This window comes from Oreochromis aureus, linkage group 3, assembly GCF_013358895.1.
Source record: "Oreochromis aureus strain Israel breed Guangdong linkage group 3, ZZ_aureus, whole genome shotgun sequence".
In the NCBI taxonomy this organism is placed as follows: domain Eukaryota; kingdom Metazoa; phylum Chordata; class Actinopteri; order Cichliformes; family Cichlidae; genus Oreochromis; species Oreochromis aureus.
Genome location: NC_052944.1, coordinates 101,597,620 through 101,741,798, shown reverse-complemented (window position 1 = coordinate 101,741,798; position 144,179 = coordinate 101,597,620). Strand labels below are relative to the sequence as shown.

Here is a 144,179-nt window from a genome sequence, read left to right as displayed (position 1 = left end):
CGCAGCATGGAGATGACTCTGAACAGAATAGATGTAACAGTAGTTGTTGTACATGTACAGACCATAAATATGGAGTCCAGCTGTGTTTGATGCTGCTGGGCAGACTGACCACTGGGAACCTCTGAGCTCTGCTGGTCCACTCTGTGGAGGAACCATGAAGGATTAATTCAAGCACAGGATAAAGATCCAGTAGTTTCTGCTCAAATAACTTCATCTGAATCAACTTTGTCGAGTTTTAAACTCTCAGATTGTGAACATCTATTTTTAGCCTGTTTTCTATGAACTTTCTTTCTGATGTAAGGGATGATGTCACAGAAGCTCAGAGGAAACTTTGAGACTTCATCAAACTGAAAAATTCACTCACTGGAAAGTAAAACTGTGATGAACCATCAACTAATGCTCTCAGGAGGCCAGAAGTTCCCTGAATGTAACTGTGCAGTAAATTCATCAAGTGTTTGAAACCTGATGACTTCCTTCTGTTTTCATTCTACACACAGGAAGTTGAGTAATTTTCTCATTGGTTTGATTTGAGTTTTCATTTGAGTTTTTTTAGTCTTGTATTTGGAGTCGAGTCTCCTCAATGATCTGAGAGAATAAAAATTCAATAGGATTTACTAGTGCTGTCAAAATTAACGCAGATTAATCTGTCATCATGATTAATGCGATTAAAATTTGAATGCAATTAATGCATCTGGAGTGCAGAATGAGTCAAAATCTCTGAAATGTTTCTTTGAACGCATTTCGGGCAGTTTGTCAGAGTTACCTTCATACATGTGCAAATGGGCATTTGATCTGGTAGTGACGGGCAGCTGAACCAATTAACTCAATATGGAAGATGATAAATGCACATTGGGAAATTTGAGTATTTAAAAAAATAACACGACGTTGGAGTGAATTGCTGTCATTATTGTGCTTAAAGTTGTGGACCTTGTTTGAACTGCAGGATGAAAGACATTATTTTGTCCCTATTCTCCTCCCCTGCCTGTTGAATGGTGGGGGAGGCTATAGTGTTGAACTGCAGACACATTGCAGGTAAGATTCTGGGGTTGCTTCCTGACCTTTATGGGCTCACCTGTGTTTGTATATGGTGGACCGTTGAGCCATATACAGGGTGAAGGGAGATGACCCTTTGTGATCACCAGGAAGGCACACACACGTGCACGCACATGCACAGACACACTGCCTTAGTTTACACACCACAGGGGTTTTACAGTTGGGGTGGTGTCATTTCAATAAAAGGACTGCAAGCGGGGGCTGAAGTTGGATGAGATGAGGTGAGGAGCTCCCAGCTCCACGATCCTGATCCACTGTCTTCACTTGCAAGTCCAAAACTGATTGATCTCTGTTTGTCTTGCTTTGTTCACGGTGATAAGTCTCTGAACCAGCGAGGCCTGCGAGCGCAGACCTAACACAAGACACAACAGTCGACCCACATAAAGTATTATGCACATTGTGCAAGAAGGAATTTTCTTTTCACCGAAGCACTTCCAGCTTGCAGAAGCACTGATGACACAACTGCCAAGTGGATTGCAACAAACAACAGATCTATTAACATCGTTAATAACATAGGTTTGGTTCCTCGTTTCAAGGACTTGAAGTGCCTCCCCAAGAGTGACAGAATGTGTTAGACTGCTGCATGATCAGTCCCACCTCGACAGACTTCTGAAGAAAATGCTTGTTTTGCAGATGGACTCAGATTCAGGATCTGATGAGGAGTTTATTATGGGCAGAAATCTGTGCCATCAGAAACTGAATTTGAATAATTTAAATTTGAATTTGAATTGCTCAGATTGAATCTGAATTGTAACTTGAATAAATGCTTTTAAAAACTGAATTTGAATTAGCCTACTTTGAAATTCAATTTATTGCTTTGAAACTGATCATCACTAAATTGAAATTAAATTTTATATTTTGAAAATGAATTCATTTGCTTTGAAACTGTATTTTATCCTTTAAAAATTTAGCTCTCGAATAATTTCAGATTCACTTCTCACCATTCAGTTTCAATTCCAAAATTCAGTTTTTTGGGACTTACATCCGTTTCCGGTTCAAGAGTAATGAGCGCAGATTAATAGAACTACGTTTTACTAGCGGACGGGAATCTACAGCGTCTTGGGCTGAATTAAGACTTCAGAAGTCATTCCTCATGTCGAATGACCAGCGGATAAACTCTCAGGTTGGTAATAAATGTATTACATGTATAAGAACAAGCATCATGTTAACAATTGATAGCCGTACAGCAACTTTTATGCTTATTGTAGCTGTTAGCTAAAAACGCTAATTTAGCCTAGTTTGCCCTAAATTCAGCTTTGACAAACAAATATGATCGACTGTTTCTAGTAGGATTCCAAAGTTGTCATCTTGTACCCAGTCAGAGCCCTGTATGCTTGCAGAGACCCCTACAGTAGGGAAACATGCAAAACAGTGTCCAAACCTTTGTATTTGAGCTTTATTTATGTCTTACACAGCATCCCAACTCTTTAGCGAACTTAATAACTTTAGCTAAAGTGAATAGTTAGTCTAATTCATTAGTGCAGCATTACTTGATCACCTCTGTTTGAAGTGATATGATATGTGACTATCACTGTGTTTAACTACCATAATAATTCTTAGGGTACTGAGTGCATGCTTAGATTTTTTTTTTTTAACATACTGCTCCATTGCTATGTTTGACAGGCTGAAGTTGTCGGGTCACCTCCTAAATCGACCATCTTTTACAGGTGTTTTGTGCCAGAAATGGAGTGTCCACTGAAGACTGAAGATACTGAATCTCTACGCCGTGCCATTGATCCCTCCTGTGCCTTCATCTAGACAAGAGACATTAACTTAACCACTCTCACATGCTCTGTACCTACATCACCTTCCCTGACAGTCGTAGTTTGGCTCATCTGAGGGTGAAATTATAAGAATGTGTTATTTTGCAAAGTGCTCTCTAGGGTTCCTAAATAAAATATGGCATTGAGGTCATTTCTTTTGAATTAATCCCTTCTTCTGAAATATAAGAACCTCTCCTGGTTTTAATGGCACTTTGGATTTCCTTGCTTTCTGTTCCACTCCCAACCCCAAATAGATGCTGACACAGTAACATGGAAGAGGGAAAGAAGTTGAAAAGGACTACTATAAATAAACCTAATGCCTAACAATGAAAAATGTAAAATAAGAACAATAATAATAATAAAGATAAAAGATGAAGTAGCAAGTTTTTAGTTTATTCCAAACGATCATCCAGATGTCTGTGACATGTGATGACAAACACCATAATGGAAGGCCTTAGTCATCACATGCTTAAACTCATCATATATTTTTGCATATGCTGAACAGGCAGTCAGACATGCTGTAACTGTGGGGTAGAAAACTGCATGAACACCATACGGCAGGGGTCTCAAGCTCCAGTCCTCAAGGGCCGCTGTCCTGCAACTTTTCCATGTGTCCCTGGTGCAACACACCTAGTAGGTCATTAGCAAGAGTATAGAACTTGACTGCATGCTGAGTTGGCATTTCAGCCATTTGATTCATGTTACAGCAGCTCATGAGTGAATGAACATGGTGCAATAAAAGTATTTTTAGAAGTATATGTTTCCAAATACATATATTTACTTAAATTTACTTGAGTAGGTAGGTAGGGTTAGGGGTTGCCACCTCAGCATGCAGTCACGTTCTATACTCTTGCTAATGACCTACTAATTGTATTCAGGTGTGTTGCACCAGGGACACATGGAAAAGTTGCATGACACCGGCCCTCGAGGACTGGAGTTTGAGACCACTGTCATATGGAATATGACAGGTGTGGTTGAACTGTGTGAAGACTATGAAGTTTCTCTTCTCTTCTGGCAGGACAGGAAAGGTGGCCTTGTCCTGTGAGCCACAGTAAGGATGTACTTAGAGTAGAACTGGAGTGTCACCGGCCTCAGGCTCTTCACCTTTTCAAAGACAAAGCAGTCATTTAGATAAAATATTAGATATTGTTTACCTGTTAATGCACAAAGAGAACTTAGAAATGTAATTATTGTCAAGAGTGAACAAGCACTGATAGTGTAATCTACAGCTGTGGCCAAACGTTTAGAGCAGTGGTTTCCAAACTTTTTTTTGCTGGGCCCCCTTCGTTTTACAAGAAAAATGTTCGCGTTCATACGGGGCGGGCCCCACATTTTGGGAAGGTCTGGTTTAGAGAATGAGAAGTGTTGTTTGTTTATTTACAAAGTTTGCTGTTTCAGTGATAGTTGTAGATCATATTATATCACTTCAAACAGAGGTGATCCAGTAATGCTGCACTAATGAATTAGACTAACTATTCACTTTAGCTAAAGTTATTAAGTTAGCTAAAGAGTTGGGATGCTGTGTAAGACATAAATAAAGCTCAAATACAAAGGTTTGGACACTGTTTTGCATGTTTCCCTACTGTAGGGGTCTCTGCAAGCATACAAGGCTCTGACTGGGTACAAGATGACAACTTTGGAATTCTACTAGAAACAGTCGATCATATTTGTTTGTCAAAGCTGAATCCAGGGCAAACTACGCTAAATTAGCGTTTTTAGCTAACAGCTACAATAAGCATAAAAGTTGCTGTACGGCTATCATTTGTTAACATGATGCTTGTTCTTATACATGTAATACATTTATTACCAACCTGAGAGTTTATCCGCTGGTCATTCAACATGACGAATGACTTCTGAAGTCTTAATTCAGCTCAAGACGCTGTAGATTCCCGTCAGTAACACTTTTGGTCCGCTAGTAAAACGTAGTTCTATTAATCTGCGCTCGTTTACTCTTGAACCGGAACCGGATGTAAGTCCCAAAAAACTGAATTTTGGAATTGAAATTAACTTGTAGAACTGAAACTGAATGGTGAGAAGTGAATCTGAAATTATTCAAGAGCTAAATTTTTAAAGGATAAAATACGGTTTCAAAGCAAATGAATTCATTTTCAAAATATAAAATTCAATTTCAATTTATTGATGATCATTTTCAAACCAATAAATTGAATTTCAAATTAGGCTAATTCAAATTCAGTTTTTAAAAGCAAGTTACAATTCAGATTCAAACCAAGCAATTCAAATTCGAATTTAACTTATTCAAATTCAGTTTTTTTTGATGGCACAGATTTCTGCCCACAGTTTATGCCTGACAGAATCATGCACGTGTACAGAGCAGAGCCCATCATTAGTATGAAGGACTGTGCCTTGGAGTGTCGGTCAGCTCATTCAGGAGGTTCATGTGTTTACAGAGTTTTTTGTTAACATGAATGTTCAACATGTTCAGTAAACATGTTAAATGCGTATATTTTCCCTTACCTAAAAGTATATAGGTTTGTTACAAAGATGTATTTCACAGGAGAGAACGTGTTTGAACAATTTTTGTGTTAAAAGACTGAAGAAAACCATTCAAATTCTCTTTGAATTCAGACTTTCAACATTCTTTGTGTTTATTCTGCATTTACTTCATTATAATGTGTAAATGTCAGTTACAAGCTTAAATATAAAGTTCAAAAAATGGAATTGCAGCCAATTTTTTGATCAATTGCAATTAATTACAGAATGCATCTCTCTCTCTCTCTCTCTCTCTCGTACACGTATTCAAAGTGTTGATTTGTTCATATTTCATTTGTTTGCACTGCAGTTTATATCCAACAACATCAGTTTAATCAAAGAGTTCATGTTACTAACAGCTCACCTCTCTGCAACAGACACAGGCTGGACTTTAAAAAGAATGGCTTCATCTTTAGACGCGTCACTCTGTAAGGACACAGAGCTGGGTGGAGGTCCAGGCTGGTTCCTGTGAATAATGATGGAGCAGTGATGTGAGTGCTGAGCTGTGACATGGAGAAGAGTCATGACAGTTAGAGATGGTCATCTCACCTCTGAGCTTTGGTCTGGCTCTCATGTTCCCCACACAGAGTGCTTTTAGAGGGAGGGACTCCCTCCTCTCTGTCCTCACACTGATCCATGCTGCTCAATTCACATCAGCTCACACACACTTTCTACCTTCACCTGCAGAGGAAACAAATCATTCATGTGCACATCAACTGAAATCCTCCTTTCCATCATGCGTGCTGTCCAAATATCAGCTGCTTCTTTCCTGCTTCATCTCAGTGTCAGCTGTATGCAGTCAGACAGCAGTGAGAGGCAGAGGAAGCTGCCTTCACCTGCACTTTACTTAGCTGAAACTTGATAAGTCTCAAGCCAATGTGTATTTTTAATGCACTGCTGAGCTATTTTGTATTATTTTAAGTGTGTGTTTCCTATGGACTTTTTCCCTTTGAAATTAGAATAATTTGTTGTACAACATAGAATATTTTGAAAGAAATTTAGAAACACTACAAGCAACTAGTAGTAATAATAAGTTAGACATGATAGCTTGAATGTTGAACTACTGTGTTCTGGCCTGGTCCCCAGGTCAGGTTTTTTCCCTTTGCTTATTTGGATTGGATTGGTTTTGAGGACCTGAGAAGAATCGAGGATCCCTTTTCCAGTACTGGATGGCGAGCCCAGCCCAAAGAGCCGGATGAACTGGTAGATTGTAACCAGTCGGGTTACAAATACACTGAGTGACTATTGAACATTGACAGACTGAAACTGACTTTAAAAAAAAAAAAGACACAAAAGACAATATATCCTTGGGTCGACCGTTTGTGGGGTTTGTTTTATTTTATTTTGTTTTCAAGAAGCGCGCTCTACTTTTGTTAAATGTGCACAACCTGCTAAATTTTAATAATTGCTAATAAATGCAATTGTGTTTTCTACACCTACTGTGTACAAGTCCTCTTGTCATGCACCCTTGGCTCCTACGAATCTAGAACCTGTCTGATCTGGCCCATATTTCCTTTCTGTCCTCGCACTGTGGTTAAAGGTAACTATACTGCCTGTACTACATACAAAGAAGGCAAGAAGTAGCACCACCAGTGTTACATACTGGTTTGAAAATGATCATCACTAAATTGAAATTGAATTTTATATTTTGAAAATGAATTTGTTTTGAAACTGTATTTTATCCTCCAAAAATGTAGCTCTTGAATAATTTCAGTCCTACAATTCAGTTTTTTGGGACTTGCATCCGGTTCCGGTTCCAGAGTAATCGAGCACAGATTAATAGAACTACGTTTTACCAGCGCATAGAAAGTGTTACTGACGGAAGTCTACAGCATCTTGAGCTGGATTAAGAAGTCATTCATCATGTCAGACCAGCTGATAAACTCCCAGGTTGGTAATAAATGTATTACATGTATAAGAACTGTAACATCTACACTTCGACCAAAATCTATTTTGTACAGACAGAAGACAAAAGGTTTAATTTAGTATTAATGTATAACCAATACATAAAAGTCCTGTACAAATCAAATATATATCTAAAACTTAATGTGTAACTTATACTATTAATATAAAACTTGTGACTGAAACATCTTTAAATGTTGTGATTTATTAACAGACAGTTTTAAATTTAATACAGTAACTTTTGTTCAGTGTGAGAAATATTAAACCTGTTTTATCCTCCATCTTTGTTTCAGTGTGAACAGTCTGAGCCAACAGGTGGTGATATTTTTAACAGAGGCCGACATCCTGAATCAAAGCTACTTCTGTTTTAAACGACACTTTTCAAAGTCCTCTGCTCTTCCTCCATCTGCTGTCTCTGAACACAAAGAGGGGGAGAACTTTAAATGAACACAGTGACAGATATGTACTAATCTTTAAATGATCTCAGTGACTGACAGAAAAATAAAACAAGGTATCTGTGATGGCTGAAACCCAAAACATATCCACAGACAGCACAGGTCTTATACTTTATATTATAGTTTCATTAGGTTTTGTTTGCATTTCTCTTTTACTTGGTGTTTTTAAATCACTTAGTGTACAGAGTGAGTTTGCTTCTTTAAGTTTAGATTTTAGTTTGTATTTATTATGTATTCAGGGTCAGAGACTGGACTGATTTAGATTAATGCAGATATTAAAAACTGAACTCTTTGAAAGCAGTGACTCACAGAGACATCCAACATCTAAATATGCCTATCAAAGAATAATTTTTAGCCAAACTAAAAAAACACTAACAGGACATTTCTTAGAAAATGTTATTTAATTTTCCAAAATCATTTCATTGATCATTATCAATAATTTAGTTTAGTGTGTGTAGTTTTTATTTGTATTTTAACTGTTTTTCAGATCTAGTTTTAGTTCGGAGTGAACTACAATAACCTGTTTCGTAACACTTCTTCCTGTTGGGGCGGAGCCAACAGTTTGTGACGCAGTATTTTTAAGACTGCCATGTTGAATCTGTATCTAACACACGCCTATACTAAATATTCATTTATAAAGTCCGCTCTCCGTCTCCTGCTGTCCCTGTGAATATAAACACCCGGAGCTCAGACCACATTAGTCTGATTCCCGGAGTCTGATCACACACAGACAGAAAATGGCGGACACACTCGGCCTCGTTGGAAAACGTTACACACTTTCTTTAATACAAACACACACAGTTTGTTGTGTGAAGAAATCAAACATGAGCTGAACAAACAGTAAAGTTCCTAAAGACAAACTGTTAAAGAAGGAAACAAAGCAAACTTACAGTTTGTAACCGAGGACAAGGTATGAGTAAACGGGGCAAAGAAATAAATTGATCATTTATTTATTACATTAATTAGACATACAAATTCCCAGTTATTTCCAGACAGGACTTACAACACATCCTGCTGATATCCCAGCTGCACATGAGACTTACCACACAAACGGTGCGAAAATAACAACACTGCAACCCGTCACACCCCGCTTAGCGACACTGCAAACAATTCGGGTCTCAGCGCAGCTGGGAATCAGCGCTATGCATGGCCTACGATCTGGGATATAAAGGGAAGTGGCACAAACAATTAAACAAAAAAAGGAGGTTAGTCCGCCCTCACACAACTCACTCTTAATCAATAACCGCCTTTACGGCTGGACGGACTAACAAAACAAATTTACAAATCAATCAAAAGAACGAAAAAAAGGACAGCAGAGACAGCACAGCTGAAAAACAAGCAACATTATCGATTAAAATATTACCCAATAAAATACCAATTTTATGAAACCATTCAAAATCATGAAGCTAAAAACAAACACTCAATATACCTACAATACTGATCAGATTCCCTGCGCGCAGTCGATCTAGGGCTTGATCAATTCTTCTATTAAAATTCGTGGCCACTAGTGATGGGTCCAGCAACACTGACGCACCGGCGCATGTATCAAGCTCACCTAGCGATGCCTGTATCGGTGCGTGCGTCGCTTTAAGAAAAAGTCACGTGATCGATACAGCTGCTGTATCGCTCATTACCAACGCGCCAAGCTGTGTTTAAAAGGTACCGCATCCGCATCTGTCAACGGAACGAGTCGCCACCAAAAACCCCACAAATTGACTCTCGCAAAGATAAATAAAAATACACATCTTTCCATAACAAAATGGAAATGTTTCTGCTGTGTGGGATCATTTTGATCTTTTAACTGCAAATAGTTTGTCTGTCTTTGTTTCAGTGTAATCTATCAGAATAGGAAAACAGCAATGTGACTTGCAGTGTAAATTATTTATTTCATTTTATGCAGGATAAATGTCGCATCTGTTCTGCGGAGCTTTCTTACAAACAAAAGCACCTCCTCAGTGTTACAGAGGCATTACAGAGCCAAACATGAAAATGAGGAGACACACTGAGAATGAACACAGGTAGGCCTATATTGACACTGAACAGCTTTATCAACACTTTTTTTTAAAATTAATATGTGTTTTATTATTTTGAAATCAAGCATCTAGGAAGACTGTTCTGGACCAGGCAGTCCTGAAGTTTATTATAAAGGACTGCCAACCCCTTAGTATTGTGGAGAGTGTCGGAGAGAAACATTCCAAGATTAGAGGATCCTTTAAGGTACTGGGGGATGAGGAAGACATCTTATCAGAACCTTTTCCACCTGACTTTACAGTTTTTGTGTACCCCAGCTTCATCTGTGCCTGTGAGTTTTCCAAAGCTGGGGAAATGGTGTGAAAAAACCCCCGCAATAGACTGAATGCAAAAACATTGGATAAACTTATTTTTCTGAATAGAAATTTATAAAAAAAAAACTCTGAATCAATTACATTTAAATGTGTAATATTACATTCACAATACTTTCATTTTAATTTTTACTTTATGTCATTCACAATATATTTTAAAGATGTCTACAATATTTGCAATGTAAACATATAAAATGATTCCATGGAAAGTACAATACCTTACAGTGTATACACGTATGACTATGTCATTGAATCAGTGTCTGTTGTGAGTCTCAAGTAAGTTCCCTGCAATGATATTTAAGGTCCAGCAGGTGTCAGTATGGAGCAAAACAGCAACACTGTGTCGACACAGTATCGCTACAGTTTGGGGAATGTGCTGAAACGCTTCACGAGGCCTCATCTACCCATCACTAGTGGCCACACTAAAAAAGTCCAATGACACATTAAAAATAGGCACATACAATAGCAAATGATCCAAACAAAAATGGCAAAAGTCTCTTACCGACAGTATACCCACTCGCACCCGAGTGAATTAATTGCCTGACAGAAGAGCGCTGACTTCACCCCACACACCCACTACCTTTTCACAGCTCTTCAGCCAATCACCTGGCAGAGAGCAACAAACTGCCAGGTGACACTTGTTACAAGTTTCTTCACACACACCAACAACAAGCTCCACTCCACGAAGTTCAGCAAACAGGAAAGAAAACACCCAGAGAGGCGTTTAAGGACACTCAGAAGCATCGAAAAGTCTGTGTTGCATTCAGGTGAAACTCGGAAATTCACCAATCTTCAACCGAGTCCTTGGTTGAAGATTTATTTCTGCATGTTTTCCAGTTTGAAACACAAACATGTGTCATCACTTTGTTGTTCTTCTTCCTGCAGCGTTTGAGTATTTCAGCACTAAACTGATGTTTCTTCAAAGCTCATTTCAACATGTTGAAGTCATGAATGAAAGTGCAGACTAAGAGTGGATCACATGATGTATAAGGTGTGTCATGTGACATGTTCAGTGTTGTCACACATGTCTAGACTGTCCCTGATATCATAACTGTTCAAACACTGATGATTATATTTGAAGAATTATTGCTGATGGCAGCAAAGTTTGAATGGAGCTCTCTGTCTGTGCTGATTTGTCGCCCTCTGGAGGTCAAAACACAAACTGCATGATGTCACTGTAACCACCACAGTGACAGGAAGTGTTTTTAAATGACTGAAACACTGAAATGATGCTAACGGCTGTCGTTAGGCTCACTGATAGCAGTGCTGATGTGTTCATGTCAAACACTGGCTCAGGTCAGACTCCTTCATCCTTCTCCAGCGTGAGGCCTCAGACCCACAGGAGCTCTGACCTTTGACCTCCTGTACACAGCTGGCTTCATGAGCAGCTCATTCACTACACTCCATTTACAATTCAAATATATTTCAGATTTCTGATCTTTGAATCTAGGGATGGGTAATGATAAGATTTTCACGATTTCGATTCCATTTTCAATTCTGTTTAATGATTCGATTCTTTATCGATTCTTTTTAAAAATGGAGAACACACAGGTCGATTAGCTTAGAACTTTGTTTTATATCTTCTCTTTGAACAAGATAGAAATTTAGGAGTAACATGGCCTTACAAACCCAACAGTGAGATCTTAAGAGATCCACAGCCTATGGCTCTTCAATGGGGTGTCACAGGGTCCCCAGGAAAAAACATTGTAAATGTAAAATAATAAAATAAATATTCTTCTGTAGCAATAACAAAGTTAACATAAATTATTCTGTAGCAATAACACGAGAATATCGAGTAATGTCCCTGCCTACAATTAAACACATTCACTTACCGAAAATGGGGGGCATCTGCTGTGGCAAATGGGTGCAAGCCTTTGACCACAAACTTAGTCACTGCTCGGTGACATTCGTCTATCCTGGCCTGAAAGGAGACGCTACCGGTAGACTGCAGCGAGAACTGCCAGCATCTGAGCCAGCCAGACTCTGTCTGTCTCATCGTGGTCACCTAAATGCAGCGCACAGTAATGGCAGGTTTTGTAATAAGGCAGATCGTGCTAACATAATATGCACTGTTAGTTGATTATTTACCTGCCGATTAACGGGAGAGGGCGTGTAAACGTTACCGCTGCTGCTGGGTTGAGATTCACGAGTCCGAGCGGAATTAAAAACACGACATTCATTTAAAGTCATCGCGTGTTTTGTGAGCAAATGCTTTTGCATATTCGTAGTGTTTCCTCCCTTAAATGAAATATCTACTTTGCAAGTATTGCAAGTTGCCCTGATGTCATCCATTCTCGTAAAGTATAACCAAACTTTTGAGCATTTGAGCCGCTTAGGTGCCATGGTTCCTGTCAGATAAATGAAGCTCCGCAACGTGGTGATGTCATTCGGGGCAACTGGAATCGATAAGGGAATCGTTTGCAAAAATGGCAAACAATTCCAAGGAATTGAAACAGTGGGAACCGGTTCTCAACAAGAACCGGTTTTCGATACCCATCCCTATTTGAATCTGTGCCAGTGTTTGCTGACATCATCAAACTCTCATAAGACTCAACAGAAGAAATAATCCTGACTGACTTTATTTAAGACTCAGAACATGAGACAGAGTTCAGCCAACAGCACTAAGACCTGATCCTGAACCCTGAAGCCCTACAACTCATTTCATCACCACCTGGAAACAAAATCCTATATTTGTGAGTCGGCGTGAGAAAATCCAACGACAGCACAAACTGAGAATCCAGGCTGTGCACAAAAACAGACACACAAGGACACATTTAAGGACCAGCGGACTTTCCAGCATCACGTCTGTTAGCTGGGCTTCTTAAATGAAACGATGGACGTGGATCCGTCTCATCAAGCAGCTTCTTCCTCCATGGATGTTAACAAGCATCAGTCCAGCTGCTTTAGCCTCAGTGTAGTTTATAGTTCAGATAAAAAATCGAGGGCGATATGTGACCATGGCCGGCCCGGCGTGGACAGCGGTAGTAGTAGCCCGGAGGGCGGTTGGTGAGAGAGCTTGTTCCGGGCACACGTGGAGCAGGCTTTGACATAATCAGTAGCGTCTCTAATCAGTGTGGGCCACCAGAAGTAGCGTTGCAGAAAGGTGATGGTGCGGTGAATTCCGGGATGGCAGGTGAGACGAGTGGCATGGCCCCACTGAAGAACCTGCGACCGGACAAATGTGGGAACAAAGAGCTGACCCCAGTACCGGGATCGGGTTCCGAGTCTTGAGCCTTCCGAACCAGGGCCTCAATTTCCCAGGAGACTGCTCCAATCACACTGGAGGTGGGAAGAATGGGTCCGGGGTCTGAATCCTCCTCGATGGTGGTGAATTGTCGAGAGAGAGCGTCGGGCTTGACGTTTCGGAAGCCCGGCCTTTAGGTGATGGAGAAGTTAAACCGAGTAAAGAACAGAGCCCACCTTGCCTGATGAGAGTTGAGACATTTAGCAGATCGGATGTATTCTAGGTTTTTATGATCCGTCCAGACGATGAAGGGGTGCTTGGCGCCCTCTAGCCAGTGCCTCCATTCCTCCACGGCGAGTTTCACGGCCAACAACTCTCTATCCCCGATGTCATAGTTCCGCTCTGCGGGAGAGAGCCAACGGGAAAAGAAGGCACAAGGATGGAGCTTACCCTCAAAGCGCTGTGACAGGACCGCCCCGACCCCAGACTCCGACACATCCACCTCCACCACAAACTGCTGGTCCAATTTGGGCTGACGCAGGATGGGGGCGGCGGCGAATCTCTCCTTCAGGCAGGTAAACGCCCCCTGAGCTGCCTGATTCCACTGAAAACACACTTTGGGAGAGGTAAGATTAGTGAGAAGTAATGCAATCTGGCTGAAATTCTTAATGAACCGGCGGTAAAAATTGGCAAAACCCAGGAAACGCTGGAGTTGCCGACGGTTAGGAGGCTGGGGCCAGCCTAGAACTGCTCGGACCTTCACCGGGTCAGGTTTCAGGTTACGTTGTGTGATGATGTACCCCAGAAATGCCACAGTGTCCATGTGAAACTCGCACTTCTCCGCCTTTATGAATAGCTTGTTCTCCAACAAGCGTTGAAGGATCTGCCTGACGTGGACCTCATGCTCTGCTAGTGACTTGAAAAGATGAGAATATCATCAAGGTAAACAAAAGCACAGCGGTTAATAAAGTCTCTGAGGATGTCATTTACCAACGCTTGAAAGACAGCAGGAGCATTAGTCAACCCAAACGGCATAACCAGGTACTCGAAGTGGCCCAAATGTGTCTTAAATGCTGTTTTCCACTCATCTCCCCGTCTGATCCTCACCAAGTGGTATGCATTGCGCAAATCGAGCTTGCTGAACACTGTCGCCCCCTGAAGCAGTTCGAAGGCAGAGAAAAGGAGAGGTAAGGGATACTTGTTTTTGACAGTGATGCTATTGAGTCCGCGGAAGTCAATACATGGCCGAAGGGATTTATCTTTCTTCTCCACGAAGAAAAACCCTGCACCTACTGGGGATGACAATGGTCGAACAATGCCCGCAGCCAGTGAGTCCGTGATGTATTTTTCCATGGCCTCTCTTTCTGGTTGGGTAAGGCTGTACAGGCGGCCAGATGGTAGGGGGGCCCCGGGAAGGAGATCAATAGCACAATCGTAGGGCCTGTGAGGCGGAAGCGAGCGCACCTCATCCTTGCTAAAGACGGCCGCAAGGTCGTGGTACACAGGAGGAACTGCTGACAAATCAGGTGGCTCGGAGGGTTTACTGGGGGAGAGTGAAGCGATCGGGGGCGTGAGAGACTTGAGACAGTTCATGTGGCACTCAGCACTCCACCCCGTCACTCGCTCCTTTCTCCAATCAATCTGAGGGTTATGTTGCAAAAGCCATCAATGTCCTAACACGAGTGGGGTTAATGGAGCCAAAAACACAAAGAAGCATAGTTTTTTAGTGTGGTTGCCAGACAGGGCAAGTGAAAGTGGTTCAGTTACATGTGTGATGTCAGGTAAGCATTGACCAGAAAGGGCGGAAACACGGAGCGGGTCAGGCAGTAACTTAACTTCAATGTTCAACTTAGAGGCTAGCGAAGAGTCAGTGAAATTTTGCTCAGCACCGGAATCGACTAGAGCAGAAAGTGAATGGACAACGGTTTGTACTGTTAGCTTGACAGGCAACATGAGACGGGGGGGGAGAGTGTTTGTTGGAAAGATCGCCCACCAGTATCCTCTCTACTACTGGCGGGCGTGCCCTTTTGCCAGAGCCGGGCAGGAGGCAATGAAATGGCCTTCGCGGCCGCAATATAAACACTCACTGGAGGCGAGACGGCGCTGACGCTCCGCGGGAGAAAGCTGCGAGTGGCCGAGCTGCATCGGTTGTTTCCCCTCCTCACTTTTGCTATACTCGCGCGCCCCCTGCCGTTCGGGGGGAGAGTCTCTTGTCATTAGAGGCTCCCGCTGGGTATATTTCAAAGTAGTTCATAATTGCTGTAAAATAGATTTGACCTTTGCTTGTTTTGTTTTATTGGTTGTTTTTTCCCATAATCCTCGTCTCTCTATAGGAAACCTACTATGAGACGGCTCGGCTTGAGTTAGAGCTACATTTACCAGAGGATCACAGACCCACGCAGTAAACACAAGAGAGATAAACATGTTTGTGAACACAGGTTTGTTCTTACAGATTTATGACTTAATGCCAAACTATTCTGATCTCATTTTAAAATGAAACATGTCCATGTAATGACTGTAATGACCTCAGGAGGTTCATAAAAATAAATGTTGAATGACTTCTTATCTTTGCCTCCTTTTGGCAGGTCAGCTATGCAACTGCAGAGTTGCTTTTTGTGTCTGTGAAGCTTGTCCTCTCTTAAAATCTGAGCTTTGTCCTGCTACAGCGGACAAGCCTCAGACGGCCTTTTCAGTAGCTCTTCTTGAGCTGTTTCACCATCTCACTTTAGAGTGCAGGTCTCTGCTGAGGGAGTTTGCAACACTTTACGGTGGAAACACTGTCTGACTTTTCTGGAGGTCATTTAATACTTTAAGTTCAACATTTTCCAACCTGATATCTTAACGATATCAGAAATGAGTCATTCTGTTATGCTGCTGTATCAGGGATTGATATAAATTCATGTTTCTGTAGCTGATCAATAAAAATCATTGTTGTCTTCATTCATTGACAATAATTCTTTAGTCATAAAGCTTCAAAAGAGCAGGTTCATATCTCAGTATTTCATCAACAACTGAGGACACTAGAGTGTCATTCCTCATTGTACAATGCAGCTCATACAATTTAACAGCATTTGACACATTTCTGTATATAAAAATGTTTCAGGCTGAACAGTCCTTAAATGTTGACACTAGATCATATTTTCTACTCTTCTGTCCACTGGAGTGGGTTGGTGATCAGTCTGTGAGGTGTTATCTAATGATGTCCATCATTAATACACATTAAACCCAAGTATTTATGAAGCTGATAAGATGGTTGAAGATGCTGAGCTTTGGAAAATGCTCTTAAATCATCTCCTGCTGAGTTGATTGGATTTCACTTGTAAATGTACCTCAGTGTTTGATAAATCAAACCTTTTGACTTCTACTGTTTCTACCACAGGTTATCACGCTCTACAGAGCTCTGGGAGGAGAATCAGTTTCCCAGTTTCACCAGTCGAGACGCAGAACCTCAGCTGGTCTTTGTAACCTATTGATGGGACAGCATGCCCAGCATGTCCAAAGGTTACAACTATTTATAGAAGTTCATATAATCATTTCAAAAGCATTATTGTTAAAGCGTCATGAAATAAATGTGGCTCATGTTGAGTCGTCTCACTGATACCAACCAAGTTAATAATCCTGTCATAAGATTTGACAGAAATGGATGAACCAGTGTTGATGTTTGGTTTCAGACTGATGGCACAATGATTGTGAGCATGGATGCCGACTTTGGCCTTGGAAGAAAAAGAAGAAGTATTACTGGGCGCTTGGATGGAAACATCATGTTTGTAAGAGACAAAGATGTTGTTAGGGTTCTGGTTATGTGGTGTTTTTTGGTGCCTCCCTTTTTGTATAGGTAGGCGGGGCAGTGAGTCACTGAACCTGGCACACCTGTTACTCATCAGATGCATTCTTCAGAAGTGTTCTTTAGGAGCTACCTGACAGAAGACTAGTGTCGGAATTTGAATATTTTCTTTTATTTACTTTATTTATTTATTTGTTTAATTATTTATTTTTTGTCATTTCGGTCCACACTCCACACCAGTTGGTGGCGGTAATGCACCATTTTGCTGTTTGCCAACCGCCAATAAACCCTATACAGAAGAAGAAGAAGACTAGTGTCGGAGTATTGATGTTTTTGGAGACTCTGTAATTCTCTCCCTGCCTGCTGGAGCCGTTGGATTATTTCTGGTGACTGTAAGGAGTTTTGTTTCCTCCCCAGGATTTCGCCTCGTCTGGTTTGTTTTCCGTCTGGAGGGTTTGGCAATAAACAGTACCAAGTAAGCTCTCCAACTCTCTGTAAAGTTTACTTTAATCTTTTCTTGGTTATCGGGCAAGACCCTCCTAATTCTCACGTCCCTCTCCCTTTTTTTAGATCGAGTGCACTACCTGTGTAGGTTTCCGTCACCAGCACGTCCTGGCTCCGCGTCCCCATTCATACGCTGTTGTATATACTTTGTCCTTGTAAATACCTCCCCATCACTGTAAATAAACTGTCTTCACAGCAACTCTGCCTCCGTGCGTTCTGCTCCCTGGGTCCATCTGCATTTGCCATAACAGATGTGGAGAAATATCTGCTGTCACATCCTGATAGCTCCAAACCAGCTGAGCTGAGTCAATGTTGAAGGAAATTTTATGTCACTGCTCCATCACTAGTGAGGTGTTCTCCTAAATAAGTCATAGTTTTAAATGGATTGGTTGTATAAGAGACAATATTTGAAGTATTTGTGATGGAAACAGATGTTTTTGAATGTGCAGATGTTGAGTGTTGCCCCCCCCCACACACACACACACATTTATTTTAAATATAATTTCTGTCATGTTAAAGTTATTATGGTTGATTGAGGACGTGTGTTTCCTTTTGTAATTAGGATTGTAGCAACTTCAAAGCTGGAAATTTACTTTGGTCACAAACCCAGTTAAAAAATCTAGATGTAACTGGTGTATTTGGAGCCTCCTGTCGTCATGAAATTCCCTTCATGTTTTTGAACATGACTCATGGAGAACGCTGAGTTGTTAAGATAAGATGAGATAAGATAAGATAAGATAAGATGACCTTTATTAGTCCCACAGGTGGGAAATTTTTTTTGTTACAGCAAAGTGCAAAGTTATGTAGCAGAAATTAGAAAACACTGGAAAGCAATAAAATACAATAAAATAAAATAAAATAAAATACCATATACAATAAAATAGAATAGAATACTATATACAATAGCAGAAAATGGAAATACAAATACTATATACAACTGAGTAGGAAAATACAAAAATACAACTTCGTCAGAAGAAGGATTGCACATATAGCAGTCTTATTGCACATTTGTGGGTTTGTGTGTTTGGTCAGCTGCAAAAGTCTTTATTGTGGAGTCTGACAGCAGTGGGGAGGAAAAACCTGCCAAATCTCTCCGTCCCACACCGTGGGTGCCGCAGTCTCCTACTGAAGGAGCTGCTCAGTGCTGTCAGAGTCTCCTGCATGGGGTGGGAGATGTTGTCCAACAGGGATGGCAGCTTAGCCGCCATTCTCCTGTCACACCACCTCCACTGGGTCCAGAGGGCATCCCAGAACAGAGCCGGCCCTTCGGATCAGCCTGTTCAGTCTCTTCCTGTCCCCAGCAGAGATGCTGCCGCCCCAGCAGACAACACCATAGAAGATGGCTGAGGCCACCACAGAGTCATAGAAGGTCTTCAGGAGTGGGCCCTCTACTCCAAACGACCTGAGGCTCCGCAGCAGGTACAGCCTGCTCTGCCCTTTCCTGTAGAAAGTTGTTAATCAATGCTCTTAAGCCTACGGTCAAAAATGTCACCAAATGTTTCCCAAAAATATTATTTCTCTTATTGACTCGAAACCATTGACATGATCATTTTTTTAAACAGGCGAGCAGATCCAATGTATGTCATCAGTGAGCTGGTGAAAAGATACCAGGACAAGAACATCAAGCTGAGTTTCATATACGACACTGTGTGTGTGCTGTCCTCACACATACATGTGAGTATCTTCTTTCACTATATGGCACAAGAACAACATTTCCCATTTATAAAACACTGTTTGGTGTTCATCAGACAAATGGAGGAGGAACACCTCGAAGTCTTACAACCTTTTTTCAAGTCAAGTCTAAAGTCATAAAATTAATGACTCGAGTCTGACTCGAGTCCAAGTCATGTGACTCGAGTCCACACCTCTGGCAGGGACTAACAGAGACAGGGAAGAAGTCTCATCGTGACGTGTAAAGTTTATCTTGCCTGACTGGGCAGCTCTCTGGGTGCTCAGCACCCCCAAAGCTCTAATCCTAGAATCGCCCTGGTGAAACAGCTGAAGTCAAATGTAATGCAGAGTTGAATCTGCACTTGGATCCATGTGTGAAAGGTCCACATGTAGGGATTACATGAGTCATGATGTTTGTCAGTCCAGCTTGATAACTCCATTTATGTAAAGCACTTTGTGCTACATTTTTTGTATGCAAAGTGCTTTATAATTAAAAATTGATTGATTCATTGATCTACTGTGGGCTACATATACTGGGCTGCTAGCTCCATAGTGTTGCAAAGAAACTATTCAATGTGCAAAGTTTAAAATCAGAGGCTCTTCTAACACAGGAGCCATGTTGAGTTTAGATCAGTTTAGATTGAGTTTAGTCTGAAATGGAATGAAGCCCATTGACAGCCAGCAGGTCTAAACAGGAACGCACCCATTTGTATGCGTGGCAATGATGTGGCTGCAGCTGACACAGGATTGGTTCAAACTAAACATCAGACGCATTTCACAGAGTTCACAAATAAACTCACGTTTTTATCTTTGAAGATCATCATAAAGTAGAATTGATGGTCCAGTAGACAACAGCAGGAGGTTTGAGCCCTTCTGATGCAGCAGAAACAGGATTTGGAGGAAGATGTTAATAGATTAGAAAGAATTGTACACTGTGAATCAATGCAAGTCTTTCTAGATAGACAGATCTTTAATAATCCCTCAGGTAGGTTCCTCTGGGACAGTCACAGATAGAGACACCAATTCTGACGTCCTTTGAAAGCCTGACTTTGAATTTTCATAACTCGTCATGTACACAGATGTTAATTCTACATATTCCTAGGACTGAACTCTAAATCAATATGAAGAAAATGCTCCTACTAATCTGCATATATGTTGATATCAAATCCTTTTCCAGCACATGGATAAATCTCTATAAATCTTTCAATCTGATCAGAATGGGCACAGTGTTGTTATTGCAGCACTCCCTGATGTTCGAAAAGCTAAATGTCCATTTTAAAGTGGTCGTGTGTAGGATTGTGTTTCCTTCCTTTGTGCAGTTCTTACAGTGAACATGTTTGAATGTTTCCTGTTCCCCTGATGCTTCTTCCTGTTGGATAAAGTTGGTTTGGAATAACATGTTCTTATAGGTTTCAATGAACTTCAAACTTTGATCCACTTACAAAACTGTCTCATTTTATTGGAACGATCCACATTTGCATCCATTCACGGTACATTTGACATCAGGTCTGAACACATTTGTACACATGATGAAAGGACAGATGGTGTTTGTGTGTCCTTCTTAAACTTAGTGTGAATGTTTCATCATGTAGAGCTACTTAGAACAAAGTCTTTGGGAACATTTGGAGAACACGTTTAGGAAAGTAACATCCTGGTAGAACATTTTCTTAAAGCAAAGCAGAGCTGCAACATGACTGTGAGGATTCACAATAATAAAGTCAGAATACTTTATTATTATGAAGACTAAAGTGCACCTTAATGCTGTTTTAAAAGTACCGGTTTGGCACCGGTATCGGATAAAACCTAAACGATACCCATCCCTCGACATGACAGTTACAATACATATCACAGCACAAGCACCTCCCTCCATAACCCCCCCCCATGGTTCTAAGACAAGGCACTGTGTGTGTATGTGTAAGCACCTGTATGCATGTGCAAGAACGTGTGTGTTTGTGTGAGTTATGGGGGTGCGTTTGTGTGACCTCCTGCTGACCAAAAGGGTTATAAAATCAGGAAGCTTACAACACAAGAAACAGATCTGTCAGATGGGATGTATCAACAATAAAACCTCACCCAGCACAGAGTGGCTGGAGAGGTGGTCAGGATCAAAGGAATGGCTTTGATCCTACAGATTGAACTAAGGCTGTACAAATTTAAGAAACACAATGACACATTCAACAATTTGACTTAACAGCATGCATGAAGCAGACAAAACATCTAAGGAGATTGCAGCAACTAGTAAAATTGGGTTAAGAACTTACAAATTATTAAAACGGGGAAGGATAGTGGGGACACATCATCTCTGAGGAAGAAATGTGGCCGGAAAAAAATCCTCAGTGATGGTGTGATTTAAAACATTTGGTGAAATCAAATTGAAGAGTCAGATGCTCTGAATTCCATTCAGCCTAGAAATCACACAGGACCATTTCTGCAAGTGAAAAGTCGTCATTGGAGGAAGGTAATTGTGTAGTTTGTGCGACTGTTGTTTGTAAATGAAGAATTGTCCCAACTACATGTGCTGCTGACCTTTGACCTTTTCTTTAGGTGCACAGAGGAGTCTGTGGAAACATCCAGAACTGAGGCAGTGCTACAGATGTCTTCAAATAAAGTGGTGTATTATCCATGTTTTCTATGGATCACATCCAATATCCTGATCTAACAAGCCCCCTTTTTGTGGATTTTAGAGCCTCTTACTTTTGCTGCGTCTGCATCTCATTTCAAGCACAAGAGCAAGAAGTGGATGAAGAAATGGGGCGAGTGGGGTCAGTGTGGTGCATGTCAGCTGTGCTCACACATGCTTTCACAAAGAACATGTGTATTCATTGGCAGCATTAAGGTGCACTTTAGTCTTCATAATAATAAAGTATTCTGACTTCATTATTGTGAACCCTCACAGTCATGTTGCAGCTTTGCTTTAAGAAAATGTTCTACCAGGATGTTACTTTCCTAAACGTGTTCTCCAAATGTTCCCAAAGACTTTGTTCTAAGTAGTTCTACATGATGAAACATTCACACTAAGTTTAAAAAGGACACACAAACACCATCTGTCCTTTCATCATGTGTACAAACGTGTTCAGACCTGATGTCAAATGTACCGTGAATGGATGTAAATGTGGATCGTTCCAATAAAATGAGACAGTTTTGTAAGTGGATCACAGTTTGAAGTTCATTGAAACCTATAAGAACATGTTATTCCAAACCAACTCTTGTTCAACATGGGAAAAACACAAGACTATTTTCAAATGAGGATTGAAGACTTTGCTGTTTATTAGATGAGGCACATGCATTATGATAACTCAAAACAATCGCATTCTGCTTAGAACTGCATTCAAAACTATTGAGCCAATACTTTCAGCTTATATGGCTGAAACATTTTCACATGATGAGCTTCCAACAATGAGTGAAACAGTAAGAGAATGTGGAGAGTTTGGAAACATCCTATTAAGAAAGAGAAATCAAACATTTGGATTCATTTTAATGAGCTCAGACTTGTTGAAAATGCAGAGGAGCTGGTTGTGAACTGAGCTTCAGAGAAACACAACATACTGATTTTCACTGGGAAGCTTTGAGATGAAAAAGACAGAAAAACAAGATCCTGGAATAATGGGAGCTTCCATCTTTAAAGGACTGAAGAGGAAGAAGTTTACAAGGAATCATTTAGAAGAGTTTCAAACATCAACTGATTGAATCCATGAATCTGAAAACGTGCTTGTGAGTGAAAGAGACAGACATGTACAGACTGAACTATCTCAAATCAAATCACTTTTATTGTCACATCACATGTGCAGGTACACTGGTACAGTACATGTGAGTGAAATTCTTGTGTGCGAGCTTCACAAGCAACAGAGGTGTGCAAATCTGTTCAACAGTCAGGGTGTTTCTCTAACAGGAGGACACTCTTTATACTCCACTCAGCACAGAGACACTGAGGAACCAGGAGACCAAGAATAAAACCCAAACCCAGGATAAAGAGTTTGAGTGAATGTGGTGTTGAAGGTGTGGAGGTGGATCAGAGTGTCAGAGGAGACTCTGTAGAAGGACAGAGTGCCAGCAGGACAGTCCACATACACTGCTACTCTGTTAGAGACAGAGGAGGAGGAGGAGGAGGAGGAGGAGGAGATGGATGTTTGTCTCTTATTGTGAAGGACAGAATGAGGAGCACCATTATAACAAATCAGACTCCAGGACTGATCAGTGAATCCAAACAAACAGTCAGCACTGCGTCCTTTCCTTCTTATTCTTCTGTAACTCACTGATATAAAAACGTGTCCTCTCCACTCAACCTCCCAGTAACAACGACCAATCAGACCATTTCTACACAGTAGTTGATAAAAACCATCAAATCTGTCTGGATGATCAGGATATGACTGAACCTCCTCCACATGTGTCACCTTCCTGTTGTTGTCAGACAGTTGAAGCTTTGTGTTCACTGTGTTTGTGTCGATTGTGAGTTGACAGGAATCTGATGGAGAGAACAAACACAATCCAGCTGCAGTTATTGATCCATCATCTGTTCATTGATTGACACTTTGATGATGACTCCTGACATGATGAAGATGGTTGAATGTGTGCTGCTTTGTTTTCATGAATCACATTAAAAACACACTTACACTTCCTCAGACCTGGTCTCAACCATCGGACTCCAGCAGGCTCCACCCTGAAAGGAGGAGGGGGGTCAGAGCAGCACAGTCAGCATGCACACATGGACATTACATGGCTCTCATACACATGAACATTCACAGTGTTCATCAAAGTCAAAGCCCGGGGGAATGAATTGTCTGTGGTGTCTGTTTTTTTGTTAACAACACTCTGTATCGTCTGCCTGAAGGAAGAAATGTGAACAGTTTATCTCCATGATGTGAAAGGTCTGTAGAGATGTGTTTGTCCCTCATTCTGGACCTTTACAGGTCCTGGATGGAGGAAAGACAGCACAGATGAGCCTCTCTAAAGACCTTACTGTCTGGCCCTGTCATGCTTCATGACTGAGGCCAACCAGACAGTGATTGATGGAAACAGAAAAGACTGGATGATGCCATTTCTCCAGACTGCACATGGTTATATCTTTGGATTAGTTCATTCACATTCATCAACACCATATCTCCAGTCGAAACAATAAAGTTCTGCTGGAGCAGCCTTTCAATGCCTCTTTCTGTCTCTTGCTAGCAAAGTTGACCCAGACAGTAAAGCTAGTTCCTGGCTACGAGCCCGACACGGAACCCAAAGTATTAGCCAGAGGTTTCCTTACTACGGTTCGGAGCCGTGGACCTGGCCGAGGTAACAAGCAGTGTTGGGTAAGTTACTTTAAATTAGTAACTTAGTTACATTACTAGTTACTTCTCTAAAAAAGTAACTCAGTTACTTCAAGTTACTCGTTACTTTCAAAGTAACTAGTTACTAGGGAAAGTAACTTTGGTTTTACTCAGAATTCTCTTGTTAATGTGTTGCTTCTGTAACTGGATACCCAGCAAGACTGCCAGTCTTCTAGCTTGCTTACTTGCCACAAGTGCACTGTGCCACCTACCAACAGAAAGGAAAAAATAATGTGCACATTTCCACGAGAGAAATCCCACGCCTGGACCGTCGTTGACCACCACCATGATTCTAGCCTGCTTTTTACATCCAACACAAAAACTGCAGTCGTGGTGCTTTTGATTGTACTCAGAACTCGGAAATTCTGCCTTCTGAATAGGAAGATGTAGGTAACACCAGACTGCAGATGAGCTGCATACAGAGCTGGACTGGGACAAAAAAAATCGTCCCAGGCATCTTGACTAGAGACCGGCCCACCATTATAGGAAAAATCATAAAGCCTTTGAATGAAAATAAACACTGTTGTGACAGTGATGTACACTGTTCTGATGGTATATATGTATCAATCTATCAATTGTTTGTTGTAAGACTCAGATAATTATTTTTTTAAAAGCGAGACATTTTAAATGAGAATAAGAAAGAAAAGTATTTCCTTGTGCCCCCCTTTCCCTGTTAATGCCCTACATGGACCCCTGGCAAAAATTTCCTAGATCCGCCCCTGCACAGTTACCAGCTGTCAGCTACTTAGAAAAGGATCCTGGTGTTATTTGTCTCTCAGAAACAGTTCATAACTTCCTTTCAACTCATTCATGTCACCTAAAAGGTAAACCTGTTTCTCCATCACCTGTTCAGCTCTGATGATTCAGTAAGGACATCTCCTGGTTTCATCTGCATGTTTCCCTCTCACCAGATAACCAAACCGATATCATGACCAGCAGCTTTACAGCTGTGGCTCCAGCAAACATCAGCTGATACTAGAAATTAATATTAAATAAATTCTAACAACAGCTGATCAAGCTTAAACGTGCTGCTGTTGTTTAACGCGACATCCGCTGGTTTCCTCTCTTTCTGGCGCAAAGTGGGCGAGAAATAAACAAGCGAGAAAAAGCCGATCAGCTGATCATTGATCAGTTTCGTGATTGAAGTAGAAACAGGAGAGGAGAGAATGAGAGAAGAAGAGGCAGCTGTGCAGCTTCAGCTTTGTGTCTTTTTCATTGTAGCTGAAGTCCGGGACAAACTGTGTTCCTTTTCACCTCAGTACGAAACGCGTAATATTTTCTCTGAATACCAGACGATTCTGTTTTTACAGGACGGTTGGCAACTCTAATAATTAACCGTATGAACAAAATAAAGTTCAACATCAGTAACATAGCACCCACCCAGCTGTATAGAAACTCCGTCATGCTAGCTAGCACGCAGTACGAAAATGTCAGCATACCGAAAATAAACTCCACCTAAACTTGGTTTATATCTGACTCAGATAGACTGCAGGTCATAACTTCTTACCTGAAGTTCAGTTCACCTGACACGCGGACCGGCGGCCGCTTCGGGTCTCTCCTCTTGCCTCCCTTTTCCTTCATCCACCTGCTGGCTTCCACCACTTGCTAATGTTATTGAATCTGTGGAAGCTCCGCGATATCCACCACACGAAGTAACGAGTAACGAGCCTATCTAAATCCCAGTAACGAGTAACGCGTTCCTGGTTTTGGCATAATAACTAGTTACCGTGCTCGTTACCACAATAATAACGTAGTTACTGTAACGCGTTACTTAATAACGCGTTAGTCCCAACACTGGTAACAAGAGAGTGCAAACATGTTGAGGGATTGACTTGTGTTAGTTCAGTGAGAGATTTATTTGGAAAGAAAACAGTTTTCACTTGCAGTCAAAAACTAATATTTAAGCTTATGCCTGCATTTTTATTTTGTTAAATACAAACAAAATTGTAGCAAAAGTGCTTCCACATGTCTGGCCAGAAAGAGCTGTTTATTTTGTAGTTCAATGAAACTACTGTACTATACTGCAGAGTGACTGTCTTCTGCTTGTAAAATACATTTCATTGCAATGTTGACCCTGTGCTAACTTACATATGACAAATGAAACTGAAAGGCTTCAGATAGTTAAGAGTGAGAAAAAAATTGTGTTCATGTTTGCTATTTTGTCTTGTTACACAATATTTGGAATTAAAGTAAACAAACAAAACACTACATTTTAGGAAATATTAGTGGGTGTTTTCGTGTTTGTACTACTTGGACACTAAAGTGGCCCTCCAATGAGATGACAGTGCCAGAAGTGGCCCGCGGCTCATTTGACCCCTGCTCAAGTCAGTCACAGAAATAGCTCCCCCCACCCCCACAGCCCCCAATGCTAGCTAACAGCAGCCTATTATCACTATGCTAATTGTATTGCTGTGAATGATTAGCAGCAAATAGGGTTGCCAACTCCCTGAAAAATAAATAAGAGACACCTCGTGGCCAGGGCCGGGCAACCCAGTTGTCTTCACCTTTCCCAGTGTGGTGAATTTTGTAGCTCTTTTTTGTGTGTGAAATTATTTTTTTTTACCATTTGACTTGAATTTGATTTAAGTAGATGCATATTCTTCGTGATATGACCATATGGGAAACAAATGATCATTTGGCCATTTATTTTTAGCTCAAAATGACAACATTAACACAATAAAACAGGTCTCTTTCTTAAACAGAAGCCTGTCATGCTTAACTTTTGAGAATATAAGTAAATCTTTCTTTAAAAGAACTCTGTCCTGCTTAACTTAAAATTATATAAATTAATAGAAAACAATAGAACGAAAAACATTCTTGTAACAGTGCACATTTAGTGCATTTAGTACAATTGGCTTCAGTTGAGGTATTATTTCAGCTTTTCTAATGCTAATCAGCTGCTCCCGTTTGTAAACCCACTTGTTCCCATGATTACGCATCATAACTCATCATCATTATTCATCTATGTATTACTTTTATGTATTAGTCATCTATTTGTTGTAATCATCTATCCTTGCAGTTGTTTATTACATAAAATAAATTATATTATCACACTTCTGGCCACATAGCGCTGATATTCACTGCACATACCCATATTAATCTTAACCAGAGGGTTTAAAAAAACAAACCAGTGTTTACATACCATATCTGCTTCTGCCGTGGCCTGGTGGACAAAAAATTGGTTAAGGGTTCCCCGAGCTTTCACGCCCCTAATGTTCTTCATGTGCCCACCATTAGAAGCATGCCTATGGAAAAAGTGCGCCAGCACACAGTGTAGTGCGCTTTATAGGTGTTATTGTGCACTTTTCCAGCCAGGTGTTTAACTTTTCCCATTCCTCCCTGTACTTTTGCAGCCTTTTTTTCTTTCTCTGAGGGGAACAAACATTACTGGTCTAATGCTGGGCTTACACTGTGCGATTTTTGGCCCATTTTGAGCCGATTTTTGAGTCGTGCAACCGATTTGGTGATCGGCCCGATTTTGGCCTTCATCGTGCATCGTGTAGTATACGTGGGGTAACGAGAAGCGATTAACACCTCATGACCAGCTCCCGATCGATCGATCAATTGCTCGTGAGGGTGTCACCGCAGCCGCTCACACTGCTCACGCGCAAACACATAAACGTTGGTGAAAAAGACGGAGCAGCATGGCGGTGCAGCGTGTGATCTGGACACAAGTGATGGAGGCACAACTTGTAGAACTTTGGAAAGCTCATCCGAGCCTTTTCGATGTGGCCTCACAAAATTATCACGACCACAACAACCGTGAAAATAGTTGGATTTACACTGCTGCTCAATCACAGCTGCCTGATCAATGTTTTTCATTAGCAATTTAGTGTGTGTCTGTATGAGTGAAAGACAGAGAGGGAGAGCGAGCGACAGAATTTTTGTTATAACTTTGATTTTATGGAGGCACAGTGTGAGCACTCAGGTCACATCAGAGCATCGGGCCGTATAGTGTGAGACCCTGCATCGTGACCTATACGAACTTATAACCCCTGCGAGTCAATCGTGCAGTTTGAGCAGGAGCTCAATAACGTGACTGAAAAAATCGTACAGTGTATGCCCAGCTTTAGGTGTACTGTCGTCCGAGACTTGCACCGCAGTGTCGGCGTTTGTTTCCCTGTTGGCCATGCTTCTTGTTGTGGTCATCTGTTGTCTTCCGGTATTTTCTCCGTAAGCGACCTTTCCTCGACCAATGAGATAAGCGGTAATCTGAATTGTCATACTCGAATTGTCAAGTGTGCTGTCAGCTCATTGGTCACAGAGCAGGAGAGGGGCTGGGAATTATGTTTTCAAACAAAGCATTAATTCCATTAACATTTATAGACTACTTTTGATTCTCACTGTATTACGGGACAAAGTGTGTCCCTTATTAGCTCAATACGGGACGTGTACTTTTGTTTCTAAATACGGGACGATTCCGTTTTTTAAGGGACGGTTGGCAACCCTAGCAGCAAAACACATTTTGTCCAACAACAATCACTCCCAGTTTAACTATATGCTTAATTTGAAGTGTTTTCAGGGCTACAGTTACTGATTAGCGCAGTTTGCGGCCAATAATAATTTGATGTGAATAAGCATTATATACTAACGCTAACACCGTTTTCCCTTCCCTTTTAACTATGTGAATAGCTAACACTAATACCCTTTTCCCTTGCGTTATGACAATGTGAGGAGTTAATGCTAAGTAGGCTGCCATTAGCAGCTAATGCTAATTTAAGGTGAAAATACATTAGCAGCAAATGCTAATACCGTTGTATTAATACAGTAGGCTACTGTTATTAGCTAATGCTAACTTGACGTGAATTAGCATTATGCACTAATGCTAACACTGTTTTCCCTTACTTTTTAACAATGTAAACGGCTGATGCTAACACTCTTTTCCCCTGCATTATATCAATGTGAGCAGCTAATACTAAGTAGGCTGGCGTTATTAGCTAATGCAAATTTAATGTGAGTTAGCATTATCCGCTACTGCTAACAATGTTTTTTCTTACTTTATATTACTTTTTAACAATATCAGCAGCATGCCAACACTACTTTCCCTTCAGTTAAGCCTATTTATCATTAATTAACTTCATTTAGCATTAAAGAATTAATGCTGAATGGGCTACCATTAGTGGCTAATGCTAATTTTAGGTAAATAACCATAAATAACCATTTATAACAATGTGAGCAGCTAATGCTAAGTAGGTTGCCAATATTAGCTAATGCTAATTCATCCGCTAATGCTAACAATGTATTTTTCTTACTTTTTAACAATAATAATAATAATGATAATGGATTGGGTTTATATAGTGCTTTTCAAGGCACACAAAGCGCTTTACAATGCCATTATTCATTCCCTCTCACATTCATACACTGGTGGAGTATATGAGTAGCTAATGCTAACACTATTTTTTCTTCAATTTTAACAATGTGAGCAGCTAATACCGAGTAGGTTGCCGTTACTAACTAATGCTAATTTGATTTGAATTAGCATTATCCAATGATGCTAACTATTTTCCCTTGCATTATAATGATGTAAGGAGTTAATGCCAATTAGGTAGGCTGCCGTTACTAGCCAATGCTAATTTGACTTGAATTAGCATCATCCGTTAACGCTAACTCTTTTCCCTTGCATTAGGGAATAGGAATTGGCAGCTAATGTTAATACCATATTTTCTTTCCATATAACAATGTGAAAAGCTAATCCTAAGTAGGTTGCAGTTTTTAGCTAATACTAATTTGAGGTGAATTAGCAGTAACCATATTTCTTTTTTACTTTTTAACGATATGAGTAGCTAATGCTAACACAACTTTTCCTTCAATTTTAACTTTTCCCCTGCGATGTGAAGAGTTCATGCTAAGTAGGACGCCATTAGTGGCTAATTCTAATTTCAGGTGAATAAGCATTAGCAGCTAATGCTCATACCGGTTTCCTTTGCTTTGTAAGAATGACAGCAGCTAATGATACAAAGTCTACCGTTATTGACTAATGCTAATTTGATGTGAATTAGCATTTTGCGATAATGCTAACTCTTTCCCCTGCATTATAATGATGTGAGGAGTTAATGCTAAGTAGGCTGCCATTAGCGGCTAATTCGAATTAGGGGTGAATAATTATTATAAAAATGTGTGCAGCTAATGCTAAGTAGGCCGCCATTAGTAGTTATGTCTAATTTTATGTGAATTAGCATTATAATAGTGAGCAGTTAATGCTAAGTAGGCTGCCGTTATTAACTAATGCTACTTTGACGTGAATTAGCATCATGCGCTAATGCTAACACTGTTTCCCCTTTCTTTTTAACAACGTGAGCAGCTAATGCTAAGTGGGCTTTTGTTAATAGCTAATGCTAATTTAACGTGAGTTTGCATTATCCAATAATGCTAACACTGTTTTCTCTTACTTTTTAACAATGATAGTAGCTAATGCTAATACTCTCTTCCCTTGGGTAACAAAGATGTGAGGAGATAATGCTACGTAGGCAGATAATGCTATGTGAGCAGCTAAAGCTAATTTGAGGTGAATAAGCATTAGTAGCTAATGCTAATATATTTTTCTCTTATGTCATAATGATGTGATATGCTGCCATGAGTGACACTTTTCCCTTGCGTTATAATTTACTAAGTTTATGCTTAGTAGGCTGCCATTAGCAGCTAATGCTAATACTGTTTTCCCTTGCTTTCTACAACTTGAGCAGCTAATTCTAAGTAGGCCACTTTGCTCTGCTAAGGATTTTTGTGACCATGTGAATTCTGACAAACTCTACATTCACAGCTGAATTCACAACAGAATGAGAACGAAATATTTCTGACTGTCTGAGGCAAAATTGAATTGAATCAAATGGATTAGAGAAATCAGTGATGATACCCAGCCCTACTGAGTAGCCTAGGCCCGACTCTGACACGGAGCCATCAGTCTGTGAACACTGAAAAAGCACAGTGTATCCAGAAAACACATTACATGCTGCAATAAATGCACTACCCAAGTGTCCCCTCTCCCCACTGCCTTTCAGCAGCAGGCAGCAGCAAACAGGTCGTCAGAGGAGGCCGATGTGATGATTAGGTTTAACATTGGCTACAATATTGCCAAAGAGTGGCAAAGCACTTTAAGTACAAGCACTTTTTCAGTAACTTGTCTTTCTTGTAGGAATGTGCTCCAAATGAAGAACTTTGTGTTGACAAGATTGTTAGTTAATCATTTACAAATCAATATTGTCTGTATGGGCAGCAATTTCCCCCCCAAAAAGGTGCACACATAAAACTGCAGTGTTAAGCGATGCGGTTAAAAAATTTGGGTGTGCCTAGGGCCGGGCCATATTATACCGTTCACGGTAATACTGGTATAATGTTAGGCAAAGATAAGAAAATGAAATATCGCGATAGAATATGGGTAACATTTCCAAATGTTAGCTGCTCCTGTCTGCCTATTTGTCACACACACAGACTGAAATGATTCACAGCCTTGTTTTATCCTTCTGTCAGTGTCACTGACTGTCACTGTGACTATGGACATACAGCATGGGAAACATACACACGGCTGACACTTTATTAGGTACACAGTGGCCACTATCTCAGGTACACCTGTGACCTAATAAAGTGTATCTGAAGTTACAAAATGTTGTCTCTGTCCAAATATTTATGCACCTAACTGTAGGTCTACCTTTAATGAAACTCGCAACATGACTTATCAGTTATCATTAATGTTCCTGCAAACAGACTCCTTGGAGACCCCCTACATAAATATCCATGTACTATCCAGCTAGACTAGTGTGTCTGTTGTAACGTGCGGTGGAGATGAAGCCAGCCGCGGAGGTGTGCAGGTGGATAGCGAATGAGCAACAGCTTCCGACTTTCCAAAAGTACTCATTTATTTACAATATCAAAAATAAAAGTGTCACCTCTACCACACATTACTAACGAGCACACTAGTCCGCATACACATGGGAGCATCCATTACAGGGAGAGTACGAAGAAGAACAAAAAGGGGGTGACCCACCAGTCATGAGACAGAAGGCGCCGCCATGTGGTGATACACTGCATTACAACAGCAACTGTTACATAGTCCCCCATGGTGAGAAAAAGGCTGTCCTCAGCCGTACACAGCTGAAAAAGCACACACCACACCCAACAGAACCCTTTACATAGAGGTTACAGTTAAGATCGGCACACACACAGGGCAAAAGACCATTTAAAAATGAATCTGGTGAAAATAGGATGAATATGTACAGTGGAAAATCAGTTTTCTTTTTTTTTTGCAAATGTCAAGAATGAACCTTAACGCACTAAAGAGCCATAAAACTGGATTAAGTAGAGCAAACAGAAACATCTACATATCATGACTCAAAATAGCAATGCAACAAGATAGCATCAAACAGTTTTAACCAAAACATTTCACTTCAGATCAAGCCTGGTTGTGTGAAAATCATTAGTCCATCTTTTGTTGTTCCAGCCAAACGTAATTCTGGGGCCACGTCTGGGCCTGAGATTGTAATGTCCACCAGCAGCTGGGTGCTGAACAGATCTGGGTGAAAGACTGTCTGAAACAGCGCCCACACCAGAAGAAGAGTCAATGTCCGGTAAATCAAAGGGGAATGGCTCAGAGTCAATGTCAGTGACTGCAGGGGGGCCAGGGTGGGCTGAGACTCAGAGTTCCCTGTGATCTCTCTCCCAGCAGGAGATGAAACAGAATGTTCGTTGGAAGTGAGAGAGTCCCAGGTATGGAACGGTTGCATGTTCACAACATGATAAACACCTGCATCCACACCGGAGTCCACCCAAGCGAGCCTGTAATTAACATCACTGAGTCTCTGAGATACACACAATGGTCCCTCAAACAGTGGTGCAAGTTTAGCAGTAAAGTTAGACTGAGCGAGCGTCTGACCTGGGGTGCGTCTTAACTCTCACAAGGTCACCAACACGAAACGTGGCATGTCGATGTCTCAAGTCATAGTAATGTTTTTGTCTGTCATGGCTATACTCCAGAGCTGCTTTGGCGTGGTCGTGAGCTTCCTGTAGGGAGGCTCTCAGAGTCTCAGGGTAAGGTGCACCCAGATCATCAACACCTGCTGTAGAAGGCTGAGTGATAAGGTCAAGCGGGGTGTCTAACTCACGACCATAAAGCATCATGGCAGGAGTCATACCTGTACTGTCATGGGGGGCGGTACGCAGAGCAAAGCAAATCTGAGGGAGAAACTTGTCCCATGATGTGTGTTTATCGCCTACATAAGCGCGGATTGCAGTTTTCAGAGTCCGGTTGACACGTTCAGTAGCATTCGTCTGAGGGTGATAAGCCGTAGTTAGTCTGTGCACCGACCCTAAGGCAGAAACAACGTGTTCAAAAAGCTCACTCACAAAAGGAGACCCTCTGTCAGAAATCAGGTAAGTGGGTGTACCATGTCTAGCAAAAATGTCAGTGACAAATTTACCAGCTGCTACCTGAGATGTAGCTTCTTTGACAGCACTGGCTTCGACCCATTTAGTCAAATAGTCAACAAACACGATCAAATATGCATTATCAGCGGGGGTGCGGGGCAGTGGTCCAACAAAATCCACACCAACATACTCCCAGGGTTTCTGGGGGACAATGGGAACCATAAGACCGGCTGCTTTTTTCTGACTTGGCTTGGTGAGTTGGCACACTGAGCATGAAGTCACATAGCACTTCACATCAGCAGCCATCTTGGGCCAAAAGAACCTAAAGCGCAGTCTAGCCAGTGTCTTAGAAACACCCAAGTGACCTGCTGTGGGGTGGTCGTGGTAATAGTCCAGCAAGGTGCCTCTCATGGAAGTAGGGGCGAACAGTTTCAGCTCTTTCAAAGGGTGCAAAGCACATGTGGACTTGGGGTCTCTGTAATACAAAACAGAGTCACACACAACATACTGCAACAAGGTGGCACTGTCTGAGCTGTTCAGAGAGTCTGCTTCAATGTCTCTGAGGAGTGGACCTGTGACGTGATCATCCAGCTGCAGCTGTCTCAATTGTGAACGGTCAGCCAGAATGACGGGGGGCAGAGTACGAATGTCCAGGCTGCCCATGACAGCATGATCTGGTAAAAGAATCCGTCGGCCTGTCAGAGGTCAGAGGCAAAGGGTGGTGTGACAGTGCGTCGGGAACTTTGTTTTGTGCACCAGGTTTGTGCACTATTGTGAAATCAAAGTCCTGCAAACGAAGTGACCAGCGGGCGAGTCGGCCCGTTGGGTTTTGACGAGACATGAGCCACCTGAGATTGTTGTGGTCAGTGAAGATAGTAACATGAACACCTTCAACGTATGGGAGGAAGTGTTCCAGGGCCCATATCACAGCAAGGCACTCCTCCGAAGTGCAGTAAGGGAGTTCAGCTTTGTGAAGGGAGTGACTAGCAAAAGCCACAACATACTCACGACCCTTGTCATCCTTTTGCATCAACGCTGCCCCAAGACCAATGTCACATGCATCAGCGTGAATGGAAAAGGGACGGTCGAAGTCCGGAAATGACAGGATCGGGGCTGATGTGACATGGTCTTTCAAAGTGTCCATGGCTCTTTGACAGCTGTTGTCCCAGTGGAAAGCATTGTCCTTTCTGGTGATGGCGTGAAGAGGTTCAGCATGGCGGGCATAATTCTGAATGAAGCGCCGATAATAGCCAGTCAAGCCAAGGAACTGACGGACGTGTTTCACCGAGGTTGGGGTATCAAACTCCTTGACCGTCTTTACTTTGTCTGGATCGGGTTTAACACCTGATGATGTGATGCGGTACCCGAGAAAGGTGAATTCATCGAGGCAGAATTGACACTTTTTGAGCTTCAAGGACAAGCCAGCAGCCTGGATTCTGCCCAGCACCTCCTCAAGATCCACCAAGTGCTGTTCAAAGGTAGGTGAGGCCATAACAATGTCATCCAGGTAGACTGCGCACGTTTTGTAAATGAGGCCAGCAAGCACAGAGTTCATGAGCCTCTGAAAAGTTGCAGGTGCGTTGCAGAGCCCAAAGGGCAGCACCCGGAACTGGAAGAGACCACAGTGAGAGATGAAGGCAGTTTTAGGCTTGGAGTCTTCTGCTACAGCAACCTGCCAATAGCCTCGTGCTAAGTCCAATGTTGTGACAAACTTTCCCCGTGCCAGAAAGTCCAAAGACTCATCCACACGAGGCAGGGGATAAGAGTCTTTTCGGGTAACTTGGTTGAGCCCTCGAAAGTCCACACAAAACCTTGGTTCCGCGGCCGCTCTATTGACAATGACCACAGGAGCTGCTCAAGGGCTTGTGGAAGGTTCAATGATGTTGTCCTTCAACATTTGTTGCACTTGTACTTCAATCACATGTTTCTTAGCAGGTGACGTGCGATAGGATGGGAGATTGACAGGTGTTGCATTGCCAGTCTCTATGGCGTGCTCAGTGAGAGCCGTTCGACCAAGATGACCATCAAACAAGGAGCTAAACTTGCTGAGCAGATTGAGTAAAGCATCCTTGTCGCTTTCTGAGAGACTTGCTTCAGACAGTTTGGCTGTTAAGTCGAGAATCAAGTCCAAAGACATCAGTGTTCCAGGCGAATGCGAGTAATCATTCGGAAGGTCCTCTTCATCGTCTGCGAGTGGGCAGGGGATGTCCTCAATGCAGACTGTTCTAGTGGGAATTTGAATAGAAACAGAAGCTCTTGCCATAAAATCCATTCCCAGAATGAAAGGAGAAGACAAATCTGGTATTACTGCAAAACGCTGGTAAAAGTTCTTGTTCATGAATCCAATATTGAGCCAAATAACACCCTCAGGGATGCAGGGAGCATTATTGGCGAGGTTAACTGCAGGACCATTCCACTCACTTGTGTTTCTAGGGTAAGAGTCATTTACTTGAATGAGATCTGGTCGTACAGCTGAGAGGGAAGCGCCTGTGTCGAGGGTAGCATCCACAGATGAAGCATTGAAGTTCACTTTCGTTCTTAGTGGGGTATTCCAGTGGACTTGTGAAAAATTGTCTTCCAAGTGTCCAAGACTGTGTCCACCCTGCAGTGAATGGGGCATGTGAGGCTCCGTTAGTAACTGGGGGAAGGCTGGCCTGTGAAATGTCCTCCCCCCCTCCCCCCCCGGAGTTTCCCGACTGCTTGTATTGCGGCTGGGATGCAGTGCTGCTTAATTCCAACCTTTCGTGGCCTGGGTCAGAGGGGCCAGGCGCCGGCAATGGCTGGACCGGGCCATGCCTAGCGGAGTTTGAGGGTCGTTGTGGCAAATGAGGTTGGGTGTTACAGTTTGGGCAGGTGCGTGTAGTGAACCCTGGCTGAGAGCATTTGAAGCAGTAAGGTTCAGGCTTATAGTTTTCTTTGCTACACGAAGGAGGCTGTGGTCTATGCGGTCCAAGCACTGAGTGAAGCTCATGAGCACGCAGCAGCAGGTCCATTACAGAAGTGACATTAGCGCCATACAGGGCAACTCTGTATTTTTCAAGAGCATGTTTACTAATTAGGTCGATTCCATCTTCTTCAGGTGGAGGGCTCTTCAGTTTATCAAACTCACTCAACATGTGGGCAACAAAGGTTGGGAGTGGTTCGTCCTGAGCCTGAACACGATCCAATATCCCTCTCAGGATGCGTTCTTGGCTGTCGGAGGGCAGAAAAACTGTCTTAAACAGCTGACAGAATTGAGCCCATGACGTGATGTGGGAGCTCAATGCCTTGAACCATTTCCCGGGCTCTTTTGCAAGAAAGTGTGGCAGTTCGTTTAGCAATTGCCCATCAGTTAGGTTCAATGAGGCTTTGTATGTGCCAACTGTATTTAACCAGTCCTCAGGTTGCACTTTGTCATCTCCAGCATACACAGGAGGCTCCAGTTTGGCATGATGTAAAGCTGCCGCAATCACTCTGGAAGTGCTGTTGAGCTCGAGTGAGTGAGATGGGAGGAAAGGATTTGTAGGTTGAAATGGTTTGCTGGGCAGGAACGGATTGGTATTGTTGGTGGGTTCAGTTTTGTCCCTCGCAGGAACATGAGGTGTCGATGTGGCCATCGGGAAAACAGGAGACTGTGGGACTGCAGGAGGGGGAGAGTTCCCCGTTGTGAGTTGGTCCCACTGCTTCAGTAAACTCTGCTGTATGTTCAGTGAGTCACGTAAACAGTCACTAAGCCTATTCACCTCAGTTCTTAATTCCACCACTTGTTGGCTAAGGCTAGGAGTTACATTGTCAACTATCTGGCACATTGGTAATGAGGTAAGTTCCATGTCTGAGTCAGAGTCATCTGGGTAATGTGCCATTGCGATTTCAAAAAAATTAAGCTGCTCCAACACACAGTCATTCATATCACAGTAAAAGAGTCAGTTAGGTCAGACTAGAAAGACAAACCTGCAAAAATGCCGTTCAAGACCAAATTTGGAAAAACCACATATGAAAATGTCACCCAACAACTAAAATTAGACTGAAGTGATCACAACCATGTTATTACAATAGCATGTCTGCAACACTAGAGCTCAATGTAAGATTAGTTTTAAATCGTTTCGTTATACTGAGCCAAAGACCAGCACTAACAGTTGTAGTCGGCCAAGTTATCACTTACATGTGCTACAGTCCGTCTAGTCTCAGCAGAGGGAAAGGGGAATGAAAATCCAGCAAAAATGTTCATTTCCAGGCTCCCCACAGAAGAATTAATCCTTAGAAGACGAAACCAACAGCATGTCCGAATAACAGATCCACAGAGTCCATTCGCGTCGCGGAGTCAGCTCCTCTCTTTTTCTTTTTTTTTCAAGTGGAGCAGCGGCACACCGCGGTATCCAGAAATTAGTCGGGTCCCACCTGAGCTGAGGCTACGGCCATGGCTGGGGAAAACGTCCGAGCGTCCGCAAAAGTGAGAAGATTTCCGAGACAGTTCACGTGTTATAAGAGAAGAATCCTCGGCGGGATACAAAAATTGTCTGAAGTCCAAGGGAAAAAAGTTCGGGCGCCAGTTGTAACATGCGGTGGAGATGAAGCCAGCTGCGGAGGTGTGCAGGTGGATAGCGAATGAACAACAGCTTCTGACTTTCCAAAAGTACTCATTTATTTACAATATCAAAAATAAAAGTGTCACCTCTACCACACATTACTAACGAGCACACTAGTCCGCTGCGTACACGGGAGCATCCATTACAGGAGAGTACGAAGAAGAACAAAAAGGGGGTGACACACCAGTCATGAGACAGAAGGCGCCGCCATGTGGTGATACACTGCATTACAACAGCAACTGTTACACTGTCCCTGAAAATATTCCTGCATGTGTGATTGTTCATGTCTCATCTGCAGGATACAAACAGGAAGTGAGTGAAGGACACTGGAAATGTTTCCAGCTCTTCTTCCTCTATCAGACATTCTCTCCATACCTGAGAGTGTCCAGTCTCCAGCCTTGATCCTTCACTCCAGCCAACAGCAGCTTCATTCCTGAGTCACCTGGATGACTGTAGCTCAGGTCCAGCTCTCTCAGATGGGAGGGGTTGGAGCTCAGAGCTGAGACCAGAGAAGTACAGCCTTCCTCTGTGATCAGACAGCCTGACAGCCTGCAGACACACAAAACAACAATCCATCTGTTAACAATCATTTTCTCTTTGTCACAATAACATCTATCCATTTACATCCATTCAATGTAACTTTATTTATAAGTGACAATACCCAACAGACACCAACAGTCATCTCAAGCTGTTTAACAGTGTAAGATAACAGCCTCCAATATTAGAGAGAAAGCCCCAACCATCAGACAATCCACTGTGAGCAACACTTGGTGATGGTGGGAAGGAAGAACTCCCTTTGACACAAAGATCCTCCCAGTGAAAACTATGGGCTCAAAATGTGGTCATAAATATTTTTTACTTGTAAATCAGGATTTGTATATGTAAAAAGAATTCGTGTGTGTAAAAAAGATTTGTATGTGTGAAAAGAATTTGTGTGTGCGTAAAAAAGATTTGTGTGTGGACTTAGCCAAAAAAAACTGTGTGAATCTCTGCAAGTTACAAGTACGAATTTTGACCCTATTTTTCTTCCTTTCATCTGATTGGTCAATGTCATGTCAATCACAAATGTAACAATCCAATCAGAGAACAGATGGGTTTGGCTGTCCGAGGGGCGCTTTTTTGAACTGCAGCTCCTTGAAAGGTAATACAGTTTGAAGCCAAAGGATCTCATATAAATATCCAATAGCAGCTAGGTCCCCTAACTTTCAGCAGCTATTGAAAGGATAAAGTTGTGATATATCAGTGGTTAGAAATACCATTATTACTTTAGGTCAGGGCTAACCCGGGACCATTGCTGTAAGTCACAGTGCGCAGCATAAAAGTCCTTTCACATCGGATGTAGGATGTGCTGCTAATGCTAACTAAAGGCAAAGGATCCAGAATTTGTAGCGCTAGCTGCTGGACTCTGTGGGTTTTTGCAGCAGCTCTACCTGTACTAGATGCACCTGCTCCTTGTCATTTCTGTCTCTAACTTTATATCCTCTACAAGAGTTTCTGTTTTTTTTGCTAGTTCTTGAAATGTTCAATAAAAACATGCATGCTAATTTATAACGAAGAAAGCTTTGTAATGAAGACTGTCATTTTCAAAACACTTTTCAAACAGAAATTTGAAGAATGGACAACACTTTGTCCATTTTATTTAGATACAGCGGCACCTCTGAAAAAAAGTGTTGTCTCCAGGAGTTTAGCTGATTTAGAGTGGCCAGTTACGGTGGGTTTATTCTGGTTAAAGAACACAGAGGCAGACTTCCAAGTTCAGCTGATTTATTCGGTCTTTAGTGATAATACAGTCTGACCTAAACCCAGTGGAGATGGTTTGGGATCAGTGTTGGGCAAGTGACGTTGAAAAAGTAAGTAACTAGTAACTAGTTAGTAGTTAACTCTAAGTAGTTACTTAGAGTTAGTAACTGACTTACAATATTCTAAAAGTAATTAATTACTTGAAAAGTAACTATTGCGTTTAGGGTCCAGGGTATAATTGGCCATTTTTAACTACTTTTGATTTGACCTCTACATTTGACCTTTAAAAATTATTTATTTCGCCTTGTTTGGTATCATCCTTTTCAGCACAACCTCACGTGTCTGAATTTAAGGTCATGTTTTTATTTTGACATACTGTATTAACACAACTGATCTAAAATCAGACAAAAAACATACAATCCGAGTAGAAAAAATTATATTTTTTACTGTAACAACTACAAACATGTTTAATAAATCATTAACTTGAAATTTTAAATATAAATGGTCAATTTTAAAATCCTATACACAAGGTTTGCAAACAACCAAGTTATTTTGTTATTTGTAGCAATTTACCTCTTATCTTGATTTTTTTTAAATAACCATTTCGAACTTTTTACAGAACAATCAGCTGTTCTGCATTAAATAAGATGTCACACAAATTATTTGTGCCACTCCAAAAAAATAATTTCTGTGGACCATAAAGGAGAACATCACAGTCTGACAACAGGAGGTGTGTCACTCCTCCTGTTTTCTACCTGGAGACACCGTTTACACTGTAATCTGCCTTTGCTGGTTTTGTGGCAGCACCTGTAACAATTCCATTCAATTCAACTCTATTTATATAACATAACATAACATAACATACTTCACACCGTGTACATTATAACATACCATAATAGACCCATTTCTGTAATATACTTACACATCTATATTATTGCTAATATATATTGTAATATATCTATATCACGGCTAAGCACTTTCTGGATGGATGCAAACTGCATTTCGTTGCCCTGTACCTGTGCATGTGCAATGACAATAAAGTTGAATTCTATTCTATTTATATAGCGCCAAATTGCCTCATTGTTCTGAAACACAACATAAAACTATCCACTACACACTAACTACACAACACAACATACTAGCCACACACTCCAAATACAGTAAACATCACAAATCTCTCACATCTGAAAACTCTCTCTCTCTCTCTCTCTCTCTCTCTCTGAGTGAATGGCGGAGTGCATGGAGCTGGGGACGGGAGTGTCGGAGTGAGTGGATTTCTGTTTTCGAGTTCCTCTTTTCTATTTTCACTGTCAGGTGTGTTTATTTTCTCGACACACGGTTGTTGGTGTGTTTTGTTTGTTGCCGGCTGGTTTGGTAGCTTTTGCTACCGGCTTGGCTTGGCACAATGCCCGCTGTTGAGGGTGGAGCAGAGTTTGAGAAGCTGACACGCCATCATGCTGTCAAACTTATACCGACTGTGAATTGCTCGGTGGAGGAAGCTGTTTTGGCTGTAGGAGAGGTGGTGGGCTGTGACAGCGTGAAATCTGCCTCCCGTATGAACGGTGCGATTGTTATTTTTCTTGATAAGGTACCTAAAGTTAATGAGTTGGTGGAAAGCGGCGTCGTCATTCACGACACCTTCACGCCCGTTCTCCCGTTGGTTAGCCCTGCTAAAAAGGTTACCATCTCAAATGCGCCTCCTTTTGTTAAAAATGAAACTTTAGCCAAGGAGCTGTCACGGTATGGCCAACTAGTTTCACCCATAAAGATGGTCTCTTTGGGGTGCAAATCTGTGCTCCTCAAACATGTTGTGTGTCACAGAAGGCAGGTTTTTATGATCCTCAAAGACCCCGCTGGCGAGCTGAACCTGTCTTTCAGTTTCAAAATAGAGGATTTCAACTACATGGTGTTTGCTTCATCTGAGAGCATGAAATGTTTTGGTTGTGGTGGAGAAGGGCATTTAATTCGCTCCTGTCCGGAGAGGCTACGAAACGCACAGCCAGCGGATGATGCCGTTGGAGAGCAGGTCCCAGCCAGGGCTCCTGGTAGGGACACAGCGATCGCTCATGCGAAACCCGCTGAGACCGTGGGCGGCTCCGCTGAGACCGGGGGCGGCTCCACCGTAGCTGAGGCGGACCCCGCTGCCGAGACGCCGGTGGAGAACCGGCTTTTTCCGAGCAGTGACGGGTCTGATGAAACTGGCATTTTGAAAAGTGTTGATGGTGTAGAAACGGATCTGACTAATGACCAGTCTGCAGGTTTTTCTGACACCAGTCAGACAGCTGACACGACTCTTGAGTCTGTGTGTGATGATCTTTGTGAGGATGACAACATGTTTGATGAGGATTTGCTGAAGTTGTCTCAAAAGAGGAAGAGCTCTGAACCTGCCCACTGTAGTACAAAAACGTCAAAAGCTAAGAGAGGAAATAGAACAGGAGAGAGCAGTATGGAGTCTGAAAGTGATTTGTCCCTGAGCCAGGAACACCAGAATCTGTACTCTCCTGCTGAGATCAGGAAATTCTTGCAGAAAACCAAAGGCCTCAGGATGGTGAAAGTGGAGGATTATTTTCAAGAAACTCACAGTACTGGTGACAATGAGAGTGACTGGAGGAAGGGCTGTGGGGGAAATGTTTTTTTTAGTCATAAGTCCAGTTGTAGTGGAGGTGTGGGGATTGTGTTCTCTAAGAATTTTTTACCTGTTTCTTGCGAAGCAGAGGAAATAATCAAGGGGTGTTTGCTGAAAGTTAAAGTCAAATATGAACATGTGACTTTTGTTTTTATCAGTGTATATGCACCAACTAAAGGAGTGGACAGAATGGGTTTTTTAGATGTCCTGCGTGATACTGTTAAGGTTTCTAGCGATGATGAGTATTTGTTTTTGTGTGGAGATTTCAATTGTACTGACAACCCACCTTTGGATAGGAACCACATCGAGCCTCATCCTGCGTCTTCTCGCAGGCTTAGGCAGCTGGCTGCAGCTGTAGACCTGTCAGATGTGTGGAGGTTTTTCAATGGACATCTGCGACAGTACACATGGAGTCATTCTAAGGACAATCATTAATCTTTGGCAAGACTGGATCGCATATACTCATTTAAACATCATTTGAGTATTTTTAAGGACTGTCAGATAACCCCTGTTGGTTTCTCTGATCATTGTCTGGTTCATTGTTCTGTTTTCATTAAAAATGTTCGTGTACGGAGTGCCTACTGGCATTTCAATACGGCCCTGTTACGTGACAAGACTTTTAGGACAGCTTTTCAATTTTTTTTGGCTCACTCACCGGAAATCTAAATCTGACTTTGCATGTATCCAGCAGTGGTGGGATTTTGGGAAGTGTCAGATCAAACAATTGTGTCAACAGTTCACTCGTAATGTTACTAGGGACATAACCAGATCTATGAGAAACCTAGAGACTCAGGTGGTAGAACTGCAGAGTTTAGCGGCGTCTACAGGAAACCGGGGGCTTTTAGGTTCCCTCAAATCCAAAAAGGCTTTTTTAGCCGACCTGTTGGGCACGAAAGCCAAAGGGGCTTTGGTCAGGTCACGTTTCCTCAGTGTTACGGAGATGGATGCCCCATCTCACTTTTTCTTTGGACTGGAAAAGAACAATGGGCAAAGAAAGGTTATTCACTCTCTGTCTGACGGTGGCTCAATAATCTCGGATCCTTCTGAGATCAGAAAGTTTGCTGTCAGCTTTTATGAGGACCTTTTTAAGAGTGATTTTTCAGAAAATCCTAGTTTGTGCAGTAGATTCTTCAAGGGACTCCCTCAGGTGGCAGCTGAAACCAATCGAAAACTGGAGGTTCGGCCAACTTTGCATGAACTTCATGCTGCTCTGATGAGTTTTCAGAATGGTAGAGCTCCTGGCATGGATGGCCTTCCTGTTGAGTTCTACAAAGACTTTTGGTCTGTGATGGGTGAGGATTTACTGGAGGTTGTCACGGATACTCTGCAGAGAGGCTTGCTGCCTCTGAGCTGTAGACGGGCGGTCATCACTCTGCTGCCAAAGAAGGGAGATCTACGCAATTTGAAGAACTGGAGACCAGTATCATTGCTCTGTACAGACTATAAGATTTTCTCCAAAGTCCTGGCCACCAGGCTTCGTGACGTGATGGCTTCTGTTGTTCATGGGGACCAAACATATTGCGTGCCCGGCAGGCTGATAAGTGATAATGTCACTTTGATTAGGGATGTTTTGGACCTCTCTAGCTCTTTGGGCATAGATGTTGGTCTCATTTCTCTAGACCAAGAAAAAGCTTTTGACCGGGTTGAACACCAATATTTGTGGCACACTTTAGCTGCTTTTGGCTTCAGCCCAGGTTTTGTAGCCATGATTCAGGTTCTGTACCGTGACATTACGAGTGTCCTGAAAATAAATGGGGTCTTGAGTGGTCCTTTCAGTCTTCTAAGGGGGGTGAGGCAGGGCTGTTCTTTGTCAGGGATGCTGTATTCCCTGGCAATTGAACCTTTGCTTCACAAATTAAGACGGGACTTGTGTGGTGTTTACATCCCTGGGTGCAATGTACCTCTGAAGTTGTCTGCTTATGCCGATGATTTAATTGTCCTGATCAACTCACAGACAGATATCAAGGTTTTAGAGAACACAGTTTCTCTTTTTGGTTGTATTTCTTCTGCCAAAATAAACTGGGAAAAGAGTGAGGCTGTAACTGTGACAGGTCAGCTGGGGGATCAGCTCAGTCTGCCTGGAGGTTTGATCTGGAGAAAGGGTGGTCTTAAGTATTTAGGGGTGTTTTTAGGCAATGACACTTTTTTGCAGAAGAATTGGGAAAATGTGGTGGATAGGGTCAACGGTCGGCTTTCCAAATGGAGGTGGCTTTTACCTCACATGTCGTACAGAGGTCGGGTTCTTGTCATCAATAATCTGGTTTCTTCTGCTTTGTGGCACCGGTTGACCTGTGTTGATCCCCCAGTTACCCTCTTGTCTAACATTCAAAGAATCCTGGTGGACTTTTTTTGGGATAAATTGCACTGGATTCCTTAGAGTGTCCTTTTTCTCCCTAGAGAGGACGGCAGACAAGGTCTGGTCCATTTGGCCAGTAGAGGAGCTGCTTTTCGCTTTCAGTTTATTCAGAGGCTGCTTACAGGCCCCCAAGGCCATCTAGTATGGAGGAGTGTATTGTGCTGTATTCTTCAGCAGCTTGGTAATATGGGTTTGGATTTATCGCTATTTCTGATGGACGCAAGCAAGCTGAACTTCTTGAACTGAACTGAACTTCTGAACACTTCTTCCACCTTTTTACAAGAGTGTTTTTTCTGTATGGGCTCTGCTGAGGAAAGAGAGGTGGCAGCAGGATGATTCTCTGTACTGGTTGCTGGAGGAACCTGTACTGTTTGGCAGCTTGCTGGATTGCCCTGTCGGGGGGAGGACTACTTTATCCAGACAGCTCCACGCTGCACAAGTCTGTTCTCTGAAGAGGGTGGTGGAGCTGGCTGGACCTCGGCAAGATGCTCCGGAGGGACTCGCTGCACAGCTTGGGATACGGTCTACTCGAGTTGTTGGTCAGCTTTTGGATCATTGGAAACGCAAGTTAGGTGGAGTTGGGTGTTCACTTTTGGGAAGTTATTGTGATGGCAGTATGTCTCCGAATCATTTAGATCCTTATCCTTCCATCAGACTGTTTCCTGGTTTTCAGAACTGCTTTGGTCCTTTACTGGATAATGTGGATGTTGCGGGGGTGTCCCTGGAAGGGGCCTCTGGAAAAACTTTGTATAGGCTGCTGGTAAAAACTCTCAAGCAAGGCAAGCTGAATGGACACAATGACACGGTGTGGAGGACCCATCTCTCCTTGGCACCTGACATCAAGCCAGCATGGAGGTCCCTTTATAAGCCTCCCCTCACGAAAAAACATGCAGACTTGCAGTGGAGGATTCTTCATGGCATTGTTGCTGTAAACTCTTTTGTTTCTGTTATTAACGCTGCTGTGGAAGACAAATGTCCATTCTGTGAGCAGAGGGAGACTCTGTTTCACTGTTTTTCTGAATGTGTTCGCTTCTCGGCTCTGTTTGTGCTTCTAAAAGCCATCTTTAGTAGATGTGGGGAAGATTTTACACTGACTATTTTCATTTGTGGTTTTAAATTTACTCATCTTTGGAAGAACAAATGCCAGCTGCTTAATTTTTTATTAGGACAGGCAAAAATGGCAGTGTATATGAGCAGGAAGAGAAAGGTGATAGAAGGGCTGAATGTTGGGGTAGTCCCTGTGTTTGTCAGCATGGTGAAGTCTAGGCTGTTGTTAGAATTTAATTTCTATAAGACAACCTCAGACCTACGTACTTTTTCTCAGGTCTGGGGTTACAGGGGGGCAATCTGTAGTGTGGTGGAGGGGCAATTAGTTTTTGGGCAGGTGTTGATGTAACTTTTTATTGATTTTGTGTTACACTTCAATGTGACAGGTGTGGTAATATGTTGATTATTTCATGAGCAATAAACGTATTTTCTAAAAATCAAAATCTCTCTCTCTCTCGCCGTCATCCTAAAACTTCCCCCTCTTCCTAAACAAACAAATTTCATGTTGCTATATCATTTTTTGATTGGTCGACATGGTGCATTTTTCCACCAACAGGAAAGGGCGGATTTTGGGGTTTTTTGCTCATAAGCAGAGAGTGCTTGCTAGCGCTGCCCTTAGACAGTAAATGTGACAAAACCATTGAGGAAAAAACGCCGCGTATATATTGTTTATTATGACTCTGGTTTTACCTATCAACACAATTTAAAAACTGGTATATATCACCTTGGTGCTTTGTCATCTTTAAGTGGTCATGTGATTGGCTTCCCACGACTAATTTATTCTTCCTCAGTGAAACAGCAGCACTCATGCGATTGTTTTGCACCCTTAGCTCCAGGTGTTGTGCCAAAAAGTGATTGTCTTCCAGAAAGTGATTGCCATCCGCGGGAGCGCGCAGCTGCTTAAAGCCATAGCACCCAGATTAGTTACAGCTACTTCCGTGCAACTGATATAAGATGTGGTAAGCTGAAGACAGCTTCAAATGTCTGTTTGTTGAAAAATAGTAACGCGACCGTACCAAATCCAATTAAGTATTTTGATTTCCATCACACTTCCACTGGATGCCCAGCTAATCTCCTGCTGTGTGATTATCATCAACACAGAACTGGAGGATAAGAGTGTGGTTCAGGGGGTTAGGAAGCTCATCTTGTAACCAGAAGGTTGCTGGTACGATCCCCAGCTCTGTCTGTCTTGGTTGTTGTGTCCTTGGGCAAGACACTTCACCTACCGCCTACTGGTGTTGGCCAGAGGGGCCATGGCGCGATATGGCAGCCTCCCTTCTGTCAGTCTTCCCCAGGGCAGCTGTGGCTACAACTGTAGCTTGCTTCCACAGGTGTGTGAATGAATAGTGGAATAGTAAAGGGTCTTTGAGGGTCTTGAAAAATGCTCTGTAAATGCAATCCATTATTATTATTAAGAGCATCTTTAGGCCTTTAGGCCTGACTGTTTCTAATCCTTCCTCCAGCCTCTCCTTACCAAAGATAATGACTAAATCAGTATTAGCTCAATAACATTTCCTGCGGTTCAATTGTGGACTTTCACTTTTAAACCTTGTGTAAAACGATAAAACCTAAAAGTCTGAGTATTATTCTTTTTGCAAACAGCTCTTGCAGGTTACCCCAGACTTACTAGTTAAAATGATAATAATAATAAAAAAAATAACCTTTCCTTTGAGCAGCTGTTCAGGCTACTAAACTCGTCCCAGAAATAACAAGTGACACCATTAATACCTTTAACAGGTGAAACTGATTTGACCTATAAGGCTACTGTGGTTACTTCTTATCAGGGTTAGTAGGGAAGTCATTTGGATGAAGTAGTTAGTTGTAGGTCGTTAGTACCGGGTGAGTCCCCTCCACCACCTCGGCACCAGAACCCTGTATTATCTACTGGGTAAGACTGCCTGTTTTATCAAACTATGGCCATTACTACTGTGATCATTTGCAGCCCAGTGTGCCACTCTCTCAGCTGGGATGAACCACTGGAGCTCACACAGTCATCCCTTTTTTTCTCTGAAGAAGAAGTGAAATAAATATATTTATTATGCTACGAGTCTAATATTCTTTAAATCAAACTGTAATGAACAAATCAAGCAAGAAGATATGGTGGCTCCAAGTGTTGTAGAAGAAAAGATAAACATCTCATTTTGAGAAGTACTGTGAATAAGCCTAACTCTTTAAATTAGGTAGTACATGAAGTATTTTTTAAATAAACAAAGACATGACTATAACAACTTTTTGAAAGTAATTCAGAGTCCAATTATCCACTCAAATGTAAATAAAAGTTCACTTGACAGCTGTATAAAGGTTACCTGTTTATACAATCAAATATAAATCACATTTTAAATGTGGAAAAGTTTGAATCCTGACCTGAGAGTTTCCACTGCACAGTGTGAACTCTTTAGTCCAGCAGACAGAAGCTTCACTCCTGAATCCTGCAGGTCAGAGTTACTCAGGTCCATCACTCTCAGACTGGAGGACTGGGAGCTAAGAACTGAGGACAGAGTTTCACAGCTTCTCTCTGACAGGTTACAGCCACTCAGTCTGAAGAATAAAAGATAGTCTGTAAAACAAATACTCATGTAGAGTTTGTTAATACATTTCACAACATTAAATCTTGACTTTCTATTTTTAAAGGAAACATTAACATACTAAGACACAACATCATATGGATGAACTTTAATTAATAATTCTAATAATTCTGATCTGACCTCAGAGTATTCAGTTTACAGTTTAAACTTTTTAGTCCAGCAGACAGAAGCTTCACTCCTGAATCCTGCAGCTTTCTGATACTCAGGTCCAGCTCTGTCAGACTAGAGGACTGTGAGCTAAGAACTGAGGACAGAGCTTCACAGTTTTCCTCTGAGAGTTCACAGATGTTAAGTCTGAAGATAAAAACATGAATAAAGATTGTTGTTAAAGTGTAATCTGGGTAAAATAGCTTATTGTCTTGTGCTGAGCAGGTTAGTATAAGTTCACTTTAAGTTAGAAATACTATGAAACAAGGATAACCGGATAAAGTTTACCTTTACTGGTTGAATTGTTGATTATTTTTGTCAGTTGATATAAACAAAAACAAACATCAAACATATAAACAAACAGAACTAAACAGAACACAAATGGATCTGACCTCAGAATATTCAGTTTGGCATGTGGACTCTCCACTGCAGTAGACAGAAGCTTTACTGCTGAAGCCTTCAGGCTGTTGGTACTCAGGTCCAGCTCTCTCAGAATACAGGACTGGGAGCTGACCACCGACAACAAATTTTCACAGCCTTCCTCTGAGACATTACAGCTGCTCAGTCTGAGAATGAAAGGGAAAAAAAGAAAAAGAAAAAAGAACAACATATAATCAACATATAATCAAATAAATTTGATTATATGTTGAACCTCTTTTTTTTTATTTTATTTTAAACCTATGAGACTATGAGTGCTACCAATCCAGTGCACACTATTGGTACCTTGATGGTACATTGTTCAGTGGTACCTCAGGGTAGCTGTTTGATGGATTAGACCCCTGGCCTTATGATCATGATGAATTCACTATTTGTTTTAACATTTCTTTGAAATCAGCATTTCTGATTTATTTCCCATGGTTTTAAGATTTTTATCGATTATAAGATTTTAAGTGATGAGTTCATGTTTACTTACAGAGCTTTGTTGGAGGCTTTGACCACATTCTCAGAAAAGCCTCCTCTGAAGCAGAGTATTTCTTAAAGTCAAACTCATCCAGATCTTTTTCTGATGACAGTAGGATGAAGACCAGAGCTGACCACTGAGCAGGAGACAGTTTATCTGTGGACAGACTTCCTGAACTCAGGGACTGTTGAATCTCCTCCACTAGAGAACGATCATTCAGTTCATTCAGACAGTGGAGCAGATTGATGCTTTTCTCTGCAGACAGATTCTCACTGAGCGTTTCCTTGATGTACTGGACTGTTTCCTGATTGGTCTGTGATCTACTTCCTGTCTGTGTCAGCAGACCTTGTAGGAGAGTCTGATTGGTTTGCAGTGAAAGACCCAGGAGGAAGCGGAGGAACAAGTCCAGGTGTCCATTTGGACTCTGTAAGGCCTTGTTCACAGCACTCTGGTAGAAGTATTTCTCTGCAGATTTAACTTTTTTTTGTGATTCTGGTTTTCCACACAATTCTCTTGTGTCAGAGTTCTTGAAGGTTGTTTGTTGTTCTTCCAGCAGATTGAGTCCAGAGTTGATGAAGGTCAGATGGACATGAAGAGCAGCCAGAAACTCCTGAACACTCAGATGGATGAAGCAGAACACCTTGTCCTGGTACAGTCCTCCCTCTTCTTTAAAGATCTGTGTGAACACTCCTGAGTACACTGAGGCTGCTCTGATATCGATGCCACACTCTGTCAGGTCTGATTCATAGAAGATCAGGTTTCCTTTCTGCAGCTGATCAAAAGCCAGTTTTCCCAGAGACTCAATCATCTTCCTGCTCTCTGGACTCCAGTGTGGTTCTGTCACAGCTCCTCCATCATACTTGACCTTCTTCACTTTGGCCTGAACCACCAGGAAGTGGATGTACATCTCAGTCAGGGTCTTGGGCAGCTCTCCTCCCTCTCTGGTTTCCAGCACATCCTCCAGAACTGTAGCAGTGATCCAGCAGAAGACTGGGATGTGGCACATGATGTGGAGGCTTCGTGATGTCTTGATGTGGGAGATGATCCTGCTGGCCTGCCCCTCATCTCTGAATCTCTTCCTGAAGTACTCCTCCTTCTGTGGATCGGTGAACCCTCTGACCTCTGTCACCATGCCAACACATTTAGGAGGCATTTGATTGGCTGCTGCAGGTCGTGTGGTTATCCAGAGGTGAGCAGAGGGAAGCAGTTTCCCCCTGGTGATGTTTATCAGCAGCACATCCACTGAGGTGGACTTTCTAGGGTCAGTTAGGATTGTAGTTTTGTGGAAGTCCAGAGGAAGTCGACACTCATCCAGACCATCAAAGATGAACACAACCTGGAAGTCTTCAAAGCTGCAGATTCCTGCTTCTTTGGTTTCAGTAAAGAAGTGATGAACAAGTTCCACCAAGCTGAACTTTTCCTCTTTCAGCACATTCAGCTCTCTGAAAGTGAATGGAAATATGAACTGGATGTCCTGGTTGGCTTTGTCTTCAGCCCAGTCCAGGGTGTATTTCTGTGTTAAGACTGTTTTCCCAATGCCAGCCACTCCCTTTGTCAGCACTGTTTTGATTGGTTCATCTCTTCCAGGTGAGGCTTTAAAGATGTCTTCTGGTCTGATTGTTGTTTCTGGTCTGTCTGGTTTCCTGGATGCTGTTTCAACCTGTCTGACCTCATGTTCATCATTGACCTCTGCAGTCCCTCCCTCTGTGATGTAGAGCTCTGTGTAGATCTGATTCAGAAGGGTTGGGTTTCCTGCTTTAGCGATCCCCTCAAACACACACTGGAACTTCTTCTTCAGTGTGGATTTAAGTTTACGATGACAAACTGCAGCTGGAAGTTCTGAATAATAATGATAAAAATGCAACTTCAAAAATCATATTTTACAAAATGCTGATGACAATTTCTGACCCACTGAGAAATGACTGAACACACTGCTGTCACAAGTCCCTCATTTGTCGAGCATCTTAGAACATTGTCTAAGAAATCCTCTTACTCTGCAGACGGTCAGCCAGCTCCTCCTGCTTCATTCTCCTCAGGAAGTTCACTGTGATCTTCACAAATGCCTCTCTGCTGCTCCTCTGCTCATCATCCTCCCTCTGAAACTCCAAGCATTGGGGCTTATTTGGATTCAGAGCCTTCTGCATCTTCTTCAGCTCGTTCTTCACAAAAGTGATGATGTTGTCCTCCAGCAGCTGGAACAGAATACTTTATGAATGACCCACCACTCTGAACTTCAGTCTACACAAAATCCACTTCTTTACGATAAAGGGGCATATCATCCACGATCTCTTCACCAATTGTAACTTTGACTTTATCGGATTAACTGAGACATTCTCCACAACTCCATGATCCCAAAACGTTGACTGTGTTCATATGAATGCAGAGATTTCAGTGGGAGAAACATTTCACTGGTGTTCAGAGCTGAACTATCAACGGGTTGAGAATCGAAGCCAGAAACCTGGAGATGTTTCAGGTGACTGAGATGATTGTACAGACAACTGGTCTGAAAGGTTCACTCTGTTTACACATACAGATCAGTATTTAAGGTTTGACTCTCATCATCCACTGGAGCACAAACTGGGCGTCATCAGGACGCAACAACACAGAACAAACACCATCCCCACAGACACAGCAGCCAGGGAGGCAGAAGAACTTCACATCAAGAAGGTCCTGAGTAAATGTGAACGCTGGTTTGAGGGCGGAGTCAGGGAGGCCATTTATGTGAAAAGGGAAAGACCAACTCTGAATGGAGGAGGGGCCTAAGGGTACATCTGTCACCATCTTACAATGCTGTGATTGCAGCCATTCCCCAACTCTCTGTGAATGGGACTCATGGCCATTGATCAGTGGTTGTTGATCAATGGTCCTGACAATATGCGTACTGATCATCAATGAACTGACCTCACAGTCCATTGTTCCTTCAGTGGGCTGGTTTCAGTCATTATACAAATGTACTGTTTACAACCTGCAGTCAGCTGAGACTGAAAAAGTCACTTGATAATGATGAAACGTTTCTCCCACTGAAAACATCCAGATGAACAGAATCAACCTTTTTGGGATTTACTCACCTGGATGATTGAGCATCAAGACACAACTCTGTGACTTTTCTCAGTTGAATAAATCCTCTTCTCCAGGTTTGTTTACATCTACCAGCCCTGTGGCTCTGCCCAGGGACAATAATCTATGTGAGAGGTGGAAAGTCATACAGGTGTCTGCTCCTGCCTTCAGTTATTTTTAATTTACTGTGTCAACTGGCTGAACCTACTCCAGCTGTCTACCATCCCCCTAAACTCAACAATGACTTAGTGATCTATCCATTCTCTGACCAAACACATCCTGCTGCAGGATGTTAACATAGCAGCACACTGATGATCCCACTCACTGTGAACAACACATTTGGACCTGATTTGCAGCTCTGGTTTACACGTGAACTTTGACTGCTGTCACCAACTTGAGAGGCTCTACAGAAAAACTGGACTTGTCCACAAACAGATGTATAAAAATCATAAACTACATTACAAGGACAGCATTGCTCAATCAACTCTAATTACTATGGCCATGTTATCTCTTCTAATTAAGGTACAGACACTCAAACTTGCTGCTTTCAGTGAGAAGTCAAATGGCTGAATATGAGCTGGAAGTCAGCTGCTGAGAGTCCTCCTCCTTCTCATGGGGTTTACTTTCTCTACTACTTTCACTATAAACACGCCCCTTTCATGCACCTGCAGAGGGCCACCAAGAATTGGAGCTGTCTTAAACAAATCCACTTGGATAGTTAGCTTTAGATGATTTTCTCAGTATGACTGTAGGATTTTGAGTTATTCATTAGATTTATTTAAACTCTTATATTGTGCACAAGTGTTGAACGACCCATAATTCCTCATAAGAGAAGCCAGACTTTCAGCTAGTTTTTCTTTTTGAAGTGCTCTGCAGGCTTTATGAAGGTGTGTCAAAGTTGTTCTTTGGACATTGGCTGCTTTTTAAATCATTTTCAGTCCTCGTACAGGAACATTCTTCAAGCTAAATCCAAGTGTGTTAGACCAGAGTTAACTTGATAGATATGTGTGGGTATTGTGAATACATGAAAATAATAATTAGAATGTAATGTGTTAAATTTTCTTAGATGAGAAGGTCCAGCAGTAGATCAGATAATTAGGAAAGGATTTGTCTGTGTGTTTCAGTTTGGCTTAGCTTTAGGCCTGAGAGTGTGTGTAATTGTTTAGAGAGAAAGGAATTTATGGACACTGGGGGTCTGGTGTCATAAAAGGAGTCAGGAAGCTTCAGCTGGGGGTTGCTGATGCTGATGCTTGTACCTTTAATAAAAGTTCATAATTGTCATAACTTGGAAGTAGGTTTGCTGGAGACTCTCCACCTGATCTGTAAATGTAAGACAACAAAAGCCAATGGCCCAGTGGATGCAGAGTGGGAGTCTCAGTGTTTGTAATATGTTAACTCTGTTTTCTATGTTTTGTAGAGGAATTTGGTGTAGCTTGGGTGAGGAGATTACTTTTATACCCCCCAGGAAGTCATGTATACAGAGACACACACACACAGTGCCTTGACTGTTACGACACACCCATACCTACATGCACACAGTCACTCACGTGCACTCACATAGACACACAGGTACGCGCACACACAGGCGCTCACGTGCTCGTGCATACACACAGACACACAAAGTTTGCAGCACACCGTGGTTTCTTTTTCTTTGATGGGTCACTTCTTCAAAACTGTGTTTCACAAACAAAGCAGTGAAGATCTGCAGAGGGACACCGGCCTTGCACGGCCTTCTAGAAGATGCATACTTAAATGAAGATGAATAAAGGTTTTTGTGAAAATGACTACTGAGTCCAGTGCCGTCTCTGGATGCCCGAGGAATAAAAAGAACCGGGGTAAAACTGATTTCGTAACAGTGTGTAACTCTTAGAAGCGGTTTGGCTGGTTTTTATGGGGGCTCGGTCTTGAGAAAGTGAGCAAACCACAGTCTTAGTAACACACCCTGAACTGCACACTTTAACAAACAGCATGAGATTTCTTATAGGGCGATCGCCTTGTAATCGGAAGGTTGCTGGTTCGAGCCCCAGCTCGGACACTCTCGGTCGTTGTGTCCTTGGGCAAGACACTTCACCCGTTGCCTACTGGTGGTGGAAAGAAGGGCCAATGGCGCGATATGGCAGTCTCGCTTCTGTCAGTCTGCCCCAGGCAGTTGTGGTTTGCCTCTAACAGTGAGTGAATGGGTGGATGACCGGGTGTGTAAAGCGCTTTGGGGTCCCTAGGGGGGACTAGTAAACGCGCTATACAAATAAAGCCATTTACCATTTTAACAGTAATCTAAAAATCCTGTGAGTCATTGTTATTAAGCACAAACACATCTATGGCCCCGTTTCCATTAGTACCTGATCAGATCGACTCACCACAGGTTGCAACGACTGGACTGGATACACTGGTTTCCATTACAGTTGAGGACCACCTAAGGTGGTCATCTCAATACAGCCCAGTGTCAACTCACATCATTAGTAAGTGCTAATGCTGCTAATTTTCATCATATCTGTTATTTACAAAGTTATTGAAGAAACAGTTATTCAGCTTCATTCCCACTGATCTCGACTACAAACTGTTTCACTTTGGTTTTTGTTTAAAGCCTCGATGTTTAAAACGTTTCACTGTGATCACATTTGACCGTCTGATTTCAAAGTTTGTTTCTTTTGGTCATTTAGTCCACAGAGTCCTTGGTGTTCTGAAAGGGACCTATAAATAAATGTATTATTATTAATATTAATAATAAAAGTAGTTGTTGTGCATGTACAGACCATAAATATGGAGTCCAGCTGTGTTTGATGCTGCTGGGCAGACTGACCACTGGGAACCTCTGAGCTCTGCTGGTCCACTCTGTGGAGGAACCATGGACACACACACACACACACACACACACACACACACACACACACACACACACACACACACACACACACACACACACACACACACACACACACACACACACACACAAATGAAGCCACTTTCATTATTAAAATGTGAATTTAGCCCCTAAAAGCTGTGTTCAGTCAGTTTTGCTGCTTCCCTGTGTCGGACCTCACGTATGTGCTTCTGAAAGAACCATTAAAAATCCCCGTAAACACTTTTAAACCTGTGAAAAACCTTTCTGGAACAGTTTAAGCTGTTATATGTTGAACTCTTGGCTGACATCATATTAAATGCTGTGGATTCAGAATCTGATGTCACTCAAGTTTACATCTGTGTGAAGGCAGACGAGTCAGTACTTTTGGTAATACAGTGTAAAGTTGCACTGATTGATTTCCATGAACAGCACTGTGGTTCAGTGTTGTCCTGATGGAGTCTGATTCACAGCAGCCAGTATGATCCAGGCTTTAGCTGCTGGGTCTCTGTGTGACCTCTCAGACTGTTTAACAGATCAGACACAAAGAGAATCAGAGCAGCTCTGTTCTTTAAAGACAAACATGAACCCACTCAGGTCACACTTTCCCCACAGATATGAGCATCACTGTCCTCAAACAGCAAATGACCAAGTCTAACATTTTGATCTTTTCTCTTTCATTGTTTTCTTTTTAATGAATCTTTGTAACAATCTGAGGATGTTTCAGGTCAGATTTATCCAGGAAACACAAACATGTAAAGGAGTCATCACAGCTCTCTGACCTCATTGGTACAGGTTCAGCACGGAAGGCTGGAACGTCACCTTTGGACCAGTCACTCCTCACAGACGGACAGCTGGACCCTGCAGACTGTGACCTCTGACCTCTGCAGACACAAACATGATAAAGTCATTGAAGCAGCTGTGATCACACAGACTGCAGATAATGCAGCTGTTTCCTGTCAGTAACAGTCCTCTTAGATTAGAGTTCAGCTTTTTAGGCAAGGCAAGGAGAGTTTATTTATATAGCACAATTCAACAACAAGGTGATTCAAAGTGCTTTACAGAGACATTAAAAACAAAAACAAATAAAAAGCATGATTTAAAATTGATTAAAACAAGCAAACAAGCAAACAAACAAACAAACAAACAAACAAACAAACAAAACAGTATATAAAATCAAAACAGTAGATAAAATCAGTAGTTAAAATGTAAGTTTTAGAATTTAAGCTTAAAAGTAAAACAGTGTGGATTTGGTGCTTGATTCAAATGCAGCTGAAAACAGGTGAGTCTTCAACCTGGATTTAAATGAACTGAGTGTTTCAGCTGATCTGAGGCTTTCTGGGAGTTTGTTCCAGATATAAGGAGCATAAAAGCTGAATGCAGCTTCTCCATGTCTGGTTCTGACTCTGGGAACTGATAACAGACTGGATCCAGATGACCTGAGGGATCTGGAAGGTTCATACTGGGTCAGGAGGTCACTGATGTATTTTGATCCTAAACCATTCAGAGCTTTATAGACCAGCATCAGAACTTTAAAGTCTATCCTCTGACGGACAGGCAGCCAGTGGAAAGACCTTAGCGCTGGACTGATGTGGTCCACTTTTTTGGTCTTAGTGAGGACTCAAGCAGCAGAGTTCTGAATGAGCTGTAGTTGTCTGACTGATTTTTTAGGTAGACCTGTAAAGATGCTGTTACAGTGATCACGCCTACTAAAGATGAATGCATGGACTAGTTTTTCCAGGTCCTGTTGAGACATCAGATCTTTTATCCTTGATATATTCTTGAGGTGATAGTAAACTGATTTTGTTATTGTCTTAATGTGTTTTTCTAAGTTTAGGTCTGCATCCATCACTACACCCAAATGTCTGGTCTGGTTTGTGGTTTTTAGGTGTATAGATTGAAGTTCTCTGGTAACCTGTAATCATTTTTCTTCGGCACCAAAGACTATTACTTCAGTTTTGTTTTTGTTTAGCTGAAGAAAATTGTGGCACAACCAGTCATTAATTTCCTCAGTGCATTTACCAAGAGCCTGTACAGGGCCTCGGTCTCCTGGTGACATTGTGATATATATTTGTGTGTCATCTGCATAGCTATGTGTCAAGAGATGTATTCTTAAACACTTCTTCAGTTGAGAATCAGAGAGGAGAACACACAGTTTTACTTGCAGCAAGGGCAGTCACAGAGCACTCGCACTGAGAGTGAGGGCTCTGAGACTCGCAGCTCTGAGACTGCCCTGGTCTTTATTTATACATCAGTGGGTGTTTGTTCCTTACATTGGAATGTGGATGTGTATATGTATGTGTGTGTGTGTCAAAGTGTGACCCCATAAACGACTTCCCCACACCTGCTGGTCTGGAAAGTCCAACAGTTCATTTAAATAAAAAAGCACTTAGACTAAACCTGACATAGCTACGTTTATCCTACCATGAAATTGGAAAGGAAGGTATGACCTCTGCATTTCCCCAAGATGTGGGTGTGAATGCCAGTGCTCTCTTGAATGCACACAAAGTTGTTACAGACCTCCTAGGATGAGACATTCTTTCAACATGCCATCAACTACATCTAAACACAAATGATTACATACAGGATTCTACCATAAGTAAACTTATATTATTAAAAGATTACACTGACTACTAAGTAATAATTGTATATTGACACTATGATAGTTTATTTTGTTGTTCTTTATAATCTGTGCCAGTGGGAGCATATAAATGTTAAACAGAAGGGGTCCCAAGATGGAACCTTGGGGAACTCCACATGTGATACTTGTCTGCTCTGATGTGAAGTTACCTATTGATACAAAGTATTTCCTGTTTTCTAAGTATGTTTTGAACCAGTTTAGTACAGTTCCTGAAAGACCTGTCCAGTTCACCAGTCGTTTGAGTAATATGTTGTGGTCAACTGTATCAAATGCTGCACTGAGATCCAGTACTATGGTCAACACTGTTGTTTTAATATGTGCTATATAAATAAATTTTGATTTGATTTGATTTGGTGTCTCAGGAAAGCACTCTGAATCCACTCTGACCTCAACTTCTGGCCTCCGCTTGCCACCTTTCATTGAAAATAGTTAGAACACAAACAAGCACCTCCCATTGTAAAACCCCCCTATGGTTACAAAAGACACTATGTGTGTATGTGTGTGCACGTGTAAGCACGTGTATGCATGTGCAAGAATGTGCGTGTGTGCATGTATGTATGTGCGAGAATGTGTGTGTGGGTATGTGTATGTGTTGGAGTGTGTGGGTTTGTGTGCATGAGTTTGAGTGTATGTTTGTGTTTGTGTGTGCGTTTCTGTGACCTCCTGCCCACAAAAGTATCATAAAAGCATGAAGTTTACTGAGCAACAAACAGAACCCTCACATAGATGTCCCTAATAAAACACTTCAGCCTCCCCCACCAACAAACTGGCTGGAGAGGTGGTCAGAGACAAAGGAATGTCTTTGATCCAGCTGCTTGAACTAAGACTTACAAATTTAAGTAACACAGTGACAACATTTAACAATGTGACTCCAACAGGAAACATCTTCAAGAAACTTAGAGAAGTCCAGACGCTTTTCTTTCCAGGCTCCTTAGATGGAAGGATTTTGACAAGCACAGAAGTGTTTAAGAAAAATGAAATATATTAATAAATCTTCTTAATAGAGTCTGTTTATTCTTTAGGCTGGAAGTAAGCGGCTGTGAAATTAGACAATCTAGCCTTCGCTATATCCTCGCCCTTCCGCGTTTTTCTGGTCGCTAGCACCAGAGCACGATCCGCAATGAATCCTGGCATATGGTGAGCCACAAAGGATACACCCGACCCATCCTTCAAATCTAGGGAAAAGGAGGACACAGTTGTTGCCGCATTTGGAGGACTCTTCGATTATCTCAGGACAAACTTTTGATCACTCTTGTGTTTGAAGACAAATCCACATCATTATAGATTATTGATTGGCTGGAATCAAACAGATTGATGAACATTAATTTATGTGGCAGTTCCAACTGCTGCTCACAAATTTGATAACAAGGAGAAGTCAGTTCCACGCTGACAGGCGAAGACAAGGAAGACGCTCATCTTTGCACGTTGGCCTCGTCAGTTATGTGACCACATTTCTGTTTGGACTCAAACTGATAAGAGTGCTTTAGCTGCAGGGCAGGTGTGTCACACAACGATGCTGCACAGCATTATTGTTCAGGTGTGAGTCAGACTCTTAGTATGTTTACAGTCCTGTTTAATAATATGTTATTAGTGTTGATGATTCACAAAGATCAGGAACTGTGCTGCAAGCAGTAACTAGTTTTTCTAGTTTGGTGGTTCCATGGATGATCATTAAAATCTCATTAAAAACACCTCTGATTTGCATGAACATTATGTGAAACAGAGAAGAGAGCTGATGCTGACTCTCTTCATAAAAGCACAACTATTCCTTCATGTCTGTGGGAATTATTTGATTCTGTAGTGTGAGAAACTTTGTGATGTCTGAATTATGCTCTGTCATTAAAGTCTAGACTATTCATTTTTAGAGGTAGGACTCACAAGACACCTAATAATACAGTATCATCACTATTCCTCATTTATGATTTCATATTATATCAATTTTTAACATTTTGCAGTTGAGTATTACAGTAATATGCTTTCATGTTTTTACAGTGCCATGATCTCTGAGTGTCACTTATGAATGTCAGTGAAACATATAAGTTAAAATGAGGATTTTTCTCTTCATTTTTTCTTTCAGTGCTGTATAAAACGTTTCTAGAGGCTAGTGTCATGCTGCTGCTGTAACAATGTGAATTTCTCAACTTTGGGACTAAAAAGGCTTGTCAGCGGTTCAAACTGGGTGGTGAGCACCCCATTTTCATTGAAATGAATGGGCTGTTTCATAAAATGTAAAAATGTGCTTTACTTTGCAAGATTTCATCATTTTATGGTGGATTTAGTAGACTGTAAAAAGAGTCTACTAGCTTTCACTGTTTGGGATCAGTGTGTTTCAACTGGCAGCTACAACAAGGTTTCATTTCAACACTGAACTTCACTCTGACTAGGCTAACCAGTTTGAAAGCAAATATACACAATGATGAAGGACAGGAAAGAGAGAGGAGAGGATTATACCCCTTATGTCAAACATGGATTTATGGCCCTCTGTCAAATGATTTAAGATTTAGGAAGTAATAAAAGAAGTACTAAAAGTTAATGTCATAACTTTTGTAATTATCATAAAATTATGATATTTCATAACTCGGTAATATTCAAAAATCATATGCACCTGCAAAATATGATAATGAAAACATGGTGATGGACTAGGATGTTTGAGATTTTTTGCCATTGTCATTTTGTGCCAAAAACTCAAGTTTTTAGAAAAAAAGTTTACTATCCCTCCATCAATCCATCTTCTTATCTGTGGCTGGGTCGCGGGGGGCAGCAGCAGAGAAGCCCAGACCTCCCTCTACCCAGCCACCTCCTCTAGCTTGTCCAGTGGAACACCAAGGTGTTTCCAGGTTTAAGCACGCTGGATTCTTTCCAGCGTCCTCCCCCGCCACCTGATCCAACTCCAACTTTTTTATTTAATTTAATAACTGTACAATACTCTGTATATAGTAACTATTGTCCTTAATGTAAATATGTAAGAAAAATTGTGTATGTTTCTGTTCTGTGTCCTGTGTACTCTTTGTTTGTATATGTGTCTTTTTGGCTGCTGTTACAACCAAATTTCCCCTTGTGGGACAATTAAAGGATTATTCTATTCTATTCTATTCTATTCACCACCTGGTGGTGACCAGTTGACAGCTCAGCCCCTCTCTTTACCCGAGTGTCCAGAACATATGGCCACAGGTCTGGTGATATGATTACAAAATCAATCATCAACCTTCAGTCTAGAGTGTCCTGGTGCCAAGTGCACTTATGGACACTCTTATGGTCGAACATGGTGTTCATTATGGCCAAACTGTAGTTTGCACAGAAGTCCAATAACAAAACACCACTCTGGTTCAGATCAGGGAGGCCATTCCTCCCAATCACGCCCCTCCAGGTCTCACTGTAATTGCCCACATGAGCACTGAAGTCTCCCAGTAGGCCAACAGAGTCTCCAGGTGGTGCACCCTCCAGCACCCCACCCAGAGACGCTAAAAAGGCTGGGTGCTCTGAACTCTGAACTCGGCACATAAGCACAGATGAAAGTCAGGACCCGTTCCCCAACCTAAACGCGCAGGGAACAAATCCTCCAACGTACAGGCAGCAAGCCGAGGGGATACTGAGACAGAGTACAGTCCCTCTCCAGGACACTGGTTCCAGAGCCCAACTATATCTAGCCAGCTCCTTCCCCACCAGAAAGGTAACATTCCATGTCCCAATTTCCAGTCTTGGTAGCTAGCCTCTGCTCCTGTCCTCTGCCCGTCACACAATGCACCCGACCCCTACAGCGCCTCCTGCAAGTGGCAAGCCTGCAGGAAGATGGGCCCATGGACTAAGGCCCGGCCACCAGACGCTCACCCTTGGACATCCTCCCTGGGCCTGGCTCAAGGGCGGGGCCCCGGTAACCCTATCCCAGCCAGGGTAAACTGTTCCCTCTGTGATATTCTCATAAGGGTCTTCTGAATCGGTCTTTGTCTGGTGCCTCACCCAGGACCAATTTGCTAAGGGAGACCCTACCAGGCAAAAGCCCGAGACAACATAGCCCCTGGGATCACTGCGACACACAAACCCTTCCACCATGATATGGTAAGGATTTGCGCAGTTGATTTTTATTATTATTGCTTATTTATTATTGTCTGTGAAGGTTCTCAGTCATCCAGGTCATCGTAGTCAAAGGAATTTGCAAATGGTTTAAATGGTTAAATTACCTCCTTGACGTGCCTTTAAGTTCTCCTGAAGCCTGGTAATGAACTAATCATTTGATTCAGGTGTGTTGACCCAGGGTGATATTTAAAATCTGCAAATGAACTCGACTGTTCATGTCAAGCCCCTCCCACCTGTCCAGCTTCAGGTGGAGTCCCGCCTCCTTCCAGGAAGCAGCTCACCTGTGCGTCCATGATTAGTATCCAGGTGTGGAGTGTAGCTTGTTGTTCGTGTCTGTGTTTGAAGAAACTGTAAGTTTGCTTTGTTTCATCCTTTTAACAGTTTTTCTTTAGGAACTTTACTGTTTGTTCAGCTCATGTTTGATTTCTTCACATAACAAACTGTGTGTGTTTGTATTTCCGGCCTCTCCATTAAAGTCATTCTGTAATGTTTTCCTGGCTAACATCAGCTTTGTGCAGCTTAGTTCAGCATTAGTTCTTCATCTGTGATGCAGAAGCAGAGTAAGTTGATGGTCAGCAGCTGAACTCAGAGTCGTTGTTGCTGTGGATCCACTTATTGATGACTGAAGGCAGCTTTTCCTGCCTCCATCAGTCTGTGGAGGAGGCAGAGAGGAGAGACTCAAAGCTCCGGGTCTTTATATTCACTTTGTAGATTATACTGTGTCACAAACTGTTGGATCTCCTCCAACAGGATGTCATGATGTTTCCACGCAGACAGAGAGTCTTGTGACTCAGACTGTGCTGTTGCACAGCAGATCCAGTTTGAACAGTTTTAAAAGCTGAGAGACTCACTTTATGTCCCTGTGTATAAAACAAATATAACTTGAAAGTTTTTGGTGTTCAACTAAAATTACAAAACCTGCTTCTGGGTCTGATCAGAAATCAATAGCCTTTGCTGTAATAAAATCCAATAAAAGTTGATTTCATAATTTTTCATGTAAAACTAATTAACAGGCACTTGATAGATTTCAAAAGAAAGAATCTGAAAACAAAACGTTTTAAAAGAGTATTGTGTCGTGTAGGTGGTCATCAAAATAGAAGTCAAGTCAGTCAAGTCAAGTTTATTTATAAAGCACATTTAAAAACAACCAAGGCTGACCAAAGTGCTGTACAATAAAATACAAATATAAAATACTATAAAACACAGGTACATAAAATACCTCACTGATAAAACAATAAATTAAAACAATAGGTTAAACCTTGCTAAAAGCCAATGAAAAGAGGTGAGTTTTAAGAGCAGTTTTAAAAGTTCCTAGGCTTGTGGAGAATCTGATGTGAGGGGGTAAACTGTTCCACTGTCTGGGTGCAACCACAGCAAAAGCCCTCTCTCCCCTAGTCTTTAATCTGTACCTGGGAACATCTAAAAGCATCAAGTCTGCTGACCTCAAAGATCTCCTGGGGCAGTAAATGCTAAGAAGCTCTGCCAGGTAAGGAGGTGCAGTACCATTAAGAACCTTAAAAACCAGCAGTAAAATTTTAAAATCAATCCTAAAAGCAACTGGGAGCCAGTGGAGAGAGCAGAGGACCGGAGTGATGTGGTCTCTCTTTTTGGAACCGGTCAGCATGCGAGCAGCAGCGTTCTGCACCAGTTGGAGGCGATGCAGACAGGAACGAAAACAGAACTGAACAATTTTCAATAACAAACCCTAGCATGCACTAATTTTACACATCTCACAACAACAATACATATTTCAAAGATTTGATCAGTGTTTTGATTGTTGTGGGGAATTGACATGTTGCTTTTAAAACCACATGAAGTGTGATTGGCTATTGTCCACTGAGACCAAGCATTCTTCTTCTTGCCATCAAAATGGAAACAGCAGGAAGAGCACGAGTTACTTTGATCTACGATATTCTACAGAATATCTGAGGTAAAAAAATTAAGATATAAACAATCATTTGATGCAATGTGATGGGTCCGTCTAACACAGACCCACCGCTGGTATGAGACAATTTTACTACACAGCAAAAGCAGGACACAAGTCACCAAAGTTATTTGTGTTACTCGTGCACGAGGGAGACCCGACTGGAGCCAGATGTCGTTCCACCCATTTGACCTCCATTGGACTCTCAGCCAGGTTCCCTGTAGCATTTCTTTTATTGTTGTTACATGAATATGCATGGGTTCATTAACATATGATATCTTACATAGGCGTTATTAAAACCTCAACTTTATTATTATTCCTCAACTTCAGGGTTTAAGTGTGTTAAATTTACACTATTTTAACACTGATGAAAAATAGCAAGCTGATTTTCATTGCATGTGTGTGTGTTATTAGTCAAGTTTAATCGATGTCTGTGCACTGGAGCTGCAGATCCACCAGGGCATGTTCTCAAAGCTGCCTTTCATACACATTTCTCTGCTATAATTGGATCATTTTTTAACTACTTTGCTATTAGTCCAATGGTCTTTGTATCACTTTTCATCAGCGACTTGGACAAGATGATAAACAGACTCACATGCTCAAGATGCTGTCTAATCTTCATGAGCTCTCTCGTATTTATAAGTGTTAGTAAGGTTAACACATTTTCTTCTTGTGTGTGTGATTTTGTATATGTTTCTTTTTGCAGTGTTTCAGACTCCTTCACAATTTTCCCACTTAAGCAGTCAGTTTTCTTTTTCCCAGGTTTGCTAACCCAAATTTTGATTGCCCACATTAAATAACAGCATTCCTCTGTGTTCTCACCTGCTCCTCTCACTCCGTTGACCTCTCCCACTTCAACAGACCAATACCAGGCAGTTCTCTTTCCGCTTTGTCCTGCATTCTCCACTGTCTCTCTTTAACTGCCATGTTATTGCTCTTTGGAACTGCCTTCTTTGTCTTCATCCAGGAGTTAGAGCTCGCTTGTCAGGTTTAGTGACACATGACACTGTAAACAATTCAACCAGAAACTTGGCCTGAACGTTTCCAGTGATGTTAACCTATAACTTTCTTCCAACTGCTGCATGTGAAAAATTGATCCAGGTCTGCTTTGCACCTAAGACTGACAAAACTAAGACAGTTTCATTATTATCATCACTGCTTAAACAACACACTTCTGTCTTTAAAAAAAAAAAAAAAATCAGGTTTAATTCATGCATCTCTGCACTGAGCTGTGGATTCAAACTATCTCACTTCTGATTATCTCCAAAAATAATTTCACATGTAACAATTTGTGTATGTGTGTTTTCTATTGATTCATGTAATTATTAGTTTATGTTTCTCTCTCTCTCTCTCTCTCTCTCTCTCTCTCTCTCTCTCTCTCTCTCTTTTTAAATTTACCTTTCTGTTATGATGCTCTAGACATTTCTAAACCTCCACCAGTTCAGCCTCAATTTTCAATCCAATTCACCATAGGCTCTCACTCGAACTCGTCAGGGCTTGACCTCTCAGTGGTCCTTGTCCCTCTTCTCACAGTTTCCTGTGTGGCCTTCAAATCTCCAGCAAACAAAGGCCCAACTCAGCTGTTTCTTCTTCTCTGTTTCTTCTTTCTTCATCTTTTCAGTCTTTTCTTGTAGGTTAACTCCCAGCATGGCAAATATCACGTCCTGGGGTCCGTTCTTCATACCTCGCTTACTACATCCAAGATCAAATGACACATCCAAGATCAAATCATTGCGCCAGCTTTGAGCTGGCTAATCCGGTTCTCCGAACACACCTGTTGTTGACGATTAGTATAGCTGGATGAAGTAATGTGAGATCACTGGGTGGCTTAAAAGGGGCTACACATCGATAGTAGAAACATTGATCGGCAACCCTTTGATTGGTCGGCGAAAACGTTATTATTTTGTACAAATCACACAGAATCACTCAAACCCAGTACCCACAACGTTCACACGCATGCTTGTGATAGACTATTTTCATCAAACATGCTGTTTAGAATCAGAAAGAGTCGGCTACGAGCTAAGCTAAGCTAGAGAAACAGTACAGAGACAGTGAGTGAATACTTTTTTTTTCTTTTTCTTTTTTCCACCTGTCCCGTTTGGCTCTTTTGCCATCAGAATTATTGTCTAAAGGCAAAGAAAGATGCCCAACGGATTTACTTTACCAAATGGACCATCCCAGCCTTGCCGTAATGGTCCATTTGATTCACCTTTTATTGTTTATTTTATTTTCATTTGCTGAATACGGGACAGACTTGACTGGGGGAAAGAAAGGGGAGAAAGAAAGAGGGAAAGAAAAACAGCTGAGAAGTTGGACGGGCAAAAAGGGCAAAAAACAAAAACCAACAGAGCAAGTAGACAAAAAATACATATATCGATCACCTGGATCACCTGTTGAGAAAGAAAAAAAGAAAACAAGCAGAAGAAAACGAGAGTAATAGAATAAACAACATCACAACGATATATTTTTATTAGTCCTTTATTTATTCAGGTAAAAATCTCATTGAGATTTAAAATCTCATTTCCAAGAGAGACCTGGCATATATGGGAATATGGCAGCAAATACTAAATGTTAAACATTATTGTGCAGCACGTAAGATCGACAGCGCACAGTGTTCTTGAGATAGGAGCCAAAAAGGGTGTAGTTTGTGTGTGTGATCACCCGTGTGTACACCTGTGAGCATGGACGCGCTTGTTTTTTTAAAAGGTTCCTTCATGTAATGATCTGCTAGAGGGTGTAGGGGGCCACTGCCCCGTCCTCCAGGGCATGAAGCAGGTATAGAGGAGATCAAAACTCCAGACATCCAGAGGCCCCCAGAACACAAGAGACCAAGGAAGACCAACAGAGGGGCAGCCGCGCCACTATCCCAGAAAGAGCTGAGGAGAGTCCCAGATGAGGCGTCACTCAGCAGCCGCGGAGCAGAAGCCAGGGGGGTTGCAGTGACGCGCCCGTGAGCTCCGCCGGCAGCCAGCTGTGCCTAAGTGACCGAGCCCTAGTTCACTCACAACAGTTCACTCACAACAGTGAGTGAATACTTTGGCTATAAATTAGGTAGTGAGTACATAGAAAGTGTGCTTCGGATGAAGTGAGTAAAGATTATACTATGAAAAAGGAATGTATCTAAAAGTTTTTAATTAAATTGCTAAGCAGATAAGCTACTCAGAAACACCACTGTGTTTGAGCAGGAACAGGAAGTAATACTCTACCACAAAGCGAGCAAACACCATGCTTTTGGCATCAGGATGCCAGGTTCTTCCGCTATCCCTCCCTTGCAAATGCAGTTGCAAGCTTTGGCACCGAAATGCCCAGTTCTTTCTTTATCCCTTATTCCCAAACACAGCAGTGAGCTTTCTACTATCCAGTTGCCAGTTTCTCTACATTTATTCAATTCAATTTATTGAATTCTCACTCACTATGTGTCAAGAGATTTATTCTAAAGACACTTCTTCAGCTTAGAGTCTAAGGGTAGAAACACACAGACGCTGCAGTTTTTACTTGCAAGGGCGATCACAGAGCGCTCACACAAGAGTGGGGGCCCTGTGATGTGCGTGCTCTGTTCTTGCACCTGTCTTTATTTATACACAAAAAGAGTAATACAACAATGAATACATTTGTTCAGTGGAATGTTGATACGTGAGCATGTGCGTATGTGGTTGTGTGTGTGTGTGTGTGTGTGTGTGTGTGTGTGGTTTGTGGGAAGCAGCTCCTTTTCCTGGTAGGGAGTGAACTGCTTGTTCAGCTCTTACTATTGCTGTGGGAAAGAACTGATAAAAATAATAGAACAAGTTTTATAAAGAACAATCAGTCTAAGTCATAAAAAGGTCATCATGCAGTATTCTATCACATGTAAACTTATATCATTAAAAGCTTATACTGACTACTAAGTACAATTTTATATTGACACTATGTAATAAATTGAATTTAATTCAATTTATTTATATAGCACCAAATCACAACAACAGTCGCCTCAGAGCACTTTTTATTGTAAGGTAGACCCTGCAGAGAAAAACCCAACAATCATATGACCCCCTATGAGCAAGCACTTTGGGAAGACAAAACTCCCTTTTAAAAGGAAGAAACCTCCGGCAGAACCAGGCTCAGGGAGGGGCGGCCATCTTCTGCGAAAGACGGAAGACAGGATGAAAGACATGCTGTGGAAGAGGGCCAGAGATCAATAACAAGTATGATTCAATGCAGAGAGGTCTATTAACACATAGTGAGTCAGAAAGATAACTGAAAAAGAAATACTCAGTGCATAATTGGAAGCCGCCACCAGCCTACACCTATTACAGCACAACCTATTACACAACTAAGGGAGGATTCAGGCTCACCTGGTCCAGCCCTAACTATATGCTTTAGCAAAAAGGAAAGTTTTAAGCCAAATCTTAAAAGTAGAGACAGTGTCTGTCTCCCGAATCCAAACTGGAAGCTTTTTTTTCAGCGTGCCTCTGAGAGTGGATATTTCTAATTTTAGAGATTTTGCGGAAATGGAAGAAAGCAAATGGTAAACAGACTTAGCTCTTCTCTACTCTTCTGAGCACTCAAAGGACTTTACACAACTTGTGCAGTCACCCAAGCACATTTTTCTAAGTAACACCCACACACCCATACATACTCCAATGGATGCATTGGAGAGCAATTTGGGGTTAGTATCTTGCTCAAGGATATTTGGCATGCAGACTAGGGGAAGCCAGGAATCGAACCACCAACCTTCCAATCAGTAGATGACCTGCTCTACCACCTGAGCTACAGCCACCCTAAGCAGTCTTACATATTTGTTTAATATGTGCGTTGAAGGACATATCCTGGTCAAAAATGACTGCAACGTTCCTCACAGTGTTACTGCAGGCCAAGGTAATGCCATGCAGAGTAAGAATCTGCTTAGATACCATATTTCTAAGATTTTCAGGGCCGAGTAAAGTAACCTCAGTTTTATCTGAATTAAGAAGCAGAAAGTTAGCAGCCATCCAGGTCTTTGTGTATTTAAGACATTCCTGCAGTTTAAGTAATTGTTGTGTGTTATCTGGCTTCGTGGATAGTTAGAGTTGGGTGTCAACTGCATAGTAGTGAAATCATTTAATTATTTAAACTTTTTATTGTTAATTTTGAATGGTATTAGATTAGATGGGATATTTTTCACAGTTGCATTGATGAGGATGAATTCACTTTTCTGAGGATTTGTTTTGTAGCCAGACATTTCAAACCATTGCAGAATGCGTAGTAGTTGTGAGGTGTTTAGGGTAGGGTCAGTTATAAAAAGCAACAGATCGTCTGCGTAAAGTAAGACTTATCCGTATCCTTGGCCTCCTCGGACAACTCCTGTTATACTAATATCTTGCCATATGGCTGATGCTAAGGGCTCTATAGCGATAAAAAACAAAACTGGAGATAGGGGGCAGCCCTGTCTATTGCCCCTATGGAGCTTAAAATAAGAAGAGATCATATTATTAGTATGCACCGCTGCTGTTAGGTTGATTTTGATAATAGTTCTCATTGTTGTACTTAAATTTGTAAACCTTGCCTTAAGCTGCATGTTTAGATATTCTTCTGTTCCTCCCCTACACATCTAGGATGTGGGGGAGGCAATTGGCTGTAAAGTTTGACTGCAGGCATGTGAGATTCTGGTTTCCTTATATGGTAAAAGATGTTCACTCCCGGCCATTTAGAGGCTCGCCTGTACTTGTATATAAGGTGAACCATTAAAGTAGAGCCATATATAGGGTGAGGGGAGATGACCCTTTGTGATCACCAGGAAGTCACACACACACACACACAAACACACACACACAAACACGTGCTCGCACATGCATGCACACACACAGAGTTCCGTAGCTTTTATGGCACACTATATGGGTTTTACATTGTGTAACCAGTTTAAACCAGTTCGACTGTGTTTGTGCTATATAAATAACGTTTTACTTACTTACTTACAAAACTCAATTACTACCAAGACTGTGTCAATGTGTTGCGGTGCGCCTGGGAGTAGGGCCCGTTGCAATACAAGGGGAACCCGGTGGCTATCTTCCCTGATTACACCAAGAGCGTTGCCAAAGTTCGCTTCGCTTTTAATGACGTGAGGAACCTGCTTCGAGGTGGTCAAGATGTCCGGTATGGAATAATGTTTCCAGACAGACTTTGTATATCTTTCAGGGGCGAGAGTAAGGAGTTTCTGGATTCAGAGAAGGCAATGTTATACGTAAAAAACATTGTCTCACCAAGTGAAGCTGTTGGGTGAAGTTCCCCTCCTGATTGACTTTTGTCAATGTCCCTGCAATTTATGACATTGTCATCAATTTTCAAGGTGAAATTTTGGGACAAGTATTGAAATATTTGTGGTTAAGTGACCATCAACTCAGTCTTATCAGTATTAAGAAGCAGGAAATTATCCGATAACCAGCCCCTAATTGCAAATAGACACGATTCCAATTTAGACACTTCAGCCCAATTTCCAATAGTTAAAGGAACAAAAAGCTGCAAGTCGTCAGTGCAACAATGAAAAGTTACATTAAAAGAGCGTAAAAGAACACAGAGAGGCAGCAGACACAGAGAGAACTGCAATGGGCCAAGTACAGAGCCCTGAGGCACCCCATGCCCCACTGCACAGGTCTCAGAGAGATCATTTTTAAAACTAACAGTCTGAGATCTCCCAGACACGTAAGATCTCAGCCATGGTAAAATATTTCCTGTAACTCCAATAAAATGTTGATGAAATGAAAGCATGAATGACAATTTCCAATTTTTATGAGATACAATAGGGCTTAGTTTAGAAATGTTTCTTAAGTGAAAAAAACAGGACCGAACCAGAGATTTGACATAAACATCCAGAGTGAGAGCCGGGTCAAAAATTACCCCTAAGTTCCTGACAGACGATTTCACAAATGTAGCAAGGGGACTGAGATTTCATTATCTTAGGTATGTGTTTAACAGGGGCACATACAAGGACTTCATTCTTTCGTTCATTAAATTGGAGGAAGCTGTCAGCCATCCAAAACTTTAATGGATTCTAAGCACTCATTCAAAATCTCCAGCTTAGAAACATCTTGGGGGTTGAAAGGAATGTTTAACTGGATATCAACAGCATAGCAGTGGTAGCAGATGTCCTCAAAAGGGTTCAAAATATGCTGGAGGGAAGTAGATATATTAAGAACAATAAAGTCCCCAGCACAGAGCATTGCGGCACACCATAGGACATTAATGTGGAAGATGACCTGTACTTAGAAACTGCCACAAAAAAGTAACCTTCATACAGATATGATGAGAACCACTCTAAGGCAGACCCAGCTACACCGACCCAGTGTTTCAGCCTTTCAAGTAGGATATTATATTCAACTGAATCAAAGGCTGATGTGAGGTCCAACATCAGGATAAGAGAACATTTTCCTGCATCGTTTTGCATCAAAATATCATTGGAGACCCTAAGAAGGGCTGTTTCAGTAGAACGAAAGCCAGACTGAAGTTTGTTAAGAATATTATGTTTGTATAAAACTGCTATAAGCTGCTTAGCCACATCCTTTTCTAAAATCTTATCAGTAAATGGTAGTTTTCAAATTCTCCTGTAACTGCTGGTAAGAGAAGGGTCTAACTTTGTTTTATTTTAAAGGGGATGTATAGCAGCATTTTTAAAATAAACAGGGACTTTACCAGATGTCAGTGAGGTGTTAATTATGGTGAGCACACAGGGACTAATAGAATGGAAGACATTTTTTTACAACGATGCAGGCAAACAGTCAAGTGAACAGGATGATGCTTTCATTGAGTTAACTACTTTTACCTCGGATAGTGAAAGAGGAGCTGGATTAGGAGCTGACAATGCATAAGCTGATAGGGAAAAATTATTTCTTATATTACTAAGAATGAAAGAAAGTTGGAAGTGATAGGGGCAGCAGGTGGAGCAGGAGGAATAATGTCAGTAATGGTGCCAAATCAAACTAGGATTACCTCTACTCTTTGCAACTAGATAAGATAAATAGGCAGCCCTCACCTCTCTAATTGCGCTGTTAAAAGAAACTAACAGATCCTTTAAGTAAAGGAGATGAACATTTAAATGAGTTTTCTTCCACAAGTGCTCAGCTTTATGACAATCACGTTTTAAGCAGTGAATATTGTCATTTAGGCAAGGTGAGGACTTAGAAACAGAAGCTGGTCTTAGCGATGATAACTGAAGGTTTCCCGCTGGGTCATTTGGGAGCAAGGCCTCTATGTGAGCGGTCCACCAGGATTTCTTTGTCCAGTTGCAGAACTTCTTTCAATAGGGTGGAAACTGAGCTGGTCGAACTGGAACCAGTGTCCTCCGCAACACCCACAATATGAATATTGCACCTCTGCATTCTTGCCTCCATATCTTCATACTTTTCTTTTATGCTTCCAGGTCACTAATGGTGGACTTGATGTTGTTAATTTCTGCCGTGTTGTTAGCAATCTCCCTCCTAACTTCCCTCAGTTCGTTCTTCAGGGAGTCAAAATCCTATGCGAGCGCACATCTCAGTTCTGACCTGATAATTGTGGAGATGTCGTTTTTCAGAGAAGGAAGGATGTTCGATTTCAAACCATTATACTCCATCACGGTGTCCGACTGCGAGCAAGGCGATGAGCTCCCCCTTACTTTATTAGCATGTGCCAAGGATGCGCCTGACCACTTCCCTGAGGAGCCAGTATATTTATATTTACAGAGTTTAGATGCCATTTCAGTTGTAACTACTGGTCCGTTTTTTTTCCATAGATCACTGTAAGACTCCTTGTGCTTGCCTCAAAAGGTTGTGCATTAAAACTTTTCTTTTTGAATTTTACCATTTAGGTGCAATGGCCTCTCAAATAGCAAAGGTATTGTTGTCATTGGATGCTGAAGCAGTTGGCTCACTCAAAGAAGGAGTGAATTTCAAGAAAAGCCCAGAGGATGGCAAGTGTTACATCATATTTAAGAGCAACAATGACTTTAAAGCATGCAAGAACCAGTGCAAGCATCAAGGGGGGCTGTTCATCAAAGACATTGAAGATCTGGATGGCATGTGAGAGCAGGAGCAGATATCAGTGATTATACATTGTCAATTTTTGATTATAGCTGACAGAGTTGTCTGTTCCCTCAGGACTGTTAAATGTACCAAACACAACTGGAAATTAAATGTGTCAACAATGAAATATGTGAACCCACCTGACAGCTTCTTGCAGGATGAGCTTGGTAAGTTCTGTCTGTAAAATGCCATTTACTGTATATTGATATTCCACTTCCTGCAATGTGAGTGTTGGATGCTAAATCTGAAATATAAATATGTAAACTGTAAAGGTGCATTATGGGATGTGTGAGGACCTTATAATTATAGCTCTTGCCACAGTAGGCTCTAACAATCAGAATAGCAATTACCTTCATTACTTTATTAAATTAAATGCTAAACTGGTAGAGGGCCACTTCTAAAGAATAACATGACAATTTGTGTCAATAATTGTAATCAAGAAATGTCAAACATATTCTTTCCAACAGACATTTTCCATGCTGCAAATGACTGGGATGTAAACTGTTTAATGCAATGTAATTCTCTCCTTGGTAATTTGCATTTTTTCACTCATCCACGTGACTTCTTCAGTCTCAGCTGACTGCAGGTTTCTCTAACCTTATGAACAGTACATTTGCACAATGACTGAACCTAGCCCACTGAATGAACAATGGGCTGTAAGGTCAGTTCTTTGGTCTTTAACATGGAAATGGTGCCAGTGCTGCTAGTTTCAGTCATTGTGCAAATGTACTGTTTATAAGGTTGAGGAAACCAGCAGTCAGCTGAGACTGAAGAAGTCACTTGGATGTCGATGATGAAATGTTTCTCCCACTGAAAATGCTACGTCCAGATGAACAGAATCAACTTTTTGGGAGTAGCTAGCAATGCAGTTATCATTGTTGTACAGGTTAATAGGTTTTCAGGAATGAAATGATGACCATAAATAGCCGAAAAATACAATAAAATACAGGAGTTCAGGTGCATTTTAATAATTCAAAGAAAAATAAACATGCCAAAGGGCGATGTAATCTTGCAAAAAAACTCACTGAATAAATTGTAGATAGCCTCCTCAGAACAACAATTAAACATTTGTGAAGAGCTCTGACCAGGAAAGCAAACCAAAACAAGAAACCAATGTCAAACATATCCTTCCAACTGCCAATTTCCACGACTGGAACTGTTTAATGTAATTTCTTCCTGTGAAAGTAATAACAATTATACATTTGTGCCAAAAAGCCCACTACAGTATAAATGCATGTGAGTCGGTATGAATGACCATATTTAATGCATGGATAATAATATAATGAGAATAATATAAATACCATTTAAATACTACAGCTGAGCTTCTTGTCGCAATTGCAGAGGTATCAATGTTGGATGATGGGGGGCTTCAGTTGGTGGAACTGAGCCCTGTTGATCCCTGGATGGCTGATCCTCGAGAACCTCTGGAGCTCCAGAAGGGAGAAGTGAAAGTACGTGTTGCTGTTACACTTTAAATAACAAATGTTTTACAGAGTTTTTCAGTCACTGCTGTATATTGTTTCACCCTTATTAGACTGGTATGTAAAATTATCTGTGTAATAAATTATATAAGTAATAATAATAAACTTAATTATGTCAAAGTATCTCAATAATGAATGAAGAGAAAGGTCTGTATTGAGACTCACCTCCGGTGCAGGTGCCCACCTCTCAATTTTTAAATGCATGTAGACATTGAAGATTGACGGGAGGGGCCGTGCTGACCAGTGTTGGGCAAGTTACTTTGAAAAAGTAATTCAATTATAGTTACTAGTTACTTCTTCAGAAAAGTAACTGAGTTAGTAACTGAGTTACAATATTCTAAAAGTAATTAATTACTTGGAAAAGTAACTATTGCGTTACTTTAAAAAAAACAAAGAACGTTTAACCCCCGGGGTCCAGGGTATAATTGGCCATTTTTTTACTACTCTTGATTTTCTCTCCACATTTTACCTTTAAAAACTATTAACTTTGCCTTGTTTGGTATCATTCTTTATAGCACAACCTCGCCTGCCTGAATTTACAGTCATGTTCTCATTTTGTCATACTGTATAACCAGAATTGATCTAAAATCAGACAAAAACCATAAAATCCGAGTAGAAAAAGTTATATTTTTTACTGTAACAACCACAAACATATTTAATGAATCATATTTCATAACTTCAAATGCAAATATAAATTGTCAATTTTAAAATCCTTTGCACAAGTTTTGCAAACAACAAAGTTATTTGCAGCCATTTACCTTTTACCCTTTTTTAAAATAACCATTTCAAACTATTTACAGAACAATCAGCTGTTCTTCAGTAAGATGCCGCACAAATTATTTGTGCCACTCCAAAAACATAATTTCTGTCCACTATAAAGGAGAACATCACAGCCTGATACCTGCAGGTCTGACAGCAGCAGGTGTATCACTCCTGTTTCTACCTGGAGACAGCAGTCGCCTCATTGTTCTGACACACAACACAAAACTATCCACAACACTACACACTAACTACACAAGACAACACATTAACTACACACTCCAAACACGCTAAACGTCACAAATCTCCCACATCTCAAAACTCGCTCTCTCTTTTTCTGCTCTCTCTTTCTCTCTCTCCTCCTTGTGCTCTCGTGCTCTGGGGGACATCTGGCTGTCTAGGGCCTGGATCTCCTCCATGCCTGCTTCATGCCCTGGGAGATGGGGCTATGGCTCCCCACACCCTCTAGCAGATTGTTACATGGACAAACCTTTTAAATACAAGCACTCTCATCCACACAGGTGCTCATAGACACAAACTATACCTTTCGTGGCTATTACCTCAAAGCACATTGTGCGCTTTCAGTCTTATATGCTGCACAATAACATTCAATATTTAGTATTTACACTTATCTAGGTTATTGCAATGGTGTTGTATTTACTACACTGAACAAAAATATAAACGCAACACTTTTGTTTTTGCTCCCATTTTTCATGAGCTGAAACATTTTCTACATAACCAAAGGACCCATTACTATCAAATATTGTTCACAAATCTGTCTAAATCTGTGTTAGTGAGAACTTCTCCTTTGCCGAGATAATCCATCCCACCTCACAGGTGTGGCATGTCAAGGTGCTAATTAGACAGCATGAATATTGCACAGGTGTGCCTTAGACTGCCCACAATAAAAGGTCACTCTGAAATATGCAGTTTGATCACATAGCACAATGCTACAGATGTGGCCACCATTTGCCTCACGCAGTGCAACGCATCTCCATTGCATCACAATTTTTGCAGAAATTCTTTGGTTATGCAAACTGATTGTTGCTGCAGCTGTCTGTGTGGCTGGTCTCCACCTGGTCGAACATCCTGGAGGTGAACATGCTGGATGTGGAGGTCCTGGGCTGGTGTGGTTACATGGGGTCTGCGATTGTGAGGCCTGTTACTGCCAAATTCTCTGACACGGCTTTGAAGATGGCTTATGGCAGAGAAATGAACATTCACTTCACAGGCAACAATTCTGGTACACATTCCTGCAGTCAGCACGCCAATTGCATGCTCCCTCAAAAGCTGCCACATCTGTTTGCTCTTTTTTTTTTCCTCTCTCAACAGGTGATCCAGGTGATTTTGCCATCTCTCACTGTTCCTCGTACCTTCTGTTTTTCTTTCCCTCCCTCCCTTTCCTATCCCCCAGTCATGTCTGTCCTGTCTGTAACAACTTAGCATAAAACAGAATAAATGAATAACCATAACAAAGGTCAATCAAATGGACCAATACGGCAAGGCCATGATTATCCACTTGGTGAAGTAAATCAGTGGGACATCTTTCTTGTCCTTCAGACAATAATTCTGATGGCTAAAGAACCAAATGGGACAGGCAATAAATAAATAAATAAATAATTAATAATAATAATAATAATGAATGAATGAACTAAGAGTGAAAAGCACATCAAGTACAGTCTCCAAAACATGCATTTTCTTTTACTTTCCTCTCAGGTGACATACTTCACCCACGCCTGCATGGAGCTACAGCTTGGCAAGAGAAGGTTCATGTTTGACCCCTGGTTGAAGGGTCCTGCATTTGCCAGGGGCTGGTGGCTTCTCCATGAGCCTCCAGCAGACGCCCTGGACAGGCTTTGTGGTGCAGATCTCATCTACATCAGCCATATGCACTCAGACCACCTCAGGCAAGCTCTGCTAATGTTGTTAAATATCTGACTTGGTATTATGTTAATCTTATGTAGCCAAATTTAAGTACTTGTACATACAGCAATTTCAAATTAAAATAACTTAATTAATACTATTAGAAAAGACAAATAAAAAAAATAGCTATTAGTAATTTTGCAATGAATTCTACATAATATAATTACAACTGTTATTGAATAGGATTCAGAGTCAAAATTCTATTTCCATTTTTTCCACTTTGCTTATCTCTCCCGTCTTTTCTCTGCTTTGAACAGCTCTTCAGAGCTCCTGAGAGAAACAAAAACATTTTTGGAACGTTAAATATTTTTATTCCTGCTGGCTAGAACTTAAAATACAAAATCTACAAAGAGACCAACTTTCAGAAATGAAGGGTGTTTATATTTACAGTGCATGGCACTGACCTTTTCTGTTTCCTTTATAGTTATCCCACACTGAAAGTGTTGGCAGAAAGAAGGCCGGATGTCCCGATATATGTCGGTGACACATCCAGACCAGTGTTTTGGTTAGTAATGATGTGGAGCTGAATTGTCCCCATAAATTACAGAGGAAATAAATTGTCCAATGTTGGTCTGTTATTCACATACGGGTATCTCCGCTGTGACAGGTATTTAAAGGAAAGCCAAGTTAAGCTGACCAATATTAAAGTCCTTCCCTTTGGTGTTTGGCAAAATGTAAGTCACTGCCTCTATTATTTGTTTAAGAGGAATTACAAAAAAAAACAAAAAAAAAACAAAAAAACATTTTGTATATTAAAATCATATGATTTCCATAAAGAAGTAAAAATGAATCTTGCTGTCTCACTCAGATTGATGATCACCTGAGATTTATGATCCTGATGGATGGTGTACATCCTGAAATGGACACCTGCATCATTGTTGACTACAAAGGTGTCATTTTGAATAATATAATTACTTATGCTGTAAAAATAAGTCTGATTATAATATAAAAATTTTTGTTTTTATTGCAGGTCATATGATCCTCAACACTGTGGACTGCACCAGACCAAATGGAGGCAGGCTACCACAAAATGTGGACGTGATGATGACTGACTTTGCTGGAGGAGCTTCTGGATTCCCCATGACCTTCTATGGAGGGAAATACAGCGGTGAGCCCGAGTTAGGTTAGCTTAGTTAGGTTTTACCTCCACCTACACACAACAGTATCTATGCTACAATCTTTGACAGTTACATGTAGCTCTTTTAGCGATGTAAGAACTGACTTGTTTAACTGATATCTTGTGATCGACAGTGTCAAAGTGCACCAAACTGCTGAGATGAAGGAAATGTTGTTGATGTGTTTCCAGATTCTTGGAAGGCAGAGTTTATCAAGAATGAAAGGAAGAAGCTGCTGAATTACAAAGCTACACTGGTGAAATCCCTGCAGCCGAGGATCTACTGCCCATTCGCTGGATACTTTGTGGAGGCTCATCCATCAGACAGGTAGAGTTTGTAATAAGGGTTTGCACAGCATCAGAGATGAATTAATAAAGAGCAGAGCAGATCAAAAGGTTTTGAATTACTTTTATGTTCCCTGGCAGAAGAATCCTCACAACAAAGTTAGCTGATCTGATCTAAATTCCAAGGTCAAAGCTGATAAGTAGTTCATCTGGGCAAGTTAATATTTAAAACACAACTATGTACAATGACATACAAAACAGGGTTTGGTCTATATCTGGGCTCCTTTTTGACTCTATTCCCTGTTTACTTGTAGCTCTGTTTCAGCTGTTTATGAGCTGATATGCAGTTTATGTTGGCAAGTTAATCTACAACCATGACTCCACTTTGATTTATAACTGACAGCAGGTTAGATTAATTTATCATTGATTTTAAAATTTTCTACCAGTTTTTTTTTTTTTTTTACATTACACAAGTCTCCCAGTCTTGTGTTGCTGCTGCTTCGATGTTTGTGAAATGTGTTGTTAGCATAAGACCTTTCAACTGAAGACTTTTTTCTGATTGATTTAATACATTTGTTATTTTATTAAATAAGGATGTGATTAACATTATTTACATCATACACAGCATTCATGTTTTCTGGAAACATGGTTGTACAACACAGTTGTGGCCTTAAGTTTTGACAGTGACACTACTGCTAATGACTATCAAGTTAAACACACGAGACCTAATTTGTGTTTTATGTGTCCCTTTACTTATGTGTCTGTTTGTACTGTGTGTTGGTTGGAAGATACATAAAGGATACAAATACCAAAAACAGTGCAGAGGACCTCAATGCACTTATTAATAAGCTTGCACCGGCAATCAAAACTTGGACACCGCAGCCAGGTGCTGTGCTGGACCTCGGCCTCGCTCTGAGAGACCCCACCGACAGGTTGGAATAGCTCACATGTTTATCTGTGTTTTCCATTCCTGGTTTATGTAGGGAAGAAAGAGACTGTTATTCAATCTTTGCAATACAACTACATAAAACACAGAAATTTAAACAGCAACGTCAGTCTCTACAATGCCAGTGTATAAACAGATCATTTTGTTTCTCAGAGTCTGATGAGGAAAAAAATCTCACTGTCCAAATATTCATTGTCTGCACTGCAAATGTAAAAGTAAAATGTGCCACTTTTATTGATTTTTCATTGAGCAGTAGCTTCAGCCCCGTCTTTTTCCCATTTTGATGTAAGTGCCCAGTAAATGTATATGACTTTGATTCTTACTGACAGAGTTACAACAAGCTACAGCTACTCAATTATTTCATGTAAATGAGAAAATCCAAATTTGACTGCATTTGTCTATGTTGTGTGATAACATGATGGCATTATTTCATTTAAAGAGTTATTATCACTATAAAGAGCACAGACAGGATTAATAAATTTCCAAATATACAACAGGGGTCTCAAACTTAAATGAGGTGTGGGCCACTGCTGGCATTGTCATGTCATTGGAGGCCAGTTTAGTGTTCAAGTAAAATGGTACTACAAAACAAACAAACAAACAAGAAAAAAACAACTAATAATTGTGAAAATGTAGCGTTTTGTTTTGTTTGTTTTTTTGTTGTTTTTTTCAGATATTGTATAATAAGACAAAACTGCAAATGTGAATGCAGATTTTTTTCCCTCCCTCTTAACTAACTGAAGCCTTTGATTGAACTACCAAATAAACACACTGGTACTCTCTTTGTGGCAGCACTTCGGCTATCATTTTGTTCTTATTTAACAAACTAAAAATGCACACATAAGTGTACACATTAGTTTTTGACTCTCACTGAACTAACACAGCCAGTCACTCAGTATGTTTGTACTCTCTGCTCATATTGCCTTCATATGGCTGCAAGTTGTCCCTGGGCTGTGAGTTTGAGACCCCTGTAATACATCATGTAAACTGCACATGCAAGTGCTGAATGCAACTTTCTTTGCTATGACCAACCATAGGGAGGCCATCACCAATCCCCCAGCCAGTACAAAGATCTACAAGGACAGCTGGGAATTCGACTTGTATGTGAATGAGCTGAAGAGCGCCATCAAGTCTGACATATTTAAACATCAAGCCTGGATCCAGTTTTATTACACATGGGCTGGCTTTCAAAACTACAATCTGGTTGTGCGGGTAAATGTTTTTGACAGAGATGTTTTACTTTTCTTTGGCATGAACTGTCCTTCTGTTAACATGTGATTTCTTTGGCATTTGCTTTGTTTTCATGATCTTTCATACTTAAAAGCATTTCTCTGCTTACTGCTTCGATTGGCCTTCCTTATTGAATTTATGAATAAGCTTCATTTGGCTAATCCAATGAGCTAAGCTGCTAGTAAAGTTGTTATTCTTGGGTCTGGGTGCCGTTTCCCCCTCTGGGGGCGAGGGTACCTGGACCCGGGGTATAGAGTATGTTTGAGGAGTATGATTGTGTGTACATGTCTATGTATGTCTGTCCCTACGTTGGGTGAGTGCTGAGCAGTGTTGGTCAAGTTACTTGAAAAAAGTAATCAGTTACTAATTACTGATTACCTCCCCCAAAAAGTAATCCCGTTACTTTACTGATTACTTATTTTCAAAAGTAATTAATTACTTAGTTACTTAGTTACTTTTTAAAAACACAATTTACAACCTGAATAGGTGATAAAGCGATAGATCTTTCAGCCCAATTCTACTTTTTCTGCATAATCCATCATATAAAATGTAATCAAATGGAAATGTCTCTTTTTAAAACGTTAAATCTTTTAACTTTATGCATCAAGCAAAAATTAAATTATATGCAACATTCTCTGACTGGAAGAAATTTGTTTAACATTTAAACCTATTTTCTGCACATTCCAGCACATAAAATAAAATATTTTTTTGTGTTTACACTCACTCTTTCAAATAGATGCAAGTAAAACACAGCAGAAAATAAATAAAATCAAAGACTCAGCGGCCCTGTTGCTCTATTTTCACCTGTAAAGCAGGACTGGGTTAGGCGAAGGTTTACCCTGGTGCAGGTGTGCCACAGCGGTCAGTGGAAGAATCCGCGAGTTTCTCTGTGAATTTCCCATTACAGTCGAGCGCACTCGCTGCTTGCTTGGAAGTTTAGGGGTTTTTTCGCTGTAAAAGAAGTTTTCTTCCACGCACAATGGACAGTAATGTTTTTGTCACTTTTATGGAATCAAACTCAAAATAAGGTCAGTACTTCCACGCTTTAAACGCTGCACGCTCATACTCTCTCCCGCACTCGATATATTATCCATTGTTGATCTGTGAACAGCTGTTGTCACTAACGTCGCACTCGCTTACGTCACTGTCATGAGACATTCTGGCAAAAGATCACGGTTTTAGTAACGCAGTAACGCAGCGTTCCTACGGGAAAGTAACGGTAATCTAATTACCGTTTTTGCAATGGTAATCCCTTACATTACTCGTTACTTGAAAAAAGTAATCAGATTACAGTAACGCGTTACAAGTAACGCGTTACTGCCCATCTCTGGTGCTGAGTGTTTGTATATGTGTGCATAAGGGTGGGAAAGCATGTTTATGTCTGTGTGTGCCTGTTTGTCTGTGTCTATATGTCAGATCGAGTCTTAGACTCCACCTCCCTGGGTACTCCCAGGCCCTCCAAGTGTGGAGGCCTATCTCCCCTCACCACACTCCCTGCTGGTAACTGATGCCCTCAGGGGTTAGTGCATTGGTGGTTCTTGGTGTCCGGGGCTGGGCACTCAGGTATGCACCAGCTCACTCCCGGTGGCTACTTGGCGGGGCCTGGTGCCTGTCGCTCGGTCAGGCCTCTTCCGGGGCAAAGGGGGCCCTCGGGCCTCCGGCCTCGGGGCCTGCAACTCGGTTCACTCCGGCACAGCTGGCTGCCGGCAGAGCCGGCGGGCACGCCAGTGCAGCCCCCTCTGGCTTCTGCTCCGTGGCTACTGGGTGACCCCCTCGTCTGGGGATCTCCTCAGCCCTTCCCAGGAAGGTGGCACGGATGCCCCTCCGGTGGTACTCCTTGGGCTCTCGCACTCTGGGGCCTCTGGATGTCTGGAGCCTGGATCTCCTCCATGCCTGCTTCATGCCCTGGGGGGCGGGGCTGTGGGCCTCCACACCCTCTAGCAGACCGTTACATGGGGAAACCTTTTGTATACAAGCGCGTTGATCCACACAGGTGTGCACACGGGTGTTCACTGTTCGTAGACAAACTACACCTTTCTTAGCTGCTACTTCAAAGCACATTGTGCGCTGTCTGTCCTGCGTGCTGCACAACAACTTTCAATATTTAGTATTTACTGCTGTTCACACTTAGCTAGATTAACGTGATGGTGTTGTGTTTAGTATGTTGCTTTGTTTTTTGTTTTTGTTTTTGTTTTTTTGCTTGTCTTCTCCTTTTTCTCTCAACAGGTGATCCAGGAGATTTTTTTTTCTTTATCTTTGTCTTTGTAAGTGCCCTTTCTCACTGTCCCTTTTCCCTTCTGTTTTTCTTTTCCTTCCTCTTTCTTTCTCCCTTTCCTATCCCCCAGTCATGTCTGTCCCATCTGTAACAACTGAAAATAAAATAAATAATAACAACAAAGTTTGATCAAATGGACCAATACGGCAATGCCATGATGATCCATTTGGCAAAATAAATCCATTTGGTATCCTTGTTGGTCTTCAGACAACAATTCTGACGGCTAAAGAACCAAATGGGACAGGCAAAAAAAAAAAAAAAAAAGTTGTTATTCCTCATAAAAATGACAGTGACTGACATTTTTAATACACATAATAGTAATTTTGGTATTATTTTAGTTTCAGTTAACCTTGTAAGCCATAAAGTCCTGTGGAATAATCTATAAAGTTTAACAAAACTGAAAGGAATTTCAATATTTTCAGTCTGACATTTCTTGTTTGATGAACATACATGAACCTTGGTGTACTTTTTTTGTTATACCTGAGCAGAAATGTTCCTTGTCTTTATCTTTATGTTTTTTAAAAATTATTTTCTGCCATGCCTCAGCAGCCTCTGCAGTAGCTTAACAGAAACTGGAAATAGAGATGTAGTTCACATCCTGCAATGATGACATTTTAAAATCAAAGACAAAAAAGCAAAATAAAAACCCAGCTCTCTGCTCTGATTCCTCATTGTCACTTCCCTTCCTTCCAGCTGTTATAAATCACCTTGGCTCACTTCTTTTTTTTAATTACATTGCTATCTTACTCAGAGTGGATGCAAATCTGCTGAAATGCAAATGTCTCTGTGTAGGTCATTGAAACAGATGACAAGTTTGAATGCATCACTGACGGTTATGACTATCTGGTGGACTTTCTGGATCTATCATTCCCCACAAAGAGACCCAACAGAGAGCACGCCTACTTGGAGGTGAGTCACTATAGAGCACTAAACAAACAGACAGCAGCATAACAGAACCTGAATAATAGTAATTTCTCATGACTACCAAGATGATTTCATGACGAAATTATCATGTGTTCCATCTAACATCTGGAACATGTTGTTCTGCCTGTTTTTATATATATATATTTATATATATACACTTACCAGAACTGTAGGTGTACTTCTGAAATAAAGGGGTCACAGTCCTGGGTTTGTGACCCAGTGTGTTGAGTTTTGTTCTATTTTTGATCTTTGATTTCGTCATTGTTATCTCTATTAGTCTTTTGGTTTCTGTCACAGTATTTCTACTTCGGTTTTGTTCCTGTGTCCTTTTTGTCCCATGTCAAGTCTGTGTCTGTCATGCACTACCTGTTTTATTTTGATAGTCCCTGTCCTGAGTGCAGCGTGTTTAGTTTTGCTTCTCCTAGTATCGTTATGTCTAATTGTGTCTCCCTCCTGTTTTCCATTTCCCTGATTGCTCCAGAGTCTATTTAAGCCCTCTGTTTCTCTTTGTCAGTGTCACATTGTACACCCTCTTGGTGCTGCGTGTTTGTCTTGTAGTCCTGTTAGTTTCCTAGTGTTTAGTTTGACGTTTTACGTTTCAGGTTTTGGTTTGTTTTTGTAAGTGTTTAAGTTCATCAAAGGTTTTTCCAGCAATAAAAGCTATGTTTTGAATTTAAGTCCCATCTTTGAGAGTCCTGCATTTGGGTCCAATCCTGCCTGCTGCACAGGACAATGCGATTATTACATGGACCCAGCAGGTTATCCCAGGAGTGCGAGTTATCCTGTCTCCACTCGAGGGTCCGAGGAGTCCATCTAGCCAACTTCTGTTTCCGCTGGATGGTCCGAGGAGCCGCTTCAGCTGTCCTCTCTTCCCACTGGAGGTCCCGGGGGGTCGCTTCAGCCATCCTCTGTTCCTGCTGGATGTCCCAATAGATCACTTCAGCTGTTTGTCTCCGCTGGACGTCCCAAGGGGTCCCTTCAGCCATTTGTCTTCGCTGGATGTTCTGAGGTGTCGCTTCAGCTATCTGTCGCTGTCGGAGGCTCCGTGGAGCCTGTTCAACCATCAGTGTCACGATCAGTGCCACCAGATCCATCACCTGCAGCAGCCATGTTACTGGCCATTCAGCCACCAGGGGTTGCCACACCATCGTCTGGTCCTTCCCTCGTCTGGTCCTGCCTTATCTGGTCCTGCCTTATCTGGTCCTGCCTTGTCTGGTCCTGCGGCTGCCACACCACATCCACGTCCAGCATGTCCACATCCGTGTCCAGTTCCAGCATGGCCTGCTCGTCCATGTCCCTGTCCACGTCCAGTTCCAGCACAGCCTGCTCATCCATGTCCACGTCCGTGTCCAGTTCCAGCACAGCCTGCTCCTCCGCTTCAGTGTCCAGTTCCAGCACAGCCTGCTCATCCATGTCCACGTCCGTGTCCAGTTCTAGCACAGCCTGCTCCTCCGCTTCAGTGTCCAGTTCCAGCACAGCCTGCTCATCCATGTCCACGTCCGTGTCCAGTTCTAGCACAGCCTGCTCCTCCGCTTCAGTGTCCAGTTCTAGCATGGCCTGCTTGTCTACGTCCAGCTCCTCAAAGTCAACGGCCACTTTCCAGGCGACTCGGAGCGAGACCAGTAACCCTGGGGAAACAATGGAGATTCAGTGCAGAAGCTGTTTGAGTAATAATCATGTGGAATATGAAGTGTTTGGACAATAATAATGAGGAGTGTGGTGAATTAATTAAGACCAGAACACAGTGACTGTAGTTAGATGTAGATGTCTTGGTCAAAATCTCTCGAAATCTCTATGTGATTTAACTCACCCAGCTTTTCAAAGGCAGTTTTTTTTTTTTGGGGGGGGGCGAGGGGTTGTTTGTTTTTTTAATACAAGACCTTTGCTACAGTTCTTCCATGACAGAGTTGGAAATGATATATGCCACAACTTAATGATTCAATTCAGTTCAATTCAATGTTATTCATATAGCGCCAAAACACAACAACATTCGCCTCAAGGAATTTTATATTGTAAGGTAGACCCTACAATAATACATATAGAGAAAAACCCAACAATCCTTTGACCCCTATGAGCAAGCACTTTGGTGACATAGGAAAGGAAAAACTCAATTTTAACAGGAAGAAACCTCCGGCAGGAAGAAGGCTCAGGGAGGGGTGGCCATCTGCTGCGACCAGTTGGGGCGGGAAAAGGAAGACAAGGCAAAAGACACAGAAATTTTTGATATGAAAGGAAGGTTGGAGATTGGCCTATAATTAGCTAAGGCCACTGGGTTAAGAGATGGCTTTTTAAGTAAGGGTTTAACTACTGCAAGCTTGAAGGTCTGTGGTATATAGCCGATTATTAGAGATAGGTTGATCATACCGGCTTGGACAGTCTCGGTCGTTGTGTCCTTGGGCAAGACACTTCACCCGTTGCCTACTGGCGGTGGTCAGAGGGCCCGGTGGCGCCAGTGTCCGGCAGCCTCGCCTCTGTCAGTGCGCCCCAGGGTGGCTGTGGCTACAATGTAGCTTGCCATCACCAGTGTGTGAATGTGTGCGTGAATGGGTGGATGACTGGATGTGTAAAGCGCTTTGGGGTCCTTAGGGACTAGTAAGGCGCTATACAAATACAGGCCATTTATCATTTATCATATTTAAGATTGAAACATTCTCTTCAACTGGTGGGGGAGGTTGTCACATCTTGCAGGAGCTTTCCTCTCTTCAGGAACTCACTCTGCAGGAGGGGGAGAGATAGGAGAGGTGGAGGAAGATCTCAGCCTGGGCGTCTATTGTCTTGTGTAGTCTGGAAGATGAGTGGATGATGGGGTGGGTGTAGTTTTCTCTGTGGTGGGGTCAGGTGGACTGTCCCGGGCTCTGTGGGGCCGGGCGGCGCTGCTGCACTGGGCCCCGGTCCGGATGGGCCTGGGCCCCCCTTTCCCTGGCGGGTTGCAGAGTATGGGGGTGCCTACTGGGGTCAGCGGGGGAGCTGGCCCCAGGGAGGGGTCACTTGACCCTCCCTTCCTTCCCTCCCCATCTCCAGCTGCCTCCCTCTTCTCGCTCCACCACAGTCACCCACACATGCAGGGCCTTGGGGTAGGGGTGTGTCACCAGGGTGCAGGGAGGCATCCCCCCTCTGTCCCCTTCTGGCTGCCTCTGCCTCAATTTTATCCCACAACTTAGACATTCACATTGCTCACACTCTCATAACACATACATATAGGATCTTGGGGTGGGCACGCCACACAGAATCCAAATTACCATCAGGGTGTACACCTCACCCCTGGCGCGTTGCCCACCTCTCAATTTTAAATACACGTAGACATTGAGGGCTAGCAGGAGGGGCTATACGCTTACCTGCTGCTCTGGCAGGTAGCTCCATGGCCTCCTGGGTTTTAAATGCACCTTAGAACACACATACATCAACACTACATATGAGCGGGTGGAGGAGGTTTGGAGTCTTCACACACCCCGTTCTCTGCGGCCTGCTGGAGCGGGGGGCTAGGAGGAGGAGTTGGCCGTCCGACTGGGGTCTGGAATGTGGGGCCTCCCTACTGCTGCGGAGTCGGGCGGTCTGCTTCTCCCACCGCAGGGAAAAGGGTAACACCACCTGGGTCTGGGTGCAGCTTCCCCTCCAGGGGCAAGGGTACCCAGACCCGGTTCTTAGAGTACGCTTGGGGAGAGTGATTGTGTGTACAGCGTCTCTTTATGTCTGTCTCCGCGTTGGTTGAGCGTGGAATAATTGCCTATGAGAGCATGAGGGTGGGAATGGATGTTTGTATCTGTGTGTGCCTGTATGTCTGTGTCTATATGTCAGGTTGGGTATCAGACGCCACCTCTCTGGGGACATCTCAGGCCCTCCAAGGTTTGAGGCCTATCTCCCCCACCACTTCCCCTGCCGGTGGTGGACGCCCTCAGACATCGGTGCGTTGGTGGTTCTCTGTGTCCGGGGTGGGCGCCCAGGTACACACCGCTCACTCCTTGGCGGCTGCTTATCGGGGCCTGGAGCCTGGGGCTCGCCGGGCCACCGGAGGCGGGTGCCTCGGCCTCTCGCCCGGGGCTCGGTCACTCAGGCACAGCTGGCTGCCGGCGGAGCTCACGGGCACGTCACTGCAACCCCCCCTGGCTTCTGCTCCGCAGCTGCTGAGTGACCCCTCATCTGGGACTCTCCTCAGCTCTTTCTGGGATAGTGGTGCGGCTGCCCCTCTGTTGGTCTTCCTTGGTCTCTTGTGTTCTGAGGGCCTCTGGATGTCTGGAGTTTTGATCTCCTCCATACCTGCGTCATGCCCTGGAGGACGGGGCAGTGGCCCCCCACACCCTCTAGCAGATCATTACATGAAGGAACCAAGCGCGTCCATGCTCACAGGTGTACACACAGGTGATCACACACAAACTACACCCTTTTTGGCTCTTACCTCAAAGCACACTGTGTGCTGTCGATCTTACGCGCTGCACAATAATGTCTAACATTTAGTATTTACTGTCATATTCCCATAGATCATTGTGATGTTGTTTATTACTCTCGTTTTCTTCTGCTTGCTTTCTCTTTCTTTCTCAACAGGTGATCCAGATGATCAATATATGTATTTTTTTGTCTGCTTATTCTGTTGGTTTTGGTTTTTGCCCTTTTTCCCCGTCCCTCTTCCCCGCTGTTTTTTTTTTTTCCTCTTTCTTTCTCCCTTTCTTTCCCCCAGTCAAGTCTGTCCCGTATTTAGCAAGTGAAAATAAAATAAACAATAAAAGGTGAATCAGATGGACCATTACGGCAAGGCTGGGATGGTCCATTTGGTAAAGTAAATCCGTTGGGCATCTTTCTTCGCCTTTAGACAATAATTCTGATGGCAAAAGAACCAAACGGGACAGGTAAAAAAAAAAAAAAAAAAAAAAAAAAAAAGATTGAAACATTAATTGATAGCCGGACTTCTTTGAGCAGTCTTGTAGGAATAGGGTCTAAAAGACATGCTCATGGTTTGGAGGAAATAATTACTGAAGTTAACTCAGAAAGATAAATTGGAGAAAAAGACTAAGTGAATATCAATGATTATTAAAGTAGCTGTAGATAATGTTACATCTGTGAGATGATTATGAGTAATTTGTTTCTCTAATGGTTAAAATTTTATTTGTGAAGAAGTTCATGAAGTCATTACTAGTTAACGTTGAAGGGATGGTTCGCTCAATAGAGGTCTGAGTTTTTCCCAGCCTGGCTACAGTGCTGAAGAGAAACCGAGGGTTGTTTTTGAATTATACCACGGAGTCAGGTACTTCTGATTTGAGGCCTAAGTTTTCACCAGAGCTACACTATCCAGAGTCGTACGTAGTGAGGAGGTAAAATTATTAACAAGATAATCGACCTCTGTTGGAGTAGTGTTCAGGTAGCTGCTCTGCTCTATGTTGGTACAGGGCATTGAAGATGAAAACAGTGGGTGGATTATATAATAATGCACCTGCATTATATAGCCACGTTAACAGAGGTTATTTTTCAACTCTGTTACAACTCTAGTGACATATTGCCACACTTGCACTTGCACAGGAATATTTAATCTGGCTCTGTTCTGAGGAAACTGGAACTGCTGGACAGGCTAATTTTGTGATTATGGCCCTCCAAGTAGCATTATTTACTTTTAACCCTTAATGCTCCGGTCGGAGCGTGCCCGCTCCGTTTTGCGTAACTATTTTTAAACCCCTGTAGAACTGCAACCATGTAAGCTAGCGCAATATTTTTGTTTTTGCATATAAAACCGGAGGAGTTGTACTTACATCTTATGCAATCAGCTTGTCCTAGGTCACGGTTTCCTTCCACATATAGCTTTGCAAAAATTGCATAAAAAGCACTTGCAGCAACAAAAATATAATATTCCAGAAACACATTTTGCTGATCCGATCAGCTGTTCATATCACTTCCTAGGTTGGAATAGACATCAGCATTAAGTGCTTGTACAAGATGTAAAAGACGCAAAATCTTTCAAGAGCATATTTTCTTGCACAGAGCAGTGACCCTTTTTGGTTTCCTTTTAGATTAAAAACCGGATTGGAGTGATGAGGTACGTGGTGCTTCATGGCTGTCTATGGGATGACCTGTACATCGGCTTTCAGAACCGCATCAGCCGAGACCCAGACATCTACCACCACAAGTACAGACATTTTATCTGATATGTTTGAGAATTCTTTCATGTTCTGAAAATCTGTTTTTCTGTTCTTTGCTCGTTCATAACGCCTCTTCCAATTGACTTTAAACGCAGTGGGTATATTGCTAGAAATGGCAATTACCTTATGTAGCTATTACTTTAGCAAAACTATTTTGCGTGTATATGCATGTATTTCACTCCTCACACATTCAATTGGCTCTGTCTGGAGATACCTGCGTACATATTGAAATCTCTGTCTGTGTGATATAACTCACCCAGCTTTTCAAAGGCAGGGTTTTTTTTGGCGAGGGGTTGTTTTTTTTTAATACATGACGTTTGCTACAGTTCTTCCATGGCAGAGTTGGAAATTATTATTATTATTATTTTATTTATATAGCGCCAAATCACAAGAACATTCACCTCAAGGCATTTTATATTGTAAGGTAGACCCTACAACAGGGGTAGGCAACCTTTTTGATGGCAAGTGCCATTTAAAATTTCCTCAGAAGTCAGTGTGCCATATGATTGCATTAGCAATAAATTTAATAACGCTCTATATTAACAGTTACACATTATATAGAACCACTTTATAGAATTATATTTGTTTGCAAATGTTGGCAGCTATCAGTGAATAGTTATCAGCTATTTTGAAACAAAAAAAAGACTTTTTATCCATAACAGCAAATGAACCGTACAACAGAAAATACAAATGCTATTTATGGTCTCCTCACAACAATGATAAGAAAAATAAACTGGGCCAATATGGTATGTTTGTTAATACAGAGACACACATGTTAATGTGATCTCTGGTCTCCCACTCAGAGACACAGGTCTCCGAGTGTCCAGCATTCAGACGGCTACCTGAGGACACTCATGTGAGAGAAAATCTGCTCACACAGATATTGTCATGTTTCGCTGTGTGGCAGGCAGGGATTGGACCCAAACGCAAACTCACGGGGACTGAACTTGAACTCAAAAGCACAGCTTTATTGCTGGAAACAGATCACAAACAATACAAAACTAAACTGGGAAAACTAATCATAATGCATACCAGGAGACACGGGGAGAATCACACACAGCATGACGGAGAACGCGACACAGAACTAAGGGAGACACAGACATAAATACACAGAGGGTTAACGAGGGAAGTGGGAGCACACGGGGAACACGGGTGACACTGATAATCATAACAAGACACGGCAGGAGTGAACGCAACACTGACGGGAGACTGACAAAGTAAAACAGGAAGTACAGAGGTTCAGACAGGAGGAGCGAGTGCACGACACAGCGGGCTGGGGAAAGCATGAACTAAAACACAAGGAGGGGAAACGAGGGTTCACAGATACGGAAGGGCACACAGAGGGTAACCAAATAAGGAACATCTTAACTGAACAACCTAGGAACGAATGCATGAATAAAGAGCAAAATACAAAAATACACAACTACTAAGAATCCTGGGCCAACATGGCCCAGGATCATGACAGATATGTAGAGCCAAATACTGTCAATAAGGCCTCTGCAATGTTCTGAAGACAGTTAAACTTGTCAGGTAGTGATGTGCAGCAGGTGAAACTGCAAGCTCCATGAACACGCACAGCTGTGGATTCCAGCTGCTTCGATGTTGCATTAACTGGCATTAACTCAGCCAGTTAATGCGAGACAAATCTAGCTGCTCATTAAAGATTTCTGGTTTGATTAGAAAATAAAACATTGGTCCATACACCTGAAAGTCCCAAAAATGCATTGTGTCTCGAGTCTATGGATGCATTTGGACTAAAGACCGGCCCCCCAGATATTAAAGCCGTAAAGCCTTTGAATGAAAACAAATGCTGTTGTGACAGTGATGTACACTGTCTTGTTGGTAAATGTATGATTTCTATTCATTTTACGTCAGATAAAAACTTTGGTTGTAAGCTTCAGATAATTATTTAATAACAGCCAGACATTTTAAATGAGAATAAGAAAGTATTTCTTTGTGCCCCCCTTTCCCTGTTAATGCCCTACCTGGCCCCCTGGCAAAAGCTTTGCTAGATCCGCCCCTGCACAGTTACCAGCTGTCAGCTACTCAGAAAAGGATCCTGGTGTTATTTGTCTCTCAGAAACAGTTCATAACTTCCCTTCAACTCATTCATGTCACCTAAAAGGTAAACCTGTTTCTCCATCACCTGTTCAGCTCTGATGATTCAGTAAGGACATCTCCTGGTTTCATCTGCATGTTTCCCTCTCACCAGATATACAAACCGATATCATGACCAGCAACTTTTACAGCTGTGGCTCCAGCAAACATCAGCTGATACTAGAAATTAATATTAAATACATTCTAACAACAGCTGATCAAGCTTAAACGTGCTGCTGTTGTTTAGCGCGACATCTGGCAGTTTCCTCTTTCTGGCGCAAAGTGGGCGATAAACAAACAAGAGAAAAAAGCTGATCAGCTGATCATTGATCAGTTTCATGATTGACGTAGAAACAGGAGAGGGAGGGGGAGAATGAGAGAAGAAGAAGATGCAGCTGTGCAGCAAAGACACAACAACTCCAGCTTTGTGTCTTTTTCCATCCTGGCTGAAGTACGGGACAAACTGTGTTCCTTCTCAGCTCAACACCAAACGCGTAATAATTTCTCTGAATGCCGGACGATTACGTTTGTACGGGACGGTTGGCAACTCTACTAACTAACCTTATGAATAAAATAAAGTTCACTAACAATAAAATAGCTAGTACGCAGTACGAGTTATTGTAACTGACTGTAAAAAGTCAGCACAACGAAAATAAACTCCACCTAAACTTGGTTTATATCTGACCCAGATAGACTGCAGGTCACAAGTTCAGTTCACCTGACGCTCCGACCGACGGCTGCCTCGGGTCTCTCCTCCTCCTGCCTCCCCTTCCCTCATCCACCTGCTGGCCTCCACCACTTGTTAATTTTACTGAATCTGTGGAAGCTCCGCCATAGCCAACACCAAACAACTGAGTTATTTTTACACACCAACCAGCGTCTGGCCAAACCACCACCCAAAAAAAAAAAAAAAAAAAAAAATCGGGCCACCGACCAAATGCCCTTATGCCCGATGGCCAGTCCAGCTATGGTCGTGTGTGCCATCAGTTAACCCCACCCTGCCAACGGTGGCACGCGTGCCTAGGGTTGCCGACCCCTGCCCTACAATAATACATATAGAGAAAAAACCAACAATCTTATGACCCCCTATGAGCAGGCACTTTGGTGACACAGGAAAGGAAAAACTCAATTTTAACAGGAAGAAGGCTCAGGGAGGGGTGGCCGTCTGCTGCGACCAGTTGGGGTGGGAAAAGGAAGACAAGGCAAAAGACCGTGGTGTGGAAGAGAGCCAGGGATTAATAACAAGTATGATTCAATGCAGAGAGGTCTATTAACACATAGTGAGTGAGAAAGGTGACTGAAAAAGAAATACTCAATGCATCATGGGAATCCCCGGCAGCCTACGTCTATTGCAGCATAACTAAGGGAGGATTCAGGGTCACCTGGTCCAGCCCTAACTATATGCTTTAGCAAAAAGGAAAGTTTTAAGCCAAATCTTAAAAGTAGAGACAGTGTCTGTCTCCCGAATCCAAACTGGAATTTGATTCCATGGAAAGGGGGCCTTAAAACTGAAGGCTCTCCCTCCCGTTCTACTTTTAAATACAGGCCATTTACTTTTAAATACTCTAGGAACAACAAGTAAGCCTGGAGTGCAAGAGCGAAGTGCTCTAATAGGCTGATATGGTACTACAAGCTCATTAAGATAAGGTGGGGCCTGATTATGACGATCTGAGCTGAGCACTAAAACAGATAAAAAGTTTGAGAAATCAGACAGAAATTCTGTGTGGACGATAGGCCCAGGTGGATGATAGATTATCACAAATAAGTAACTAACAGAATCATCCTGCTGTAAACAGGGTTTTGTAAGGCAGAGTAAATCAATTTGTTGATCAGTTATTAAGTCATGTACTAACAGAGACTTGGAGGAGAGAGACCTAATGTTTAATAATCCACATTTCACTGTTTTTTATGTTTAAGTCATTTTTTTTTACTGGTTTTTAGTTTATTTTTTGTCTTTTTGGGAGCTGACACAGTCTCAATGGAGATGGGTTTTTGGGGGGGTAGCAGGAGGAGAGAAGCTGCAGAGAGGCGAGACTGCAACTCTGCTTCCTGGTCCCAACTCTGTATAGTCACATTTCAGGGGGGCCAGATTTCTAGAAACCAGAGCTGCTCCATCCAAAATGGGTTGGATGCCGTCTCTCCTAACTAGACCAAGTTTCCTCCAGATAGTTTCCCAATTATCCAATTATCTATAAAGCCCACCTCACGAGCTTTATAGATAATTAGAAAATTGTATGTGTTTATCTTTATACATCTCTATATGTTTGGAGAGTTGTCTGAAGGACAACAGTTTAGTAATCCTGGGCTCTGGCTGACAGGCTCAGTACATACTAACATGTGGAATATTACACAGTCTGAGGTGTGATGTTAGATGGCTGGTCATGGTGGTTGTGTTGATGCAAGACATGCTCAGATAGACCTGAATTCAAATTTTCTTTTGTTTTTTTCAGTACCTGTCAAAAGCAGCTATTATTGTAAGAAAAAAAAGATCATTATCCATAACTAGGAACACCTGTGACTACTCCACTCATGATTCACCTACAACAAACCTCTTATATCAGTCAAAGTAGTTCAAATTCTCATAAAGTTTACTTTTTGAAACTTTTCTTATAAAACATACAGGTGTATACCGAATTAGGTTTACATATGGTAAATTCATTGCATTGGCACAACCATCACTACCAGTCAACTAATGTCACACTTATGCTGCACAGTATGCTGGTGGTACATACTGAGCATGAAAGAAAGCTGACCCCTGAGCTCAGGATGGATGAACCGTTATCTTACACACAACTCTGCATAAACTTTTATGGATCTGACTCAGCAAAAACACAGCCAAGGTCACATGTAAAAGGACAGCCAATTCAAATGCTGGGTAAGTAAATAACTTACCTGCATTAGCAGTGCTTTGAGCAAAGCTTTAAGACTGTCATTGATAAATATTTCTACACACTTACAGATTCAGTTGCACATTAACACATCTGATTACACAGACAGATCCAGAAGTGAGATACAAACATACTTTTGCTAAAATAAAATTATGGGCTCAAATTGTGGTCATAAATATTTTGTACTTGTAAATCAGAATGCGTAGCTGTCAGTTGTTACCTTGTAAACCAAAATATCTGAAAAGTTTATGTTTGTATATCTATAAATGAGAATTTGTGTGTGTGTGTGTGTGTGTGTGTGTGTGTGTAAAAAATTATTTTTGTTTGTAAAAATATTTACACAAGTTGCAAGTTTTTTTGTCTTAAGGTCAGGTTACAGATACAAAGCAAAAAACTACATGTAAAACTCTGCACTCAAGTTCCCGAGCTGTGTGTGAGTTTCAACTTACACGTACGAACAATCCAATCAGAGAACAGATGGGTTTGGCTGTCAGAGGGGTGCTTTACTTACGTGCTTTACACAAAAAATTTGTAACTTTCTGTTCAGATATTTTGGTTTACAAGGTTACAAAACTTCATAACTATGCATTCTGATTTAAAATTACAAAATATTTATGACCACAATTTGAGCCCATATTACAGTCCTATATAGGCGACACTTACTCCTGTTCTATGACAGAAACGGCTGTTCCACACTGTGTGCAGGGGGAAGCAAACAGACAGATACACTCCTATTTTTATGCCATGTTTATTTGTCTGTTTTGGAAAGGATATGTATTGCCATTTCCAAGCCTAATAGCTCTCAGTTTAACTATCACTACAATGAAATGGTTACTTTTGTGAGTAACTTTATGATGTGATGTGTTTAGAGGACATATGGAAATGATAACAAAAGAAAAATAACTTAGGCTACATGTAAATGGTCACTGTACTAGTCCACCTTTTAATCACCTTCTTTTGGCCTCTAGGTTCTGGAAACACTTCCAAGCAGAGCTGCCGCTTTGCAAGCCCGACTGGGAACAGTTCCAAAAGCAGGTCGTCCCCATCAGTGAGACCGGGATGGGAAATAACTGTGCCTTGTCATGAATTTGCATTCTGGATTTGTGAAGATCAAGTTACTGTTTTCTGATTTATATTGTGAAAACATAACTTCTGTATTTTTATCTGAATGTTTAGTTTTATCAGTCTAGTTCAGTTTTAAACCCTTGTTTGACTATTTCATCTATTTCAAAGGCACCAGGTGAGACTCAAGACCTTCTTGCTGTAAGCACCACACCACCTTCTGCTGTGCCTCTTTTGTGGTGGAAGATTTCTTTTCTGATGTACTGATCACTTTAGTAATAGTAATATCACTTTCTTACTAGCTGTATGCATGAATGTTATTACAAGTGGGCCTCATGTTTATGGCACCTTCACAGAGGGCCCTTCTGCTCGTCTGTGGAAGAGGGGAGGCAACGGTTAAGTAAAGAATATAGTCGTAGATCTCTCTCTTTGAAGGTATAGGCCTGTGAGGTGGGGTAATATGTAAGAGTTGTGGAATGTCTTTGTCTGTGTGTGTGTATATAAGATGTGAGGGCGGCAGCCATCGTCAGAGATCACCCTGGTGTTTGAACTCAAAACAATGCAATAAATAAATGTAGATACGACCCAGTTTTTTTTTTTTTAAAGCTCTTATTTTGGAGGGTGCTGACATTTAATATTCATGTGATCAGTCCATCAATGGGTTTTATTAGCAGGTATCAGCCCATAACTGTGGCTCAGATTGACCCTCCTGCACCTGGTAGCAGCCTCAGTAGGTCGTTATCACCAATCGGTGATTATTGCAACATTTCTAGTGCTCATGGATAATGTTCAACAAAACGTTTCTGGGAGAAGATTATGCATGTTTCTTGAGGGAATTTATCATTCACTAATGGAGATGTCAACTGAGCTAACACTTCGAGCAGAAGCTGAAGTACATGTTATGGGCTCATAATACCATTATATATGTCAAAGAGGAAGGCCAAGGTAAGTGATAAAAATGGAAAAAATTTATTCATAATGTGTATGGCATTTGAAAGAGTCAAGAGATGGCAAACTAGCCCTCTGATGCATGAATTATGAAAGCCTTGGTCAAGATTTTTTTCTTAAGTGCTTTTATTCTTCTCAGGACATGAAAAAAAATGTTCAACTCTTTTTTTCCAAAAATATGTTTTTTTTATAAAGTTACAGACTTGTCCACTCCAGTGGACTACATGCGCCCGAGCACTTAGCATGAAATACTGTGAACTTACTGTAAAAAACGAATTACCTTATGTTTTATTGTAAATATGCAAGCACTTGTTTGCTTGCATGCTTTGAAAAACATCTCAGCAATTTTTTGGAACTTTCAACTCATATAGCCCCTATGTTTAGGCGTAAATAACAACAGTTCCAGACGTGAATCCTACACCTGAATATGGCAAACTATCTCCAACAAGAGAAACATTTTTGAGTCTACACAGTTCTACTATAACGATGCAGGACAGTATTACCAAGCCCTTATTAGCATGCTGGAAGAAAACACAAACTGACATCTTAGTCTCTGCATCTCCGATGTTCATCACACCTAGGCTGTGTGAAAGTTTGCAAAGCATCCAGGGCACAGTGGCACACAGCATTGCATACAGATGTATTTGGTCTTCCGTGTGCACGCAACATCATGGCATCTGTTTGCATTTTTCACCTCGGTCAGTTGGGACCAGTGATATCCTGTGGCAAACCTGACCTCACGGGCTACTTTGGTGACTGCTCTCCGCTTCACGGGTTGTGGGGTCCCACTGGGTCTTCCTCTTTTGCATTGCTGGAGGGTGCCACTATTTATCAGCGCACGAGCCACAGATGCTTTGAAGAGGAGGAGTCTCATCTTTTCCAAACCAGACATCTGGTAGAGGCACCAGGCATTTACAATGGTCACATCCAAAAAATGAAAAAACACTCGGATGTACCACCTCTTGTTTCGACGTCTGTGGGGGTACATTGCCAGACATTGGTCAACAAGATCAACCCCACCCATGTGTTGACTGTAAAGGGCCACAGAGAAGGGCTTTTGGACCATCATCATCTTTTTTTCCTTCTTGACTGAAATTCCTCAGGGTCTGCTGCTGCCTTAAATGTCTCCTGAAGAGCACATAGGATTGGTCTTATTTTAAAGAGCCTGTCTGTGTTTGCTGGCTGGTAAGTCAAGTTATCCACAAAGTGCAGGTATCTCAGGATTTGCTCATATCTGTTTTAGAGATGGACCGATCCGATATTAGGTATCGGTATCGGTCCGATACTGACGTAAATTACTGGATCGGATATCGGAGAGAAATAAAAAATGTAATCCGATCCATTAAATATCAAAAAAGTACCTCACAAAACTTGTGACAAGGCATAACTCAGCTCATAACCGTAGCATGTCGGAGCAGTGTGTCACGTGATTGAGCGGCTGTGTGTATTTGTAGCCTCCTAGCAATCCAGCATTTCATCTCCGAGGAAGTTATCCCAGAGAGAAGTAAAGCAAGTGTGTACGTTCATCTCTGAATGTTTGTAAAGCATTCCCACGTTAAGCTTAACAACCAATATATGGAGCGAGTGCCTCTTCTCTCTCCCTCTCCTGCTGCTACTTCAATCGTGAAACTGAACAATGATCAGCTGATCGGCTTTTCTGTCGCGAGTCCGTCTCTCTTCTTTGTTTTTGGCCCACTTTGCACCAGAAAGAGGAAACCAGCGGCTGAACAACAGCAGCACGTTTAACCTTGATAAGCTGTTGTTAGAATTTATTTAATATTACTTTCTAGACCAGGATCTTTTTCTACGTAGCTGACGGCTGGTAACTGTGCAGGGGCGGATCTAGCAAAGTTTAGCCAGGGGGGCCGATAGGGCATGAACAGGGAAAAGGGGGCACAAAGACACACTTTTCTTCCTTATTCTCATTTAAAATATCTAGCTTTTAATAAATAATTATCTGAATCTTACACCCAAAGTTTTAATCTGATGTAAAATGTATAGAAGTCCATTACTATATATAGTAACTGTTAAGTCTAATATACCCTAGTAAGCTATAGTACTTTTTCCTTTGGGAAGGTACCATCTGTGCAGTCTGCAATTCTGTAGAAGAAAGATGTTGAATCTATTTAATTATTCTTGAAAAATAATTTATTTCTGTGCATTTTTTTCACACTGCATCAAATTAAAGTTGATTACGTCGATTAAGCATCATGAGGTGGAGGGTGGGGGGTGGTTCCCTATTTTTTTTTTTTATTAGTTAGGTTGCTTAATATTTCTGCTAAGTACTCTTTAAAATACCAGAATAGGAAGGATGGAGGAGGTTTAAGTTTATTAGATTGATCAGTGTTGCTGAACTATAAAATATTTTGGGTGCAGTGTATATTTTTTTACATACAGGTATAACAGAATAGCTTTAGTGTTGTTGTTTATTTAAACTGAGTATGAACTTATACAAAATGCAGCAAGACATTAGAAAAAACAGTTTTATTGATTAAAAAACACACAATATCGGATTCATATCGGTATTGGCAGATATCCAAATTTATGATATCGGTATCGGTATCGGACATAAAAAAGTGGTATCGTGCCATCTCTAATCTGTTTACAGACATGGCATTTGCAATTATTCCAAGACGAAGACCGTCCTCACTAGACCAGTACATTCGTGCCTTAGGATACCGAATGTACCCCATGATCAGGTTGATCCCTAAAAAAGCCTGCATCTCTTCTCCTGTTACTGACAGATTTTCTTTCCCTTTTTGTAGAGCATACAAGTTGGTGTTGTAAGTTATATTATCAATTAGATCTGCTGGAAACAGATGTCTGAAGAAATCTATGGGATCCTTCCCCTCCATATTCAATTTCCACTCTCCTAGAAAAGGAGGCAAGTCTCCATCAAAGTCATTGTCTTGGACTTTCCAAACATTTTTGCGGGCTTGAGTATGGTCAGGTGCCATGTGCCCATTTCCCACAGCTGCCTGATCATGCTGACCTTCCTCTTCATCTTGCCCCTCATCATTCTCACTTTCTGTATCCTGACGAATGCTGTTCATAGATTTCAGTTCAGCATTCAACACTATAATCCCCCAACAGCTCACTCAAAAACTGGTCCAGTTGGGGCTTAACACCTCTCTGTGCAACTGGCTGTTGGATTTCCTCACCGGAAGACCTCAAGTAGTACGGGTCGGCAGTAATACATCCAGCACCATCATTTTAAACACGGGGGCCCCGCAGGGATGTGTGCTGAGCCCCCTCCTCTTCACGCTGCTGACCCATGACTGCACTCCATCATACAGCTCCAACCTCTTCATCAAGTTTGCGGACGACACAATGGTGGTGGGTCTCATTAGCAACAGGGATGAGACTAACTACAGAAGTGAGGTGAGACGCCTGGCCACGTGGTGTGTTGACAACAATCTCTCTCTGAATGTGGAGAAGACGAAGGAGATTGTTGTGGACTTCAGGAGAATGCACACCCAACATGCTCCTCTGACCATTGACGGAGCGTCTGTGGAGAGAGTGAGCAGCACTAAGTTCTTGGGTGTGCACATCACAGAGGATCTCTCCTGGACGTACAACACCACAGCACTGGCCAAGAAATCACAGCAGCGTCTCTTCTTTTCTCCGCAAACTAAGAAGAGCAGGAGCACCAGCCCCATCATGTACACTTTCTACAGAGGCACCATCGAGAGCATCCTGTCGAGCTGCATCACTGTGTGGTTTGGAGCCTGCAATGCGTCCTGTCATAGAACCCTCCAACGCATAGTGAGAGCTGCAGAGAGGATCATTGGTGTCTCTCCCTCCCTCCAGGACATTTACAGCACCCGTCTCACTAAAAAGCCCTCTGCATAGCGGCTGATCCCACGCACCCAATGCAAAGCTTCTTCAAGCTGCTGCCGTCAGGAGGAGACTGCGGAGTCTCCAGGCCAGGACCAGCAGACTGAAGGACAGCTTCATCCATCAGGCTGTCAGGAAGCTTAACTCCCTCCCGATTCTGCCCCCTCCCTCTCTCCTCCACGGTCTCACTGAACTCTGTCACACACACACACACACACACACTCTCTGACTCACTCACTGGCCTGCACCAGTTATTAGTCACCTTGTGGAGCATTGGACTGCCACTACCTCATAAGACTTTGTTGTTACACTATCTCCTACCGTACATTACCAAATCTCCATTTGCACTATTTGCCTATTTGCACTACCTTGCCTGGTTTACACTCAATGTCATTTACCGTTACCTGAATATTGTATATGGTATATTGTATAGCTTTTTTTGGTATATGTAAAATTGTACTGTATTTATTCAAATTTTACTTTTTTAAATTATTTAAATTATTTTACTTGCATTTTTAATCACTCTCTTATATTTAAATGTTCATCTAGGGTTTGAGAGTAACGAAATTTCTATTCTCTGTATGTCCTGTACATATGGCAGAATTGACAATAAAGTTGACTTTGACTTTGACTTTGACTTGACTTGACTGTCTGTGTCTTCATCATACATAGCTCCTATGTCTCTGTTCTTCTCTGGCGGCCACTCATCACTGAACTCATCATCACTGCACTCATCAATGAACTCATCATCACTGGAGCTGGATGGAATTTCCTCGACTATTCTGTACGCTGCCTTATTCTTTGCTGCATTTGAAGTCTACAAAATATGATAAAATAATTAATATAGTAACTCAAACTACAGCTGATCTGCACAAAAATATATATTTTAAATGAGTAGCTTAAAAAATGTAACAATTATACGCTTACTTATAACCAAAACAGTCCCAAGAAACAGTGAAGCAATTTATGACTTATGTCAAAAAATATAGTGGGTAATGCATGATGTCCACTTCATTGGACACATGGCTAATTGTAGTTTTCTACATATTAGACATAACAATTTCTTATTCCAAACAGATAATATCCTTCCCTAGATGTTACTGCATATCATCATATTTTTTTCCCCCTTTTGGGCTCTTCTAGCATAGAAGGATTGACAGGATATGCCAGCAGTGGTCGGCAGGGGTGGCAGTTTGTCGGCCATCTTTGATTCAGAGGAAATTTACTTGCAGTTGCACTAACTGAACACTGAATTGACCTCAATGGAGTATGGCAGCAGAGAGCACTCTAGAGGCTAATATGCAGTTCCACCATAGAAACCAATGCATTAAAGAGATATGCACGTTTTAGTAGCTGTCCACTCCAGTGACCACTATGCATCAGAGGGCTAGATGATGAATGCAAGAAATAAGAAAGAAGTTAAAATATTTGTTATTTTGTTTCTAACTCTTTTAGGTACAACATACCAGCTACTCAGCTGACTGACATGCCAGACTTGGGGTTTAGTTGGATGGCCATATCTCAAATGTTGTCAATAAATGTTCAAACACTGTACAACCACAGGATACAACTAGGTTTAGTGGACTATGGAACTTTTAATAATATTTCAAATGTGGATCTTGATCATCTCATTACTGAGATTCTTACACATACCCCTGGCTCAGGAGAATCCTACATTAGTGGCAGTTTGAGAGGAAGAGGAATCAGAGTTCAGCGGTGGCGAGTGCGAGAATGTTTAAGAATAGTTAATCCAGTGGGAAGAGCTTTGAGAGGACAGAAAGCAATTCAGCGGAGGGTCTACAATGTCACTGTCCCAAATCAAGTGTGGTATGCCTTTTTTCACTTTTTAAATTTGATTAATGTTAATTATTACTTCCTGCATTGCAGTAATATAATATTTAATTCATGTACATACTGGTGACGGAGCTCCTTCACTCGATCACTGTTCCGTTCAAATGGTACTTTGTGGTACATACAGGGCTGGTATGCTGTCACATCCTGTGCAGAAAACAAGAATATCTTCCAAAGAGACATCATTTTCAACTATAAGATACAAAATACAAAAAAAGCATTGGGTGGACCTTCAAAGATGCCAAGTTTGTCCTTGACTTCACGGAGGCAAAGTCGGAAGAACTCCCGAGTAGGTCCTCCATTGTCAACAGCACCCTCAGATATTCCATAGTCATCAGTAAACTTCATATCTATTTTTTTCTCTGGTGAAAAATTGGATCTGCCCATGGCTCTGGATGCTCCATCCCACACATTTCACCTTATGATGTTTAAGCGTACAGTGCTATCATTATTTACTCTAGTAACAATCTGCTCCAAGATTCTCTCTAAGCTCTGGACATCACTGAAACACACACACACACACACACACACACACACACACACACACACACACACACAGAGTAAAGAAATATACTAGTCTCAATGGCAATAACCCACCAACAGAATAATGATGTACCATCCTTAAGACTGTAATTGATATTTAACAAAAAAGAGATACAAATCAAGAATGTTTGTGATAAATGAAAAAGGATTAAGTTTAAGTTTCAATTTTTTATCTTGTCATAAATACACTAGTATTTATAAATAGTATAAGTACACTACATAAATACAAGTAGAACAAGAATAAAAAAATAAGATCCAACACTGACAACCAACCTCAATTCAAAAAAGTAAAAATAAACCAAAACATATATCAAGTAAAATATAATTAATCTGATAGCCTTGGTAATCTTCAAATGACGACAGAAATCGCAGGTTGCAGTTTGTAGTTTGTAGTTTGCTTATTCAAACTGATCCAAAACTAGACAGTAGGTGACTCCTTTTCCGCAACAAACATCAAATAATGGTTAATATGTTGACCTTTCAACATGACAAGTAAAAGTTTGTGTTGTACTGACCTTTCACTTGCACTTGAGTCTAAAGACCTTGAAATGGCTTTTTGGAGGTCGGGGTCATCTCACAGGTATTCTTCCTCAAACAGGCCAAGACATGTACTGCAAAGCCAGAATGTTTTGTAAATTATTTAGTTAAATTACATATAAATGATGTTGACATAATTACATTATCACAATACATAGATTGGCCTCAGCATTATTAAAGTTGTGTGGGATCATCTTGACAGAAAACAGAACAAAAAGCCTGGAAAACTATTCCTGAACCCTGCTTAAAGAAATTCAATAAAAAGAAGACATCGCCATCCAGAAAGCTTGGTTAAGAGAGTTCAAGCTGTGTTGAAGACTAAAGTAGCTCATATCACATTTTGAATTTTAAGCTCATTAAAATTCTACAAGTTTTGTTCTACTCTAATATACTGCGCTTCCATGTCTGTTTGTAGACATAATTTTGTAGACTTCAGTAAATCACTGCGCTTCTTTCCTATTTTTCCAGCAAAATACAAAAAAAGGAGGGGTGGCTCATGACTTTTGCACAATATAGCTCAAAGGATTTAAAGATACAAACATGTACAAAACACATACCTGTAGGATGTGCTGGATAAAGTTGGCTGGGTAGGTCCATTGGACACACTGGAGGTATTACTAGAGAAGACACGTGTGTCACCAGTAACACTGGAAGAAGAACCCACTGATAAGCCAGGTGTGTTGTAACTGACAGAGGCAGATGTTCCACTGGAGTAAGGCTCATCCTCATCAGTAGCAATGACAGAAGAATTGGTGTGGATGGAAGATTCAACAGTACAAACATCTTGGGTAGCAACGCACCAGATGACCTCATCATCAACAGACACGGACTGTGTGTTAACAATGGGAATGGCTGAGGGAACTTCTTTAGAAATTTTGTGAGAACACAAAGAACGGGAGTTTAACTTTTGAATGACATCTAATCACATATATAGCTTTTACTTTTCATGTATTTAGGGGTACATTTCTTTCTGCTCAAAATATTAAACCAAATTTAAATATGATTTTAACAAAGACTTGACACTAAACTAAAGACACAATGCTTATGGTGACTAAGTAACAGACACTGAACCAACTTAATTTCCAGTTTATTTACTTTTAGATAGAAATATTTACTCCATTTGTCAGAATTCAAAGTTTCTGTGAAATCCTGCCTGCTTGTATGGCTACTCTCTCCATCAGAATATATCTGTAAATTAATACATTTCATTATACTGCCAACGAAATGGTATAATAAATATTAGTAATATGTTTATGTATTATGTATTAAAACATAATACAAGTGGCAATGTTTAAGGGAGTTTAAAATTCCTCTTTGCCTTTTTCACTCTCATTTTATGAACATACATACATTTGCTGAAATACTCAGGATTACTTACTGATTCATTGTCCTCACATAAAATGACCTTGTCGGGTCTGACATAAATTGACTTCTGATAAAACAGTTTTTTCACAAGGTCTCCATTCAAAGTCTGTTTGGAAGTAAAAAGCAAAAGGATCTAAAGCTTACCTACATCCTTCAACAACTGGCTGGAAGGCAGTCCTTATTGCCTGCATTACTTTGTCTGAGTCCCAGTCACAGCTAAACTCCAGTGCAGATTTTATATGTCCATTTTCAAAAAGCCAAGCTTTTTTGTTACACCTTGGCACATGTGCAGTTAGATGGTCTGGCAAGAGAATCACTTCTTTGGTGAAAGACTGAGCCACAGAATGTGACCTGCTTAGCTGTGCTGGAAACCTAATGGAGGATAAAGGCAAAGTAAACATTTCTGCATGTAATGAACTCACATTTCTCTGATCAATGAAGTACATTTTATTGGAATCCTGAATTAGATAAGTGGAAGAGAATGGATGGATGAATGGATGGGTAGAAGATGTAAGATAGTGGGATGGGTGGGAGGAGAAACTTAGCAATCACATAAAAAAAAATTTCTTAAATTCACGGAGTACTTTTTGTTGCTTTAAAAAAAGTTTCATTAAATTATATACTGCCAAAAATTATGCACTGTAACAACTGATGTGCTTTGCTTTTACACATGTTTGCAGATTAAGGTTACGGGACTTGAAATATTATAGATAAAACAAATAAAACAAATTAACTGTTGTGCACAGTTTAGTCTCCAAATCCACACGCTGTCAGTCTATCGCACAGTTTTTTTGTGATATTTTTGTTTACTTAGCTTCGTCAAGCAATTGAAACCTACGGCCAGTTACTAACCTTCCACTAGTAATTTCAGTGCATTTAGTTCTGTTCTTACCTCTTGTGCCTTGGGCCCTTTCGAGTGAAAGGTCTAAGATTGTAGATGGGACCCGTTGTGGGGGACTCCTGTGATGTGGAAGGCACGTTCTCCATAACGTTAGCTGGATAACCAGGGGCTATCTGACTGGAGAGGTTCACTGCATTTGGTCTTCCACGATGAAAAAGTGAATACATTTCTTCATCAGTAGTACGATGCAGTACACTAGTACAAATATTAGGTTGGCCAGAACATGCATTTGCCAGGGTGTTAATTAGCTCCTCATTACTTAGAATCTGAGCCACAAGATTCCGTGCGGACTGGCTCATAGTGCCACTCCTCGCAGCTACAAACAAGGAAAACACTAGATGGCATAAGCGCCTCCATAACATCAAGCTTCATTCCATATATTCAGAAGATCATTCTATATATTCAGAAGAGAAATACCTGGCATTTGAACATGGGTGTGTCGATTTTTTTTATAGCAACTGTACATGAGTTTTATCCACAGATTAAAATTATTATTATGTGCTTGATGTGCCTCACCTTTGGCCCTAGCTCTTCCCCTCTGACTGCAGTAGGCCAAATATACACTAATGAATCCATTTACATCAGCAGCCTAAAAATTGTCATGATAATAAATACTAGTTAATCTATAGCACCAAAACATCAGTCAGTCACCCGCCTCTACACCTCTGTCCGAGCTACAACATGGCAGAGCTGCCTCTGTCACCTGATAAATAACAGTGAGACATTCCAAATACATGCAGTCACACATGTGCTTCAAATACAGTAATGAACCAACAAGTCATCATCCAATTTCACCTGTGATCTTGTATCATCATTACTCTCTGAGAGAGAGAAAAAGAGAGAGAGCTAGTTTTGAGATGTGAGTGATTTGTGACATTTAGCGTGTTTGGAGTGTGTAGTTAGTGTGTAGTGTTGTGTATAGTTTTGTGTTGTGTGTCAGAACAATGAGGCAACTGCTGTCTCCAGGTAGAAACAGGAGTGATACACCTGTTGACAGGACACACACACACACACACACACACACACTGAGGACTGGAATGTTGTAAGTTTTGTATGTAAAACTTTATTTTCAGCCATTATTAAAATTTATCACAAATGAACATTTACTGTGAAAAATACAGGCTTCTGCAATCAGATAATTCTTTCTGATATATTCCTCAGAGACCCTCAGAGGTTTGCCTGATATCAAATTAATACTAAAAATTCTGCTTCTTACAAGTACAGAGGACAGCTGTGGGTGCTGCTCCAGCATGTGCATCTGTGGCACAGTGGGAGGAAGAGTCAGTTCACAGATATGAACTCAGATCAGCAATGAAGCCGTGGGAAATATTTCTGGATGGTATCTGAAAGTTTTGGAGCAGACTGAAAAGTGAAAAATCATCTTCTGCAGCTTCAACACAAACACCCTTTGCAGCTCAGAAGGCATGCTCGGTGGTGACATAAGCATTGATGTCATCGTAGACGTCATCTAGTCCTTGACCTCTGTGATGCTGGGTCATCTCCATGGAGACGGCTGGTTTGTTCAGTGTCTTGCTGTAGATGGACAGCAGCAGACCAGTGGAGATGCAGTATGGACATAAGACCACTAGATGGCAGAGGAGTCTGAGCACAGACTCAGAAAGAAGAAGAGGAGGAGCATCTGAAGAAGGAGGAAGCAGAGGAGGTGTGTTGGTCAGTTAAACACAGCACAGAGGTGCACTAATCAGCTCTCTCCCCTCACAGCAGGAAGGCTGGAAGTGCTGATCCTGGATCAGCCCTGGAGGTGAGGCAGGTGTGAGTGTGAGCTGTAGTTTAAACACTCTGAGCAGTCAGTGAGACCAGAAAAGCTCTGAGAACATTACACTGCATGAACCCCAACATGCTGCTCAGGACCAAACATGAGGAGGATATGAAAGGTGACCCTGACTGACAACATCTGCCCAGCTGCATCATGTCAGAGCTCCTCTAAGCAGTGCAAAAGAAATGAAGGAGGACTCTGTTTGTGGCTCTTCCTCCAAAGGAGGTCTTTCCTCCCTCCTCCTCCTTCATTTATTAGTGTTTGTTCCTCGTCATCAACTTACCTGCAGGAACAGCCAGGCCAGACAGCAGCAGCACACACACACCTGTAACAGGACAGAGGTCACTAAAGTTCACCTAAGGTTAGAGGTCATGATGAGGACAGACAGGTGTAGGAACGTCAGCTCACCTGCAGCAGTCAGCAGAAACAGGCCTGAAACTGAAGAACACTCTGATCAGAGATCAAATGGTCACATGACCGAAGAGAAACATTCAGACTGCAGTGATTGGTTACTGTTCCCACACATCAATAAACAACAGCGCCCTCCACTGTTGGACAGACAGATAATAAATGTGGAGAAACTTGAAGGAGACTCACAGAAGGAGACTCGTCCGCTCCATCTCAGATAGCCGTCACCTCCACACTTCCACAGGTCTGATCCCCAACCCTCTACATTACACAGAGCACACATCAGCACAGGAGGAGCTCCAACAACAGTCACCTCAATGTGTTTCATATTGTAAGACCCCACAATAACACAAAGAAACAATCAGATGACCCTCTTTCAGCAATCACTTTTGCCACAGTGGGAAGGAAAAACTCACTTTAACAGGAAGAAACTTAACTTATTAATGCAAAATCATATAAATAATCTCACGCGCAATCATGTACATTTCTACTGTTTTGTGAAAACATACGTTCATTTTTATACTTTTAAATGTTAACACAGTTTAATTAACACAGTAGTAACACAGCTCCTGTTTAGACTCCCCCCTGCTTGCTGTTGGTGTTGCTTCCATGTAAAATAGGACGGCTGCTGTTAGCCTTCATTAAGCTGTAAATGTAAATGACTTAAACATGTATCAGAGTGAGTCCGGCTTTCTCTCTGTAAACAGACATTGGTGGTGGTTTATTGATCAGCTGCTTTGATGAATCCTGCAGCTTTGTCCCAGTAAAACTTTTACAGGTGTGTTCTTTCACTCCACCTGAGCACAGCGCCACGGTAACGTTAACCTCAACGTTAATGTGACGTCATTATCAATGCTGCTGTTGTGTTATCAGCAGTGTTGGTCAAGTTACGTGAAAAAAGTAATCAGTAACTAATTACTGATTACTTCCCCCCAAAAGTAATCCTGTTACTTTACTGATTACTTATTTTGAAAAGTAATTAATTACTTAGTTAATTTTTAAAAACATGATTTACAACCTGAATAGGTGATAAAGCGATAGATCTTTCAGCCCAATTCTACTTTTTCTGCTTAATTCATCATACAAAATGTAATCTTTGTAAACATTCTCTGACTGGAAGAAATTTGTTTAACATTTAAACCTATTTTCTGCACATTCCAGCATATAAAATAAAATATTTGTTTGTGCTTAGACTCAGTCTTTCAAACAAATGCAAGTGAAACACAGCAGAAAATAAATAAAGTCAAAGACTAGCGGTCCTGTTGCTCTATTTTCACCTGTATAGCAGGAGTGGGGTAGGCGGAGGTTTACCCTGGTGCAGGTGTGCCGCAGCGGTCAGTGGGTTTTTTTCGCTGTAAAAAGAAGTTTTCTTCCCACGCAGGGAACAGCAGACACTAATGTTTTCATCACTTTATATGGAATCAAACTCAAAGTAAGGTCAGTACTTCCACACTTTAAACGCTGCACGCTCATACTCTCTCCCGCACTCGATATATTATCCATTGTTGATCTGCACACAGCTGTTGCCATGAACGTCGCACTGGCTTATGTCATTGTCATGAGACATTCTCACAAAAAAATCACGGTTTTAGTAACGCAGCGTGCTTACGGGAAAGTAACAGTAATCCAAATACCTTTTTTGCAATAGTAATCCCTTACTTTACTCATTACTTGAAAAAAGTAACCATCTCTGGTTATCAGTGTTTGTGTTTCAAACTGGGAGCTGTGTGGGCTTACTGCTGTCACACTCTTATTCATATGTTTGCACTGCAAGTCTGTTTTTAGTCACTAATATGGCCTGTGTTTCCATGGTGACAGTGGAGCGCTACAGAGTCACGTGTCAAACGAATTATTGAATTTTTGCAATCCTAATCCAGATGTTGCAAACGTGTTGGAAACATCAACAGCTGGTTTCAGCGATATGTGAGGATTTGCTGGAGGATGGATTAATGCGTGGAGGTCAAAGGTCACAGACATCAGTCAGTGTGAAGGTAGAGCTTGCTCTGTTACTAAGTCACACACACACACACACACACTCTTCACCTCTGTTCCTCATCCTTATGTAGCACACGTAGGCAGCAGCCAGAATGATCAGAGTACCCAGCAGCACAACTGAGAGGACTGTGGGCCAGACTGGAGGAGGACGTTCTGTAACACAAACACACGAGACATAAACATCATCAACATGTTTGTATGAATTCACATCAATCTGACCTCTGTCAACTGACCTGTGACCTTCAGCTGTACTTCAGTCCAGCTCAGCTCTTCTTCGCTCCTGAGGGTGGTGCAGGTGTAGGTTCCACTGTCAAAGACTGTAGGGTTCCTCAGAGTGAGGCTGAGGTCTCCAGTCTGCAGAGCGTCGGCTCTCATTGATGTTCGACCAACGTAATGAACGTTTTGATCCTGAAGATTGTCAGCACTAAGCAGGCGCACGTGGACTCGCGGGTTCTTGAACTCATCACAGCGCCACAGAACTGCTGTGGGGCTCCTGGAATCATCAGCTTGTATCCGACAGGGAAGCAGGACAGACTCCACCCCCTCATAAACCTCCACCCCTGAGGCATGCTGGGAAACTGAAGACAGAAACATGAAACAGATAGATACTGTGACTCACAGTCACCTGACCTTTCACACACACACACACACACACACACACACAGTGATGTTCTCAGGGTGTCACAGAGACTAAGAGTTTGACAAACTACTTCCAGAGTTATTTAATTTTAAACCTTTTTGTCGTATGGACCCGCCCACCTGGCCGCATGAGCCAATCAGAGCTGTTCCCTGCACCACAAAGTCTCATGGACTGGTCTGCAGTACAGCGTGAAGGTGGAACCAGCTCTACTGATTTTATTCTGTGAAGTTTTAGATGAACCTCTCATTTGTATTTTGCTTTTTTCTCAGAGCTGCCCTGAATTTAGGAGGAAGATGAGGACTAGTTTTATTTTGAAGCAAAGACGTGAACATTAGCAAGAAGAAAGCACAACATGTGACAGCAGAGCTCAGTTCACCTGATGGAGCAATAGAAACATTTTTCTCATTAAACTCAATCATAAAGATATTTTTATTTTCCCACTTTTTCTCTGTTCATGTTCAACTCAATGAATACAAGCTGAGTATCTTTATTAGAATTTAAATTCAAAGTAAAATAAAGTTTGTTAATTATTAAATCAATATTAAACAAATTTAATTTAACATTGAACAAAAACAGCTGGTAGAAATGTCCTTCAGGAGCTACTTTTACTTTCTTACTCTGAGTACTTTTGACAGCCAGTACTTTCCATTTCACTTGAGTAAAGAAGTTGGATGGCAACTTTTATTGCAGTATTTTTTTCTAACAGTAGTATCTGTATTCTACTTAAGTACAAACTCTGTGTACTTTCGCCACCTGTTTCTCCACAGCAGGCACAGTAATAACATCCAGCACAATGAAGCAGTCTGAGTCACAGCATCAGTCCTCCTTATGTTTAACATTACAGAGATCAGTGACCCAGGACTCAGGTGAGAACTGACTGACTGAAGGTCGTACTTCCTGCTGTCACAGTGCTAGCTGACAGTAAGCTAGCAGACACTGCTGACCAGGCTGGAGGACGTGTGAGGGTCGTCCATGAAAGTCACCTTTGGTCAAGTTTCCTGGAGCACAGAGTTTCCTCGGAAAGAGATACAGCTGAGTTCAGCTGACCTCACTGTGTAGGACTGATATGAGAGGTGAGCAAATGATTCGAGAGGCTGGTCAGGGACTTCATCTGCTCTACCCGACTAACTGGACCCTCTACAATTCGCATACTGCCACAACAGGTCCACTGATCATGTCATAGCCCTGACACTACATGCTGCCCTCTTGCACCTGGAGAAGAGAGACACGTATATGAGATTTGAGATATATGAGATACGTATATGAGATACAGACGCCAAGTGGTCAGACTGGGCAGCATCACCTCATCCCCCATAATAATGACTACTGGTGCTCAACAGGGGTGTGTACTGAGCCCTCTCCTATACTCACTCTACACTGCACGGCCACTAGCAACTCCAACATCATTGTGAAGTATGCGGACGACACTACAGTGGACGGTCTTATCACCAAAGGTGATGAGATGGCTTACAGGGAGGAGGTCAGCGCCCTGACCCACTATATATATATGTGTGTGTAGGGATGGGTATCGTTTAGGTTTTATCCGATACCAGTACCAAACCGGTACTTTTGAAACGGTGCTGGTGCTTAAACGGTGCTCAAACCGGTGCTTAAAGAATGGAGAACACACAATTTGTCCAAAAACCTTTCATGTTCAGCTGTTTTTTGTAAAAATATAACAATGTGAGCCTTTTCTGCAGCTATAGGGCATATATGGTATCACTCTTGGCTGGAAGCAGTGCTTAAAGAATGGAAAAAACACAAACTTTGTCCAAAAACCTCTCATGTTTAACTGTTTTCCACTTTTTCTTTGGTCATTTTAGCCTTTTTGGCCAGGGTGAAGGGAGTATCTGCCATCAAACAAGAAGACAGCTGCATGTAACTATGACAGTGTTTGCTAGTTCACCTTACATGCATTAATGTAATAACGTGGTTAGCCTACTCAACGTGAATTACACACGAACAATTCACGCAGAGGAGAACGGCTGCTGCTGCCATCATCATCCGTCATCATTTCTGCTACACTGACAGGGCTAGCGGCCAGGACTCTACTCTTCGGGTTTTTGGGGGATGTTGCTAACTCCGGGTCCAATAAAAGGCACCACACCCACAGTAGATGTGTATGGCGTTATTTTTGTGCCACTATTCTGAGCGCACGTAAAAAAAAGTTTGAGCGCACGTAAAAGAAAGTTTGCAGGTGCAAGTGTTGTATTTTGAGGAGAAATTTATTTTGAGCGAAGAAAAGCTGAATTTGAGTGAACAAAATTCATTCCTGCCTGCAAAAAATGTATTTCAGTGTTTGCTATTATCTATACACACACACAATAGCAGCCCCTCTCGCTCAGTTTTTGCATTTGCGCTTGCTCGCAATGCTTTGCTCGCGCTCTCAACATTTCTGCCTGTGCGCGCTCAACTCTTTCTGCACACCGTTATATTTGTGCCACAAAACCAGCTAATCACAGACTTGGATGCAAAAAAAAAAATCTGATTGGCTGTTCTAGTCTCCAATCAGCTCGAAATGACGAAATGCAGTATCCCAGAATCCATTTCGTCCAAAACTCAAACGAGGCAGTGGTGGAAGAAGACAGAGTGGCGTTTGAAATATTACTCTTTCTGGGTCCTAACCCTAACCCTATCCTCGGAAAGGTAAAATGATTGGCTAGAATCCAAAGTGTATGACATCTCAGGAAAAAAAAGCACCGAAATGTGCGCTGCTTTTCGTTCTGGTTACTACCATCTATGTCAGATACTGGTACCCATCCCTATATATGTATATATGTACATATATATATATATATATATGTATATATATTCAGTAATGCACATACAATCTTATATTGTACATATATCTATTGTTATAATTCTCAGATTTACCCATCCTTTTGTTTTGTTTTGCTTGTTCTTATGTTGTTGTATTTTGCACACCTCTGTTGCTTGCGAAGCTTACACACAAGAATTTCACTTGCATGTGCCGTACCAGTGTACCTGCACGTGTGATGTGACAATAAAAGTGATTTGATTTGATTTAGTGTATGTACTGATACTGCATGTAGTGCACATATTGATATGTAGTACTGATACTGATTGTTGTACTGATACTGCATGTGGGTACTGATGCTTATATGTAGTACTGATATCTTAGGGTGTGGGTGAATGTTCCCCTGTGGTCAAGCTGAAGTTACATCCCTGAACAACCACGCTCCCCACACTGCTTCTTTTTTCTCTCTCTGGCTCCTACCCCTGCTGGGGTGTGAGGTTAAATCTAAAAAAGGCTCAGTGGGCACTTCCTGTAATACAGACTCCTCCCTGCAGTCTAAGGTTAAACACGTCAGATCACCACAGAGACATGAACACAGCCCAGTGTACAGCAGACATAACATTGTGCAGCTAGGGTTCAGCGGGTGGAGCAGGTCCGTCTTGCATGGAGGCCATGGGAATGAGCTTCATCACATGAATAAGCTTCATCACATAAAAGAGCTTAATCAGTGGACATGAGCAGTTAATAAATAATGTCAATGTGGAGGTTTTACTGAAGTGTTACGCACTCACTGTGAACACCCAGCTTCACATTTGGTCACATGACAACAGGTTAGTTCAGTGTGGCCAAATAAAAACATACTTGACTGTAGAAATTCAGTTTGCACAAAGCACATTTACCTTAATTAATAAATAAACTTTTGTTTTAATGTAGTTCAGCTGCATTGAACTATTACTTAATGTTTCCTGATGATGAAGAATCATTTGTGTGTGCCTGCGTGCGTGCGTGCGTGCGTCTGTGTGTGTGTGTTTAAAGGATCAGAGCAGCTTTCTTACCGAATAAGAGGAGCAGGATCATCATCTTCATCCTCAGTAACAATCCCGTTACAGCTGATCCTCTCAGGACGGCTGTCAGAGCAGAGCTGTTACTCTGCAGCTGATGGCACAGAAAAAAAGTTCTCTTTCACAGGAAGTCTCCTCCTCTGAGAACCTTCACAATAAAAGCTGTTTACAGTGTTGAACACAGAGCCAACTGGAGGATCAGAGGTTAGAAGGAAAGATAGAAAGAATAATGTGCAGGTCAGAAGCTGTAGCACTGTGTGAAAGTCAAATGTGCACCAACAGCTTCATCACAGCTTTGAAATCATGTGGACTGCAGACACGATCCTTCCATGATAAATTTCAATAACTCTGAAGACAGAAGGGCCAGAGAGCATGAAACTGTAGCAATGCATGTAAAGCAGACACTCGCGCGTGCATGATGGTTTCTTTTTGTGCACGGATGCTGAGATTAATTTTCTGTATGCTGGACATCACAGATTTAGTCACCCAGGAGTTTTAACTCGCCTCGAAGGAACAATCATGTCTCTACAAAACACAGTACAGGAACATGTGACATCAGCAAGCATGTCCGAATCATCCCTGCAAGTGCATCTAAGGATGTCCCAGTCTGCACAGTCGAAAAACTCATCCAAGCAGAGCACAAAAGAGTTCTTTTTAACCCATACATGATTAACATCACCTAGAATGATGATTTACATCTACATCCCAAACAGTACTGGAAGCAGAAGCAGCCTGTGCAGGGGCACCCCTGCACAGGCGGGTCTTAAGTGTCTTTTTAAAGATATCAACAGTGTCCACAGATCTTAGTGCCAGTGGAGGTGAGAGCTGCAGCTTTGGAGCCACAACCTTGAAAGCACAGCCACTGACTTAGACAGGCAGCCAAAATCATCAGTGATCCCTTTCACATTATTCACCTGCATTTCAATGGCTCCCCTCTGGGCGACGCCTCCACTACATTTCCTGCAAGACTGAGAGGAGGAGAGCCACCTTTGTCCCCAAAGCCAACCTGCTTTTTAACTCCAGCCAATAAGAACATTTCCCACACCAGAAACATAAACTATTCTATACTATTTTTTTTAATGCCGACACTTTATTCACTTTTAGTCACTTACAGTTATTTATTCACCTATTCAGTCACTTTAATCTTAAAACTGTGTAATTTTAAAACTGTTTATATACTGTATATTCTGTTTATTTATTATTTCACTCTTATTGCCAGTTTATGCCCTGTCCGTATCTGTAACATCATGTTGCTCTGTTGGATCTTAATCTTAGTTTTTCTGATTCTGATTCTGTCATCTTTGGTCTTTAAGCTGGACTAATGTACAGACAACAAGCTTTGATCACAGAGATCTCTGTATGACTGAAGTAGTTTACTGATATAGGGAAGTATCTGAGGGCTCTGAAATTGATCACCAAAATCTTAACGCCAGTGTAAGGCAGACAAAATGGTTCTCACATGGGACCTTTAGAGAGCCTGGTGAGAACCCTCGCAGCAGCAGCATTCTGAACCATCTGTAGGCGATGCAGGGATAATCTGCTCACACAGGGGAATAATGAATTATAATAATTAAAGCGGGATAAATGAAAGCATGTGTAATCATTTCCATTTTACTTTGAGAGACAACATGACAGATCGTGGCAGCAAACACAGGCACAATCTTGCCTGGCCAAGTGAGCTCCAGTTAGCACAATAAAAAATAGGGTCTTAGAGCAGGCCTGCTCTGATTGAGAGAAAGCCTCAGCAGAAGACACAGAGGGAAACTCAGAAATTACAGACACTGAATTTACTTTCACTCAGGTAGTGAAAACAGGTCCTCTGTCTACACAGAGTTAGCAAAAGGTTCCTTTTTACAGTTCTTAGGGATATAAGTAATATAACTAACAGGAATTGACTCATTATGATCTGTGACAGGGACTGAAAACAAGGTCTTCATGGAGGCAAGCATAGAATTACTAGAACCAGAGTGAGCACAGGAGATAAACCCCTTTCTGATTGAGCTAATTGAGTTATATTGCTGATTGTTTCAGACTGAGCTGCTTCAGAGACTCTTCCTGACTGAGAAGCATGAAAGTGAGTCTTTGACAGAGCACAAAAAGCAATCTTAGGAAATTCCGGCTATGAACCAGTCTTAGGAAGTTCTGGCTCATCGCCAAAAATAGATGCAGGTTCATATACGAAATCCACACGCACAGTTTTATTTTCAGCCAGTTCAGGAGAACAAAAGGATATGTTATTTAGATTTATTGGCTCAGCCAGTAAATGGACGTGGCACTGAGTTACGGGTTCAACACATTCAGACAGAGAAAAAGTCCAGAGGAAAAAAAACTAAATTACTGCCATTAAGGTGTCAGATAGTCCAGAGTCACAATGTTCAAGGGGAGCTGCAGAGTCAAGCTGTGGCTGTGCAGAGACCACAGCTTCAGCAGGCTGAGCCTGTGACAGGAGGCTGAAAGAGGAGCGAGGAGGCTGGCTACAGGCACCCCTCAGCTGAGCTGGGTTGGATACCGGTGGGAGAGTAAAAGGAGGAGCAGGATGTCTGCAGAGAGCCCAGAGAGCCAAGCAACTTCGGGACGCAAGACTGTCAAAATACAACAGGAAACACTGAGATGCACACCTAAGATACAACGGGGGTGAGGGATCGACAGAGAGGGATATCATATCCAGCATACTGACAAACAGATGCCAACAGAATCAATAAACTGATCCGCAAGGCAAGTAATGTTGTGGGGTTGGAGCTGGTCTCTTTAGGGTGGTGTCTGAGAGGCGGATCATTCCTGCCTGTGGATATCTCTGTACAGCTCTTTCTGAGACTCTCCATTCAGTTTGGGACTTATATTATTTTTCAATCACTTTCCATAAAATAGGAGACTGACAAAAAAAATTATGGTCAGATTATGTGAATTTTGTAAGTTTGAGGTTTGTTCATTTTCAGAGTTTTGAATGCAGAGCTAAAACTTTGGCTCCGTCCTAAAACTCTTCACTAAGTCCTCACATGAATTCCTGGTCCTCAGTAATGCTTCATTAGATTTCACTGAAAACAAAGCATAACTGAACTGTCTTCATTTCTGGCTTCAACTGTCTGACTGACCTGTTCTCACAGCATTTTAAAATAGAACCGAAAGTCCGGTTAAAATCAGCTCAGATCTGTGCAGTCATGAGCAGAGCTGCTGCTATTTTCAGAGGTTTGTCACAGTTGCACAATAACTGCTTCTGTAGATGAAAGAAGTTCTCTCTTGATAAAGTTTGACTGGGGATGTATTGGCTGACTCACATTTAAGATCAAGATTTAATCTTGCATATTCCAAACGGGAGCTGATATCCTTCTACATCCAGCCAAACTTGTTAGCCTCTCACAGTTACTTGACATCTGCACCTCTGCAGCTCTTCCTCATGCTGTTTCTGACTGCAGATTAAAGAGTACTGAGTATATCAAGCTCAAGTGTTATTTTCATATACAGGTAAGGTGGCACATTACTACCGGCAATGAAATTCTTAAGCTCAGAGCCCCCTTGGTGTTTCACAAAGAAAAATTACACACAAGTAGCAAATAGATAAGAGATTGAACTGTACAAATAAATAAAAGTTAATATTAATTTTAAAAAATTACAATAAATAAATGCAGATCATTAAAACTACTGTATATGCATATACAATGTGATTGTGCAAAATAAACTGTCCTATATTTCAGTAGTTTACTATCCTGATGGCTTGTGAGTAGAAACTGTCCCTGAATCTGCTGGTTTGGGTGTAGATCTTGCTGTACCATGGGAAGGGTGTATGGGTGGGGTGGCTGGGGATAGTGAGGGTCCTCTGAGCCTTCCTCTTACAGCGCTGTGAGTAGAGGTCCTGGATGGCTGGCAGTTCAGACCTGCTGATACTCTGTGCTGATCTGACCACCCTCCATAGAACGGCTGCCATATCATGATACAGGCAGACAGAATACTGTCGATGCTGCATTGATAGAAATTGGTGAGTATTTTGCGGTGAATGGCAAACCTGATGGAAGTGCTTTGGCAACAGTGAAACCCACTCATGTTTTCATTCATGTTGTAGTTGAACTTGGAAGCTTTGCTTTTACTGGTCTCTGGAATATGTGTCACTCTGTATATTATCCTCCACTTTGCTCAATGCAGTGATAAACTGTTACTGCCCGGTACAATCGATAGAAAAGAATGAGTTTCAGAGTGCAGCACGCACAACATCATCAGTGAACTTATTTCTGTTTAAAATTAGCTCATTAGTCAAGAGATAACACAGATCCACCACTCTGTGTGCACACTACCCAAGGAGACACTCCTGACCCTGAGTGCTGCAGGAATGTGGAATATCACTCCTCTGGTGGTGAAGGAACTGGAGGTAAAGAAGGGAATGAACCAGTACATCACTGAAGCTATTCAGGAGCTTTCACCAGAGTCACAGAGTCACATTTGAAAATCTTAGAAATGTGGTATCTAACCAGATACTTTGGATGGCAGGTTCTTGGCCTCCAGTAACACTGTGAGGAACCTTGAGAGTTTTTCAATGTGCATATTAAATAAATATGTAGGACTGATTTCTTCCTTTGGTGCACTAGTCTGCTGATTATCTCTCGATAATGTCACCCTTTCAAATCCAAATCAATCCCAATAGTCAATCCTATATTTATTAGCATAGAAAAGGGAAATTACAGAGTAATATTACAATCAAGAAACATGGAACCGCTGTTTGATTATGTGCCTGCATAGGTTCCTTACCACGGTCCAGACATTTGCACGTTACCAATTCAAAATTGTCCATAGTCAACCTGTCTATGGGGCTAGAATGATTCCGTGTTAAAATGAAAGTGAAAATCTATCTATCTATCTATCTATCTATCTATCTATCTATCTATCTATAGTGAAAAAAGATTAATTAAAATTGTACTCTTTTTTTCGCTTACAATTGTTTTTTTCAGTTGCACTTCTTTTTTTTCAGTTTCAATTTGCTGGCACTGTTTTAGCGTCTGGGTGGCAGGCTTGAGGGGCGGGGCTTCAGACCCGCATGTATTTGCACACATTATAGAGGCAGATACTAGTGCTGACCAAGCTGCAATCCTCCTCTCTTCCCCTCTTTCAATGGCTGCGTCAAGTTCCTGTGCACCCTCTAAACCGCAGGCAAGTAATGATTTTTCATCATCCTTCTTTGCAAATTCCATTGGATTGTACATTTGCTTACCTTTTTTGTTTAGCCTATTCGTTGTAGCAGGCTAGCCTACCGGTAATATTTGCTCTTGTTAGGAGTTGGAGGCCAGTGTTGTAGCAGTGGCACAAGATCTCATGAACAAGTTAATATTCACATAAAGTATTCAGCAACCTCATACCACAGTGCAGCAAAATGCAGAGCAGTCTCATGAGTGCTGGGAATGACAAGCCCAGACCCCCAAACAGTCCAGGAGATGGTAAGGTTAGTAATTGTATGGAAAAATTATACTTTTAATTATTTTGATTGGTTAAAAAAAAAGCATATAAAAAGTTATTTCTGCTTGTCATTTCCAGGCTTTTCCCCTCTCCAAAACAATGACATGACTGTAGAGGTCCTTTATAATTGGAGCTACATTCACCCTGCGGGGATCAAGCAGGACTCATGATCTTCACCAGCAGCTCCCTCAAAGGTAAATGTTCAGAGCTCCACTGTAGGAAGATGGATAAACCCAGCAGTTCATGAACGTGATGGAGACCTTTTCTTTGTGTAATGTTAGAAGTACGTGTAATGTTAAAAGTTAGAAGTGTTTCATTTGTTCTATATTTTGTCACGTTGCAGGCTTTTTCCAAACCTGATTTGCTTGAAATGCTGTCTGATTTATAATAAATAAGAAACAGAAATGTAACATATACATAAACACATGTCATATATAAATATGACATCTGTTTAAGCCTTATACTGTGATCTGAAAGGTAAATTTGCATGCTGGAAGCAGCTTTGTTGGATTTGTCTTAACTTGGTAAAATATAGCGCAAATCTTTTTTTCTTAAATCTGCTTTCTTACAGGTTCAAACAGCGTGGTCTTTTTCTCAAGTGAAACTGAATTCGTCCTGTCTGGGAAAACACAGGTTACCCCTGGAATGTCCTTTTATCAAAAAACATTTGTTGACTTTTCACCACCATTTGTTCCGCTAGAAGCTAACTGTCATGGTTCTGGGTCCGTTGGACCCAGTATTTTGAGTTCCTTATGTTTTGGTTTATTTTGCATGTTTGAGTGTGTTGGGGTTGTCTGGGGTTTTGATTATTTTGCGATATATTATATTACTGTGATTCTGGGTTTGGGTTTTTGTTCGCAGGTTTTATGTTCTCATGTTTTGTGTGGGTTTAGTTCCATGTGTCTCTCAGTGTCGGGTCTGCGTCTTTGTGTAGTGATCTCTTGTTTCCCGTTTTATTATGAAGGTCTGCGTCTTAGGTGTATGGGTTCGGTTTTACCTCTTGTCTCGTCTTGTTAATTACTCCCAGCTGTGTCCACCACCTGTGTGTAATCTCCCTGTGTTTCTCTGTGTGTATTTAAGTCGCGTCTTCTGTCTTTGTAGTTGCTGCTTCGTCTGTGTTGTTTACCTCGGCTTCCCTGCGTCTCTTCATCCGTCCTCCCTGCATCTACGTTTCGGGTTTGTTTTGTTAGTTTGTCCAGTTTAGGTTTTCTTAGTTTCTAGTTCACCCTCGCCACCGCTGTTTGTATTTTCTTCTGTTAAATAAACTCACCTGCACCAGAGCTGCCGCATCTTGGGTCCTCCCTACTACTCCACACGTCTGCCACACCGGACGTGACACTAAACATGTACAGACATGTGTGGACATTCATGCTCCCCTCCAGACCTGTCACGTTTGCTAGTTCATGTCCTTGAATATTTTGTGGTGCTTAAGGTTTGAGGCAATAGTGATATATTGAGTTTGATGTAATCTTTAAAACATAGTTGTTTAATCAACAGACAATGTATTATTTAATTCTGTTTTATCATGTGTGACAATTATTTTTGTCTTCAGTGTGAGTTTGAGTGGAAATATTTTGTTAAGGATGATCTGGATGGATGACATTTAATGTTGCTTTATCCTGGCACTATAGAAAATAAAGCCGTATGGGAGTATAACTATTTAAGTTAGACAATGTTGCTGTTGTGGAGTGGATGTCATGGTCCGACAGCCCTTGCCTGGCTGCCTGCCCATGTGTTATTGTGTGCATGTTGCTCCCTTCCTCTCTCTCTCTCTCTCTCTCTCTCTCTCTCTCTCTCTCTCTCTCGTAACGTATATATATATATATATATATATATATATATATATATATATATATATATATATATATATATATATATATATGTATATATATATATATATATATATATATATATATATATATATATATATATATATATGTATATATATATATATATATATATATATATATATATATATATATATATATGTATGTATATATATATATATATATATGTATATATATATATATATATATATATATATATATATATATATATATATATATATATATGTATATATATATATATATATATATATATATATATATATATATATATATGTATATATATATATATATATATATATATATATATATATATATATATATATATATATATATATATATATATATATATATGTATGTATATATATATATATATATATATATATATATATATATATGTATATATATATATATATATATATATATATATATATATATATATATGTATATATATATATATATATATATATATATATACGTATATATATATGTACGTATATATATGTATATATATATGTATGTATATATATGTATATATATGTATATATATATATATATATATATATATATATATATGTATATATATATATATATATATATATATGTATATGTATATATATATATATATGTATATATATATATATATATATATATATACGTATATATATATATATATATATATATATATATATATATATGTATGTATATATATGTATATATATATGTATGTATATATATGTATATATATATATATATATATATATATATATATATATATATATATATATATATATATATATATATATATATATATATATATATATATATGTATATGTATATATATATATATATATATATATATATATATATATATATATATATATATATATATATATATATATATATATATATATATATATATATGTATATATATATATATATATATATGTATATGTATATATATATATATATATATATGTATATGTATATATATATATATATATATATATATATATATATATATATATATATATATATATATATATATGTATATATATATATATATATATATGTATGTATATATATATATATATATATATATATGTATATATATATATATATATATATATATGTATATATATATATATATATATATGTATATATATATATATATATATATATATATGTATATATATGTATATATATATATATATATGTGTATATATATGTATATATATATGTATATATATGTATATATATATATATATATATATATATATATATATATATATATGTATATATATATATATGTATATATGTATATATGTATATATATATATATATATGTATATGTATATATGTATATATGTATATGTATATATATATATATATATATATATATATATATATATGTATATGTATATATGTATATATGTATATATATATATATATATATATATATATATATATATATATATATATATATATATATATATATATATGTATATGTATGTATATATATGTATATATATGTATGTATATATATATGTATATATATATATATATATGTGTATGTATTGAACTGTTGCACCTTTACCGCACTGTAAATAAATCCACTGTCTTCTCCCAAAGGAGTCCTGCATACGAGTCCTGTTTCCTACACCTACCCTGACAGTGGAAGACCTATTTGCTTTTTAGACTGTGGTCTGAACAGCAAATTTAACTGTTAGAAGCAGCATTCCTGGATTTGTTTTTAATTTGATAAATGTGTGAATCTTTTCTTAAATCTCTTTTTCACAGGTTTTAACTGTGTCGTCTTTTTCTCAAGTAAAGTGGAGTTTTTTTGTCTGTATGGAAAAAAGGTGACCAGGACACTTGGAATGTATCCTTTAACAAAATAAAAGTCTTATGGCCACCATTTTTCTGTGAAAAGCTCGACATGCACGGACATTAGTTTGTGTGCACTCCCCTCAGACCTGGCATGTTTGCTCGTTCGTGTCCTTGATAACTAAACTCAGAATTTTATGGATCTAAATGTTTAGAGACACTAGTGAGGTACTGACCTATGTGTTTCTTTAAAATGTAGATGTTTAATTCTAGGCTACATCTCGTATTGAGTCTGTTTGTCATATGAATAAGAATCAGAATACTTTATTGATCCCTAGGGGAAATTATTTTGGTTACAGTGCTCCAGTATAAACAGTAACAAAGAAAGTAGGACAAAGTAAGTAGGGCTGGGCAATATGGCCAAAAGTCCATACTGCGGTATAATTTGAAGCATGTGTGGTAATGATATATATCGCGATATCTAAGTATTATTTTCTTCTGTATATCGTATTTTCTGCAGTATAAAGTGCACTTAAAATCCTTTAATTTTCTCAAAACTCGACAGTATGCCTTATAATCCGGCGCGCCTGTATGATCTCTGGTTGTGCTTACTAACCTCAAACAGATTTTATGTGGTAGACGGCGCTCAAAAATATGTCAAAAATGTTTTAGTATGACTTTGATAAGCTACCATGCCGCACTACTTGATGGACTGTCGGAGCGTTATGACAACCGTAGTCAGGAGTCTCGCAGAGTGTTGGATGAACTGATATCGTCGTGTTGGTGTTGTTCCCAGATCATCATGAAAATGTTGTTCCAGGTTCAACATTGCAAGTGACCAATCACATTGTTGTGACGTTATTCTTTTGCGTGCCAAGCCATTCGTGGATTTACGAAATTCCAATGTTGCAAGGACAATATCAATTCTGCTTACCGTTTATTAAAGGGTTAGGGTTAGGGTTAGGGTCAGGGTCCGTTGATCGGCGGACAGAGGTGGTTTCTCACAGCTTAAGTACAGTTTTTTGTTTTACGGCGGTTTTTCCCGAAGTCGCAAAAGTCTGACGTGTCCCTCTGTCCTTCCAGATGTTGTCAACAACTCAACCTTCAGCTGATAAGAGCTGGAACATCTGCAGCTGACACAGCTCAGTGTGGACAACACAGGGTTAATGTGGGAGCAGCTGTCACATTGAATCATATTGATTTGCCTTAAATCAAGATGCCAATGATGAATCAAACATCTGGATCATCATCTCACTGCACTCACACTGAAACCTGCAGAGCTCCTGCTGACACACTCTTGGTTATGTGACTGTGCAGACAGACTCACACAGAGCTCAAAGCAGGAAGTGGAAATCAGGCTGAAGATGGACTCATAGGATATTTACTGAATATGATTTTGAAATCTCAATGAATCACTACAGAACCATTACAAGCATTACATCTGACTGTATACATGTTTATATGTATATGTGTATGTTTATTAGGACATGGAAAATAATGAAACTGACATTTTTCATCATGTCTGCACTTTGACACAAACTCAACAGTGATATTTGTATTTCTGCAGCAGCAGTAATGACAGAGAAATCATTTCTTGAAGAAAATCTGCTGTTCATTTCTTCACATCTGACTTCAAATGTCATAAATCGAGTATTTGGGGCTTTGATGAGTTGAATCAATGATCTGGATTAGATTAGATAGATCATTGATTAGAGATCATACAGAGATCACATCAGAAATGGTCTAGCAGTACAACAGCTAACACATGGATGTGAATAATTACAGAAGAACACTAAAAGTTTCATATGAATTGTGGGTAATATGCAATAATGTTTCAGCTAGCATAAGATCTAAACATAGACTGAACAGCTCACCGAGGACATTTATCATCTGACCTCACATAAGCACACGTTCATCAATTAATTATTGTCAAAGTTTCTGATCTCCAGTCAACTCTCCTCCATCTCAGATTGCAGCTCCGCCTCCTCAGCCCTGATCCTGTCTGATTGGATGCTCTGCTCTCATTTCTTTTTGTATTTGCTCTCATTGGTTCTCCACACTCTGGACTCTGTTCAGATTTTTAAGTGTGTCTTTTTTAGGAGGGATACACTTCCTGTTGTCAGGCCTGTGATGTGTCTTAATGTCTGCTGGTGGACAGAGGAACAGCCACAACCACAGGTGAGTTTCCCACCCAGAAACAGAGCGTGAACATCACCTCTGTCTGCGCTGTGTTGGTCACAAGGTTTGTTCTGGGCTTTTAAGTGGAGGGCTGGAACTTGTTGAGTGATGGAAGCTGAGAGCTGTGTTTGCATATGCTCGTGTTACAGGATGTTGGCTGCTGTGAAAGCTGAATGCTCTCTGGTTAGAAGTGATGTCACACATTAGGATAACTGTGCTCGCTCTCTGTCAGAGTACCAGGTCCTCGCTTTGACCACATGACTCTCAGTACACAGCATGATGTGTGCTCTGTAAACAGGAAGCAGAGGAGCAGGACTGAGGTAAACCTCTGAGGGATCAAATTGAGACTGAGCTCTCGATGTTTCCACATGTTTCTGCTCTGCCGTGTGTTTGATGATTATTTCAGGTGTAGATGATGGAATATGACCATACTGATGTGAGCCTGCTTTTCTGACAGCGCCTCACCTCTCTGTGCTGCCCCCTGCTGGCTCTTATCATTACTTAGCGCAGACATTCCCAAAGTGTGGGGCCCGCCCCCTAGGGGGGGCGCAGAGCCATTGCAGGGGGGGCGCGGCATGAAAGAGGGGGGGAAACAAAACGCTTGGACACTGCAAGCACGGGGCGGCCACAGAAACGCAAAGCAGGAGATGAAGCATCGCTGAATATGTTTCCAAACCAACTTCATTCTAAGCCAAAGACTAGAAAATATGGTGAAGCATATCTTCCCTTTGGCTTCACCTGCACAAGTGCGGAGGTAGGTCTCCCCTGCAGAATTGGTTTTCCCTGTGTCGGGAGCAGCGCTGGGCTGTTCAAATCACAGACAAACAGTATCTCACAGCTGTTTATGTTTTTGAACCCATTTTGCACAGAGTGACATTTTTTGAAATGTATTGATAGCAATGTTGAATATTATTAAACAGGGAAAAAAAACCAACTACACGTAAAATGATTACACCGTGATGCCTCTGCCTTTCTAAATGGAGGGACAGTAACTGCGTGTGTATATGTAAGCATGTAAAACCTGCAGATAGTCAGATTAACAGTATTTTGTCTCTATCTGCCATTCTGCAATTCATCTCATGTAAACAATAACGTGGCGCACAGCGTGACGTGAAAAAAGGCACATACCTTTGACGTTGCGTGATGAACTCTGTATTCCTCGTCCACACGTAAACGCAAAAAAGGAGTTTAAAAAAATCTCAGTTTTCGGTGATTCGAAATGCCTTTTACGTGTGGCCGAAACAGCTGCACTTTCAAAAATACCCGTGTAGGTGCGGACGTAGCGTGAAAGTGTTAGTAGTTTATTTTATTACTACCTGTAATTTATTGCAGATTACTTGTATTTGCTTAATTTTTTACTAAATGTTTGAGGTGTGAAATAAACCGCGATGGAGCAAAATATGGGTGTGTGGTTGGAGGATGTGCGTGTGCGTGTGCGCGTGTGGGGGGGTGGGGGGGTACATTTTTCTTGTAAACAAAGGGGGGCCCGGCAAAAAAAGTTTGGGAACCACTGACTTAGCGAGTCCTTGATACACTTACTGCCACTTTATTAAGTACAGCTTTCTAACACAGGCTCAGACTCAGCCAGACAGAGAGCTCCATTCAAGCTTTGCTGCCATCAGTAATAATTCTTCAAATATAATCATCAGTGTTTGAGCAGTTATGATATCAGGGACAATCTAGACACGTGTGACAATACTGAACATGTCACATGACACACTTTAATAATCATGTGATCCACCCTCAGTCTGCACTTTCAATCATGACTTTAACATGGTAAATGAGCTTTGAAGAAACATTCAGTGAAATAAAGCTTTCATCACAGGAATCATTTGAGCACCAGATGAACTTTGCAAAGATTCAATGGATTTATCTTCTGTTTCAGATCAGCTTTGATCACTTAGAGCCATCTTTAGTCCGTTTTTTCTAACTTCTCACTCACTAACATCTCATATGATTTCGGATTCTTGCTGTTCCCCACCTGCCGTGTAGGTGGCCTCAGTGTGTTCCCACTGTTTCCAGTCATCTGACCCGTCCTCCATCAGCACACTTGTTCAATATGATATTCGATGAAAATAGTTCAAAGTCATCAGATCAATTCAAACATTTAATTTCTCTTATTTTGAGAAGTTCTTTTTGAATTTTAATCTCAGCGACATGTTTCAAATATTTGGCTCAGGGCCAACAAAAGGCTGTGACCGCATTGGCCAACCTGCCCAGAAGGTTTAATTTAATGCCAACATGACCAGATCCATGTTTGGATATTTACATCATTCAGTCATTTTATTCACACAACATCTTCAGTCTGAATGAAGTTCAGGTGTTGCTGCTGCTCACTGATTGGACTGTTGGTTTCAGCTCTGGTCTCTGTCTTTACTGCACAGGTGAAGGTAGAAAGTGTGACTGGATCTATAGACTGGAAACAGGGAAACTCACTGTGACTATTTGCAGTATAAAAATTTTTCTTCCAAACACAGTCAGCAGTCTGGGTGTGACGGTATTAGATGTATCAGATGTCTGTTTACACTGGCAGATACAACAAGGCTTCATGTTAACAAGGTGAATTTTACTCTGAACCAGCCTGAAGTAACACACACTGAATTAAATTGTAAAACCAAAGATCTGTTTCTACACATTAAAGTCTGTACATGATCTAGATACATTAAACATGTCAGGCTTAATTTGTCTTCATCAGATTTTTCTCATTTCCAGAAATCTTGTGATTTCATGTGTGCTTCTTTTTCACTTTGTGTTTATACAACACTTTGCTTTAAACTATGACATATTATTCATCTCTGGCTCGCTTCCACGGTATGTCTTTGTGCTGTCTTCCTTCTTCCTTCCTTCACCCCAACCGGTTGCGACAGATGGCCGCCCCTGAGCCTGATTCTGCTGGAGGTTTCTTTTGCAATCCAAGTTTATTTAAAAAGCATTTTAAACAGCCAATACAGGACCAAAGTGCTGGACATTAAATGAGTTAAGAACAATAGATTAAAAGAAAAAGAGCTAAAAATAAAAATTAATAAATAACATAATACTTACATATTAAAACAGCCCTTAATTAGTTATTAAAAAACAAAACAACAACCACATCTCATATGGTGTCAAAGGCCAGGGTGAAGAGATGTTTTTCAGGTTTTCAGGAGTGATTTAAAAACAGGCAGAGAAGAAGTCTAATCTCTAAAGCCAGATCGTTCCACAGTTTTGGAGCTGCTAAAGCAAAAGCATGATCTCCTCTAAGTTTACGCTAATTTCTGGGTGTACAAGGCTGTAGCAGCTCAGAGAGATAAGATGAGAAAGACAGTATCTCTACTTTCAAGATTAGGCTTCAAACTTTCCTTTTTGCTAAAGCATATAGTTAGGGCTGGACCAGGTGACCCTGAATCCTCCCTTAGTTATGCTGCAATAGACGTAGGCTGCCGGGGATTCCCATGATGCATTGAGTTTTTCCTTTCCAGTCACCTTTCTCACTCACTATGTGTTAATAGACCTCTCTGCATCGAATCATATCTGTTATTAATCTCTGTCTCTCTTCCACAGCATGTCTTTATCCTGTTTTCCTTCTCTCACCCCAACCGGTCGCAGCAGATGGCCCCGCCCCTCCCTGAGCCTGGTTCTGCCGGAGGTTTCTTCCTGTTAAAAGGGAGTTTTTCCTTCCCACTGTCACCAAAGTGCTTGCTCAAAGGGGGTCATATGATTGTTGGGTTTTTCTCTGTATTTATTATTGTACGATCTACTATACACTATAAAGCGCCTTGAGGCAACAGTTGTTGTGATTTGGTGCTATACAAATAAAACTGAATTGAATTTAATAGATGGAGCTAGGCTGTGGAAAGTTTAAAAGCAAATAAAAGAATTTTAAAGGGAACCCTAAAAGGAATGGGCCTTCAGTGAAGTGAAGCTAAAATAGGGTAAATGTGCTCAAACTTTCGAGTGCCAGTTAAAAGACAAGCTGCAGCATTTTGCTCCCTCTGTAGATAATTGATGTATGAAGCACTGACCCCTATATAAAGTGAATGACAGTAATCCAGGTGAGTGCTAACAAAGACGTGGATAACTGTCTCAAAGTGCTGCTGTGAAATAATTGGCTTCATTTTAGCAAACTGCCTCAGCTGAAAGAAGCTTGATTTTACCACTGCCTTAATCTGAATGTCAAGCTGCAGTTCACAGTCCACTTTGACTCCCAGGTTTGTCACAGTTCGCTTAACATATTGGGCTAAGGAATGTAAATACACAATGGGGGTCTCAGTGGGGTTACCAAAAATCATCACCTCAGTCTTTTGTTGTCATTGAATTTTAAAAAGTTAATGTCATTACTTCAATGTCATAAAGACACTGAAGTAATGAGTGTATGGAATATGAGCCTTTTTTCTTTTGATGGAAACAGATCTGACAGTTATCAGCATAAAAGTGAAATGCAATGCCGTGCTTTCTCAGTATAGAAAATAAAACTTATTTGATTGAATGAAAGACTAAATTATCTGAAGAATTTGGTGAAGCATGGTATCTAGAGTAGGTGGCACTCATGGGAATAAGTTTCTGTAAAAGAAGATCCATCCATCCATCTTCTTATCTTATCCGGGGCCGGGTCGCGGGGGCAGCCTAGGCAGAGAAGCCCAGACCTCGTTCTCCCCAGCCACCTTCTCCAGCTTCTCCAGGGGAACACCAAGCCGTTCTCAGGCCAGCTGAGAGATATAATCTCTCCAGCATGTCCCCGGTCTGCCCCGGGGCCTCCTCCTGGTGGGACATGTCCAGAACACCTCACCAAGAAGGTGACCAGGAGTCAGATGCCCGAACCACCTCAACTGGCTCCTTTTGATGTGGAAGAGCAGCGGCTCTACTCTGAGGCTCTCGTGGATGGCTGAACCTCTCACCCCATCTGTAAGGGAGAGGCCAGCCACCCTTCAGAGGAAGCCCATTTCCGCCACTTGTATCTGCGATCTTGTTCTTCTGGTCACTACCCACATAGGTCAGGGTAGGGACGTAGATCAACTGGTGAAGTCAGCGTCCTCAGTGTCAGCATCACTGCAGCCGCAGCACGAATCCGTCTGTCGATCTCCGACACTGACTTCTCCCGTGACTCGTGAACAAGACCCTGAGATACTTAAACTCCTCCTCTTGGTGCAAGAACTTGAGCCTGATCCGGAGTGGGCACACCACCCTTTTCCGGCTGAGGACCATGGCCTCAGATTTGGAGGTGCTGATTCTCATTCCCACGGCTTCACACTCGGCTGTGAACCGTTCCAGTATGAGCTGAAAGTCATCACCCGACGAAGCCAACAGAACCACATTATACGTGAAAAGCAGAGGGGAGATTCTGAGACCGCCAAAGTGAAAGTGGCTACACCTAGAAACTCTGTCCATTAAAATTATGAACAGAATCTGTGACAAAGTGCAGCCCTGGCAGAGCCCATCACCCACCGGGAATAAGTCCGACTTATTATATAAGAAGAAGATTTGTGAAACACTCCTTTCCCGGGGACAAAGTGTTGAAAACGTGGATTAACTTGGTGGGTTCTATTAAATTCAGTTCTTTGTATTCTTTACGGCAAAGAAAGACACGGCTCAAAGTGGTCTAACTTAAAAAATGATCTTTAATTTTACATTTTCCGGAAAATGGAGACTGAGCACACACAGAAACGCCAGTTCAAGTCTGGGGCATTGGGAGCCTGTCTCACTATATATTTTGCAGCACGTCACCCATAGTTTCCATACAAACAACTCCTTATACTCAGTTCCTCTTTTCTGCGTCTGATTTATGAATAGGCCTGTGCACTAAAACTTCCTGTGCAGCTTGCAATAACTTCCCCTTTTTGAGGTCTGTTGCCAGGGCAACCTGTCACCCTTCGTCTAAACTTAGTTTCACTCTCTGTCTGCTACTAATATACTACAAAAACATGAAGTTCCTGTCTGCCTGTGACCTGGTCAAGTCTGGGCCTCTCATAAAACAATCTAATCAGCAAATAAGCATTAAAAATATATATGTGACAGTTTATTGTCATTACCAGTGTTTTGGGTAGCAAATATGGATACTGGAAAAATACCCCAGATATATAACAGATTGACTGTGGTGAGTGGTAAATGTAAGTTTAACAGGATCTATAAGATTGTAAACAGAGAAACTTCCTGGCTTTGAATGTTTGTATTGTGCATATTTCAATTGAAACAGTGTCAGCTGGGATCAGTCTGACCAGTTTGAAGGTAAATATACACAGTAATGAAGGACAGAAGGCTTCAGTCAGATTAACATAAAATAACAAGCTCAAAGACAGTAAAATGATCAGGATCCATTAAAAATGTCTCACTGATTTGATTTCTCTTCATTAATAATTTTTCTTGTTTATCTTTTGATAAAATTACTGTAATTGGAGGAAATCTGATTATGAATTAATAAATTAATTAATTGGTTGATGTTTTAAACATGAGCTTGTAAAAAAGTTAACATGACATCTGTTCAACAAGTCATGATGTATGTAATGAAAACTAATACTGAACACAGAAAATTCAAATTCAAATGTAATACGAATGAAACTAGAAAAAAAAATTGTGAAATGTTCCAGTTTCCAGTTAAATGGACTCAACTGCTGCTCCTGCTGAGCTCCTCCCACCTGTCCTGCTTCAGGTGGCGTCCCGCGTTCTTCCAGGAAGCAGCTCACCTGTGTGTTCGTGTTTAGTGTCCAGGTGTGGAGTGGAGCTTGTTGTTGGTGTGTGTGTTTGAAGAAACTGTAAGTTTTCTTTGTTTCCTCCTTTAACAGTTTGTCTTTAGGAACTTTGTTGTTTGTTCAGCTCAGGTTTGATTTCTTCACACAACAAACTGTGTTTTTATTTCTGGTCTCTCGTTTAAAGTCAGTGTGTAATGTTTTCCTGGCTAACATCAGCTGTGTGCAGCTTAGTTCCAGCACAAATCTGCCACTCCATAGTTCACGGTAATGGACTCACAGCTGGACCAACAAGGTCGAGTGTGTCCGCCATATTCTGTTAGTATGTGATCAGGGCTGTGTTGATCTGAGACTGTAGACATTAAAAATTCCATGGTAGAGATTGTAGCTGAATAAACAAGACTTTTGAGATAATGGGGTAGCAGGAGGAGAGAAGCTGCAGAGAGGCATGTAAGACTGCAACTCTGCTTCCTGGTTCCAACTCTGGATAGTCATATTTTGGGGGGTTTAATAAAGTGGTCCATATTTCTAGAAATGAGAGCTGCTCCATCCAAAGTGGGATGGATGCCATCCCTCCTAACAAGACCAGGTTTCCTCCAGAAGTTTTGCCAATTATCTATAAAGCCCACATCGATTCTGGGACACCACTCAGACAGCCAGCAATTTAAGGAGAACATGCGGCTAAACATGTCACTCCTGGCCTGATTGGGGAGGGGACCAGAGAAAACTACAGAGTCCAACATTGTTTTGGCAAAGTTACACACAGATTCAATATTGATTTTAGTGACCTCCGATTGGCGTAACCGGGTGTCATTACTGCCGACGTGAATTATGATTTTACTGAATTTTATGAATTTACATTTATCCTTTAGCCAGCAATTTTAAATTTCCCTCAATGTCGCCTGCTCTGGCCCCTGGAAGACAATTGACTATGGTTGCCGGTCTGTCTAGCTTCACATGTCTGAGAACAGAATCACCAATTACCAGAGTTTGACCCCCAGTCGGTGCGTCGCCGAGTGGGGAAAAATGGTTAGACACATGAACAGGTTGGTGGTGTACCTGGGGCTTCTGTTTAAGACTATGCTTCCTTCTCACAATCACCCAGCTGCCTTCTTTCCCCAGCTGTTTGGGGTCTGCCGGGGAACAGCTAGTCGGGCCTACGCTATCTTCGGCTGCACCAGCTACAGGGGCCTGGCTAGCTACGGGTGAATGAAGGGTGTGAAGCCGAATCTCCAATTCAGTAATCCTGGCCTCCAGAGCTGAAAATATAATACATTTGTTACAAGTATCATTACTGCTAAAGGAGGCCGAGGAATAACTAAACATCTTACACAATGAGCAGGAAAGCGCAGGAGGGACAGGTGAAGAGGCCATGATGCTAGCGCGCTGGCTACGAGCTAAGCTAGCTAAACAGTGAAGACACAATGAGTGAATATTTTGGCTATAAATCAGGTAGCGAGTACACAGAGAGTGTGCTTCAGATGAAGCACTACCACAAAATGACCCCGACTCCGGCCTCCACTCGCTGCCTTTTATTGGACAAAACAGTTACAATACGCACAAGCACCTCCCCTCGTAAAACCTCTCTTGGTTAGAAAGACAAGGCACTGTGTGTGTGTGTGTGTGTGTGTGTGTGTCATGGGGGTGTGTTTGTGTGACCTCCTGCTCACCAAAAGGGTCATAAAAGCAGGAAACTTACAACACAAGAAAAAGATCTGTCAGATAGGATGTATAAACAATAAAACCTCCCCCAGCACAGAGTGGCTGGAGACGTGGTCAGGATCAAAGGAATGGCTTTGATCCTACTGCTTGAACTAAGACTTTACAAATTTAAGAAACGCATTGACAACATTCAACAATTAGACTTAACAAAGATTATACTATGAAAAAAGAATGCATCTAAAAGTTTTTAATTAAATTGCTAAGCAGATAAGCTACTCAAAAATGCCACTTTGTTTGAGCAGGAACAGGAAGTGATACTCTACCGCAGAGAGAGCAAACACCAATGACAGCGCCACACGCATGTTTAATTTTTCTAATTTTAGAGATGTTGCACAAATGGAAGAAAGCAGTCTTACATATTTGTTTAATTTGTACATTGAAGGGCATTTCTTGGTCAAAAATGACTCCAAGGTTCCTCACAGTGTTACTGGAGGCCAAGGTAATGCCATCCAGAGTAAAAATCTGGTTACATACCACATTTCTAAGATTTTCAGGGCCGAGTACAATAACCTCAGTTTTATCTGAATTAAGAAGCAGAAAGTTAGTGGCCATCCAGGTCTTTATGTCTTTAAGACATGCAGTTTAACTAATTGTTGTTTATCTGACTTTCTGGACAGATAGAGTTGGGTGTCATCTGAATCTGCATGGTCTCCGCACACAGACAATCTGCGTTGCACACAAAAAATAATCTACACTGAATTGAAATAAAAATAAATATGTTAACAATTCATTCTGTTTTGCAGTGTGAGTCAGTCAGTGACCGGTGTCTGGCTGCTCCAACCAATGAGACAATTCACATTTGTATACACGCAGCTAATCAACGTTGTTGACAGCACCCTTATGTGCCGACACTGGTGTTTTAGCTAGAAAAGCGGCGTGGCTGACATTGAGTGAAGCCACGCTAATGACATTGTGTGCAACCATTGGAGATGTGAGCAGGATTAACAGAACAATTGTTGTTTATTTAAAAAAAACACCTTGGCTGCATTTTTAGGTAAATAGCTGCAAAAACTTTGTTGTTTGAACAAGATTTTTTTTCATTGTAAGTGGGCTAAAGCACTTAATTAAAAGTAGTCTAACATAAATGTAAATGCTGTAATTTGATTATTTTAATACACCATGTAACTTGGATGGATTCGATGCTGGTGTGACCACAATGCACACGTCTAATGTTGCTCACAGTGGTCCGAGGCTCAGTGAGTATATGTGTTTGCTCAGACACATGAAAAATTAGAGGGAACTTTGGTGGAGAGTCCCAGATTTTACGCCCTATGGGAGTGTACCCTCTATTGATCCTCTGCCTAATTACACAAGAAGGTGTCAAAATGTTTGTGGGTCACAATCAGCCAAGATTTCAGGTGAACCCATTGTGAAACCTAACCTCATCCTATCATGTGATTTATTGAGGTCAAAAAATGTGAAATTTGCTTTCCTCAAAGAGTGACCTTTGACCTAGACAGCTGAGTCTTGTCCTCTCCAGCTGGCTCTTCTATGTTGCACGATGTGTTTATGAAGTAGCTGTTTGGTCTCTCCAACGTCGAGGTCTGTGCATCCCTCGCTACACAGTACAGCATATACTACGCTGTTCAGTTTGTGTTTGGGATGAATCAGTTTGTGTCTGAGTGTCTGGCCAGGTCTCCACCAGTTACTCTTAGAACTGAAAAAGCTTCTCGGATGTAACGTCTTCAAGAAACTCAAAGAAGTCCAGACGCTTTGACGCTCGTATCTCTCTTTTCAAACATGACATTTAAAGTGAGTTTTGAATAAATAAATAAATGTGTTTCTTTTCTTTCTCCTTTTAGAGTGCAGACATGTCTGCTGCCAGCAATCTGCGATCTGAAGATCAGTTTCTGTGCTCTATCTGTCTGGATGTGTTCACTGATCCAGTCTCTACACCATGTGGACACAACTTCTGCAAAACCTGCATCAGTCAGCACTGGGACATCAATCAGAGCTGTCAGTGTCCCATGTGTAAAGAGACTTTCTACACTAGACCTCAGCTGAGGGTCAACACTTTCATCTCTGAGATGGTTGCTCAGTTCAGACGTGAAGCTCAGCAGAAAGCCAGCAGCTGCAGCTCAGAGCAACAAGGTGCCAAACCAGGAGAAGTTCCCTGTGACGTCTGCACTGGAACCAGACTGAAGGCCCTGAAGTCCTGCCTGGTGTGTCAGACCTCCTACTGTCAGACTCACCTGGAGCCTCATCTGACAGTGAAAGGCCTGAAAAGACATCAGCTGATTGATGCTGTGGAGAACCTGGAAGGCAGGATGTGCACGAAGCATGATAAACTTCTGGAGCTATTCTGTAAGACAGACCAGACATGTGTCTGTGTGATCTGCTCTGTTTTAGACCACAAGAACCACAAGTTTGTTCCTCTGAGAGAAGAATATGAAGGAAAGAAGGCAGAGCTGGGGAAGACAGAGGCTGAGATTCAGCAGATGATCCAGAAGAGACGACTGAAGATTCAGGAGATCACAGAGTCGGTGAAGATGAGTAAAGATGCTGCAGACAGACAGAAAGCAGAAGGTGTTCAGGTCTTCACTGCTCTGAAGGCGTCTTTTGAAAGACATCTGAAGGAGCTCATAAAGGAGATCGAAGACAAACAGGAAACTACAGAGAAACAGGCTGAAGGTCTCATCAAAGATCTGGAAAAGGAAATCTCTGAGCTGATGGAGAGAAGCTCTGAGGTGGAGCAGCTCTCACGCTCTGAAGACCACCTCCACCTCCTCCAAAGCTTCTCGTCCATGAAAACTGCTCCACCGACCAAGGACTGGACAGAGGTCAGAGTCCGTTCACCATCATATGAGGGGACTGTGGGGAGAGCTGTGGCTCAGCTGGAGGAGACAGTCTGGAAACCCATGAAGAAGAAGCTGTTAGAGGCTGAGCTGCAGAGGGTCCAGCAGTATGAGGTGGATGTGACTCTGGATCCTGATACAGCAAATCCTGCTCTCATTCTGTCTGATGATAGAAAACAAGTGTATCATAGTGATGCGAGAAAGAATCGTCCAGACAACCCAGAGAGATTTTCTTACTATGGTATTGTTTTAGGAGAGCAGAGTTTCTCTTCAGGCAAATTTTACTTTGAGGTTCAGGTTAAAGGAAAGACTAAATGGGATTTAGGAGTGGCCACAGAGTCGATCAACAGGAAGGGAGAAATCACACTGAGACCTCAGGATGGTTTCTGGACTGTAGTGCTGAGAAATGGAAATGAGTACAAAGCTCTTGCTGGTCCTTCAGTCCCCCTCTATCTTCAGCCTGGTCCTAAGAAGGTGGGGGTGTTTGTGGATTATGAGGAGGGTCTGGTCTCCTTTTATGATGTAGGTGCTGCAGCTCTGATCCACTCCTTTACTGGCTGCTCCTTCACTCACAAACTCCACCCATACTTCTGTCCCTGTAACAATGATGGTGGTAAAAACTCTGCACCTCTGATCATCTGTCCTGTCAATCAAACTGAGTCGATCAACGACTGATTTTATTTGATGAACTGATTGATTTTTCTTGAAGGGAAAAAATGAACATGTTTAGTGTAAATCCTCTACAGTCTCCATGTTTCTATAGAATCTGATTATCGGGGACTGTGATTCACATTTTGATCTGATTCTCATTGAATTTTATGCGAGCAGAAGAAAAGTTGAATCATGAAATGTTCCCACTAATAGACTCAAGCTGAAGAGCAAATATCAGAGAATAAATGTCAAAAAGCTTCATTTCAAAATAAAGTTTGTTAAATGCTTTGAGTGAATACAGAATCACGTGTGGGTGTTATAGGGAGCGTCCTCCCTATAAAAACTGACAAAAACATTAGTGTCCATTGTGCGTGGGAAGAAAACTTCTGTTTACAGTGAAAAAAAACCCCTTAACTTCCAAGCAAGCACAGAGTGCGCTACCACTGAATGGAAAATTCACAGAGAAACTTGCGGATTCTTCCACTGACCGCTGTGGCACACCTGCACCAAGGCAAACATCCGCCTACCCCACTCCTGCTTTGTTTGTTTGCTTTATTTATTTTCTGCTGTGTTTTACTTGAATCTATTTGAAAGACTGGGTGTAAAAACAAAAAGAAAATATTTTATTTAATGTGCTGGAATGTGCAGAAAATAGGTTTAAATGTTAAACAAATTTCTTCCAGTCAGAGAATGTTGCATATAATATATTTTTTGCTTGATGCATAAAGTTAAAACATTAAAACTAATAAAACAAGTTTTAAAAAGAGACTTTTCCCATTTGATTACATTTTGTATGATGGATTATGCAGAAAAAGTAGAATTGGGATGAAAGATCTGTCGCTTTATCACCTATTCAGGTTGTAAATCATGTTTTTCAAAAGTAAATAAGTAAGTAAGTAACTAAGTAATTAAATACTTTTGAAAATAAGTAATCAGTAAAGTAACAGGATTACCTTCGAGGGGAAGTAATCAGTAATTAGTTACTGATTCCATTTTTCAAGTGACTTGACCAACACTACAGATGACTGAGCACAACCAACACAGTAAAAGTGGCACAGAAACACACAAAGGGAGGAAGAGGAGGAAGGCTTCTCTTCATCCTTCCTGCCATCATTAATGAAGTTTAGCTGACAGACAGTATCTGAGAAAAATTATCAGGGATATCATTACAAATATTTATAATGCTGTTATTGATTCAATTCAATTCAATTTTATTTATATAACGCCAAATCACAACAAAAGTCGCCTCAAGGCGCTTTATATTGTACAGTAGATACAGAGAAAAGCCCAACAATCATATGACCCCCTATGAGTAAGCACTTTGGCGACAGTGGGAAGGAAAAACTCCCTTTTAACAGGAAGAAACCTCCGGCAGAACCAGACTCAGGGAGGGGCGGGGCCATCTGCTGCGACCGGTTGGGGTGAAAGAAGGAAGACAGGATAAAGACATGCTGTGGAAGAGAGACAGAGATTAATAACAGATATGATTCGATGCAGAGAGGTCTATTAACACATAGTGAGTGAGAAAGGTGACTGGAAAGGAAAAACTCAATGCATCATGGGAATCCCCGGCAGCCTACGTCTATTGCAACATAACTAAGGGAGGATTCAGGGTCACCTGGTCCAGCCCTAACTATATGCTTATCAAAAAGGAAAGTTTGAAGCCTAATCTTAAAAGTAGAGATAGTGTCTGTCTCATCTTATCTCTCTGAGCTGCTACAGCCTTGTACACCCACCCGTTCTCTTAGGTTAGGTCAGCCAGTCAGCTTTTCCTAAATGTACCCAGGACTTAGCGTAAACTCAGAGGAGATCATTCTTTTGCTGTAGCAGCTCCAAACCTGTGGAATAATCTGGCTTTAGAGATTAGACTCTTCTCTTCTCTTTATTATCTTTATTATTGCACAGCATTTCAGTCTTGCTCACCACTTTGTGACCTTTTTAATATAATGGCCTACATAAAACAATATATACAGAAAATAAGCACTAAGAATATATATTTATTCTTTAACATCTGCCTGTTTTTAAATCAATCCTGAAAACCTGAAAACCATCTCTTAACCCTGGCCTTTGACACCATGTGAGATGTGGTTGTTGTTTTGTTTTTTAATATCTATTTTTAATATAGGGCTGTTTTAATATGTAAGTATTATGTGTTTTATTTAGTTTTTAGTTTTTGCTGTTTTGTTTTATCTATTGTTCTTAACTCATTTACTGTGCAGGACTTTGGTCCTGTATTGGCTGTTTAAAGTGATTTTTAAATAAACTTGGATTGCAAAAGAAACCTCCTGCAGAACCAGCAGAATCTGTCGCAACCAGTTCGGGTGAAGGAAGGAAGAAGGAAGACAGCACAAAGACATACTGTGGAAGCAAGCCAGAGATGAATAATATGTCATAGTTTAAAGCAGAGTGGTGTATAAACACAGAGTGAAAAAGAAACACTCACATATGAAATCACAAAATTTCTGGAAATGAGAAAAATCTGATGAAGACAAATTAAACCTGACATGTTTAATGTATCTAGATCATGTACAGACTTTAATGTGTAGAAACAGATCTTTGGTTTTATCATTTAATTTGGTTTGTTTGACTTCAGGCTGTTTCAGAGTGAAATTCACCTTGTTAACATGAAGCCTTGTTGTATCTGCCAGTGTAAACAGACATCTGATATATCTAATACCGTCACACCCAGACTGCTGACTGTGTTTGGAATAAAACATTTTATACTGCAAATAGTCACAGTGAGTTTCCCTGTTTTCAGTTTATAGATCCAGTCACACTTTCTACCTTCACCTGTGCAGTAAAGACAGAGACCAGAGCTGAAACCTACAGTCCAGTCAGTGAGCAGCAGCAACACCTGAACTTCATTCAGACTCTGTTATTGAAGATGTTGTTGTGCGAATAAAATGACTGAATGATGTAAATATCCAAACATGGATCTGGTCTTGTCGGCATTAAATTAAAGCTTCTGGGCAGGTTGGAAATACGGACCCACCCTTTTGTTGGCCCTGAGCCAAATATTTGAAACATGTCGCTGATATCAAAATTCAAAAAGAACTTCTCAAAATAAGAAAAATTAAATGTTTGAATATTTGATCTGCTGACTTTGAACTATTTTCATTGAATATCAGATTGAACGGGTGTGCTGATGGAGGACGGGTCAGATGACTGGAAACAGTGGGAACACACTGAGGCCACCTACAGGGCAGGTGGGGAACAGCAAGAATCTGAAATCATATAAGATGTTAGTGAGTGAGAAGCTAGAAAAAACAGACTAAAGATGGCTCTAAGTGATCAAAGTTGATCTGAAACAGAAGATAAATCCATTGAATCTTTGGAAAGTTCATCTGGTGCTCAAATGATTCCTGTGATGAAAGCTTTATTTCACTGAATGTTTCTTCAAAGCTCATTTACCATGTTAAAGTCATGAATGAAAGTGCAGATCGAGAGTGGATCACATGATCATTAATGTGTGCCATGTGACATGTTCAGCATTGTCACAGGTGTCTAGATTGTCCCTGATATCATAACTGCTGAAACACTGATGATAATATTTAAAGATGGCAGCAAAGAAGCAATTGAGCTCTATTATTATTATTATTATTATCATTATTATTATTGTTATTTTTATTATTATATATCCTGGTTATGTGGATGCACTTTTCTATCTGTCAGTGCTGAAGCAGACATCACTGATCACATGATTCTGAGGGATGTTTCCAGCACCTCACTGAATCTGAGCCATGAAGATTTAACCTCCTAAGACCCAAACTCTTCCAAAGCATGCATTTTTAATTTCCCTTTGATATCTGGGCATATTGGCACCCGATGAATGTAAAAACAAAGAATTACCAGTTTTTTGTTTAACCTTATTTTTGTTTCTAAGAAAAATTAGATCCCCATATGAGGATATTTGTTTAAAATCTCAATAGAACAGTAGCAGTATAATGTCTTCGTAAGTGGATATCAGGCTCTTGTAGAGTAAAATTGAGTATTTTGGTCTAAATAACCCAAAATGTGATGTTCACATATGTGGATGCCAGGTCCTAGGAGGTTAAGGCAGCTCTGAAGGCAAAGCAGGTCTGAGCCTGTGTTAGAAAGCTGTGCTTAATAAAGTGGCAGCAAGTGTGTCAAGGACTCAGTAAGTAATGATAAGAGCCAGCAGGGGGCAGCACAGAGAGGTGAGGCGCTGTCAGAGAAGCAGGCTCACATCAGACTGGTCATATTACATCATCTATACCTGAAATAATCATCAAACACACGGCAGAGCAGAAACATGTGGAAACATCTGGAGCTCAGTCTCAGTTTGATCCCTCAGAGGTTTACCTCAGTCCTGCTCCTCTGCTTCCTGTTTACAGCGCACACATCATGCTGTGTACTGAGAGTCATGTGGTCAAACCGAGGCCCTGGTACTCTGACAGAGAGCGAGCACAGTTATCCTAATGTGTGACATCACTTCTAACCAGAGAGCCTTCAGCTTTCACACCCAGCCAATATCCTGTCACACTGAGCATGTGCAACCACAGCTCTCAGCTTCCATCACTCACAAGTTCCAGCCCTCCACTTTAAAAGCCCAGAACAAAGCTTGTGTTCAACACAGCGCAGACAGAGGTGATGTTCACGCTCTGTTTCTGGGTGGGAAACTCACCTGTGGGTGTGGCTGTTTCTCCCCTACAATCTCTGTCCACCAGCAGACATTAAGACACATCACAGGCCTGACAACAGGAAGTGTATCGCTCCTAAAAAAGACACACTTAAAAAGCTGAACAGAGTCCAGAGTGTGGAGAACCAATGAGAGCAAATACAAAAAGAAATGAGAGCAGAGCAGCCAATCAGACAGGTTCAGGGCTGAGGAGGCGGAGCTGCAGACTGAGGTGGAGGAGAGTTGACTGCAGATCACAAACTTTGACAATAATTCATTGATGAACGTGTGTTTATGTGAGGTCAGATTATAAACGTCCTCAGTGAGCTGTTCAGTCTGTGGTTAGATCTTATGTTAGCGCAAACATTATTGCATGTTACCCACAATTCATGTGAAACTTTCACAGTGTTCTTCTGTAATCATTCATATCCATGTGTTAGCTGTTGTACTGCTGGACCATTTCTAACGTGCATTGAACTGTATGATCTCTAATCAATGATCCAAATCATTGATTCAACTCATCAAAGCCCCAAAATGGACCTTAAATACTCGATTTGTGACATTTGAAGTCAGATGTGAAGAAATGAACAACAGATTTTCTTCAAGAAATGATTTCTCTGTCATTACTGCTGCAGACATACAAATATCACAGTCGAGTTTTGTCAAAGTACAGACATGATGAAAAATGTCAGTTTCATTATTTTCCATGTCCCAATAAACATACACATATACATATAAATATATATACAGTCAGATGTAATGCTTGTAATGGTTCTGTAGTGATTCAGTGAGATTTCAAAATCATATTCAGTAAATTTCCTATGAGTCCATCTTCAGTCTGATTTCCACTTCCTGCTTTGAGCTCTGTGTGAGTCTGTCTGCACAGTCACATGACAATGAGTGTGTCAGCAGGAGCTCTGCAGGTTTCAGGGTCAGTGCAGTGAGATGATGATCCAGATGTTTGATTCATCATCTGCATTTTGATTTAAGGCATAGCAATATGATTCATGTGACAGCTGCTGCCACATTAACCGTGTGTTGTCCACACTTGAGCTGTGTGGCAGCAGCACAGCTCAAGTGTGGGTCTTTATGGGGTCAAATTGTGGTCATAAATGTTTTGTACTTGTAAATCAGTTTTGTACTTGTAAACCAGGATTTGCATGTATAAAAAGAATTTGTGTGTGTGTTAAAAAAGATTTGTGTGTGGACTTAGCCAAAAAATACGTGTGAAACTCATGTGAATTCCTGAGGTCAGATGGCCCAGGATGTGAGTGGGCGTTAAGGCGTCTGGGGAGGGAACTCAAAACTGGATTATAGATGGCAGACAGTTGGTGTCGTAAACCACCGCCTACACCAACTGTCCGCCCACTCACA

General features: G+C 41.2%; 4 protein-coding genes and 3 long non-coding RNA genes across 8 annotated transcripts; 3 read left to right on the top strand and 4 right to left on the bottom strand.

Moving 5' to 3' along the window:
* Nucleotides 1-3,857: 3,857 nt before the first annotated feature.
* On the bottom strand, nt 3,858-5,920 carry LOC120438678. The gene is made up of 3 exons (XR_005612034.1): nt 5,856-5,920; nt 5,671-5,772; nt 3,858-3,920 (listed from the first exon to the last, which is right to left on the bottom strand). It is a non-coding gene; the product is annotated as an uncharacterized LOC120438678 (long non-coding RNA).
* Nucleotides 5,921-5,923: 3 nt separating this feature from the next.
* On the bottom strand, nt 5,924-10,709 carry LOC120438677. Its single transcript, XR_005612033.1, has 3 exons — nt 10,508-10,709; nt 8,707-8,821; nt 5,924-5,987 (listed from the first exon to the last, which is right to left on the bottom strand). It is a non-coding gene; the product is annotated as an uncharacterized LOC120438677 (long non-coding RNA).
* Nucleotides 10,710-45,789: 35,080 nt separating this feature from the next.
* On the bottom strand, nt 45,790-62,685 carry LOC120434870 (NACHT, LRR and PYD domains-containing protein 12-like). Its single transcript, XM_039603411.1, has 7 exons — nt 62,626-62,685; nt 61,693-61,804; nt 49,794-49,836; nt 49,273-49,446; nt 48,854-49,027; nt 48,513-48,686; nt 45,790-45,934 (listed from the first exon to the last, which is right to left on the bottom strand). The coding sequence occupies exons 1-7, from the start codon at nt 62,683-62,685 to the stop codon at nt 45,790-45,792; spliced, it is 882 nt and encodes a 293-aa protein (XP_039459345.1).
* LOC116312123 (cytidine monophosphate-N-acetylneuraminic acid hydroxylase-like) lies at nt 62,669-97,018 on the top strand. 2 transcript variants are annotated; one of them, XM_031729483.2, is made up of 15 exons: nt 62,669-62,742; nt 73,111-73,321; nt 73,400-73,491; nt 74,666-74,775; nt 77,281-77,471; nt 77,912-77,992; nt 78,095-78,161; nt 78,296-78,377; nt 78,458-78,595; nt 78,794-78,929; nt 79,675-79,818; nt 80,870-81,044; nt 84,130-84,246; nt 90,255-90,370; nt 96,337-97,018. In XM_031729483.2, exons 2-15 carry the CDS (start codon nt 73,116-73,118, stop codon nt 96,452-96,454), a joined length of 1,773 nt encoding a protein of 590 aa, XP_031585343.1. In that variant the 5' UTR covers nt 62,669-62,742; nt 73,111-73,115; the 3' UTR covers nt 96,455-97,018. The 2 variants fall into 2 exon arrangements, with proteins under 2 accessions (XP_031585343.1, XP_039464945.1); XM_039609011.1 differs by having other exon boundaries at nt 78,458-78,610.
* Nucleotides 97,019-107,490: 10,472 nt separating this feature from the next.
* LOC120438650 lies at nt 107,491-115,088 on the bottom strand. Its single transcript, XM_039609102.1, has 7 exons — nt 115,046-115,088; nt 110,826-111,170; nt 110,641-110,745; nt 108,787-108,858; nt 108,598-108,627; nt 108,473-108,514; nt 107,491-108,051 (listed from the first exon to the last, which is right to left on the bottom strand). The coding sequence occupies exons 1-7, from the start codon at nt 115,074-115,076 to the stop codon at nt 107,828-107,830; spliced, it is 849 nt and encodes a 282-aa protein (XP_039465036.1). The 5' UTR covers nt 115,077-115,088; the 3' UTR covers nt 107,491-107,827.
* Nucleotides 115,089-120,439: 5,351 nt separating this feature from the next.
* Nucleotides 120,440-121,172, top strand: LOC120438726. The gene is made up of 3 exons (XR_005612085.1): nt 120,440-120,471; nt 120,569-120,684; nt 121,062-121,172. It is a non-coding gene; the product is annotated as an uncharacterized LOC120438726 (long non-coding RNA).
* Nucleotides 121,173-136,527: 15,355 nt separating this feature from the next.
* LOC116336261 (E3 ubiquitin-protein ligase TRIM21-like) lies at nt 136,528-138,285 on the top strand. The gene has a single exon (XM_031760100.2). The coding sequence runs from the start codon at nt 136,532-136,534 to the stop codon at nt 138,188-138,190; it is 1,659 nt and encodes a 552-aa protein (XP_031615960.2). The 5' UTR covers nt 136,528-136,531; the 3' UTR covers nt 138,191-138,285.
* Nucleotides 138,286-144,179: the final 5,894 nt, after the last annotated feature.

What these genes read in the sequence shown, in the direction of transcription:
- LOC120434870 (XM_039603411.1), bottom strand. Translation starts at nt 62,685, where the DNA reads ATGGACGCACAGGTGAGCTGCTTCCTGGAAGGAGGCGGGACTCCACCT. An exon ending in CTCCACCTGAAGCTGGACAG is followed by an intron (nt 61,805 to 62,625) that starts GTGGGAGGGGCT and finishes TGCCGAGTTCAG; the next exon opens with AGTTCAGAGCACCCAGCCTT. An exon ending in TGTAAACTGAATACTCTGAG is followed by an intron (nt 48,687 to 48,853) that starts GTCAGATCAGAA and finishes TTTATTCTTCAG; the next exon opens with ACTGAGTGGCTGTAACCTGT.
- LOC120438650 (XM_039609102.1), bottom strand. Translation starts at nt 115,076, where the DNA reads ATGAAGATGATGATCCTGCTCCTCTTATTCG. An exon ending in GATCCTGCTCCTCTTATTCG is followed by an intron (nt 111,171 to 115,045) that starts GTAAGAAAGCTG and finishes TTCTGTCTTCAG; the next exon opens with TTTCCCAGCATGCCTCAGGG. An exon ending in GAGCGGACGAGTCTCCTTCT is followed by an intron (nt 108,628 to 108,786) that starts GTGAGTCTCCTT and finishes AGTGTTCTTCAG; the next exon opens with TTTCAGGCCTGTTTCTGCTG.
- LOC116312123 (XM_039609011.1), top strand. Translation starts at nt 73,116, where the DNA reads ATGGCCTCTCAAATAGCAAAGGTATTGTTGTCATTGGATGCTGAAGCA. An exon ending in ACATCCAGACCAGTGTTTTG is followed by an intron (nt 77,993 to 78,094) that starts GTTAGTAATGAT and finishes CCGCTGTGACAG; the next exon opens with GTATTTAAAGGAAAGCCAAG. An exon ending in GAGGCTCATCCATCAGACAG is followed by an intron (nt 78,930 to 79,674) that starts GTAGAGTTTGTA and finishes GTTGGTTGGAAG; the next exon opens with ATACATAAAGGATACAAATA.
- LOC116336261 (XM_031760100.2), top strand. Translation starts at nt 136,532, where the DNA reads ATGTCTGCTGCCAGCAATCTGCGATCTGAAGATCAGTTTCTGTGCTCT.